The sequence below is a fragment of the Ambystoma mexicanum genome, chromosome 2q, assembly GCF_040938575.1.
Source record: "Ambystoma mexicanum isolate Mex_15411 chromosome 2q, UKY_AmexF1_1, whole genome shotgun sequence".
Classification (NCBI taxonomy): Eukaryota; Metazoa; Chordata; class Amphibia; order Caudata; family Ambystomatidae; genus Ambystoma; species Ambystoma mexicanum.
Window position 1 is genome coordinate 817,570,670 of NC_090924.1, and position 144,179 is coordinate 817,714,848.

Genomic DNA, 144,179 nt, shown 5'->3' on the forward strand with positions numbered 1-144,179 from the left:
AAAAATAATAATAGTAATGATCACGCTTTCGGGGTCACCACTGAAGGCAAGTGTCCCCAACCAGCACGATCCTCCCCGCAATGAGAGACAATGACGGACTCTCCCAAGTCGGGAATAAAGCCAAGACAGAGTGCGGGTGAGCTTAAGTGGGAGTTTATCAGTCAGAATAGGGCATGCAAAGAACTCTGCAAACTCCGAGAGCGCCATGTCTGACAATAGCAAAGACAGGCGTATATATTTACAAAAAACGTCATAAGAACCTACATACTATAGGGGGCACAAGTTCGATAGGATTGGGTGGCGATGACTAACTATAGGTGCTGCTGCGATGCGGTTGGCTTCGGTTGGAGGACGTCACTGGTCAGCCTCATGGGTTGGGCTGGGCCTGGCAGGTTGGCTGAGTTCATCCGGGCGGTGTTGTTGTGCCATCGCGGCCAGTGTCAGAGATGAATGTCTTTTCCTGACTTATTTGCCCTGGGCCATGCACACCGCTGTCATTCAGTCATTGCAATATTATCTTCTTTAGTAAATCTTCCAATAGATTATTCTACAGGTTAATGCAACACAGGAGGAATGCACCTTGTGAGAGGTCTGAAGGTCATTCGTCAGGGCATGGTTACCAGTGTCCTGTTGACCGGAGCCATAGGTTGAGGAGCTAAGCTTCAGGGCAGCGGACGGGCGGTACATGCCTTCCTGTCTTGTTTGATGTGGTTATAAATGTGCCGCTGTGTGTTGCCACAGTATTGGGTGTCCTGATTGCACAGGGCCATAAGTCTAAGATGATCCGGTGGGTTGTGGGGTTTACGAGGGGCCGCCTTTGGAAGTGTATGCTCAGGCAGAGGTTTACTGCTGTGCTGTAAATTATGCAGGTGGCGGGCCGTGGCCTTGGGTGCTGCAGAGGGGGCTACACATCTTTGAAGCAGCTCCAGTCTGGTTGGGGGAGGTGGAGCAGCACAGCGCGGGCCTCTGCTCTCATGTTTTGGCAGTCTTCGCAGGGTGGGAGGGGGAATGGCCTTGCACATATTCACAAAGGTATCTTCCTCGTGTGTTGCCGGGTTTTAGAGGTGAAAACATCTCAATCATTTAAACACTTTATAATATTTGTTTGAATACATTTCAACTTTGCTGGATGTGTCTCGATTATATCTAGTCTGAGCACCTTATTCGTACACTATGTTTTAACAATTACAGTATTTAGTTATATGCATATACATTTGCAGTAAGTGAGGTAGTAGTGAGGTTGGTGGAGTACATAGAAAATGACCCGCCACCGTACGTGACGGTGGTGGCACACAAGGGGCTTAGACATACACGCATGACAAGTGTATTCTCGCACATCCTTCACATGAGCCCTCTGTATGGTTACATTTGTCTTCTTGTGTACTCTAGCAGCATTAGTTCAGTTATGGCGCGGGACTGCGGGGTGTACGGTTTTCAATGATACATATAGAGAATAATCCCCCGGAATGCTTTTATCATTTGCACACCTCTGCAGGGGTGTGGGTCCTTCATTGCTGGTGTCATGTAAACATGCGTTTCTTACAATAATTACACAATTTTACGGGTCTCTTTAGTAGAAGTAGTTTTGTGGAAAAGATACACGTATTACACGTAGTTTTTAACATTCGTATTTGGGTATTTTTCTGCTTTCATCGGATGACCATTCTACAGTTCTCCCCATCACCCTGGCCTCGCTGACCGGGTCATGCTGGGAGCAGTGATACACTGTGGACGGTGAAATGTTACAGTGTTAGTATCTTAGGCCAGCTCATGTCCGTTTTGTTCGTGGGAACGGGCTCACAGCGGATCTGCCAGGGTGCTGCGGTGACAGGGATAATTGAAGCTCTCCGAGGGTGGGGGCTGCGCTGCAGTGCGCTGAGCTCACACCATCTTTGATAGACAAAATGGTTTCTGGGCCTAGCTAAATTCAATACGTGTGGGCAATGTCTTCAGCAGGTGAACCCTCCACCACCTGGGCCCGGGTGGTCTGAGGGGCGCCCAATGAGCCATGGCCCTCACCTGGGGAGGGGATGCAGGCAAAGAGGGTCTTTTGGACCACTCCTCCCCTACAAGGTCTACGCGGAGAACTTAAAGATGTCCTGGCACAAGTTGTAAATCCGCCCCAAGAATGCACTGAATATATAGACTTAGTGGTCCAATTGGATCACAGGCTGCATAACAGAAAAGCAGATCGGTCCAAGTTTGAAACCCGGGTGTTGGCCAAGACCCACGCTAACCCCAAGGGGGCTGATGCCTCGGAGCCGGTTGCCAGACATTTGGTCGAAAAAAATTGGTCGACCAGACAAATGGTCGAACCAATTTGGTCGAAAACCAAATGGTCGAATTTTTTTTTTTTTTCATTTTAACCCTTTTTTTTTTTGGGGGGGGGGTCCCCCCCAACCCCCTTTTTTTCTCTAAACACCCCTTTTTTAACTAAACGAAAACCCGAAAAATAAATATATAAATAAAAAAAAAAATCGACCATTTGGTTTTCGACCAAATTGCGTCGACCAAATTGCAGTCGACCAGTTTTTTTTCGACGAGTTGACTGGACACCCTCGGAGCCTATGCAAATCGGAGGGTTAAAGGACCCCTAACTCAAAAAGAACGGGAAAGAAGATGACAGATGCAACTATGCCTTTATTGTGGGTCCTCTGGACACTTTCTACGAGATTGCCCGGTTAAGCCCCCCAAGAAGGTGGTAGGAGCCGCTGATAAAATCCATGGAAACTCTGTATCGGGAAATGACCACGCCCGGAAAGCGTAGGGGTCCGCTTGCCGAGCTTGAAAACGAACTCTCAGACCTCGCATTTCATTGTGCCAATGGTCCTCGTAGATCCGGAACAGCCTAAATGGTTGCATGCTATAAAGGCATACATCGATAGCGGGGCTATAGGAAACTATGTGGATCGAGAATTGGTCTCTAGGATAAACCTCCCTCTGCGTCCTAAAACCAACAAAGATGTCATCGCCACAGTAGATGGAACCGAAATTGCCTCTGGACCGGTAACACATTCCACAGCTGAGGTGACACTTGTATGTCCGGATGGCCATCGGGAGGCAGTTGTGTTTGATGTAATCAAGGCTCCACAGTTTCAGCTTATTCTCGGAATCCCTTGGTTAGAGACACATAATCCTCAAATTGATTGGCGAGCGAAGAGAATAACCTTCCCGGATTGTGCACAAACCTGCTACCCAGAAAATCCAAAAATTAATCTAGCATCAGTAACCTCTGTCCCCGTGCAACTACCTCCAGAGTACCAAGACTTTCAGGACGTCTTCCAAAAGGAACAGGCCAACACGTTACCTCCCCACAGATCGTACGATTTCCAAATCGATCTGGTGCCCGGTGCACAACCCCCTTGTAGCAGGATTTACACCCTTACTGAACCAGAGAATCTGCATTTGAGACAATATTTAGATCAATACCTCGCCAATGGTTTCATTCGCCCGTCAAAGTCCCCGGCATCCTCAGCTTTGTTCTTCGTGCCTAAAAAAGAAGGCGACCTTAGAACTTGTATCAATTACCGCGCATTGAACCAGATAACTGTTAAAAATCGTTACCCTCTGCCTCTGATCCCTGAACTCCTTGACCAGGTGAAGGACGCTTGCGTATACACCAAGTTAGATCTCCGGGGGGCTTATCATCTGGTACGAGTAAAAGAAGGCGACGAATGGAAAACGGCCTTCCGTACAAAATATGGACTATTCGAATACCAGGTGATGCCTTTCGGGTTGTGTAACGTGCCTGCAGCTTTCCAATTCTTCATGAACGATGTCCTTCGGGAACTCATCGATGTCTGTGTTGTCGTGTATATCGATGACATTCTTGTGTACTCCTCTTCGGAATCTGATCACAGAAAGCATGTCAGGGCCGTCCTAGAGAAACTGTTTGCCAAGCTGGAAAAATGTGTTTTCCATACCACCGAGGTTGAGTTTCTCGGATTCATCCTGACACCTAAAGGGGTCCGAATGGATTCACGGAAAGTGGATGCCATCCTCAAATGGCCATCACCTAGTTTGGTGAAAGGTGTCCAAAGCATGCTTGGTTTTGCCAACTTTTATCGCAGGTTTAGCCCGGAGTTTTCACGTGTGGTGCAACCCATCACTGCACTCTTGTGAAAAAATAAACGTTTTGAATGGACCGAGGAAGCCAAACAGGCCTTTCAGGAGTTGAAAGCTAAGTTCACGTCCGCACCTATTTTGAAGCACCCGCGTCCCGATCTCCCATATATAGTCGAAACCGACGCGTCCAGCTTAGCCATGGGAGCTGTCCTGTCTCAGAGAGACCCTGAAACCAACCAACTGCACCCCGTAGCATTTTGGTCCAGAAAGTTCTCGCCACTGGAGATAAATTATGCGATCACCGATAAGGAACTATTAGCCATTAAGTCCGCCTTCAAGGCTTGGCAGCATTATCTCCTCGGTGCCCGGCATACCATCACCGTGATCACTGATCACCGAAATTTACAACATTTAAAAACTGCCAAGGCTCAATCGTCTCGACAGCTCCGATGGGCTTTGTTCTTTGCTGAGTTCGATTTTGTAATCACCTACCGCCTCGGCTATAAGAATGGTAAGGCGGACGCTCTATCCCGAATTGGAATGGAAGAAATAGACACAAACCCAGAACCTGTGCCGATAATTCCCGAACAAAGAATTTTGGGGATAACCTCTTTACAAACCCTTGAAGACATTCAAGCACGAGTGAAACAATTCCTGGACTCTTCAGCCTTGCAGGATTGGATCAAAAGGTGGTCTAACTTTTCAGTCAAGGATGGCTTACCTTACTTCCAAGGACGCTTATTTTTGCCAGAAAAGGAATTGCAAGAACTGGTTATTTCCCGTCATCATGATACCCTGATGGAAGGACATCCTGGCATTGCCAAAACAGAGGAAAAGGTTAAACGACAATTCTGGTGGCCTTCCTGGCGAAAGGAATTAAATCTTTCGTGATGTCCTGTGGAGTTTGTGCCCAATACAAAGGTCAAAAGACAAGACCCGCCGGTCTTCTTCAGCCCTTAGACATTCCACCAGCACCTTGGCACACCCTGTCACTAGATTTTATCACGGACCTGCCCTCTTGTAATGGTTACAATACTATTCTGGTCGTGGTGGATTTATTTTCCAAAATGGCCCACTTTATTCCGTTGAAAGGATTACCTTCAGCCTTTGTTCTTGCCAAAGAATTCCTCGAAAATATCATCCATTTGCATGGATTCCCGTCCATACTAGTCTCCGATCGGGGAAGCCAGTTTATTTCTCATTTTTGGAAAAAGTGTTGTCAACTGGCACAAATCGACGTAAGACTCTCGACCAGCCACCACCCACAGACCAATGGTCAGACGGAGAGAACGAACCAGGCCCTTGAACAATATCTACGATGTATGTTGCACCAATCGGAGGGTAATTGGAAGGACATTTTATGGGTGGCAGAATATGCATACAATAACTCGATACACTCTGTAACTGGTCAGAGCCCCTTTTATACCCTACATGGACATCACCCTCGTACTTCAGACTTGGACTCACCTCTGAGCCTTGAAATGCCCGCAGTGGACCATTTGCATTCTACGATTACTCAAGCCTTCAAGGATGCAACTGCACATTTGCAACATGCGAAAGGGAAATACAAAAAGAATGCGGATCTGCATCGAAGGGAGGCGCCTCCATACCAAATAGGGGATCAAGTATGGTTGGCTACAAAACACCTATCACTCAAGGGGCCTCAAACTTTTAATCCAAGGTATTTAGGCCCTTACTCGATCAAAGCTATAATCAACCCAGTGGCAGTCAAGCTCGATCTACCAGCTAACATGCGGATTCACCCCGTTTTTCATGTGTCACTTTTGAAACCAGTGCACCCAGGAACCAGATTAACGAAGCCACCAGAACCGATTCAGATAGATGGGGAGCCTGAATTCGAGGTGAAGAACATTTTGGATTCTAAGATCTCAAAATCAAAACTTTTCTATCTAATTGATTGGAAAGGGTATGGGCCTCAGGAAAGGTCTTGGGAACCCAGTGATCACGTACATGCACCTCGGCTGGTAAAAAGGTTCCATCGGAATTTCCCAAACAAACCGAAACCTCCAGAAGAAACGACCTTGGGAGGGGCCTTGGGGGGGAGTGTTGTCATGATGCCTACCCCCGGAGCACCAGGCCAGGCCCAGCACCCCCGGAAGCAGGCATCATACCCTCGGGTAAAAGCCCAGTGGCCCCTTATAGGGGCTCTTTGGACTCAGTCCTGGCGCCTTTTGTGCCAGGCTCATGTTGGACATCAGTCCTGGCGCCATAGGCACCAGGCTCATAAAGGGAGGTGTTTTGTGCACTTAACTGATGCAGACCATGCTGCACGCTTCAGGCCTCCCTGAGACCTGAAAGGGACTATTTTTTCATAGGGACTATTTTTTCACTCGGGCGTGGCCAGGGAAGGATACATACCTAGTTGGGGAAGGATACATACCTGGGACTTCTTTGGAGGCTATTTAAGCCACGCCCAGACAGCAGCTCATGCTTCGCGTTGTTCAGCTTCCTGCAGCTTAACGCTCACCGTGTCTGCTCCTGCTCCTGGACTCCAGCCATGCCCGCTTCGAACCTGGAAGACCTGCAAGGAAGGAAGAGAAGAGAAAGGTGAAAACCAAGGACTATTTCAAACTTCTTACCTGCATCCGGAATCTTCTCGCCAGCATCCCTGAAGAAAGACTTCCATTTAAAAGCATTACGTTGCTCGCTGCAGCGCCACGCTTCACTCACCTGTCCTCGAGACATCTCCCGGCTCCATTGCGGCTGTCAGCATCGGACGCCACATCTCTGCACCTAGGGGAGAGAGGAAGAAACAAAAGGTGAGCAGAAGGAACACAGAAGGAAAGCCTGATTAACAGCCATAATACTTACCGGCTTTTCTTCCACATTTTGGGTCGGCGCCGCCCGTTGGCAGGTACCGTACCCCGGCCCCTATGGGGAAAGGACAAGAGACATTTCTGGGGAATGATAAGGACATTTAGAGGGATTGCCCTCATCACTACTCACCTCGGCAGTTTAACCCCTCGACGCATCGCCTTCATTCTGCACCTGAAATAAAGGACAGATCACAGGTTAGAAAGACAACATAAAGGGGGCCTCACTTGAACTTTGAACTTTCATACTTACGGCGCATCGCTCAGGAAAGTCAAGTGGATTTTGCCAGCGCCATTCTGAAAACCAGTGAAGTAACTGGACGAACACGCGCCCCTGCACCAGAAGCAGGATGGAGAGTTCATCCTTCCAAACCATAAGGTGAGCTTAAACCGGGGTTTGGAGGAAGTTAGAGAGGAACGAAGGGGGAAGGGGGAAAGGGGGGAGCTAGCACACTATTCTGCAGACTGTTAATCCCCTTTCTCATCTGCAGAAGGATATACCTACGGGCCAGGCAAGCACGATTTGGAGGTTCTGTCCAATCGGTGTTCCGGGTCCTGCGCATCACGCTAGAAGAGGCCACAGCAATCCAGACTAGACCAGCGCCCCCGTAGGAACCAGGTGAGCGTTACACGGAGCACCAACACTCTGACTGTCTCCACCTCTGACATCTTTAGTACACGCACCGTCTTTCGACACAAATGATCAATGTGAACATCTGATTGGCTGATGCCTACAGTCCCCTTTCCATGCTGGATTTGCTGTAGAACCCTGTATGTGGCACGCCCTACCCGCAGACAAGCGCTGTCTACGTGCGGTACCTAACTCTTAGCCAGTCCTTCTACCCTTTCCACATCACTCGCGAATCCATTCCCTCATTGGACACAGCTAACAGTCACACAGCCATCCACCAATCACATTCAAGATCTCTACGTCATCAAAGTTTCACACTTCAAATGTACTATTGATCACTCTGAATGCAAGTCACATATCATTGCAAAGCACCTACTTCAAAAATTACTCTGCAAGTGTCCCAGATTTCTACTTACAGCTCCATGCATACGCACATGCATTACTGCAAGACTTCTGATTTTTCATTGAGAAACCGCACTACTTCTTACTGTCTCCCGCATAACCTATACATAAGTAACAACCCTCCCGATTTAGGCGCGAAACTCGATTTTCCATTAGAAAATGTCACAATGTTTTACTGTCTACCACCTAAATTAATGCTACTTCCAATGCGATCGTATGAGAAAAATAAACGTTCCCGATTGCTGTAGTGACATCTCCCTCTGAGCGTCTCCCGATTTTTCACATTAGTACTTATAATATGAAAGTAGTGAAATTCTTCCCATCTACTATAATGACCTATCACTTACAAACCTCTCTGCTATGGACAATACAGCTTAAAAGAAACAAGGGATTTTCATGTACTGAAAATTGTACTAATTTGCGAAGCAGGTTCAACTAACATACTGCAAATAACATATAAAGGCTGCACATAGTGAAATGAAATGCACACATGCACTGTGTTGAGATATCAAAGGAGAATACTCCGACGAAAGATGCAAAATGAACGTGTACATTAACATCACTGCTTTAAACACTCAAAGTTACTAACTTCTTTCTTTTACAATTGCAGTGAAGACTACTCTCCTGAAAAATCAACAGCATCTATACTGCAAACAACATATCTGAAGAAACCTAGTCATTCTGCAAAAAAAAGTAAGTACAGTACTACCTTTATATTCTTACTGTTCCTCAAAGAGACTGTGTGGGTTATTTATGTAATTTGTGCACCAAAAAAAACATTGATTTCTGAACCATTCTACCCACAAATCCCCATTTATTAAAGAAAGAATAACAGGCAGAATGGCTCACAAATCCCTGTGTTTTTGGAACACAAATAACATACAGAAGTCTTAGAATGATAGTACTACGAAACAAATAGCTGTTTTAATTTTATACCATTACGTTTACTATTAATGCTTCTCCTCACCACTAGCTCACTTTCTACTCTCATCTGAAGCACAGTGTAGTAATATACAAACAGAAGAATAGCCTTCCCAACTCAATGTAACTGCTCAATGCAGTCACACACCACCACAAACAGCTTTCCCATCAAACTCATGCATGCATGCACACAGCACACATACATTGTACAACAGACCAAACCATGCCTTCTTTTTTTTAACAGACCCCAAAGAATGCCTACCAAAAAACAAGTCCGTAGAAAGGAACGCAGAAATAGAGCAAATGAAAATAAAAGTGTCCAAAGTAAGCATCCATCTGTAGCAGAGTTTGTAGAGAATGTTGGAACAAAACAGTTAATACAGTCATTTAGCGAAACAAAGGAAGCTTCAACTACCGAAACGTTGGCTCCTCTATCAAAATATGGCACAAAACAGAAAACGCTTTACAAAAAATCAGCTACCTGTACTGCTAACAATTCTCCTATTAATCCTTATATAGTAACAAGAACCCATAGTAAAAAAAGTATTTTAGCAAAAATGGTTCGCAACAGAGTCCTTAAGAATCTAATAAGAAGAGGACGCAAATCAGCCTCAATCCTTAAAACCTACAGTAGAAAATGTATCCTACAAGCTCTCGTAGACAGTGCAATCCTTCTCAAATGGAAGTTATTTATTTTAGTGTTAAATAGGATGAAACCATTAACAAAACTAAGTACTAAACCACAAAAGAAACTTATAAATAAACGTAATGTCAACAAAAATAACTTCTTAAATATTTGTGGAGGTGAATGGAGTCACACAACAACCACAGAACCATATTTTAATGAAGAAGCATACAAACAAAATCAAACAAACACAATTACCATCCATAGCAGTGGACGAGGGTATGAAAAAATCAATAATATCATCATGGAACAAGAAACACTGCTTGCAAAAGTATCCCCTGAAAACTCAGAATTACCTCTCCATTCGACTGAGCCAGACCGTCCTGTATGCAAATGCCGTGCACGTCAATGTGTGACATTCCTAACAAATCTTTCAAATCTTTACGTCAGTTCCTCAATCAGTATGTGAAAGATAAAGACACAATCAAAATGAAAGTACTGCAAAATATGGATATCTGTCCGGAGTGCAAATACACAGGACTACAAGGACATTCATTAGCATGCATTTCAGGACCTGTTTGCAAAAGAACCTTCCATGATATCAAAAGGCTATCAATACATCATTCAAATGTAAGAACTCTAGTGTATAAACTGTACTATGCTAAAAGTCCAGCTTTAGAACTAGCCAATTTAAATAACACTCTTCTACATGGTACACCCAAATACCTACAAGAAGAAATCGACCGTATCCAAAGAAAATATTTTGGAAGTGAAAGCCACTTACAAAATGCAATAGTTTTAGAACAGACTAGCAACAATTATGCACATGGCAACCTTCTATTACGCACATACAGAAAAGAAAAACTAAAATGTAAAAGTGCATCGGCTGAAGTACCAAACCATGTGTGTGTGTTGCCGCAGAACGTTTTACAAAAGGAACACAAAAACTATAGACGTAACATACAAAATAGAAGACAATGAAGATTCCAAATGGTTTGAATTAGCTCTCTACCTTTTAGAAGAAAACAAATACCAAATAAGTGAACCCCTAATATGTTGCAGTTACTGCACCACAAAACTGGACAACAGCCAAACTCCTTTACGTGCTATCACAAATAATTTGGAATTATTCCCACTACCAAAACCCCTGCAACAACTCACTTTGTATGAGAGCATCATAATTCAAACAGTTCACCCATTTCAAGCAATAATACACCTTCAACCAAAAACAGCAAAATTACCTCCCTCTGAATTGGTGAAAGGCATTCGTGGCAAAGTAGTTTATTTGTCATTAGATCTCACAGAAAATGTGCACACTCTAGGAGTGCAACGTCCAATAGAGCATTCTTTAATGATCTTAGTAAGTGGTGTACCAACAAAAGAAAAAAAAAATTGGCAACAACTGGTGGACTTACATAAGGTTAGACAAGCCTTGCAATATCTGAAAGACGATAATGAATACTAAAAAGAAATAAATATTGAAGAAAACTTAAAGGAAACAACTGAAATAATTCAAGAGTCATCAGAAACTGGTCAATTTGAACTTCTGGATCCTGCTGCAGTAGCCACTCTTTTGGACCACTACACAATTCATCCATTGCTCTCTATTGAGAGCATAATGATGCACTAGAAACTTACCAAATGCGACAAACCAGGGTCACCAATGAGCATATGGGACAAAAGTATAGAAGAACGTGCTTTTCCACTGCTATTTCCTACTGTCAAAGGCGGAAGATACGATGATAGACCCACTCAGATTACGGCATCAGAATACCACTCATTACGAATGCATTCCAAGATCCCAGATTTAGACAAAATGTGGAATACATATTCCATCTACTCTTTGAAAGTGAACTAGCAAACCTATGTTACGGAGTTGCACAAATTTTGAAATCTGGAACCCACTTTCAAAATATGTCAGCTACGCAATTAACATAAAAAGTGCAAGAAAAAGATGAGGTTTTACAATCAAGTATAACAAATCTGTTTGCAAACATGCGTGGTACGAAAGAATACTGGTTCCGACGGCATGGAGACGTACGTTGTATGATCAGAAACCTTGGACCACCGACTTGGTTTGTTACACTAAGTTGTGCAGAGTATGCATGGGAAGATTTGCATGAGTTCCTATGCATATCAAACAATAACAAAACCAACATAGATATACTAACACCTGGAGAACTTTGCTCTCTAGATCCTGTTAATGTGCCAAGATATTTCGATCATCGTTTCATTGCTATGCTGCACTTTATTTGTAATAAAACTGTTCCATCCCTCGGAGAAGTGCAACACTTCTTTTGGAGAAAAGAATACCAAGCGAGAGGAGCACCGCATATTCACTTGCTTTTATGGATCAAAGGTGCATCTAAATTTGGGCAGGACAGTGATGCCACTGTTTTACAGTTCATCCCAAAATATGTCACTTGTGAAATCCATTCACAACGGACACATAGTGACCTGCATGGACAGATTTTACAATTTCAAATACGCAAATGTGGCAAATATTGTCATTGCAAATACAAAAGCAAAGGGAAATACTACACCAAATGCTGCTTTGGTTTCCCTAGACCAGTTACAGAAACAGGTGAAGTGAACAACTTCATGTCTTCAGTTCGACATAGTGTTAAAGGTAAATCACCTAAGAACACGTATTACATAAAAAGAACAGAAGAATCAAAATATATAAATGATTACAATGCAATCATTGGCCTCTTATGGAATGCAAACAGATGTGCAGTACATTGCAGACAATTCCACTGCAGTTGCACGCTATGTTACAGCCTACTTAACAAAAGCAGAAAAAACAGAGCTTCAAGACCTCTGAAATGACCTATCATCAGACAAAACACTATCTCAGAAATTGTACAAACTAGGCATAAAAATGCTCTCTCATAGAGAATGTGGCTCCTATGAAGCGGCAGATCGTTTAACCAGTACCGCTTTGTATGAAAAATCAGAAAACATAGAATGGCTAAGTCTTGGTCCTGCTAAATCTAGAAAAAGAGTTCTGAAATCATATGAGGACATAGAAACAATTGACAGAAATGATCCCAACAGCCAAGACATTTTAAAAAACAATTTACTGGACACATACTATCCGAACAGGAGTACCACTTTGGAAACCATGTGTCTATACCACATAGCTCAAAACTTTGCATACCAAAATAATGTAAAACCCGATGAAAGCAAAGATAGATATAGAGTGACAGATTGTGAAGGCAGCTTAATGAAACTTACCATTCGAAGCTTAATTAATCATGTCAAATTGTCATTAAAAACTCCTCAACAGAACTATATTACATGTCTCTGCTACAACTTTTTAAACCATGGAGAAAAGAGGAAGATATACTAGATAACTATGACTGCTATGAAGATGCTTTCAAAGCAAATGAAAGCTCTATCACCGATGTGAACTTTACGCAGTACAAAACAATGTTGCACAATGAACAGCAACACAAAGAAAAACTTCAGGCCCAACAAGATAAGGACACTTCCGACAGTAGTCAACCTTCTATAACAGGAAGTCAAGAACCACTAGGACAGCCACTAATAGCAAATGAGGCAGAATTAGCTATGAAAGAAGTGGAAAACACCATGTGTCACTATGAAGAAGATATAGAATACTTAACTGTACTACAAGCAAAACTTAACAAAGATCAGCGCACCATTTTTGAAGAAGTAACAAAAGAAATTGCATATGGTGTGCAACACAAAAATACAAACCTATACTGCTGTACGTCAGTGGTGAAGCTGGGTCAGGAAAAACATTCTTAATCAAAATCAGCAGCAAGTTCCTTCAACAATTGACAAACAACAAACTGTCAGCTGTTGTAACTGCCCCCACAGGTTTAGCTGCCTACAACATAGGGGTGTCACTTTACACTGATTACTACTCCTTCCAGTAGAACACCAAAACAAATTAGAATATTACAAACTTTCTGCAGAAGCTGTAATGGAACTACGCAGAGTAATAAAACAAATGAAAATGCTACTAATAGATGAAGTGAGCATGGTCTCCAACCTAATGTTGGCTTTGATTCACCTCAGATTGCAAGAAGTACTTAAAACAAACTACGAAGAACTCTTTGCATGGAAACAGATTAGCGTTTTCGGAGATCTTCTACAATTGACACCAGTGAAAGGTGAACCTATTTTTAAAACCTTAGGACACAAACTCTGCCGTAAAACTGTTGGCAGCACAGGAAATGTCAACCTTTGGCAGCATTTCCAATACAGAGAATTAACAGAAAACATGTGTCAATCTGCAGATCTCACTTACGCCAACATTTTAAAAAGTATTAGATTTGGTGTACTATCTCAAGAAGCACAAGCAATATTGAAAAACCGGCACATTCATGCACTTTACGGCGATAACGCATGTGCTACTGATGTTATGGAACAATTAGCGCACAAAAATGTCAATTGTATGGCCTTAAAGGGATGGTCTAGTAAAAATGTTTATTTAAAAAATAGATAGGCCACATTAAAAAAAAATACTAGCATCCTCTGTTTTAAAACTTCCTATGTAGAATTTTGAGCTATTCAAGCTCAAAATTCGAAAAAGCAAGCACAGGGGCGCAGCCATTTTGTGAAATGGAGGCCCTCTGTGCTGGCTTTTGCTTTTGCTGCACTAATGAAGGAAAAGCCAGCCAGCTGTAGTAAACAAAGTATACCGCTGGGTGGCTTTCCCTTCATTAGTGCCGGGACTCGGAGGACGCGGACCGGAGACCAGAGCAGGAAAGCTGCAGCTGAATCTCGGTAAGTGCTATTTATTTTTTTTACAAAAAATAAGCACTAGCTGCGTTTTTTTTTCTAGGTTTTCCGGGCTGGAGGTGCCCGGAAAACTTAGAAATAAAACCGCAGCTTTAAAAACGTATTTATGTTTGCGGTCGCTTTTGAAGCGACCGCAAACATAAATACAACGTTATTGTGTTGGAAAATGCTGCGGTTTTTCTTTCCAAGTTTCTCAGGCAGGGGAGCACCAGAGACCCAAAGTGAAACTACGAAGAACTCTTTGCATGGAAACAGATTAGCGTTTTCGGAGATCTTCTACAATTGACACCAGTGAAAGGTGAACCTATTTTTAAAACCTTAGGACACAAACTCTGCCGTAAAACTGTTGGCAGCACAGGAAATGTCAACCTTTGGCAGCATTTCCAATACAGAGAATTAACAGAAAACATGTGTCAATCTGCAGATCTCACTTACGCCAACATTTTAAAAAGTATTAGATTTGGTGTACTATCTCAAGAAGCACAAGCAATATTGAAAAACCGGCACATTCATGCACTTTACGGCGATAACGCATGTGCTACTGGTGTTATGGAACAATTAGCGCACAAAAATGTCAATTGTATGGCCTTAAAGGGATGGTCTAGTAAAAATGTTTATTTAAAAAATAGATAGGCCACATTAAAAAAAAATACTAGCATCCTCCGTTTTAAAACTTCCTATGTAAAATTTTGAGCTATTCAAGCTCAAAATTCGAAAAAGCAAGCACAGGGGCGCAGCCATTTTGTGAAATGGAGGCCCTCCTGTGCTGGCTTTTGCTTTTGCAGCACTAATGAAGGAAAAGCCAGCCAGCTGTAGTAAACAAAGTATACCGCTGGGTGGCTTTCCCTTCATTAGTGCCGGGACTCGGAGGACGCGGACCGGAGACCAGAGCAGGAAAGCTGCAGCTGAATCTCGGTAAGTGCTATTTATTTTTTTTACAAAAAATAAGCACTAGCTGCGTTTTTTTTTCTAGGTTTTCCGGGCTGGAGGTGCCCGGAAAACTTAGAAATAAAACCGCAGCTTTAAAAACGTTGTATTTATGTTTGCGGTCGCTTTTGAAGCGACCGCAAACATAAATACAACGTTATTGTGTTGGAAAACGCTGCGGTTTTTCTTTCCAAGTTTCTCAGGCAGGGGAGCACCAGAGACGCAAAGTGAAAGCCACAGAAGGCAGAAACACACGCAGTTATGTTTACATGCCACGTAGTGTTTCTACCTGCAGCTGATTTCCCATTTGGGGCTCTTGGGCTCCCCGTGGGGAGCCCGAGAGCCCCAAATGGAAAAGCAGATTCAGGCAGACACAACGCGGTTGTTTTCCGCAATGCCGCGTTGTGTCTGCCTGAATCTGCTTTCCCATTTGGGGCTCTCGGGCTCCCGGAGCCCGAGAGCCCCAAATGGGAAAGCAGATTCAGGCAGACACAACGCGGTTGTGTTGGAAAACGCTGCGGTTTTTCTTTCCAAGTTTCTCAGGCTCCTCCGAGCTGGAGGAGCCTGAGAAACTTGGAAAGAAAAACCGCAGCGTTTTCCAACACAAAAACATTGTATTTATGTTTGCGGTCGCTTCAAAAGCGACCGCAAACATAAATACGTTTTTAAAGCTGCGGTTTTATTTCTAAGTTTTCCGGGCTCCTCCAGCCCGGAAAACTTAGAAAAAAAACCGCAGCTAGTGCTTATTTTTTGTAAAAAAAATAAATAGCACTTATCAAGATTCAGCTGCTGCTTTCCTGCTCTGGTCTCCGGTCCGCGTCCTCCGAGTCCCGGCACTAATGAAGGGAAAGCCACCCAGCGGTATACTTTGTTTACTACAGCTGGCTGGCTTTTCCTTCATTAGTGCCGCAAAAGCAAAAGCCAGGAGGCTATGGAGGAGGGCCTCCATTTCACAAAATGGCTGCGCCCCTGTGCTTGCTTTTTCGAATTTTGAGCTTGAATAGCTCAAAATTTTACATAGGAAGTTTTAAAACGGAGGATGCTAGTTTTCTTTTTTTTATGTGGCCTATCTATTTTTTAAATAAACATTTTTACTAGACCATCCCTTTAATGCCAACTCTTGCAAGCTGTTTCAAATTCAATGAAACAATGTTAAGAAATGCAACCAATAATGGAAATTTGCTCCACAGACAAACTAGATGTACATGGTATGACACTACCCATGTGTGAGCAAGCCACAACAAGACTAAATACCTTAGAAAATGTAATCTCCAACACGGCTGGGTTGGAAAAAATATTAAAATGATCCTTAAATTGTAGAGCAATGCTTAAAAGTAACATTGACATAGAGCAAGGGCTAGTTAATGGGGCACTGGGTACAGTTGCTGGCTTTCAAACTCCTTGTGACAACAACATTCAATTTGTCAATATTCGCTTTGACAAACTTTCAGAAGTGAAAAGGATAGGGCGCTCAACTGCTTAATTCCTTCTCTTCAAAGACATGTATGCACATAGAGAACAATTTTCTCTAATTCTTGCATATGCAGTCACCATTCATAAATCCCAAGGTCTTACCTAGACAAAGCATTGATAGATATAGGATACACAGTCTTTAAAGAAGGCATGAGCTACGTAGCACTATCACGCTTACGTAGACTTGATGGCCTATTTCTAATCAACTTTGATGCAAGTAAACTGAACGCTGATATTCCTTGCATTTTAGAATACAATAGACTGCGTTCACTGTACACCCCCATCTGAAATCATATCCTGTTCCAGAAAAAGTAGAAAGTGGTAAAAGAAAACTAATTCAAACAGAAATGCAACAGAATCTGACGGCAAATCCTTCAAAGAAAACAAAAGAAGCTAAAACTTCATCAATTACCACAAGCAAAGAAGAACCTATTAGGGAAAGTAAATCAGGTACTTCTTCAAAGAAGGAACAGAAACTCCGAAAAAATCACTCAGAGACAGAACTAGCTGATCCATTCAAATTTTCAAATGAAACTGGTGTAAGTTGCTATGCAAATGTAGCAATGAATATTCTATTTCAATTGCCACCAATTGTTAACAATATTTACTTGCACAGTACAGACCAATTGTGTTTGCAAATGTTAGTCCTTCATAGAAACGCAACAAACAATCCTGACAGCATGCATAGTGTTCACGGAATAAGACAAGAATTGGACTAATGTGCTGGAATGGTGAGATTCACTATAAACTCACAAGAAGATCCACAAGAATTTCTAATGTACTTACTACAAGTACTGGAAAACAAAAACATACCTATAAATGAAATCTTCCAGATTTCATACATGTGAAAACATACATGCACTCTCTGTAACAATGTGACACAGGAACAAATCCCAAATGAGCGATTTGTGTATGTATCCATACCTAATTGTGAATCCATTCCATTTCAGCAACTTCTACAGAATGCAAACCATGGCAGATCATGTACTATCTGCAATTCAGATAATCGCTCCACCTTACTGATACAAACACATAGTAACTACATAATACTTATGCTTCTACTTTACAATGCAGATGGTACCAAAAACAACTGCAAGCTGACTGGATTCACACACGGTCAAGTGTCACTTGGTAAGAAAACCTTTACAACAATAGGTATAATCTACCACGCAGGACCTACAACCAATGGAGGTCACTACACTGCATACATTAAAAAGAAATGTGGGTGGTTCGAATGTAATGATAGTACCATTACTCTAAAGCAGAGATTGCCAGCTAATCTTACAAATGCGTATTTAATCTTCTTAAAGACAAAATTTAATAACTAATGTGTACTTCAACATTAACAAAAATTCAAGTAAAAGACTATAAACAGTTAGAATACGCCAACAGGTATCTAACTGCCCAAGAGTGTATAACAACCACACAGATAAATGAATACCACCGATCCGTAAAAAAAAATACACAGTTAGAATACGCCAACAGGTATCTAACTGTTTAAAAAAACTGCAACAAGCCAACATACATAACATTAATCAGAAACAACAAGTAAACACTCAAAGGAAACAAATAAATAGTTTGTAGCTTAGCAAAGAAAGGGTTTTTTAAATCTGACAAGGATTTTTTTCCCCCAGACCCAAGGATTTGAAAACAAACACAGAAACTGAGCAAAATGCACAGTACACTGGTTTGTAAACTATATACGAGGGTAAAAAAAAGCTAAAATGTCTATTATACAATGTAATAAGTCTTTATAAAATACAAACACTAACATGCTCTTTTCTTTTATCACAGAAATTAAAAAAGGATATTTCCGCCAAGTACTGAAGTCATGAAAGAAATATATGGAATCTCAACAAAGTAAACAGTAAGTATACTTTCACACATGTCATACATATTCAAATCTATACGTGTAATCTATGGCAGTAATATGGTGTATTGGCTGTAGGCAGGGCCTAGCGTCTTGGATGTATAACCTACCACTGTAATGCTCACCTGGTATCCACGGGGACGTCACTCAGCCTGTTCTGACCTCTTACGACCTCGAACCCTTCCCTGGAGTCTGCTCGACTGGAGACTGGGCCTGGAACACAGGATTCGTAGAGTTTAACTCCCTATTGTCTCTATGTGCTTGAACCCCTTCTTCCCCGGGGTCCAACCCTTCCCTTTGATCCACAGCTCACCTTGTTTTCTTGGAAAGTGTGTTCTCCGTCCTGTCCGTCCTGCTTTCAGCGCAGGGGCACGTTGATTGATGCAGGATCGTTGCTGCCTAGTTACTTTACTGGCAAGAGTCCGACAGGTAAGTATAATGAGTCTTTTTAACAGTTCTCTAACTTCGTTCCTTTCCTTCCTTAGATGATGGCCGGCATCCGGGGATGGCGACGTGTTGCTGAGATGAGTAGCACTGAACGTGAGTGAGAGCGTGATGCGCGATGCGACCCTTTCGTATTTGTATTGAACTGAGTTATTTTTCTGTGTCTTTTAGGTGCCGTGATGTTTTCAGCGTGGATGCCGGTTACGAAGAAGAAATCCGGTGAGTAAGCGCAGTATGCTGTGCCTCTAGATGTTTCCACGCTAACCTGGAGTGTCTTTTCCCTCTTGCAGATGGATGAGAAGTTCCCGGGACAGAATTCTCCCAGAGCAGCTGGGATTCAGGTAAGCGTTTGAAGCTCGTACAGTCTTTAAAAATAAGCGAAGATTTGCTGAATGCTTACTAATGCTTACTAATGCCTAAAGCGGCGTGCCGGGATTGGAATGACACCGCTGAAGATGCCCGCAGAACAGAAGAAGCGATGAATGATGGGCAGAAGCGCCGCAAGGTAAGTCAGTTCCTAACGGTGTTATGTTCGTGCAGGAGCTGAGCGCAGAAGAAAGATGCAGGCCTACTGGAGACCGATCCGAACACGGTGAGTGATACGCCGCAGGTGCAGAAAACACAAAGCATGTTTCTCAGCCTGGGCATGGCTTAAATAGTCTCTGGGTATCCCAGGTGTTGCTGGGCTGAACCACACCCAAAAGACTAGACTGCACATGTAGTTCTGGGAACCGAAATATGTGTGGGCATCCATCTTGTCAAGTCTGACTCCAAGTGGGTCTTTGGAGGGATGGAGAGACCCTTGATGGCCATGTAGGTGATCGTGGCCTGGCTCCAGCCTGACATCTTGGAGGGCTGGGGACATGAGGTGCAGGAATCATGACAACCACCTACACCCTGCGGCCAAGCAACCAAGACTATAGTTCCTACCACAACCATCGGAACATATCAAAAGCATGGTGCTTATACATTCACTACTTATAAATGTACTCTTGGGTGCATGGTCTGCGGCCATGCACCTAAGACTCTAGGTCGTGCACACAACCACTGCACCACAGCACACCCATGCTGACTTATAACCTCACTGCTTATGACTTCAGTCTTGGGTGCATGGCCTTTGGCCATGCACCCAAGACACTTGGTCCTGGGCAGAATCACCACAGCATATTGCATCCATTGTGGCTTGTACCTTCACTATGTATAAATTTGGTTTCAGGTGCATGGCCTTGGGCCATGCACCCAAGACGCTAGGCCCTCCCCACAACCACCTGATTGATGTTTGATACTACGGGTGTACCTATAGCTGTAATATGGTGCAGTGGTTGTGGCCAGAAACTAGAGTCTTGAGTGTAAGGCCATAGATATTTGAATGTATGGGTGTGCAGTATATAAAACCCATAGTGGCTTATAACTCCAGTGCTTATAACTTTGTTCTTGGGTGCATGGCCTTTGGCCATGCACCCAAGACTCTAGGCCCTGGCCACAACCACCGAAGCATATCACACCCATGGCGGCATATAAATCAATAGCACACCCATAGAAACAAAAATGTAACTACGGCATGTACTCAATTTCAATGTTCGCTAACACCACGCGTGTCCTTAGAACAGTTTCAAGTTGCCTGCGCACAGCACAGACTGAAGTACTATCCTTATGAGACCCCTCATTTTCAGTACTTTCAAACATCCCGGACAAGGCGGGCATAGGGAATACATCATTAACACCTACAGCCTAAACAAATACAGTATTTCACCCCTCTCTTACTCTCTGAACCTCCCCAAGCACTCTGCCACACCAAAACAGTTTCCGAAATAGCATTTCGCCTCTGGTTGCCGCCGCCCTGTCGGCGGATCCAAGATGTCGGGCGCATCCAAACAATCTGACGCACAACACGGCTCACTGCAGCCAATCGGTGGAGACGTCGCGTGTCTGCGGTAATGACGCCAGCCCCTTAGCCAAACGATATCTTTTCCACTGAGCGACCAGTGAAGTGTGACTGTGGAGCGGACATAGATATCACACATTTTTTTAGACCTACTTTTTGGTCGTTTTAAAGGAAACTATTGGACGGATTGTCACCAAATTTACAAAAGCACGCTTTCGGGACCAAGCCCCTGCCGCAAATTTGGTGAAAATTCGTCCAGCGGTTTGGCCTGTAGGCATGCGCAAACATTTTCCCCCATTCAGTCTATGGGAAAAAAGACATTTTTGGACCCCCCCAAAAACCTTTCCCCTCCCAATCAAACATCACCAAACTTTGCAGAAAAATTCAAAGTGGACCATATACTTTTTTTGCAGTTTGGTGAGGATTCGTTCAGGGGGAGCGGAGTTATACGCCGTCCAAAAAGTGTTCTTCCTATGGAAACAGCAACTTAACCATAACTACACAGCCACTACTGTGGCTGTGATATATATATATATATATATATATATATATATATATATATATATATATATATATATATATATATATATATATATATATATATATATATCAAAATATTTCTGTCAGATTTTTACTTCTTCCTTTTAATTCTTCAGATGGTTCCTCTACTCGACTTTCATTTGGCTCATCAATCAGTCGCAAAGTGTGTCTTGGATGACAAATTTTCAACTGATTGATGTGGACCCATTTTTCTTCTGTCAGTTCTCCTTTCGGGATGTGGATCTTATAGGTGACAGGTGAAACTTTATCTACAATTTCAAATGTGCCATGCCAGGAGGGGAGGAACTTCCTCTCTTTGGTCTGGTTCCTTTGAAAATTGTTCAAGTAGACCCTGTCCCCTACTTGATATTCTTTTTTAGTGGTCTTTTTTTATTTTATTTTTTGATTTCATTTAGTTTATACAAACTTTTTGAAAATAAATACACATATAGAAAAAAGAAAAAAGAGGAAAGAGAAAACGACAAGAAAACTTGTCAACATGGCATTTTCCTATCCTCTGGAATCATTCATTTTTCTTATCAGTCCTTTTCCTTAATCATTCTGCTTATCACATGTTACTTTACTCAAAAATTAATTAGGCCGTTTCCTATCTTATAACTCTTTAATTTAAAACATCAAGTCTCTTTCCTCTCACACTCAGCGGCATCGTTACAAGCATATGTGATCTTGACTCTAATTGGATTTGGATTTGCTCCAGGAATCGCATTGTTCCAATCATCAGCTTTTTGCTTTCCCCGATGTGCAGATGTTTCCACCATTCATTGGCATTATATGACTGGTATGAGCTCCTCACTTTACCCAGACAATTCTCATGTTGGATCCTTAGGTCCGTGCAAAACAAAATTAGATGTTTTAAGTTTTCCTCATCCTTTGCACACAGTCTACATTTTGTATTGTTTATCGGGATCATCCGTCGATGACTCAAAATTTCTTTTGTTTCGAAGATATTTAATCGGAACTTTAGGAACAACCTTCTTAAACGCTTGCATGGAGCTAGCCTCAGGTAATTTGGGAGTGTATTTCGCTTTTTTGCTTGCTTCTGGTGGTTGATTTTGCCTAGATTTATGGGTCAATCTTTTCTCTGCTATTTCAATCCAATCCAGATCCAACAATTTCTTTTTCACCGGGTCAGATTAGCCCAAAGGGTTCGTTCGTCTGTTCCTAGTTGCTTTAGGATCACTTTGCACTGTTGCTTCCATTGGTTTAGCGCTGATTTCTTTGGATTCATGTCTTCTCTCAAAATTTTGAACGGAGGTAAATTTGCCTCATCACAAGTCTTTCTAAATAGAGAGAGCTTGTTCCATGTGATCCTAGCATTAAGCAACAACATCCCAACTTCAAATAGGACACTCGCAGTTGGCGTCCCTTGGGGGATCTGGAGGATTTTCTTCCAGAAGAAGCCTTCGCATCGTGACCATAGTTTGTGTTCCAACCCAAACATGTTCTCAGCTCCATAGGTTAGAATTGGTGAGACTTTGCTCTGGTAGAATTTTCTTATTGGATCACATGAATATTTTCCATATTTTTTTTGGATTATCATACCCTGCGCAGTCAGTTGTTTGCAACTGTTTAGAAGTTTTTTCACCATCAGAGCGTCGTTAATACTTGAGCTGATGGTTGTTCCCAGATACCTTGTGTATGGGACTTTGTTTTGCTTTTTCACACCAAGCGACCAACCTTGTCTAAACCCATTGGATTTTCCTCCTCTTTTGTTTTCTAGAACCAAAATTTCAGATTTGGTGGCATTAATCTACAATCCCAGATCTTCCAGGAAGATTCTTAGCGCTGTCAATTTCCGTTGAAGGCCAATTGGTGTCCGGTCTAAGATCACCATGTCGTCAGCATACATGATATGATTTATCGGCCATCCATTCATCCGCGGTGGAAATGACACAACGTTTTCTAGAGTGGTGCCTACTTCTGATATGTAGAAGTTAAACAAAGTTGCCCCTAATGGCAGCCTTGTTTTACACCCCTCTCTGTAGTGATAGGGTTTGTTAAGTTACCTTCTCGGTCCAAACAAACTTGGATGTGAGTGTCTGAGTATAGCTCTTTGATGGCTTGGATAAGGCTTTTATTACATCCTCTTTCCATGAGTTTGTACCAGAGTGTTTCTCTATCTACTCCATCAAACGCATTCGCCATGTCAATGAAGGCAAGGTATATTTTTTGACCAGATCTAATTGCATCAATTTTTAGCAGATTCAGCATTAGTAAGTTTACGCCACAGCCTACACCTTTGATGAAGCCAGACTGTCGGTCATCGTAGATCTCCTCCTTTCGGATCCACGCTGTAAGTTGTGCCAATAGTTGTGTTGCAAACACTTTGCCCACTACATCTAAGAGGGCTATTGGATGATAATTAGCCGGGTCCGTGCGGGTTCCTTTCTTAAAGATGGGTACGATTATCCCAGATTTCCATGACAGAGGGATCCGACCTTCTTTGATTATTGAGCGGAACAAAATGTCACAGAAGTCTACCCACTCCTCGATGTTCTCTTTTAAGTCTGCATTCCACAAACCATCCGGTCTGGCTGCGCGCGAAGCACTGCTTTTTTTGATAGTTGCACGAATGTCTTCTCTGTCTATTTCAATTTCCCAGGATTCACTCCACTGAAAATTTATGGTACTCGAGATTTTTCTCTTTTTGAATAATTTTTCATAGTGACTTGCCCACTCTTTTTCAGGTACCATACTTGATATTATTGCCCTTTCGGAATTAGATACTTCATTTATTATGGCCCAGAAACCTTTGGAGTTTCTTTGGTTTAGAGCCTTCAACATTAGTTCTGCATCTCGTTGTTCCATTATCGCCCAATGCTGTTTGTACCAATTGATGTATTTATTCTTTGCCTTTTTAGCTTCACTGTTGTCCTTCATTGGTTTTACAGCACCAATTCTTCTTATGAGTTTCCCCAACTCTCTTTTTCTTCTCGCTACCTCTGGATCGTATTGGTGATTTTTGAACCCCGGTTTAGTCATATGGTTGACCTTTTGACTTTTATAAATCTCCAAGAACTGCTGGTATTCAATTAGTTCAGACCGACCCTGTTCCTGATAGTGTTTCAAAGTGTCTGTCACCGCCAGTATATCGGCATTTCTCAGTCGCAATCTGTTCCACCCTGGAACCAACAACACTCCTTGTCTCCATTGTTTCCTCTGAGCGGGTTTGTTCGTCTTCCATTCCATAACCACAATATTATGGTCACTTTTGTTTGACCTGTTCACCTCAAGGGAGATTATTTCTTGCACCAGGTTGGACGATACAAATATGTAATCTAATATGGATTTTTGACCACCTCTTTCCCAGGTTGGTTTGGCTGGGATATCGCCTTGCGGTGTTCCATTCAACATTGTCAGGTTCCTGTATGACATTTCTTTTAACCAGCATTCACCGTTATATCTTTCTTTGGAATTTGCAGGGACTTTTTGTTGGTCAAGTTCTATTATTTTCATATTGAAGTCTCCACACACGATCAACCTAGCTTCCGGGTCATCAATTCTGATGTTGTCGATTGCGCCTAGGAGATCATCTTCGAATTTTTGGTGTGTTTTCGGCGTTGTGTTCCAGTAGACATTTAGAAGGTGAAACCCCTGCACCATCAGCTCTGACTGGCTTGCAGGTTCTACACAAATTTTCTGCACGAAGGGTGAAATGTTTAATGCTGATTTGATTCTCATACCGCATTTTCTTTTAATTAGAGTTAATTGGCCTGACATTGGACGTCCTTTAGGCATTCTAATGGCTGGATTTATTGCAACTTCAAAGTCCTCAACATAGGGTATATTCGCAAGCCACGTTTCTTGCAGGCATATCAAATCTGCATTTCCTATCATTTACGGTGGAGCATTCAGAAGATGGGAAAAGCCTCTCGTATTCCAAGAGGCTATCACTAGCTTTGTCACTTTCTCCTGGCATTAACTCTTCGTTGCGCCATTTCAACTTTTGCCAACCATGTCCATTTTGTTCCCTTGCCACCTGGATCTTCGGCTCCTCATTCATAGACTCAGCCGATTTATGGTCCTGCCGGTTTTCTATAGTTATTTTGATTTCACTCAGCCTTGTATCATTCAATGGGCAAGAAGAATTATCATCTCCAGCCCTCGATTGTGTGTCATCATTTTTCTGCACTTCATCACTAACATCTATTGTTGCAGGGCTATTCGCCGGACATCCATTTCTTTTTTCTATTGTCCCTTTATTTTTCCTTTAATTTATCATGCACAACTCCCATCAGCGCGTTATCCACCTCATAAATTTGGTAACCAGCTTCCCACAACTGCCTTTCGCACATCATGACCAATTCCACATCTTTTTTGTCCGTGATGTGTAACAGGACAAATTTCTGGATTGGGTCTGTTATAATTCCAACCCGATTGATATGTGCACTTTTTATACTTTTTAGAGCTGAGATTTTTTGGAATAGCTGTAATATGGTGTACCTATTAAGTGGAACATCATTTTTTCTGGCTTCAATCTTTTCCACCAGTATTCTGTAAGGTTGGAGTCTTACTGGAGTCTTAAGGGTGGAATTGGAGATGGGGTGGTGCTGCCGGTTGGATTTGTCTCGGGAGGATAGCTTAGGGCGTAACGTGCTCACCTTGGAAGCAAGACGACACGGAGCAACACAGGTTCGATCCCCGGGTCCGCGCTTAGAAACCTCTGGGTATTAAGCGTGTTATAAATAACCTATCATATCATATCATATCATTTATTTGGCTTTTCGCTCTCCCCCACATCTAATTTAGTAGCAGCGCTCCGGACCACTTTCACTGGCTCTGCGTTTAGGTTGTGATTTTGTGGGGCTTCCTTCGTTTTGGTGTGTGCTTCTACCGGGATCAACACCTCACTATTCACTTTCATCATGCTTATCACACGTTTCTCCTTGAGCGTATAGAAGACTTGAATTTCCTGAGGTTTTACACTTTCTTTTTCTTTCGTCAGGTTTGTTTTCACTGGGGATAGAGGCCAAGATACCACTCTTTTACCTCTGGGATGGTCGTCTCGTGCTTTCTCATGTTCTTTTATTGGCACCCGTGGACCAATTAGGTCAGCAGGGATCTCTCCATGGCCACTTTCATCCACACTTGTTTGATTTACCTCAGGTATGGGTTTGTTCTCTATGCCCTTGTCACCCGTCGAACTATAAGTTGACAGGTTCAGCAATTCCTCAGAATCTTCTTCTTCGACCTCTATCAGTGGGGGAGCACTGTTGGGCTTTGGTTTATTGATTGGTCCTGGCTGGGCTTCTTTATTCTCAACTTGCGATTCTACAGTTTCATTTTCCCGATCTGGCACAGCGTCTTCGTTGTTATTTTTGTTTTTTTGTTGTGATTTGCTCTGTATTGTTTACTGTAATATTCAGTGCTTTGATATTTCTAAAGAAATTTGCTGAGCTCCTCTGCTTTTTGTTCTTTTGGGCTTGCGGAGGTTTTGTCTTTTTATTCCCATTTTTATTCTGCTTCTGATCTGTTTTTGGACCTTTCTTTGATTTTTCACCGCTCACTTGCGATTTCGGGTTTTCGAATATATCAAACCACTCTGCATCGTTCTTTTTTGGTGGTAATGCTTTAGCACTGATCTCGGGATTCGCTGTGCTGAGAGCATTGCTTTTATCTGGGTCAGTCAGGTCGATAATTGGAGAATTCACACCATTTTCATTCTCTCTTTCACTTTGAGGAGTAATCACTGGGTTCGCTTTTGCTGGTATCGTCATGGCGGTTTGAATTTCTTGAGAGCCCGTTTTTCTGGGACTACCCGTTTCATTCAGTCCTTTCTCGGGAGATACACTTGACACCTTGCTAATGGTGAGTTCATTTGCATAACAGCAATTCTGAGGTGGAGAAGCCTTCTTATTCTTCGTAATTTTCTCTTTAGGTTGATTATCGTTGAGTGGCTTCTCACCAATAGCCTCAATTCTCGATTCTGACATTGTCACTACTGGAGGAAGCTCTTTATTTGGCTGCTCTGTGGCTGCCACGACATCCTTGTCCTTACGTTCAGTTTGTAGCAGTGTCAAGGCCTGTCTTGTAACTTCAGCCAAGAGTCTCTTATCTTCTGCTGAGTTTTTTAGAGACTCTTTTAAGGCTATTAGAGAAATTTCATTGCCTCCTCTTGTCAAAACAACCTGTGCTGTCATTCCCACTAGATCAGCTTCCAGTTTAATGATTTTAGAGTTGAGTAGTGCTATTAACGTAGTTTGATCATGGCAGTTCTCATTTAAATTTTCATACAACTTCATCAGGGGCGCCACAGCTATTGTCGTGGCTGACATCAAGATCGGAGTTAATTTTGCAACGACCAACTCCAAAAGGGCAGCGATGTCTTGAGAGATTTTCACTTCGCTAGAATTTGATGCTCGACTCGACTGGCGTCTCGCTTTGTGTGCACACAATGTCTTGTCCTCACACTCCGACTCAGAGGAAGACTGGCTCTCAATGTGCTCACTTGGGCATTTGAGCAGAGGGGATCCTATCTCACCTAATCTCCCTTTGAATCGTTTGGACGAGCCTTCTGTTTCGCTATCAGAGCTTATGATTCTTCTGCCCCTCTTTTGAGAAACTGTAATTTCATAATTTCTCAACTCAAACGTTGGTGTATTTGCTTCAAGTCTCAAGACGTCAGCAATGTTCCGATCCTTGGTCGATAGCCACTCAACTTGTGGCGATGTTTTCTCGCTTAAGTTTACTCGGAGGGGCTTTCGTGGTTGGACTATTTTGGAATTCATCGCTGCCAGATCTTTCAACAGTTGATCAGCGATCCCCAAGGAGTCTCTTCGGCGTATCATCTTAGGAGAATTGAGTTCAGTAGTTCCTTCCATCCGGACCTCAGGTCTTGTCCAGTCCTCATTTATCTCTCGCATTGTCTCTGATTGTCTCGTTTGTAGTCTTCATCATTGTTTGAAGAGGGGAATTGGAACCCTCAATTTCATTCTGGAATGGTAGTGAAGCAAACATGTGTGCTGTTTTTAGAGTTTTAGGTTCTGGTTTATGCATTGCTGCAACTCTAGACCATGCCAACATTTTTAAAGAAAGTCCTGACTTTGGTATATTCTCCATAGTCGATGAACATGTTGAAGATAGCGGATCCTTGTAGCAACTCGCCATCCTTGGGACGGTTACCTCCGGCCTCACTTGTATGAGCCTCAAGGGTACTTGCTCCTCTATAGGGCTTTCCTTGTCATTTATCGTTGCCACTGGTTGGGTATGATTTCCAGCGTCTCTGACCTGAACTTCTTTTTCTGGAATTAAATCCCATTTCCTGTCTTTATGCATTTCCTCCATATGCTTTGCACTAACATTGTGAGTCAGATGAACATCTGTCGGGGCGCACCGAGCAGCTGTCCCCTTCGCAAAAGATTCAGTTTCACCCAGTAGATCTACACAATGTCTGATGCACAGATCGGCTGAGAGAGACATGGGCACTGAGGGGAGGGGGCAGGGGCGATGTTACTCAGCACAGGTGTGTGATGTACCAATACAACACATCTTTCCTTCACAGCGCCTGCATTGTCACTCGCCACCACCGCCGATATCTCTTTTACCACCAGATCCTCGGGTTGTGATGAATGTGAGTGGTTGAGTGTTTGTTGCTCACTCACAGTGACTTCATCAACCCATACCTCCACTTCTTCCTCATTCACACTGCCCAGCTTACTCATGCTTTCCTTGATCCCACTTCCATCACATACTTCGGTTGCTGCTCTGTTTGATCCTACACCTCCTCTCTGATCCCTACTGGTTTATTCTGTACCCCCAGGGGTTATGGATGAAGATTGCGGTGTTAATGAGGGGAGGGGGGCCACCGGGGCCGTGTCTCTGTTTTCCGCTTGCGGGATCCTCGCATCGGTGTGCAGGATAAGTATATTTGCATTAGCATTAGCATTAGCATTTCCAGAAGCCGTGCTTCGCTTCGCTTGGGCGCGGGTGTGCGCCGTTGTCACTGTCCTCATTCTTTGGACTCTCGGCCTCACATACACCCACAGCTATTTTCAAACTGCGCTAGTCCGTTCTTACCCGCTCTCCAATTTCCAAGATGAGGTAGTGTGTGTTGTTGCGCCTCACTACTCCCGTCCGTCCGCGTCCACGGACCACCAGGGAACACAGGAAACACACTCAGTACACTCCGCTATGCTCCGCTCTGGCGGGGACGGGTGTTTTGTGGAAAAGATCCTCCTTTTCCGCAATGGCAATGGCAGAAAGACTCACCAAAAGGACACGCCAGGCACAGGAAACACACTCAGTACACTCCGCTACGCCAAGGTGTGTAAACCGAAATAGCTTGGTAACGGAGGAATGACTGTGCTCATCAGCTCTCGGCCACTATGCTGTCGTAAGCTCCGACCTTCCCCTCTCGGCCACAAGTCTGTCTGTGGTCTTTAAATCATAGTGGGTTTTCATTCTCTCCACTGATTTTTCCAGATTCCGTTCAGGGTATGCAAAAGCATGCTGAAGGTGTTTTCTCAGATTCTCGATATATTCATGTGCCGTGGACGCGTTAATCAGGGTCTACTTTTATGTCTGAAGAGCAGATGCTGTGGTAGCACCATTTTTCTCCCAGTCATTAGCTGGAATTGAGACATTTTTGTTGCAGAAGATGGTGTAGAGCTGATGGCCATCAGGACAAGTGGTAGTCAGATGTCCCAACTAGACCCAGAGTCCACGGCGAACTTCTTTAGGATGCTCACAATCATTTTCTGGTACCTCTCAACTCCCCCACTAGAGGCTAGGTGGTAGGCAATATGGAGTTTTCTCTTTACCCCAAGTATCTCCTACAAGTTTGTCATCACCTCGCTGGTGAAGTGACTTCCTCGGTCCGACTCAATCCTTTGGGGAAGGCCAAAATGCCAGAAGATGTGGTGGATCATCAGGGCAGCTGCTGTTTCTGCCTTGCAATTTGGTGCTGGGATACATTCCACCCATTTGGTAAACAAGCATGTTACCGTTAACATGTACTTGTTTCCCCTAGAGGAGCGAAAAACAGCCTTGATGAAATCTACTTGTAAATCTGACCAAGGCAGTGTCATCCCCCTTTTTTGTAGTGGAGCTTGGGTGTGTGAGAGAACTTGGCTGAAATTGCGCACACACAAGACACCCCTTCAAGTATTGGTCGAGGTCCTGACCCATGTGTGGCCAGTGTGCAACCTCTTGCAAGATTTCCAAAGTAGTATGAAACCTCCGATGACCGGCTGTGGTCGCGTCATGGGCGTGACTTAACATCAGGCTTCTGAATGAGGTGGGTACCACCCACTGGTCAGGTACCATGACCGGGTCCACGCTTAGAAACCTCTGGGTATTAAGCATGTTATAAATAACCAATCATAACATCATAACATCCAGAGATGGATCTCCGTACCAACAAACTGTTTTGGATTCGGAACATTTTGGGAAACTTCATCAACACCCGGAGATCCTCTTTTCCGATGTAATCGGTTTCGATGAGAGGAAAATTCACAGGGTCTCCGATGTGTTGATAAAATTGACCAATTATCAGATCCCCTTTTTGTGCCGGATCAATTCAGCATCTGGGTCTCCTTACTCCACTGGGCAGTTGAGAGTTCATTTTGGGAAAGTGTTTGGGACCTGGTGACAGCAGCGACCTGGATTTCTCCCAACAGGGACTCTGTCTCAAGGAGATCCCCATGGATCACTCTGGTTTTGGCCAAAAGATCAGCCAGGTAATTACCGGTTTTGTTTGGTCCCTCTATTCTGGAATGACTGTTGACCTTCTACAAGTAGATGGTCATCTCATTAGAGGTGACCAGATCATCAATGGATTGTATTAGTTTGCCATGTTGAGGGGTTTATTATTTGCACACAGCATGCCTCTGGTTTTTCAATTCATCAGGTGCTCCACAAACCCATTCCTGACATAATCTGAATCAGTGATTATGACCAGTTCATGTAGTCTGTGTTGCACGGCAGTGATGATGGTCTGATGACCCGCCATCAACTCCACCATCTGACTACTTGGGGGACCAATCTTGTATGCAGCGGAGGGCTGTGGGGCATCATTCACCCAGGCATTCCCAACGCCGGCCACCCGTTCCTTTTCCCTGTTGTTTTTAACATGGTAGAAGTGCCTGTCCACATAAACTGTGGGCATCCCCTGGCATGTGTCTTCCTCATAGACTTAGTGCAGGGAAGTCAGGTATGCCTCCATGTTGTCTTGGGGACTTTCGCCCTCAAGAGAGTTTTCCTGAGCACAATCATGCAAGTCAGCCAAACCTTGCGCGAGGGGACTCTTCTTGTTTTGGCCTTATCTGACCTCCACAGGAAAGGCTTGCATGGACAGAATCCAGGAAGGAATTCTGGAATTACTCACATCCCCTGCCCGGATTCTGTCACTTTGTACGTATTGCAAAGGCTGGTGAGGAGTCTCTACAATGATGTGCTCCCCCTGGATGAACGGCCGGTCATTTTATTTTTGCCTTCTCACAATCTGTCATGATCTCTGCTTCCAAAAGGTCAGGGTTTTCCCAACTCCCTTGGAAGCAGATCCATAACCCAGGTTCCGAGTGCCAACTAGTCCCAATTGGGACCTTTTGGACCCAGTCCTGGCGCCAGTGGCACCAGGCTCATAAATATGCCCAGTCCCAGCGCTGGAAGCGCCGGGCTCATAATGCTTGGGTGGACTTACCTGCAGCAGACCATGCTGCTTACTTGCCTGCCAGTTGAGCCTCTGATCCTCTTCTGTTTGGAACTACTTTTCCTGTTGGGTGGGGCAGGAGCCACTCCCTAGATTCAGAACACTGGAACTCTTCTGGAAAGCAGGAACTCTTTTCTTACCTAGGCGTGGCTGTGGAAGGAGACACCTAAGCACTACAGGAGGCTATTTAAACCACACCCGATGGATGAATCTTGCTTTGCGTTATTCTGCATCCTCTGCAGCAGAACGCTCATCGTGTCTTCTGCATCTGATCCTGGGCCTAAGGAAAAAGGCTTACCATCCTGAATCCAGTCTTCAGCAACACCTATAAAGACAAGAAAGAACAGGTTAGCATTACGGTCTTCAGTGACAGCTCTTCACTTACCTGGTCCATCGGCTGTCACCAACGCCTCGCGCTGCATTCCGGCATCTGAAAGACAAAGGCTTACCTACTCTTCGTGCGCTCCGGAGGTCTTCACACTGCATTCCGGCATCTGAAAGACAAAAGCTTACCAACTCTTCGCACGCTCCGGAGGCCTTCGGCGCTGCATCCCGCATCTGAAAGACAAAACAAGGTGCGTTTAAAGACATTGGGGAACTTTAATACTCACGTGCCATTACTCCTTTCCACATCTAACCCAGTGGGTATTCCGGCACCCTGCAGCCGCTCCGAACTTGTACCTGCAAAATAAAAAGACAGTTAGAGCGCATCGTGAAGCAGGCAACAAGCGCTTACTTACGTGCTTCCAGGCGCTTCTATTCATCACACGGGCTCCATCTTCAACTCACTTCAGCCCGTCATCCGCCATCGCCGGAACCCTGCAAAACAAGAAATATCATTACTAAAGACTTTAAAGACATTAGAATTACTCGAAACTTACCGTTCGTGCAGTAAACGCCGGACAGCAGTCCTCTGAAGTCAAGAGGCCTGCCCCCCTTATCCAGTGAAGAAACTGGTTACAGCACCCTGCCCCGAGGCAGATGGAGAGCACGGCGTTCACTTACCTAAGGTGAGAGCGTTAACCTTTGGGGTTCTACAGGAGAAGAGAAAGGGAAGAAGAGAGAGACATTCAATAACCCAGTTCCTTAATCCCATATATTCTATCTGCAGACATCTTACCCTTCGAGTCACACATACAGTGCACAGAGGTCCAGCCCAAAGAGCCTGCCGTGTGTTACACATCACCTTTGAAGATACGGTATACGCCCAGTCAAGACCGGCGCCTCTACGGGAATCAGTTGAGCGTTACAGAATGCAAAGCCTACCACAAAACTCCCGTCCAGGCGCTATGGAAACCTCGGATACCGACCAGCTAGCCCAGTTACTTGGGGAACTAAGGGCAGAAGTGCATGCAGCCCGTCAGGAAACGAACGCTCTAAGAAGGGAACTGATTATTTCCAAGGAGCGAACAGATGATCTCGCTAGACAATTGCTACAGTCACAAGCCGGACAGACCCCGTTACCCGCATCTGAGGGAAATCTTCCTTCTACATCCTCTATGAATCCAGTGCAGATCAACCTACCTGGGATTGTACCTCTGGCTCCGGCCGAACGATTTTCTGGTGACCCAAAGAGGTTTGCAGTATTTATCAATCAGTGCCGGTTGCATTTCTTATGCCGGCCAGCAGCCTTTCCAACTGATCAAGCTAAAGTAGCTTTCGTGCTTTCGTACCTTAGTGGCAATGCGGCAGACTGGTCGATCCCTCTAGTAAATCAAGATGATCCGGTCCTCCATGATTTTCAAGCTTTTCAGCTCAGTATGGAAAAACTGTTCGCAAGACATTCACAGGGGCAGCCCTTGGACAATGAGCTTCTTTCGTTGCGACAAGGTAATCAAGACCTTTTGGCTTATATTGCGTCTTTCAACAGACTGATAGTGGAAACTCAATGGCCTGAGGACAAAAGGATTACGCTGTTTTATAGAGGTCTACGTGGAGAGCTCAAAGATGTGTTAGCCCAAGTAGTGAATCCCCCACAAGATTGTTCGGACTATATAGACTTAGTCGTTCAAATAGATCACAGACTGCAGAACAGGAAGGCCGATCGTTCCAAGTTTGATGCTCGAGTATTTTCCAAACCGCCAACTCCTTCCAAAGAAGTAGACTCCGGGGAACCCATGCAAAAAGGGGGTCTGAAAGGTCCTCTAACACAAAAGGAGCGGGAAAGGGGAAAACAGTTGCAATTATGCCTCTATTGCGGAAACTCAGGGCACTTTCTTCAAGACTGTCCGGTGAAACCTGCCAAGAAGGCAGTAGGAGCTGCAGTTACCAAAGTTAAAAACTCTGAGCAGGGAAACGACCTCGCCTGACGAGAATAGAGGTCCTCTTGCCGAGCGTGAAAACCAGTTCCGTGACCTCGCATTTCGTGATACCTATGGTCCTCATTAGCCCTGATAATCCGGATCGATTACATGCAGTTGAAGCTTACGTCGACAGCGGTGCCATCGGCAATTATGTGGATCATGAAATGGTTTTGAGGATGAATCTAACTCTTTGTCCCAAGGCTGTAAAGGACGTCATTACTGCGGTGGATGGTACGGAGATAGCCTCCGGGCCAGTAACGCATACCACTCAAGAGGTGACGCTAGTAAGTCAAGATGGACACCATGAGAAGATCGTGTTCGATGTGATCAAGGCCCCTCAGTTTCAGATTATTCTAGGAATACCTTGGTTAGAGAAACACAATCCTCTGATCGATTGGCGAGCAAGAACGGTCCAGTTTCCAGAATGTGTCTCTACTTGTCACCCTCCACCTGGTGTTGCACTGGCAGCAATTTCTTCAGAGACTCCCCAGTTACCTCCCGAATACCTAGAATACCAAGATGTTTTCCGGAAGGATCAGGCTAACTCTCTACCTCCTCATAGGTCTTATGACTGCCAGATAGACCTGATACCTGGATCTACTCCTCCTTGTAGTAGAATTTATGCCCTCACCGAGCCTGAGAACCTTCACCTTCGACAATACCTGGATCAATACCTGGCAAATGGGTTTATTCGTCCTTCCAAGTCCCCTGCTTCTTCAGCTTTGTTCTTCGTTCCAAAAAAGGAAGGAGACCTTAGAACTTGTATAGATTATCGCTCCCTGAACCAGATCACCGTTAAGAATAGATATCCGTTACCTTTGATCCCTGAACTCCTGGACCAAGTCAGAAAAGCATGCATATATACAAAGCTGGATCTTAGAGGAGCTTACCACTTGGTACGAGTAAAAGAGGGCGATGAATGGAAGACAGCCTTCCGCACCAAGTATGGGCTATTTGAATATCAGGTCATGCCCTTTGGACTTTGCAATGCCCCGGCCGCCTTTCAATATTTTATGAACGATGTCCTCAGAGAGCTCATAGATGTGTGTGTTGTTGTTTACATTGACGACATCCTCGTTTATTCTTCATCGGAATCTGAACATCGGAAACACGTGAAAATGGTCCTCGAAAGATTGCGTCAACACAAACTTTTCGCTAAGTTGGAAAAATGTGTTTTCAACGTGACTGAAGTTGAATTCTTGGGATTCATATTATCACCTGGCGGAGTGCGTATGGATTCAAAGAAGGTCGATGCAGTTCTCAAATGGCCATCACCATCCTCCGTAAAAGGTGTGCAAAGCATGTTAGGCTTCGCTAACTTTTACCGCAGGTTTATCCCCGAATTCTCTCGAATAGTCCAGCCCATCACTGCCTTGTTAAAGAAAAACAAACGTTTTGAATGGTCTACCAAGGCGGAACAAGCTTTCCAGGATTTGAAGACTAAATTTATCTCTGCACCAATCTTAAAACACCCTCGCCCCGAACTCCCCTACATCGTGGAAACTGATGCTTCAAGCCTTGCCATGGGGGCAGTTCTATCACAAAAGGACCCGGTAACCAATCAGTTGCATCCCGTGGCATTTTGGTCCCGCAAATTCTCGCCTCCTGAAATCAATTACACGATTACTGACAAGGAACTTCTGGCTATCAAGTCTGCCTTTAAGGCTTGGCGGCATTATCTGCTGGTGGCCCGACACACCGTTACTGTGATTACGGATCACCGAAACCTGCAATATTTGAAAACCGCAAAAGCCCAATCCTCTAGACAACTCCGTTGGGCATTATTCTTTGCCGAGTTTGACTTCATAATTACCTATCGACCTGTTACAAAGAACGGTAAAGCTGATGCCCTTTCTCGGATGGGAGTGGAAGAACACTTGATCAACCCTAAACCTGTACCAATCATTCCCGAACAAAGAATTCTGGGTGTAATCGCCACAGGATCCATAGAGGAAGTTAAGGATAAAGCCAGGCAACTTGTAACTCCAGCAGACATACAGAATTGGCATCTGCAGGGAACGGACTTTGCAGTAAAGGACAACTTATTGTATTTCCAAGAACGATTATACCTACCCAGCACAGATTTACAGAAAAAAGTAATCTCTTGTTATCACGATTCTTTAATGGAAGGACATCCCGGTATGGCCAATACCTCAGAAAAGATCAAGCGCTACTTCTGGTGGCCGTCTTGGAAAAAAGATATCAGAAACTTTATAATGTCCTGTGGAGTATGCGCCCAAAACAAGAGTCAAAAGGAAAGACCAGCAGGCCTCTTACGCCCTATTGACATCCCACCTCGCCCTTGGCATACGCTTTCTATGGACTTCATCACCGATCTACCTCCATGCTCCGGATACAATACGATTCTAGTAATCGTGGACTTATTCTCCAAGATGGCGCATTTCATTCCGCTCAAAGGCTTGCCAACAGCAGCAACTCTGGCCCGAGAATTTCTCGAAAACATCGTCCGACTGCACGGTTTTCCTTCGGTTCTAATTTCGGATCGAGGTAGTCAATTTATTTCTCATTTTTGGCGAAGTTGCTGTCGGTCGGCTCAAATTGATGTGAGACTATCGACCAGTCACCACCCTCAGACCGACGGACAAACCGAGAGGACCAATCAAACTCTGGAACAGTATTTACACTGCATGCTGCAACAAACTGAAAAAACTTGGAAAGACATCCTTTGGATAGCCGAATATGCCTACAATAACTCTGTCCATTCGGGAACTGGGAAAACCCCGTTTTTTCTTTTGTACGGCAGTCACCCTCGAACCTCGGAGTTGGATCCCCTCCAAGATCTTGAAACACCAGCAGTAGACTACCTGCATTCTACAATCACCCAAGCCTTTAAGGAAGCTGTTTCTCACCTTCAAAGGGCTAAAGAACAATACAAGAAAGGAGCAGATCAAAATCGGAAGGAAGCCCCTCAATATCAAGTAGGGGATCAAGTCTGGTTATCCACCAAATATCTACCTCTAAAAGGGCCACGCACATTCAACCCAAGATACCTTGGTCCCTATTCCATCACTACCATAGTAAACCCAGTAGCGGTCAAGTTGGACTTGCCCCCGTACATGAAGATACATCCGGTCTTCCACGTCTCTCTATTAAAACCTGTGCAACCTCAAACCCGACTAACTAAATCTCCAAAACCTATCCTAGTTGATGGAGAACTCGAGTTTGAAGTCAAAAGCATTCTGGACTCCAAGATCTCCAAATCTAAACTATTTTACCTAATTGACTGGAAAGGCTACGGCCCCCAAGAGAGATCCTGGGAACCTGCTGAATATGTCCACGCTCCTCGCCTAATCAAAAGATTTCACCGAACATTTCCTGACAAGCCAAAACCCCCGGAGAAGCCCGGTTTGGGAGGGGCCTTGAGGGGGGTACTGTCATGATCTCTGCTTCCAAAAGGTCAGGGTTTTCCCAACTCCCTTGGAAGCAGATCCATAACCCAGGTTCCGAGTGCCAACCAGTCCCAATTGGGACCTTTTGGACCCAGTCCTGGCGCCAGTGGCACCAGGCTCATAAATATGCCCAGTCCCAGCGCTGGAAGCGCCGGGCTCATAATGCTTGGGTGGACTTACCTGGAGCAGACCATGCTGCTTACTTGCCTGCCAGTTGAGCCTCTGATCCTCTTCTGTTTGGAACTACTTTTCCTGTTGGGTGGGGCAGGAGCCACTCCCTAGATTCAGAACACTGGAACTCTTCTGGAAAGCAGGAACTCTTTTCTTACCTAGGCGTGGCTGTGGAAGGAGACACCTAAGCACTACAGGAGGCTATTTAAACCACACCCGATGGATGAATCTTGCTTTGCGTTATTCTGCATCCTCTGCAGCAGGACGCTCATCGTGTCTTCTGCATCTGATCCTGGGCCTAAGGAAAAAGGCTTACCATCCTGAATCCAGTCTTCAGCAACACCTATAAAGACAAGAAAGAACAGGTTAGCATTACGGTCTTCAGTGACAGCTCTTCACTTACCTGGTCCATCGGCTGTCACCAACGCCTCGCGCTGCATTCCGGCATCTGAAAGACAAAGGCTTACCTACTCTTCGTGCGCTCCGGAGGTCTTCACACTGCATTCCGGCATCTGAAAGACAAAAGCTTACCAACTCTTCGCACGCTCCGGAGGCCTTCGGCGCTGCATCCCGCATCTGAAAGACAAAACAAGGTGCGTTTAAAGACATTGGGGAACTTTAATACTCACGTGCCATTACTCATTTCCACATCTAACCCAGTGGGTATTCCGCCACCCTGCAGCCGCTCCTAACTTGTACCTGCAAAATAAAAAGACAGTTAGAGCGCATCGTGAAGCAGGCAACAAGCGCTTACTTACGTGCTTCCAGGCACTTCTATTCATCCCACGGGCTCCATCTTCAACTCACTTCAGCCCATCATCCGCCATCGCCGGAACCCTGCAAAACAAGAAACATCATTACTAAAGACTTTAAAGACATTAGAATTACTCGAAACTTACCGTTCGTGCAGTAAACGACGGACAGCAGTCCTCTGAAGCCAAGAGGCCTGCTCCCCTTATCCAGTGAAAAACTGGTTACAGCACCCTGCCCCGAGGCAGATGGAGAGCACGGCGTTCACTTACCTAAGGTGAGAGCGTTAACCTTTGGGGTTCTACAGGAGGAGAGGAAGGGAAGAAGAGAGAGACATTCAATAACCCAGTTCCTTAATCCCATATTTTCTATCTGCAGACATCTTACCCTTCGAGTCACACATACAGTGCACAGAGGTCCAGCCCAAAGAGCCAGCCGTGTGTTACACATCACCTTTGAAGATACGGTATACGCCCAGTCAAGACCGGCGCCTCTACGGGAATCAGGTGAGTGTTACACAATCATTGAATTTTCCCTCCACCGAGGACAAAATCTTGCTCACATAGGAGATGACTTTGTTGACCTTGTGATGCTTTTGGTATAATACTGCAGTCAAGCAAGTATTTGAGAATCCTGTCTCCAAGAAGAACTCCATGTTTTTGACGGGGTAAGCTAAACAAGGTGCTTGTGAGAGGCGTCTCTTCAGTTATTTCACTGCCTCAGCTTGCTCTGGATCCCACTCCCACTTGACCCCAGACTTTAGTAATTGGACCAGGGGTCTTGTGACCTCTGTGTAGTCCTCTATGAACTTTCAACTAAAATTAGTCAGTCCGAGAAGGCTTCTTAGTTCACGCAGAGTTGTGGTAGTAATGCTTCCACCTTTTTCGCCTGCGGACAGAGACCTTCATGGGTGATTTCATGCCGTAAGAAGTTCACACGGGTCTTACACCACTGTGCCTTCTGGAAGGACAGTTTTGCTCTGCCTTCCTTCAACTGGGTCAGAACATAGCAGATTTCTGCGATATGTTCCTCCACAGTTCAGTTTTTAATTAGAACACCATCTACATAGGCCAGGTTTCCCCTTTGACCCAAGTCGGGCATGTCCTTGTGCAGAAAAATGTTAAATTCATTGCTGGAGTTTATATATCCAAAGGGGGTTCGGGTCCACGTATACTGCTTCCCCCCGAAGGTAAAGACCAGCTTGTCTTCCATACTCACGGGTACTGTCCAGTATCCATTGGTCAGGTCAATGGCCACATAGACCTTTAACCCTTGGATCTGCACCAGTCCCTGGTCAATGTAGGGAAGAGGCCATCGGGACATGGGGACCCGTTTGTTCAACTCCCTAAGGTCTGCGCACCGTCTCTATTGGCCATTGGGTTTTAGTATCCCCATTACCGGATTATTAAAGGTACTGTGGACTGGACAAATTATCCGACGGAACTCCAAATTCTTTATGATCTCTGTGAGTGACTCCATAGATGCGAGAGGCAACCAATATTGCTTCACGGGTATGGGAGCCCCCGCCGGGTCCGTGGGTACTGATGTCGAATGTATCTCGGTGCGACCACCGTCGTACGAGTCCACGGCAAAGATTTCTTGAGAATCCAGAAACACCTGCTTCAGCTTCTGCTTTTGCTCCTCAGTCTCACGGGCATCAGCAAGGTTGATTCGTTCCTCAATCATCTTCCTGAAGCCTTGAAATACCTCTGGTTTTGCAATCTTTGCTGCATCCTCCAGTGGCGTGGAGAGATCACTGGTTATGGTGTTGGCCTGAACAGGAGGATTCAGATAGGAGATGCAGTCACTGTTGACCTGAAATACCACTTCATCCTTCCTGATGTTGCAGGTCACCTCTTCCTCCCCATAAGGGCAGGAAGAGTACACCAAGAAATTCCCCCCCTTGCCGGGGGAAAATCTTTTCTGGAGGTAAGTCATCGTCACATTCGTAGCAGTCATTGGGGATCTGTCCCATGATTTCATTCCCTAAGTCAATGGAGAAAGGTTGGGCATCAACCGCCATTCCAATAATGGTGTCTGCGCCCAGAGTGATACTCCTAGGGTCACTGTTATCCACCAATATTGGAATGGTGTCGTGTTCCAAGTCAACTAATGGTGATGGGTTCAAATACAACCCCTGCTGTTGGAGGTGCTGATTTAAATTTACATATGCATCCGGGTTTTGGAGTTTGGGACAAGACTTTGCAGTTAATTAAGTCCAAATTAACTGCAAATCGATTGAGAATGTCACTGCCTAAGTAGAAGGCAGAGAGGACATCTTGCAAAACCCAACAATTATGCTCTATGCTTTTATCACCAATGGAAATTATTAGCATGCACCTGCTGGGCAGGAGATGTTTGGGATTGGGAGTTTCCAGGCCCATTTCCCACTTCTCAATCAACTTAAATCTGGGAAGTGGGCAAGGGGGCCTGGGAGACCAAAATCCACACCCACAAGTACCCCAAAACCCAGCATGTAGTGTAGGAGGCAGGAAACACACAGGTGACCCTCCAATCCCAGCAATGAGAGGTCCAGCTACCCACCGAAGTTCCTGACAGGCAGGAAATTAAAAAACGACCGTGTTATGGGAGTGGGGGAGTATTGTACTCTCTGGACGGTTGGGGCCTGTGAAGCCCACAGAGTTCTGTGTAAAAGCCTCAGAAGTAAGCCAAAGGCAATACAAAGGTAGGAAGTTGCTCTACACAAATCCACATACTATGAAATATGTTCCACTAATTAATTAAAACACCAAGTAAATGAGCCCAAGCAGTGTAAGGAACCCCTGACCCATGATCATTTATACTATATCTAAATACCTGCAATCCTTTGTAGCATATTTGGATACTCACAATCCTTTGTAAAAAATCAGAACACGCCCAATCTCGTGCAGTTTTAATTTTTATGAGAAAAAAAGTATGTGAAATGCTAAACTGATTGTGTTTCAAATATCCAGGTATCACTAAACTGATGGTGTGTGCTGATTACTCAGGATGACTTACTTTGGAAAGGTGGCCAGTCAATCTATTTTGGAGGTCCTTTTCAAGCGTCACAAAACTTGTAAGTCATGAAGGTATCTTTGTATTTCCCTACTAAGCAAAATCAAACCAAATAAAAGCATTTCACAATTTGGCTGTATCGTGTTCTTTTCACAATTGAATAATGGTGAATTACCTAAAAAAAGCTGTTGAATAAAAAACATTTTATTATTCAGAGTGGGAGTATCTTCTTATCTCGTGTTAGGTTGAAGGAACGATGGAAGGTATGACCCTAGGAGGTGGAGACACAATTCTCATTACAGTGGACATGGAGCCCTTATACATGAACATTCCACAAAAGAGGTATCATTGAGAATATTAGCTGAAGCACTACATAGAGCACCTCCGCATATGCATCGAAGCAGTTCATCTTTTTGTGTACTGAGATGGCCATCAAAGAGAATTATTTTCGCTTCCACAAACAACTTTATCAGACCAGTGCAGCAGAGCAGTTGGTTCTCCTCCATCATACATGCCAACATCATGTCGACCTCCTAAAATATTTCTAACCCCAATGCAATCCAATGGGGAATTTCAATTCTACTGCTTTCACTCTCAGGTGCTGTTAAATGTTGGCATGTATAAAACCTATACATTGAAACATTCAACATATCACACATTTATGGCAACCACAACCCAAACACACACAATATAATTACATGGGGACGTGAAGTTATATTGATGACATCTTCATTGTGTGGGATGGTAGTACAGAGGTAGCCCAAACATTCATTGCATTTGGGAAATGCAGTAAGCATCGAATACAAGATCATCACCGGCCATTGCCTCTTGTAAAAGAATATCAATTATTTTCAAATACATAAGAACTTCAGGAATTGTACATTCTTCAATTGTCCCTGCCATTTTATTTATTTATTTATTCATATTTGTTAAGCGCACAACAGCCCGTAGGCATCGTGGTGCTAGTTACAGGCAATGAGGAAAGCTTAGTTACAGTAGAGGCATAAAAACAATTTACACAGATTGCAGAGTACATGAGTTGGGTGGAGTAGGAGAGGAGAGGGAGAGGACATTAGTGCGAATGGGTTAGGGTGGAGTGTTAGTTGAAGATTGAGGGCTTTAGGTTTCTCCAAAAGGCATGGAGTGAGGTTTCAGCACTGAGAGAAGTGGGGAGAGAGTTCCATAGCTTAGGAGCTAAGTAATGGGAAACCTTGCCCTCCTCCTTTGGTTCTGTTGATGTGTGGGATAGTGAGTTGATTAGTGTAGCATGTTCTGATGGGTCGGGCTGAGGTGGATCTACATAGAGTTTCTGATAGGTATGAGGGTGCCGTGAGGTTGATGCACTTGTGAGCCGTAGTGAGGATTTTAAATGTGATGCGATCCTTGACTGGGAGCCAGTGAGCTGCCTGTCTGGCTTAAGAGATGTGCTCTCTTCTAGGAATGCTCAGTGCTGCTCTTAACGCATTGTTTTGAGAGACTTGGAGTTTGTTGAGGTTCTTTATAGAAGTGCCTGCTAGAAGAGCATTGCAGTAATCTAATTTCGCACCTATGGTGGCTCTTGCTATTGAGAGGCGGCTGGATCGAGTTAGGAAGGGTTTTATGGGATTGATGAGTTTAATGCTTAGGGCTGAGGCCGAGGCAATGGCATTGATTTGCTTATCCATGGACAGCGTAGCGTTGATGTGCACCCCTAGTGTTTTTACGGAAGATAGAACGGGAATGATTGAATTGTCTATGTTAAAGTTAGAGTAGAGGTTGTCTAGCTTGGAGAGGGTGGATTTTTGCCGGAGGATAAGGATCTCTGTCTTATCTCCATTAAGACAGAGGCCATTTTCAGGCATCCAGGCTTGAATGGTGGCGTAGATTTGCTGTAGTGCTGCTGCGTCTTTGTCATATCAGCCTGTTAGAGGTAGGAGTACTTGGGTATCGTCTGCATAGTTGGTATATGCAATCCCAAGAGCATCAAGTTTATCAAAATAGGGCTTAGAGAAGAGATTGTATAGCGTGGGGGCAGTGCATGAACCTTGTGGGACACCGCAGTGGATGGTGGGAAGTGCTGCATTTGCTATGTTCGAGAAAACGTTCATATCTCTGCCTTCTAGGAAGGAGGAGATCCAGGACGTCACTTGATTGGAGAATTGTGCTGCTTGTGTTAGGTGGGTGGTGAGAGTTTTGTGGTCTACCAGGTCGAAGGCAGCCAAGAGGTCTAGGAGGAGGAGAAGTGCAGGCTTGCCTTTTTTCCATGATTTCAGTGATTTGGTTTTTTAGGTCTAATAAGGCAGTTTCTGTGCTGTGCCCTTTGCGGAACCCTGATTATCTTTTTCCCAGAATAGAATTAGTCTCCAGATGTAGTTGAATCTGGCTGTGAGCCGCTTTGTCCAGTATTTTTAATAGAAACCAGACATTACTTATGGGCCGGTAGTTGTTAGGTTGGGCCGGATATAGAGAGGGTTTTTTCAGGAGGGCACGTACCCATGCCTCTTTGAGACTGGCAGGGACTATGCCTGTCTTGAATGAGGAGTTGAGTAAAAGCTGTGAGGAGAGCGGCAAGATCTTTAGCACAATCTTTTATGATTTTAGGGGGGCAAATGTCTCCCTTGCATGTGGAAGGTCTGAGGTGTTTGAGAAGGTCTATGACTTCAGGTTCAGTAATGTCCTTGAAAGAGAATTTGGGGAGATGGTGTTCTCTGTGATCGGGAAATGTAGGAGCTGGTCTGTTCTAGCTTAGTAGGGCTTTGTGATGAGCCTGGATTTTGTTTTGGAGGAGGTCAATTTTGGTTCAGCATCGCAGTTTGAATACTTGCACACCAAGCTTCGTGCTTGAGGATTTCATCGGTGCTGGTTGGAGTTGTGGTGAGTTCCTTAAAGATGATGAATATTTCTTTAGTTTGTGAGTTAGCATTCGCTATTCGTAAATTGAATGTGTTCGATTTGGCAGTGAAGATGGCCTGTTTATACTGCAGGGCAGCTGATTTGAAGTTGTCTTTGTAGGCGTCGCTAGGGTTAGATTGCCACATTTTTTTGCATCTGTCCTTTGTTTGATCTCATGGTTTGAAGCTCATCTGTGAACCATGAATTAGAGTGAAAGGACTTTTTTTCTTTCTTACATTCTAGTGGTGCTATAGTGTTTACTGCGTTAGTTAGGGTGTCCCTGAAGACATCAGGTAGGATTGTGGGGTCTTATGAGAAGGGCGATGATAAGCAGGGGATGTTGAGATAAGGTCGTATGTTCTCTGCGGTAAGCCTCTTGGAGCTTCTAGCTAGTGTGGGGGGGGCGTGGTGATTTTGGTGTATGTTGTAGTAGGGATAGTGAATTGAATGCAATTGTGGTTGGAAGTAATGGTGGAGTTACAGTTGTGGCCGGTGATCCAGTGAAGGATGCGACCTTTAGAGTGGGTGGGACTATGAACTTTTTGGGTGAAACCTAAGTCTGCAAGGTATTTGACCAGTTCCAAGTCAGTATTGATAGGTTGAAGCAGACTCTTCACCAGGAGCATAGTAGCACATGTGTATTATTTAACCTTTGTCCTTTGCAAATAGCAGAACCTCTGCCCTATCTTCCTTCATCCTGGCAAATAGTACACATTTTGCACTATTTACCCTTTGTCATGGAAAATAGTAGAAATTCTGCACTATTTACACTTTGCCCTTGCAAGTAGTAGAACCTCTGCACTATTTACCCTTCGTCCTGGCAAATAGTACACATTTTGCACTATTTACCCTTCATCCTTGAAAATAGAAATTCTGCGCTATTTAGCCTTTGCCCCCGTATCCATGCATATATTATGAATTTTGCACTATTTACCCGTTGTCCTGGCAAATAGTACACATTTTGCACTATTTACTCTTCATCCTTGAAAATAGTAGACATTCTGCACTATTCAGCCTTTGCACCCTCGTCTTTGCAAATAGTGTACATTCTGCACTATTTACCCTTCGTTCTTGCAAGTAGTGGAACCTCTGCACTATTACACTTCGTCCTTGCAAACAGTACACATTTTGCACTATTTACCCTTCATCCTGTCAGATATGACACATTTTGCACTATTTACCCTTCATCCCTGCAAATAGTATAAATTCTGCACTATTTACCCTTCGTCCTTGAAAATAGAACTTCTGCACTATTTAACCCTCATCCTTGCAAATAGACAAGATATTCAACACTATTTAGTCTTCGGCCCTTTGTTCTTGCAAATAGTGCACATTTTGCACTATTTACCCTTCATCCTGGCAAACAGTACACATTTTGCACTATTTACCCTTCGTCCTTGAAAATAGTTGAGCTTCTGCACTATTTACCCTTCGTCCTTGGAAATAGTAGCACTTCTGCACTATTTACCCTTCATCCTTGTGAATAGACGCTATTTTTAGTTGTTCTATTTTTATAAATAAATTGTATTTGGTTACAAAAACCTTTACAATATTCTTTTTTTTTTATCAAACACATACAAAAAGAAAGAAAAAAAACTCAATTTTGTACAATTTTTAAAATGTACATTTTGCATTTTAAAAAAGAAATGAGTAAATGGCACAAGTGATCACAAGAGATTCTTATTGTAAAATAATAAGGGTGCACCTGGGGAGTGGATTGCAGTCCAAGTGTCGGTGTGTTGCAGCAGAGAGTGCCACTGCCCGGGCATACAGTTAACTACCTGGCACATGATGGCACATTCAGCGTGTATGGTGGCACTGCTGGCAAACGTTTGGGGAATCTGGGCTTCTGAGGCTGAGGTCTGGCAAAGTTCAGTACAATGTCCGTGCCAAAGCTCAGGCCTGTTGGCTTTTTCCATGCTTATTCCTAATGTCTTCAAGGAAAGACAGTGAAATTACATTTTGTGTTAAACCAATGTAAGCCGCACCCTGGAGGGGCAATTAAAAGAAAAATCCTGTGCCTGGGAAAAAAGATGAGTTGCGTCTTCATGATGTATCCCAGGGGTCTGAATCAGGAGGCAAATCTGGACCTACTCCAATGGGAATAGAGAAAACCCCACACACAAATTGCAAGCTGATTGCAATATGTTTTCCCAAGGCTGCCTTTGCGGTAAATGGCCTCTAGATGGGGAACGCAAATCATATATGTCCTGACCAAGTTCAATTTTCTAATGCCGCGTTACTGAGCAACTTGTGCTTCCGTTTGTGCTTTTTAGAGTTAACACGTTTGCTTACAAATGTAAGGAAATGACAACAGATGATACTTTATTTGTAAATATTGTCATTGCTCATCATCGCCAATAGGTTAAACCACTACATAAGGATAAAGTAACCCTGCCCTGGCCCCCTACCCACCTTACAAAATCCTACACATTATATATACTCGCACCTTACCTTCACAGAAGGAAGTACACACAGCTCTGTGCTATTACCTTCTGTGAAGTTAAGTAACTGAATTCGGTGTTTAATTACCATTCAGAATTATACATTTTAAACATTGGAACATCTTTCCATGTTGTGCTGTTTGATGGGTTGTGTATTTTATAATGCTCTAGAAGTGTCACCAATGTATGTTTGTTTGTTTATTTAAATTGGATGATTTTTCACAGCTTGGTTACAGAGGTAAAATGCAGTACAAATATACATAGTGAAATCGATACAAGAAGGTAAGATTAGAGGGTAAATCAAGTGAATGAAACAGTTACAGGAATATTCCCAGCTTGATTACAGGGCAAAATGCAATACAGTAGAACATAGAGAGATCAATACAGGATATTGGGAATTTAGAGTAGAGCAAGTGAAAAAGAAATACAGTGGAGAGTAATGATAGTAGGGGGTAGTCAGTATGAGTAGGCTGTGGGACCTTGTCAGGTCAGCATGGGGCCTTCACTGATCATGTGCTTTGAGGTGGTTGATAAGTTTTTGTCTGAGGTAAAGGTATGGCTGGTCCGCTCGTATAGGAGGGGTAGGGAATTCCATAGCTCGGCAGCTTTAACAGGAAAGCTGCAGCCACCCACTTTGGAGAGTTTAGTTCTTGGGACAATGAGGCAGTTGGTGTTCACTGATCTAGTGGGTCTAGTTGATGATTTTCTGCAGAATCTTTCACTTAGGTAGAGGGGGGCTGCATTGTTGAGACATTTATGTGTCAGGGAGGCTGTTTTGAGCTGAATGTTGTCGCTTGTGGAGAGCCAGTTGTTTTGTCTTCTAGATTCTGAGATGTGATCTCTCCTAGAGATACCCACGGCCGCTCTCAGGGCATTGTTTTGGAGGGTTTGGATTCTCTTCGTGATGTGTTTATTGGAGCCAATGTAGAGGGCGTTACAATAGTCTAGTTTAGACAGTATAAGGACTCTGGCGACGGTAATGCAGCTATCTTTAGAAAGAAAGGCTTTGCCTGCTCTAAAAAGTTTGCAAGTATATGTAGTCGTGGATGCCATTGAATTGACTTGCTTGGTGAATGAGAGGGTAGAATCGAGGTAGAAACCTAAAGTTTTTACTTCAGTGGTAACCTTGATAGAGTTACCATCTATTATGAAGGAGATGTACTCAGGTTCTCATTTTTTGAGGTTGGGGGTAGTGCCCAAGATGATGAGTTCAGTCTTGTCGTCATTCAGGCATAAACCATGTGTTGCCATCCATGCCTGGATGACGAGGTAGACCCAGTTCACCAAGGCCAAATACTTGTCACAATCCCCTGAAGGTGGAAGGAGCATCTGGGTATCATCTGCATAGTTGGTGTAGGTGATACCAAGATGGTCCAGATCATTGAAAAGGGGCTTGGTGAAAATATTGCACAGGGTGGGGTACTCCACAGGTGATAGGGGTAGGGTCTGCGGCAGCTGAGGGCGAGAAGACTCTCATGGTCCTGTTACAAAAAAATTCTTTAATCCATGTAATGGCCTCTTTGGAGAAGGGCACGGCTGATTTTAGGTGGCCGCAAAGGACCTTGTGATCAACAAAGTCGAATGCGGCAGAGGGATCTAGGAGGAGAAGGAGAGCTGATTTCCCCTTATCCCTGAGTTCATCTATTTGAGCCTAAAGGTCTATTAATGCCGTTTCTGTTCCATGTTGGGGACGGAAGCCTGATTGTCGCACTCCTAGTAGGTGGTTAGATTCCAAGAATTTTTGAATTTGTAAGTAGGCGACCTTACCTATTATTTTAAGGAGGAAAGGCACTGTAGTGATAGGCCGGTAGTTGGTATAGATGGAAGGGTGTAGCGTTTCTTTTTCAAGAGGGGGAGAAACCTAGACTCTTTGAGGCTACTTGGGATAGAGCCAGATGTAAAGGAGGCATTGATGAGTTTAGATATCAAGGGTGCCAAGTCTCTCGCTGCATCCTTGATGAGTTGAGCAGGGCATTGGTCACCCTGGCAGTTCGAAGGATTAAGTGAGAGCATTATTTTTTCTGCTCGAGTATGGAGACTTTGGAGAAGTTAAAACGGGTTAGGAGATTGTGGGGGGGTCATGGGGTGGGATCTGAGGTGGTATAGTAGGGAGAGATGCTGTCTGACTGAATGTTGGTGCACCATATTTTATCCTTAGTGCTAGTGTCTTGTACTAGGATAGGAGTTTCTAGTTCTTTGAGAATTACAAAAAGTTCCCTAGTGCTAGATTTAGCTTGAGCTATTCGGTTGTTGTATGAATCACGTTTTGCTAGGCAAATTTCTTTTTTATAGCGAGCTGATATCTTATTAAGATTAGTTCTATTTTCTGAAGACGGGAGTAGCCTCCAAGTTATTTCACATCTTCTTTTCTCCAAACGTAGTGCTTTCAGTTGTGGTGTAAACCATGATTTGAGGTGTGCTTTAGGTTTACTACATCTCATTTTGAGGGGGGCAATGGAATAAAGAGATGCCGTCATAATTTTGTTGTATTCTGCGACTAACATGTTGGGGTCCATTTTGTCTGGGAGGGTGTTAAGAGTAGGAAGAATGAGAGGTATAAGGGTATCCGTAGTGATATTCTTTTTGTTCCTCGTTAAAGTAGGAGGGGCAGTGATCACATTTTTAGATGTAGGTTTGGTGGTAGCGAGGTTAAAAGATACTAGGTCGTAGTCAGTCCAAATTTGAGGGGCGATGGCGTTGATAGTGACATTGCAATTATAGTCTGCCACCCAGTCCATGACACGATTCTTATAGACAAGCTAGATTTAGCGATGAGGGCGATGCCTCCTCCTCGCGCTTTGCATCTATCAGCCTTTAGGATAGTGTAACCGTCAGGTACAGCACGCATGATAGCTGGTCCTGCTGCCTCATAGAGCCAGGTTTCATTTATGGCCAGGAAATCATAGTTTTCGGCCAAGATCAAGTCAGATATCTCTGTGGGGTGTGCAACTAGAGATCTAGCGTTGATTAATGCTTCTTTAAGGTTTGACATGATTTATCTGATGTAGGATGGGTAGCAAGGATGGTCAAATCATATTGTATTGTGTTGTATTTTCCTGCGATGTCATTGGTATGCTAAGTATTATTTGTGAAACTTGAAAAAATCCTACATCTTTTTGGTCACAGAATTTTGGCAAGTATGAAGAAAAAAGCGTCAAATTAAACTATTTAGAGTCCATCTCCAAATGCCTTATTTATTTATTTATGTATTGTGCATTTGTAAGGCGCTTATGCATAAAGTAAATTGTGTTTCAAGGCGCCCACAAGACAACGGGAAAGGAATATGGAATGAAAGGCAAATATAACAATGAAAGAGAGAGGGAGTGAAACTAGGCCTTGTGAGCATTCAGAAAGTGCAAGTGCAGGCAGAGAGAAGGGATGAGGGAGGGGGGTAAGTGCTAGGAGTACCACAGAGGGAAGTGCTATGGAGTAAGTGCAAGCAGCTGTAAAGTGACTGGCAGAGACCACTTGCTAATAATGGTCGACTGCCAATAAATAAGTGCAGGCCTGTGATAGCACAGGTCGGGGGGCACCAAAGCAAGTGCTGGGTGTGGGCAGAGGCTGAAGGCGATTGGTTGTGGGAGGTCAGAGCCCAAGAGCACACAAGGAAAGGAAAGATTCCTTTGAGTAGGTGGAGTTAAAAGTGGGCCTTCTTGGCAAGGTCCTGGATGTGAGGGAGGAAGAAAAGAGAGGAGTCGAAGATGACTCCAAGGTTTTTGGCTTCAGGTGAAGGAGAAGGTGGAGAGCCCATGGAGGGTGGCCAGAGTGAGGGAACGAAAGAGGGAGAAGGTGTCCCAATGGGAAGAATCTCAGTCTTGCTGTCATTGACGCAGAGATAATTGGAGGTACACATGACTGGATGGCAGATAGGCAGTCAGGAATGATGGAGGACGTAAGGTGGGGATTAGAGGGAAGTTTGCATAACACTGGAAGTAAGGGGAGAAGGTGGAATTTAGGTGTGCAAGTGGAGCAAGAAAGATGTTAAAGAGCCAGGGGAAAGGTTGGAGCCCTGGGGGACACCGCAAGTGGAGATAGAGGTGGGGGAAGAGAAAGAATCTAGGATAACCTGGGAGGGACGGTCATTGAGGAAGGAAGTCAGCCAGTCCAGTGCCCGCTCCGAGATACCAAGGGTATTGTGGAGTCGTTTTATGAAGATGCAGTGTTTGACCGTGTCAATTGCAGAGGAGAGATCTAGAATGCGATCAGCTGGAGAGTTAGAATCATGAGATGCAAGCAGTTCTTCACAGGTGTTCAGAAGAGCTTTTTCCTTGCCTATGGATGCTCGGAATCCAGATTGATGGTCGTTTAGGCAACCAACAAGCTCAGTGTGCTGGGGCCGTTGTGGGATGACCAGCTTCTCCAAGAGTTTCCCAAGGAAGTGGGTGATAGAGATGGGACGGTAGTTAGCTGGACAAGACAGGTCTGCAGGCGTTCTTTTGAGAAGGGGATGCACAAGAGAGTGCTTGAGGGAAGAGGGGAAATATCTAGTAGCAAAAGAGTGATTGCAGAAATCAGCATGTGCCGGGGCAAGAGAGCCAATATTGTCCTTAATGGTTATGGAAGAACAGGAGGAGACCGGTTTGGAGGAGACCTTCATAGAGCGGACAACTCTAGTGACCTCATCAGGTGTGATAGGAGAGAAAGGCAGGGGGGATGGGAGGCCATAGGAGGCACAGGGTGAGGCAAGGGGAGGGGGAACGGGAAGCAAGGGTTCTCAGGATGTCCTGAGTTTTTGCAGTGAAGTGTGTGATCAGTGCATTGCAGGGAGCCTGGGAGGGAAGAGGTAAGGTGGAGACTGCAGAAGGGTTGGCTATTTATTTGCAGATTTCAAAGAGTTCAGCCGTCTTGTTGAATGCACCAGAGACACGAGCCTGGATGTTGGCCCTTTTCTTGGAGCGAATGGAGAAATGGTATTGCCTTTGGAAAAGACAAAGGCCAGTTTGTCAGAGGGTGAGTCTGAGGTCTGGCACTTCCGTTCCACAGTCCTACACTTGCGTTGCAGGGCTGCAAGTTCGGAGTCGTACCAAGTGTTACACTTGGATGCATGTTTCAAGTGGATCCTCATGAATGGGCAAGAACGTCAAGAGTATTAGTGATGGCAAGATGGAGGTCGCTGAAAGGAGAGCCAGAGGTAGAGTCTGCAGTGGGGAGAGAGGGGAGGATGAAGGTAGATGCACAGGCAGCAGCTGACACTCGTTCCATCGGACATCAGAGAGGACCATGGTGAGGGGAGAGGAGGGCGTGGTCTGACCAGGAGAGTGGAGTGGTGAGTGAGGCGGACAGCAAAAGATCAGAATGGAACAAGGCATCAAGAGTGTGTCCAGCTGAGTGGGTAGGACCAGAAGGGAAAATGGAGAGGGAGAGCGAGGAGCAGAGGTCATGGAAGAGAGTGGAGGCTGTGATTGATGAGTCAGGGTGGATGTTAAAATCGCCCAGGACGAGGACTTTATAGGTAGATGAGAGGAGAGATTAAGTGAATTCGGCCCATTCAGAGAGGAACAGGGTGGTAGAGCCAGGAGGCCTGTAGATAGTTCCAATGGTCAAGGAGGAAGTGGGAGAGATTATCAGCTTGCAGACCAAGCTCTCAAAGGAGGAGTATGGCTGGGTGGGCATGAGGGAAGAAGGGACCCACTCGGGGAAGATCAGGGCAACCCCACCACCACCACGGTTAGGGTGAGGCTTAGAGATGATCTTATAGCCATCAGGGAGAAGGGAGTCTTCCGCAGGTGAAAGCCGGGGCTCGTATATGTTCAGAAACTGTGTGAAATCACGGAGCTGCTGAGCATATTTACAAGAGGATTAATTATTCCTTGCAAGAACAGACTTCTCGGATGTTGCACTTTATCAGCATCCAGCCAGCTGACCTCGAGTCCTTCAGAGACCAATTCTGTTACGCGGGTAAGGGTCAGGTTCATCGAACTAGAAGGGCTGTGCAGAGGACGGAACGAGGGGTGCCGGGTTGAGGTTTTCATTGCATCACCTTTTTGTTTTAATTTGGGAGCCTGCTGTGCACAGTGATTGATCATTTATTTCCTGAGTGGCACGGACATGCTAATTAATGGAATGGCGCTTTTTAGCACCAATTAATGAGGTGCTCTTGGCATGCTGAAGACCCTATTACGGGTTCTGGGGAGGGAAGCTGCCAGGGCATGCCAAGGAAGCATTTCTCCTCTCATTAGAACTGTCCGTTTTTAATAGAATAAAAACAGACACGAGAAAGGAAATGCGTGGTGGGCTTGGTGGACGAGGAAGGAGCTGGGCACATTGCAACAAGTACCTCGTGCTGCTCTGTGCTTAATCAACTGGACATGCCTGGATTTGTAAACCTTCTCATGTCATTTTCGGAACATTTCATGGAGCACAGTCGTTATAACAAGAACACGCTTTGGGTCCTGGTGTTTTCCTGGCTCGTTAGACAGCATGCTCCGAAAGGTCCCGCCGAGACACACTGTTGGGATTCCATAGGCCTCGGCTGCTCGAACAGTAAGCAAGAGTCCCTCCCCACACCCCCATTTTCCCCCAATGCCGGACCTCCTCTCTCCAAGACTAATTGCACCCACCCCCAACACACTGCCATGCCAGACAAGTCCTTGGTGATGGGACAAGCAACGAAGGATGCCCTGTGGCCTGAGCGGTTGCTGTTTGGCACCAGTGGGGTGTAGCTCAAGAGCCGAGGAAAAGGAAAAGCTGAGCAGGGTCAAGTCAAGAGGAAAAAGAAGTACCACTGCTAGGCCAAGCCCTCCTACTCCTACCTGGCCATGATTGCCCTGGTCATCCAGAACTCCTCAGAGAAGAAGCTGACACTCTGCCAGGTAAGTGGGCCCCTCTCCCCGCACATTGTTGCCTTTTTAATCTGGTTTCGACTACATTAACACCCTGCTGACAAACAGTGATTAATAGCTTTTAAGTGGTACTTAGTGTTTTCAGCTCCCCACTGGCGGTCTGTCGTCCGATGATAATCTGCATCTATTAACCTGCTTGCTGCATTTCCCTATGTCTACATTCCAATCAAAGTACCCCAACTGTGCCTCAGATTATTTTGTCCAGCTGTGTGCAAGGGTGGCCCCAAACAACATTTTGAAATAGTCCCCTCAATCCCTGACACATCATTAGCTGTCCATGATGATTGTTGTATTACATATAGGGGTGTTTTAGTTTTGCAATGTAGAAACACGCGAAATGCTTAGCTAATGAAATAATATGTCCAGTGGATATGCTCAAATGCTAGATTGTGGGACAATATGTACATATTCTACAGTACTCACACTATGTGCATGTGTTGCAATTATATAGCCAGTTGCTTCCGCTGTATGGCAAATGTTTCTATGATATGTTTGTTTGTTTGTTTATTCACTTGTTATGCGCACCAGACACGTAAGTAAAAGGGCGCAGCAGTATGAAGATGCAAAGCTTACATAGTTACAAAATATACACCAGATACAGAGCAAACATAATTACAAAATATACAAGATGTGCAAATATATACAGATATAAAATGGCCTATATAATTACAAAAGTAAACAAACAATGTACGAAAATACAGATTGCAAAGTGAAACCCTCCGTATATCACAAGTAAGCTAGATTACTCATGATCTTCAAGTATTAACACAATATTACAATATTAATATAGGGTAAATAGGTCACTCCAGCTACAGACATACCTAAGGATAGGACGCTAAGGGTCGGTAGCGATAATGTGTTTTATAAAAAAAATTCTGAAATATAGGTAGGGTTGGTCAGCTCTCAGGTCTTGTGGCATATGTTGTGGTATATGTTCCGGTATTCCCACCATATGCCAGATATGAGCATCATGCGCCCAAGCAGTACTATGATGTACTCTGGGACACTAGGGTTTTGACCATGGAGGAAGTCGGGGGGGGGTGAACCATGAGGTGCCGCACCGTGTGACACCAACCCTAGTGACGCCAGGCTCTCTCCCAGTATTTATCCCTCAATTCTCACTTGGCCTAGTGCTGTCAAGTAGGATCTCCAGACACACAGGTGAGTTTTCAAGGTGAGTAACTTTATTCAGCTACATCTAAAGGACAATTTAGAGAGGCCCTGCCAGTTCCCACCACCCAGGTCATATCTTCTTAACTGACACAGGTGGAACACAAGGGGCCATGCTCTCACATTTCCCTCCGCTCTCTGACATCACACACCTTGCCATAACATTCCATCTCAAGCACAGAAACTACATAAACCACACTTACAGGGATCAATGACCCCTTATGCTTTCAATGTATAGATGTGTCCCAAACACACAGAGTTAAATTCGCATAGGGTTGTTTGTTCTGCATTAGTTGGCCTGGGGAGCCAAAAGTAGCTCCTGGTAGCTGGTGGTGTCAAGCTAAACAGACGCTACTAGGCTGCAAGCAACATAGCTCCCAGTTTCCTTCAAGAACCCTGCACCCAGCCTCATCTTTGGTGTTCTGTGGCATACACACTCCATTTTTGTGAAGAGTGCTGAAATTGTGATAATGCTGCTTTGATGATTGCTGTTTGTCTGAACAACAGTCATAAAATAATATGGGACAAAGCCAAAATTCTTTGCTAGTTTTCACCCTCCTTCGTGGGGTGGCAAAGGCAGGGAAACAAAGAAGAAAATGTTTTCTGCATTTCATCCCCCACATTCGCCAATTATCTGTACAGTGGATCAACATGCAGTGATGCCACAGCATTCCAACCGCCTAAAGTGGTGGCAATGCTCGTCTTCATTTTATGAAAGGACTCCCTTTTTTATTTCTTACGTTTTTCATTTTCTCCCCTCATCTCTGAAACCAAACAGGTGGTAAAGTCCATTACACCGCTCTTACGCTTGAAAATGTAGATTTCTACCACTTTCACTAGAAGATTTTGTCTTCTTTTGTATGAAAGTTTTGGTCTTTGGAACAGTAGTGCCCATGAATCATCCAGCCAGTGTAGAAAGGTGGATCGCACTTAGAGCCATGAATCCTCACCCCACACCCAGTGCCCCTCTAAGTACCTGCATGCCCACCATCAACTGAGCCTTTTCTTTGTGCACTTAAAGGAATAGTGCGCTTATAAATATTGTTGTCCCGAGGGTTCGGGCATGTGTTTTTAAGTATACGTTGATCGATAGTACAAACATTTCCTATGCACCTTACCATAGTTTTCCGCTTTTTTGCACATGCAAAATCAGGCAGCAGGGTGCGGCCATCTTGTGCTAATCTTATCCGTTGCCGCATTGCCCAGGGTGGAGTGCCCTGGCAGCACTAAATCATATCCCCCGCCCCTGAGGCTGACATCACCAAACCTAGTGACATTCTCCGCCTATCTCCATGACGTTACTGGGCAGCGTAGCCAAACATGTCCATTCATCACTTACGTGTCAACGTAGGTTGACGCAGAACCCGGAATATCAACACACATCATCTCACAACACAGCGCGTCCCAATTTTGAATATAAAACTATACTTTTAAAGGAAATAGTAAAACTGTACAGTTTGTAAAGTACTTTTATTTCACAATAAATGCTCCGAGAACATCCGCCGATTACCATATTCAAGCAAATGGGTAATTTTTTTCTTTGTTCTCGATCCACAAATGTTTATCGTGAGTCACGCAGTGTTCCTTTTGGGTATAAGAAGCGCATTGGACGCACCGTGAATCGCAAGGCTTGGGCATCAGCTTGGCGCTAGGCCACCGTAAACGATGTCAAGTTGCTCCTTATGGCTGGTACCGCGTAAGGGCATATCGGCCCGTGGCGATTGTCCCAAAAAAGCGTCATGGTGATCCAGCCATTCAAGTGTATCGGGAATCAATGACAATCGCAGAAAGGCAGGATGTAGCTTTTTGAAAAACATAACAGAAATGTGTCTCAGTAGCTGATCTTTATTACAATTCATCATTTTACCCATTAATTCAGCCCGTGTTAAAAATAATGAACATAGATGTGAAACAATGGGAACACAGAGAAAACAATGTGGAAAGTAGTCTACAATTTGCTTCAGAGGTTAGTGCTATGGAGTATGTTCACTTCGAATTGGGATCTGGAAGCTGACGCTACAATTTGGAGAACACATAGACAGCATTTTAATTAAATATTAGCATGGAATTTGGCGTTTTTGGAACCTGGGGGAACCCAGTGGTGGACTACATGCATCTCGATGCTGGACTACCCATGTGCCCGGGACAAAGACAAGTACACACACATGTTGTATTTGCGTGTCGTTGCAATATGCCACAAAGAACAACCCAGTACAATGTAAACCAGTAATAACGGTCGGCTAATGATATGTTGACTCACTGGTCTATAAAATCGTTGAAAGTAAAACTTACATAATATTCGGCATTTCGAATCTCTCCGCGTAACGCAGAGACTCCGTTCAGATCAACACATTTTCATAAAATGAAATTACATGTTCCTTTATCCACTTTTGTAATGGTGAACCTTATCATATTTGACGGTATTGAACCCCTCCCTTCATTAATTCCTTTCGGTATCCTCCCTTTCTTTCAAGGTCGAAAAACAATTGAACCTTACAATGTGTTTGATGCGTGGGTTTGCTCAGCTCACAAGCAAAAATTCGAAGCCGCTGAGTTTCGCTGCCAATGGGAGCGAATGGCCCTTCAGACCATAGTGGCATTAGAAATAGTTTTGAAAAACAAAGCATTGTTTGCTGCCATCCACCAATGCCGCGCAAAATTTCAAGTCGCACTCTCCCAGCGACTCCCACAGCCAGCCCACACCACCTGTCAGCTCAGCCCATCTTCTGTTCACACGGCAAATCACGTAAACATTTCTCGCAAAGGAGCAAGTCTTGAGCCCTGACAATTTTTTTTTTTGTTGTTAATGTGTTTATTGGTTTTTGACACAGTTAACTCATTGATAGACAATGTGGTATGCATAACTCAAGAACAACATTGTGTAACTTTCCCAAACCTCCCTTCCCTCCCCCTTCCCCCTTCCAACCGAGACCACCGAAAAGTCCTCAGTCTTCTTTAGGATCTCGTGCCGGGCCGGGACTGTTCGTTTTGTCCGAGGCACAGTCCTGCACCTCCAGGTGGAGTAGTGGCACCGTAAGCGCCACCCAACTGAGCAAATCAGCGCTGGAGTCGAGGCGCTGCACGTGAATCGCTGTTTCCCACGCTGCAGTCTCAGCAGCTATCCATCTCCTGAGGTCACCCCACCAAAGGGCCTCGGTCGGACCTCTGGCGCTCTTCCATTTCATAGCTATGCGCCTCTTCGCGGTGATGTAGATCAAGTCAGTGAGTCTATTCAGGGGCTTATTCTTGCTGCTTCGCTTGTATTGCCCCAATATGCAGGCTGCCGGCTCACGTATTTCTACGTCAATCCCCGCAGTCGCCACCCTCTCCTTCACCTGGGCCCAGAACCTCTGGATCGTCGGACAGCCCCAAAACATGTGGGTCATTCCTGCCCTTGGCTCGTGGCATTTTGGGCATGTCTGGGTTGTAGCGCCTTTGAACTTAGATATAGCTTCGGGCGTAAGGTAGGCCCTATTGGTGATGTACAGCTGGATGAGTTGAAGACGGGCATTCCTGGAAATCTTTCTATGGTAATGGGTTATTTTCTCCCATGCTTTGTCTTCAAATTCCAGGCCCATTTCTCTTTCCCACCTCCCTTTGCATTTTAGTTCATTCTTGGTCGAGCCCTGCAGAAGGGCCTCATATATTCTGGAGATTTCGTGGCCGCCTTCAGCAGTATCCAGTATTGACTCAACGATTTCATTTTCTATGATTTGGACGGTAGTCTCCGGCCATCTAATCTTCAGGGCCTGTGTCACTGCTCTGTGGAGCAAGAACTGGCCTGTGGGCAGGCCTGTGGATTCACTGAGGTCCGTGAATGTCATGAGTTCCTGATCGTGAACAAGGTCCCCAAGTACTGCCACTCCATAGGGTTCCCACTGGGTGCGTGTTTCTGTGTGTCCCCATGAGGATTTAGCCATGACTGCCGCAATGGGGATCTGCGGGGAGTACGGGTCTGGCGGTCCCCCTGTTCTTTTGGCTCTCTTCCAGAGCTGAGTTCCAAGCTTAATCAGGTAAGGATACTGTCTTAACGCCCCCTGTTCCACCCACAGCAGGTCTCGGAGTAGCAGTCGAGGCAGGGCGGGTTGAAGTAGTCGGGTGTCTGTAGTGGCTTCGTCTGCCATCCAATGTGTTACATGTCTCAGTTGGCTGGCCAGGTAGTACAGTTCGAAATTAGGGACTTTCAGTCCCCCTTTTTCATAGGGCCTTTGGAGAGTGTCGAGCGCCACCCTGTGCCTGCCCCCCTGCCACAGGAACCCTCTACAGAGTTTGTTCAGCTCCCTGAAAAAGGCGGGGGGGATGCAAAAGGGGATGTTGGTGAAGCAATTCAGTAGGCGGGGGAGTGCCACCATTTTGAGGAGACCTGCCCGCCCAGCGACAGAGAGAGGGAGCTTACCCCAAAAAACCATGGACTTAGCCAGTGCATCTTTTGCCCTGACTGTGTTGAGGATGTGTTCGGTACTCGGGTTACGTTGAATGGTAACGCCCAGGTATCTAAAGGATGTCACCTGCCACTGAAGGTCCAGGGGGGGGCAGGGATCTGTGCTCCTCACTATACAGCGCAGCGAGGGGGTAGAGACAAGACTTGTCTTTATTAATCTGAATGCCTGTGTGTTTGTGGAAACAATCTAAAGTCTCCAGAATGCGGGGCAGGAGGTGCTCAGGGTCATGTAGGTACAGCAGCATGTCATCTGCGTACATGGAGATGAGATGTGTCACTCCGTCCAATACAATGCCTTCGTCTCCGTATTCCTGGCGGAGATATGCAGCAATCGGTTCTGCAGCAATAATGTATAGCATGGGGGAGAGAGGGCATCCCTGCCGTGTGCCTCTGTAGAGGGGCCATTTGTCTGAGTAAGTCTTGTTAGTGCGCACCCTGGCGGTGGGGTTAGTATAGATCAATTGGGTCCATCTAAGGAAGGCGGGTCCAATCCCCATCTTAGCCATAGTGGCATATAACCATTCCCATCTCACCGAGTCGAAGGCCTTGGTGGCGTCCAGTGACGCTACAGCGTATTTCTGGGGCCCTCGCTCGGTGCTATATATAATGTGGTGTAATCTACGCAGGTTTTCGGTAATGGAGCGCCCTGGCACGTAACCAGTTTGGTCCTGGTGAATCAGCACAGGAATCACTCTGCGTAATCTGTTAGCGAGGAGTGCCGTTAGTATTTTACTATCTACATTTAACATAGAAAGTGGCCTATATGACCCACAGTCCGTCCCATCCTTCCCGGGTTTCAGCAAGGGGATAATAACTGCCTCTCTCATGGAGTCTGGGAGCGTGCCTTGTTCATAGGCTTCGTTATATACCTGCGCTAGCAGTGGGGCAAGGGTCCCCTCGTACGTCTTATAGAATTCCCTGGGTAGGCCATCCGTGCCCGGCGCCTTCCCAGAGGGTAGTGTTCTAATTATTGCCACCACTTCCTCAGGGATGATCGGATCATCTAGGACTTTGGCCATCTGTGTATCTAGTTTGGGTAGCCTTATGCAGTCCAGGGCATCCTCGATCCCGGAGTCGGGTGGAGGCAGGGTCGAAGAGTAAAGGTCACGATAGAACTCGGAAAAAACAGAGTTAATCTCTGCCTGGGTGTGCGCAGTAGTACCATCTAGTCTGCATACGTGGCAAATGGGGGTTCTGGGGGTTTCTCACCTGTACAGCCACGCTAAGAGTTTCCCAGGTTTATCTCCCAGGGCATGAGTCCTTTCCGTGTGCTTAGCATAACTTAATTTCCCAAGGGTCTCCCAGTGCGACAGACAGGCTTGTCGTAGTTTGGTTATTTCCTGCAAATGTTCAGGAGTCGAGTCTGCCTCGCTCTCCAGTTCTCCCAGCTTCTTTTCCGCACCCGCCAGGGAATTTACGATGGATCTCTGGGCACCCCCCACCGTGGCTATCATTTCCCCCCTCATAACCATCTTATATGCCTCCCATGCGGTGCTGATATATTCTACACTATCTAAATTATTTTGCCAGTATTCCTCCGTACTGTCTTGTATGTGGTCGCGGAAGGCCGCTTCGAGCAGGGCCTCGGCTCTAAGTTTCCACGTGGGAACCGGGGGTCTAGGCGGGTACACCTCCCAGGTGGCCAACATGGGGGAGTGGTCAGACAATACCCTTGGTAAATAATGTGTGTCATGGAACATGGCTTGCTGCCCATGACTGACTAGAATATAGTCTAGTCTAGTGTGGACATTGTGTGGAGGGGAGAAATAGGAGTATTCTCGCCGCTCCGGGCCCAATTCCCTCCACAGGTCACAGAGTGAAAAGTGGCTTATCAATTTAGCTAATATTTTAGCTGGGGGGGGCGGGCGTGAGTGTTTAGTGTCTGAGAGGGGGTCTAGGGTGCAATTATGGTCTCCTCCCCAAATCATAATGCTGTTTGCGTGAGGGCCCAGTCTGGCATATAGGGAGTTGAAGAAAGCCGTGGCATCGTGATTGGGCGCATAAGTGCTAACCAGGCACAGGTCTCTACCCTCCACGGTGCCCTGCACAAGGGCCATCCTGCCCTCATCATCCGTCTTGGAACCCATTACTCTGAAGGGGACGGACGGGTCGATCCATATCAGGACCCCTCTTGCAAATGAGGAATAGGAGGAGCCAATGAGGGTTCCTTGCCACTTTTTGGCTAGCGCCTTGAGTTTTTCCCTTGTTAGGTGTGTTTCTTGCAGCATGGCGATTCCGACCTTCTGGCGTCGCAAGTATGTGTGAATCCGGCGTTGCTTCACGAAGCTATTCATGCCTCTGACATTCCATGTCATAACTTTAATTCCGTCAGCCATAGGTGGCATGGTGTCCGTTGCTTCTCTCCAGCCCTGAGCAAGGTCCAATTAATGGTGGATCTGTTGTGAGGTTATCCAGTGATCTCGGTGTTTGTTGAACAAAATTCCCAACATGGGTGTACACCCCCCTTTGCTCCCTCCCCTTTATTCCCTGTGTCCCACCCCCCCATAACTGCAAACAAGTCAAACATAGAACTAGCCCAGCGAGGTCTCCCTCGTTATGACAAACCCGTTTCTGCTCCTTGGAACCGTACATTGGCTCCAGGTGCCCTACGGGAGGGTGTATGTACCCAAAAAAAAAGAACTTTCAAGGGGTTGGAGTGAACCTTGACTCGTGCGTCTCCTAGCGAAGGATCCTTTCAGCTGTATGGAATTTCAGTGCACCCACCGGTAGTGGGTGAAGAACGCGCAGTTCCCAGCAAGTTAATGGGGAGCAATCATCTAGGCTTCCGTTTCCTTTCTTCAATATCCGGTACTTGTAGACCGTCCATCCAGTCCCTGGCCTGTGCAGGGGTGTCGAACAAGTGTGCTTTGTTTTTGTGCAGTACTTTAAGTTTTGCCGGGTACAGGAGCATCTAGCGCAGCCCGGCGGCTTTCAATCTGGCCTTCGTGTGTATGAACTGGGCTCTGTCCATTTGAACCTGGAAGGTATAGTCGGGGTAAATAGCGATTTTGGCAGAGTCACGTATTATCTGGCCGCCTGTACGGGAAAAAGCCAGGATTACTTCACGGTCCCTGTAGTTGAGAACTTTAGCTATCACAGGTCTTGGTGGGGCCCCAGGTGGTGGTTTCCTGGCGAGGGAACGATGGGCCCATTCAATCGTGAAGCCCTGGGAGAGTTTCCCGGCGCCCACTTCCTGTAAGAGGAGGTTTTCTACATAGGTTGTGGGGTCTGAGCCTTCGGAGCCCTCAGGCAGCACGAGGAGGCGTATGTTATTACGTCGGGCTCTCCCCTCTGCTTCCTCTGCTCTATTTTCCAAGTTTTTGACCCTTTGTTGGAGTTCATCTACGTCCCGGAGGAGGTGTGTTTTAGATTCAGTGTTTTCCCTGACCTGTGTCTCGAGCACCTCCGTCCTGCCAGCCAGGGTTCGGATGTCCTGTCTTAGGAGGCCCAGGTCTGTAGCAACAGCATCTATCTTATGCTCCATCGTCGCCTGAAGCAGCCTGATGGCTTCCAGGATCTGGGTGTTGCTGGGCTCGGTAGGCGTTGTAGTTGTGGGGTCTGAATGATGGTCTGTGGTCCCCCCACTCAGGTCCGCGAGGCCTGTTGACTCGCTGGCTGTGTAAGTATCCATGGTTGTCTGCCGCTGTCGGGGCTTGCTGTTTTTACCAGCCATCTCGGGGATGCACAGAGGTCCAGCACCGGAGGCGCCTAGAGCACAGGCGGCAGTCCGCAGATTCCCGCTGCAGAGGGGAACCTCTCACTGACACCGCAAGGCCCACCAGGCAGCGCCACCCGGGACCGAGGCGAAGATCTGTAGGTGTCTTTGTGTCCTGGGGGAACCCGGGGGTCACCGCAGAGGGGGCAGCGGCCCAGTAATATGGGAGGGAAGGCAATGTCCGTTCAAGAGGGCAGGTGGAGGCAGCTCGCAGTTCACTGATATGGGTTGCCCAGAGGTGGTGATGCTCCGAAGTTCCGCTGTGTTGTGATGATTGGGCACCCCCTCCAGTGGTAAATGATCCGAGGGGGCCTTCCAGCGGAGTTATTGGGCAAAGGATGAGACTTCTGTGGCGGGTGTCAGGGAGGCGCGCAATGCAAGCCCTCAGATCAGTGGATGCAGGCCTATGTTATGGCAAAGCAGGTTGGCCAGTTCGTCGTGGGTGCCGCTGGGCATCCAGGTGTCTGTAGGGGCACTGTGTTCTAGGCGGGATCTCACCGGCCGCCGGGTGCAGGGTGCCAGGTAAATCCGGGCAGTGGAGGAGCGCTGATGCCTCTTGTTGAGGGGTTGTAGGGAGCGGGTGGGCAGTCCAGACTGCTAAATCATACAGTTGCGTAGGGTGGGGAGCTGCGGCTCCAGTGCCTCGAGGGTGGCCAGCCTTGCGTGGGTGCGGCGAATGGGTTCCCTTTATTTATGAAACTAAGCCTAGGGGGCTTTCCAGCAGGATTTCCTGGCGAGAGATGAGGCCCCACTGAGCGTGGCGCACCGAGCGGCGGGGGGAACGCCCGCTTCCTGTCCTGCAGATGCCGGCTCGATTCTGCCAAGCCAGGCGGCCAGTTCACTGAGAGCGCCCCCGGGCGCCCGGATGCCTGCAGGGACACTGTACACCAGGCGAGAACCCCCCGGCCGATGGGCGCAGGCAAACCCGGGTAGCGGGGGAGCTCTGAGGCCTCAGGAGCGCTGAGGCCTCTTATCGGAGGCGCTGCAGGGAACGGGCGGGTAGTCAATCCAGGGTGCAGGGTCGGGATCAAGGGCTCCGGTGGCTCTAGGGGGGCCAGTCCCGCGTTCCCACCACACCCGGAGTCCCAGTTCGGGCTGGGTCAGCCCCCTTCCGCCTACCTACACCGCGCCGGCCGGCCACGGGTCTCGCTGGCATTCCTCCTGGCTCAGCTGGGCTCCGCTGCTCTCCCCAGGCTGGTCGCAGCTCAACGGTGGGCTCAGGGGCCCGATCGCACCTCCGCGCCGCTCCTCTCCCTCGATCCCAGCGTGGGCTATCAGCTCCGGGTCCGCCGCTTGTCTCGGCGGGCTATGTCCTCTGCAGTGCAGGCGAGCTCCGGTCCTCCAGACGTTAGGACGCGGGAGCCGCCATCTTGGCACACTCTGCTCGGCACAGTTCGTCCGCCTAACAACGGCGTTCATAGTCTTCGGTCGACTGGCAGATGGTTCGGGTGTATGTAGATGGGGTTCCGTTACAGACGGTGCCGCTTGCCGGGTTCCAAAATTAGTTAAAATTAAGTAGAAACAGCTTATAATGGCACATCAACTCAGAGCTCACACGAGACACGTCCGCTCTACATGGCGGTTAGCCACGCCCCCCTTGAGCCCTGACAAAATGTGCTTGTACGAGAATGTCCGAGCAAGACCTGCTGCAACCCCCTCCTGCAAGGCCACAGTCCCCTGAACCCATGACCGCAGTTCTCCTTGAGTGCATCTGGTTTCCAGACCCTAACCCCGCACCACCTCAAACTCACCCCCCATAAACCTATTCTGTATTGGTCATATATACTGGTAACGCTGACACCTACCCCCACTGCATTTGAAATCGTAAGACTCAGAGGGCTGCAAATCAAAGATCGGCCCCTGTGATAAGACATCCTATAGTGAAGGCGCTCACTCCCCACACTGATCTACACACTTATCCTAGACATGCATTAAATAATGATCATTACTATACCTTTTAAGTATATATTAGAGGCCTCTAAATTGCACATGTGCGTTTGTACTATCCCACTTTGGGTCACTAGCGAGGTGAAGGGTTTGGGGGTCTTGGCCCTGAGGTAACCTGTGGGGGTCGGGATTGATAGCTGAAAAGTCTGGCACATCAGAGCTAGAAAGGGGGTGGAGTGACACATGTGAGTTTAGGACATAATATAATGTGACTGGGGTCTTGTTTTATTGGGAGGCACTCTGGGGTGGTCAGCAAGGAAGGGTCACACTTCTGGTACATGAAAAGACTAGCTTTGGAGTGGCATAAGGTTGAACAAGCAGTAATTTTCTAGCAGCGGGGGCGAGAGGTTCAGGAGAACATTTGTTGAGATGGATGAACTACAAGTTATGGTTTGGCCCTGACACACACAGGACAGTGATCTCAGAGGAAGAATTAAAATAATACATTCTTTGTTTGCAACATCTTGTCTTGGCGCATCCGTAAGAAAGGGACTTGGAAGGCACAGGCACAGGAGGAAAAAGGTGGGGAATGTCAGTGCTCGCTGTGCGTGGCACTGCTGAGGGGGAGGTGAAACTTTGCAATGCCAGAATGCGGCCTAGGCCAAAGTTGGAGTCGAGGGTACACACAATGAAGTCCAAGTGTGTCTAGCAATAGCCCCAACTCTGCTTATGTCAGGGCCTTCTTCCCCATGGCTGCAGAAGGGCAAAGAAGTCGTTCCACATGAGTGCAAGAGCAGGGTGTCACTTTCGCATATAATGTATGGGGCTGGGGGCTCAACCGACCCACTCCTTCCTTACATTAGCAACAACTCCCAACACATGCCCCAATGAATATATTGGTCAGACAGAAGCTATTTCTCACCAACAACCCAATTTGATGTGCTGTTTTGCTCACAGTCAGTAGTTCTTGCATGCCGAGTATCTTATCTAGCCTAGGTCTCATCCCTTTTGTGGGACGAGCAGTTATTCAGCTATTTGGGCAACTGTTTGGTAAGGCAACTGCAGAACCCCAAAGTTGCTTTCCTGCTGTTATCCATCAAGCCCTCCCACGATCAGTGAAGGTCCCACAGTAGCTCAATGAAACTGGGAAGTGTAAAAGCACAGCGTTAAATTGTGTGGCATTCGTAAAAATGATACTTGTTGAAAAAAATTTGACAAAGAGGATAGATTTCAAAAGACAAATTGGATGATTCATTTGGACACTTTATATAAACATTGTTGATCAAAGAAACAGATGGTAATCATTTGTACCTGGAAGTTAACTGTTACACGAGCTCTGCTTTAGGTGGACAGGGCACGTTTGCAATGTTTTGTGGCAATGTATGTGTCCTCGGAACAAAATCGCGTGCGATTCCATGAGTATGTATGTCCAAGACAGTCATAATAAGATCTTTCACAAAATCAAATTCTATTTCCTTGTATATTGGCTTGACCACTCATTTTTTGCTTCTTTTCGTAAAGGCCATTGTGCAGAGAAGCATCACAAAATTTTCCACAGTCCTCGATTGTTCATGCCCTACATTCTCGTTATGCGCTAATACTGCTAGTAATGTCCTATATTGCATCCCGTCTATGCTGAAATGCAATCTCTCGGGCCTGTTCTTTAGGCACATATTGTGGAACACCTCCAAATCTCCCATGTGACAGAATTCTGTGAGTCCCTTCAGATCTCTTGATAGAGTTTTATCAAACACAATCTTCTCAAGGGCTTTGTTTGGAGGTGAAGATGGAATCAACCTCTTCTTCTTGGGTTCCTGCTCGGTGACAAAGGGCCATGTGCACATTGGTGGAAATGTTGGTTTTCTGTCCAAGACTGAACGTTGCAACAGTGGTGCATTAGTGACTGCCATTTTCTAGTAGAATTTCCACAGACACATCACAAGTTTTGGAACTCCACCAAAGATGGTTGCTGAAAGACTGGGACCATTGTAAAATATTTTCAGAACCTTTTTTTTCCTGCAGCTGATTTTTTTTTATTGAGTGATTTGGCAACGTGCCATACACCAAATTGATGGCGAATATTTGGAAACTGCTCTCTCATTGTCTTGGCTATAGAAACATGTCTGTCCGTGGCTATGCGGTCGATTTGCATTCCCCTTGATTGGAGCTCTTCATGGGATTTGATGAAACCATGTTTCTCCATGGCCACTGAGGATTTACATTCAGACACCTGCACGACCACCAAACTCACCATTTTTTTTAGTTTCCATGTCCTGAAAGTGGAATGTTCAGTACTTTGCTGAAAATCCAGGGCTGTCACATTGTCCATCGCCAGCTAGCCTGAACCGTTTTTCGGAGAATGTACTTTGAATACACATTTGTTCAATTTTCCAAGCTTCACTAATAGCAGGGATTAGATATTGACGTTGATATTTGTAGTACTGCGTTTTAAAAAAGGAACTGGAAGTCCACACATTGACAGACACTGGACAACTTACTGAAACTAGAGTCACTGAAAAGTAAAGCAGCTGCACACAGTAGATTTCCAGCTGGCAGGTTCCCCAGCATCGGTTGAGTGGACCATGAACATTTTGCATGGAGCATTCCACAGGTGGCTTGTACTTTGAGGTTATTGCCTTGTTTACATGAGTTACATTCACCAATGGCTTCCCGCATATTTCCCCTCTCACTGGATGCACACATTTCAGCATCATTATAATCTCCATCAAGCAGTTGCCGAAAACAATGTATTTGGGCTCCTTTATTAGACTATCATCCTGCATGAATGTTGTTTCTGACTCAACTGTGGTTGACATATCAGCCCAACTGGACAAACTGATGGACACACTGTAGTTGAGATCTTTGGCTAGTTCCTCGATCAATTGTGTTGATGCTTCAGTCTCTGTTATTTCAGCTTCTGTTACTTGAACATGAATCAGAGAAAACATCAATGTCGATTGTTTTTTGGGTGGCCCTTTTATTGGCGGGTGTCGATTGTGTCAAGTGGTCTGCGACTAATTCAAAAGCATCTTCATTACATTCAGTTTCATCTTCATATGGTGGAGCTCTCACATTGTAGCAATGGTCCAACAACACTTTGCTGGCTTCGCCGGTTACATTCAATTCATTTTCTGGCCATTGGGCAAAAGCATCTCGAGTCTGCTTATTGATTTGAACACGCTGCGCCTCAAATAATAGTTGTTCCATGGTGAAATCAGTTGGGCAAGCAGCATCTCTGATTTCTGTAGCTGTCTGTGTTAGTACACCATCGGGCAACTAGAAGACGGGTTGGAAAAACATGTTCAATGTAAATCCAACATACAGAATATGGCACTTTAGATTTTTTTAAAAAACATGTTATGAAGGCACCAGCACAAAACACTGTTTGAAAATGCCCATTCACCTTCAAGTTGTTGTTAACAGCGTATTGGTGGAGGAGGGTTAGCTTCCTATGGAGACCAATCAAGGTCTTATCAAATAAAATAATGCCATCAGCAAACACAAGCCAATTTAAGATCAAAGAACCCATCTTTACTGGAAAAGTGACCCTTGCCTCCCAAACAGCGTTCAAGTCTGTGATTTAAAGGTTGAACAGGGTGGGGGCCAATACACAGCCCTGCCTAAGGCCCACAAAAGTGGGGACAGTGCCAGAAACGGCCCCCTACTTGGTCAACCTAACTGTCAGCACTGTGTCACCGTTAAGTGACTTCAATTCAGCAATCCCACTAAGTCAGTGCCTTGTCTGGGACGCCCAAGGGAAGCCCTTATTTATATATTTTTATGACAAGTTATACTCTGGATGATAAACCCTTATATAACACCCCTCTCTTTGAATCCCCCTGACCTCACTGAGCCAAGAAGTAGGTTTGTTTTGCAATTTAAAATATTTATTGGAAAAATTAAACAATATATATATATATCACACTTTTATAATAAATTAATATTTGATATCACACTTAAGAATATGACAGTGATCAACAATGGATAATATTACAATTGTACGCTTATTTAATTACTTAGGAGTTGGTATAGGAAGGAAAAGGTAACTGAGAATGCTTTTATGGTTTCAAGGAAAAACAATGATGGAAAGAATGCAGTAAAGAAATAAACTGATATGGTTTCACAAGAGATAATATGTTGCCTTTTCCCCTGGTGGCAATTCACTCCCCCCCTATGCAATATAAAAAGATGCAAAGGAGAGCACACAGTTCTCAGGAATACAATCAAATGTAGTTCAGTTCCCGTTCCCCCTAGCAAGCTTAGAGAAACAGGGATGATTTTAAACACAGGCAAAAGTACTTTTAAATGTGGTATGCAAAGAAGGGAAAATATGCTAAAAATGATTTTATTTCCCTGTAGGAGGTTCAAGGTAGGTGATAGCTATTTAGGATTAGTACAAGTCACACTGGCAATACTAAATGAGAGATTAGTAGGTTGAAAACGAATTTTAGCATTTCTAGCAAAAGCGGCTATTTTGACAGGTGACGAAATTTGAGCCAAATCGCAAATCGCTGCGCTTTTTCTGAGTGCGTTGAGCGTGATTTTGGAAAAACTATGAGGAGTAGAAATTCTGGGCTTGATGGGAAGCTTAGATTCTTAGCTTTAAAATGAAAGTTAAATCTCATTCCTAGCACACGCGGTTCCAAAGATACAGACAATTTTGTGAAGGTAGTTTTTCAGAAATGAAATAATGATTCAAAATGGCAAAATGACACTTTTACAGGTTCAAAATCGGAGAAGGGACACACGATTCTATGATGCAGTTCTGGACAGGTTATAATGGTTTGAATCAGATTATTTTAGACTAAGAGATTGGTTCTGGCACATTTCTAGCTGAGTACTCACACTATAAATTTGAAATAGGCCATCAAGATCTGGTCGGTTGGCTGCGGTTCTCTCGCCACAGACGGTCTTTGGTACCGGTTCTGCTCACAGCAATCTGGTCTGGGTCTGCTAGCGTCACTGCAGTCTGGTCTGGGTCTCTGGTTCTGCTGGTCTGGATCAAGTGGATTCTGGATACAGCACTGCTTTCTGGGTACTGGCACAGGGTTCTAGGCCAGAATCAAACAGCTTGCCCGGATGTTGAATAGTTTGGTTGGGTTTGCTGGATGCTGAGGCCCGCTGAGAAGAGTTCAGCTGTTTGGGTTAGGCCTCTCTGCTTTAAGTTCTGGCTTGGTTCTGGATCTATCTGGAGTTGAGTTCTGGATCTTGAAGTCGTCCAGCAAAATGCTTCGCAAGAAAATGGAAAGTGAGTGTCCAAAGCAGTCTCTTTTTATGTGTTTTGAAAATGGGTGTGTGCGTGGGTATAACTAAGCATGCCCCTCACAACTTATTATTGGCCAAGTCCTCCTCTCTCCCTTGATTGGGGAAGGAATGGAGTGTCATCGTGATGAGGTATGTTTTATGAGTCAGAGGATCCTCCCCTTTGCATTTACTTAGAAAAATCAATTTTACCCAAAATACATATTTCCCAGATAGACAGTTTGTTGAAATTACATGTACACATTGCAGATGAATTAAGGTACATTATTGCCCAACTCTGATCTTCCTAAGAGCTTGGGTTCAGAAATGACAACTTATTTTCATTTTTGATTGGTTTTCCAATATTGGACTTTTAACCAAATTTACACAGAGGTACACCCCCCTTCTGGGCACATTACAGTAATGTACTATGTCTCTAGCATAAACCCCATGTCTGCAATATTAATAAATAGCAGGGTTCGGTCCCAGAACACCGCAAAAAAGTGGAGTTTGGTCCCAAATCGTGAGGGCATTTTTCCATTTTAAGGACCCCCAAATTGTACATTTCTGTGAGCTTAATACAATATTTCAGAAGTATTTAACTTAAACATATATTTGCTGCAATATGAATCCGCAAACCAGTCTGGCCCGCCCCCCAGAACTTGGTGAGTCAGAGATCACAGGCCTCTCCTTCCTGGCAGGGTAGCTGTTGACAGTTACACCCTAATTGCATTTCTATTCAATTGAAAGGGTCTATTGTGTTGTGTCCTGCAAGCTGCAGGGGAAACTCCTCCCTCTCAATCAACAGGGCCATGTGATATCCTGGGCTGTTGTGTGGTTCTCTGAGGTGTTAAGGGTTCTCAGGAAAAGCAAGTCTTTTGAACTTTTAATTACATAAGACCACCTTCTTTGCACTGCACAGTTCTGCAAGACAGCTCTCCTGTCAGGATTTATAGAGCGCCAGAGCCGGTCAGTGGCTTGCAATGGTACTGCACCCATTTTTGGGAGCTGTCTTGAATAATACATTTTAGATTTTGAACAGCACCATATTTCTTTGCACTGGTTTTTGCTCTGTGTTTAGCCAAGGATAGGGCCTGGCCATGGTCTCTTGTATTAACATTAACAGAGGCAAAAATGGATGGCAACCTATTTTTCATGTTTTCCCTGTGCACTTTCTGGGGAGTTCTGGCCATCATGATGTTTTCAATGCCAGTAATGCACAGTTTTGTGATAGGGCTTGGATGCATGGGTAAAATCATCCCACATCACTGTGCAACAAGGGCCAAAGTTTAGACCGTACTCAGGGGGATATTCCATTCTATGAGTTTCCTCCATGGGGTGCTCCGACTCACTGTATAAAATGCTTTTTACATTTCTATTGATGCCATATAAACTGGGCCCACCACTCCTTTTTTTACGGCTACCAGCATGTGTGAAATTACTGTGGCGTTAAGGGTTGTCCCCATGCCAGTTCGGGACCCCACCTGATAACACAAAGGTAGTTTTAAAGGTACTAGTTGATGAGAGAGATCTCTAAGTAGTAAAGAGGCAAATATGTTGCTAGTTGCATCCAACAACGCTATCGACCTGAAGTTCTTCGGGTCGGCTTTATCCCCTTGTTTATATATCGGGATTATAGTTGACTGCTGCCACGTGTGGGGCACCCTGTGAGTTAGGTAGACGTTTTTGAATAGGGCCAGCAGAGGCCCCAACCAGACCATCAGATCTTTCTTTATAAGCATCAGGGCAAAGCCATCAGGAGCTCTATAAGCCTTGCACGCCCCCGCACCAAAGAACGTCATCTTCCTCTCAGGGACAGGAACCCCAATCGTCTCTGGATGTTGGAGATATGGAACTTGCAACCTCCCCCTTAGGCACTGCAAATTCTTCCCTAAAATAAGCAATCCATGTATGTTCCGGTATGGAACATTCCATTGAAACCTTGGAGCATTTATGGTTTTGTCCTTAATCAGGATCCAAAAGTTGGCGTGGTTGCTTTCCATCAGGGTTTGGAGCATTGCCTGATTTTGTTCAATGTATGCTTCCTTTTTTATGAGTTTAACATGTGCCTTGTAATGAACTTGGATAATGCTTTTTGCTTTGCTATAATCTAGTGCTGGCAATGCAAGGAGCCTTCTGTTTGTTAAGTCATGCCTTTTCTTTTTCCTAGCCAGCCCTATTTTATAGTCATATGGATGCCGATGGTTGTGGGTACACGTGTACTTGCCCTTTTTTGCCAACAACACAAGACAGTTATTCAAAGTTGAGTTGAAAGCCTCCCCCGAGAAGCTTTCAAACAAAGTTCCCTCCCTTTTAACCACTTGATCCAAGATGTTTTGAAAGTTTCTGCACACAACTGCGTTCCAATTAACCGTCAGTCCACCTCTCGCAGACGTGACAAAAGCAGCAGGTGGAATTGTCAGACACGTTGGTAAGGGCCAGCTCAAGGTGAGTGTCACATGGCAATGATTACTGCCCAAGAAGGGACCATACAAAAGGGGCTGACACCTGGGACACAAGGTAGATGAAACGTAAAAGTGATCTATCCATGATTGCTTGGTCCCCCTACACAGGTGAAAAACTCCTGGTCAGAATCCCCCTCTCTGGGTACACATATTTCCAAACCCCAATTGATCAAGTACTCATCCCACGTCCTGGAAGGTGCAACATCCATAAGGTGAGGGTTGAAAGCCCTTAGATCATGGTCCCTGTGGGTAAAGCCATCCGCACATCTGGCGTTAAAATCACCACCGATAATAATGGTGCAAGGTTTGTTCGCTTCCAACCATGGCTCCAGAAACTCATACAGAGCCCTTTGAAAGGCTGAGAAGGAATCTTTGGCGGGGCTCCAGTATACCGTCACAAACAAGACCTCATCTGCCCTGCCAGGAAATGTCACACAGATACCCAAAAGATTGTTGCATAGTGACTTCACCTCATGGTGACAGCAAGCCAGCTTCAAGTCTATTGCTATGGCCAAGCCCCAACACCCCCGGGGGTTGACCCCTGCTGCCTCTAGTAGCACCTTTACAATAAGTGGGGAAGCCCGCCAACTCAAAAGGGCTTGTGGCAATGGATTCTTGTATTAGGAATATACTAGCATACTTCACACAACTCTCTGCATCCCTAGTTAGATTGATATAGCCACACACATTCCATGTGACAACAGTTATAGCTCCATCCTAAAGGACGCTCTTGGAGGATCGAACTTTCACAAACATTTTGATTGCCACTTCTAACCAAGACCAGTCCTCCACAGATGAGGTAGATGTTGCCCCCAAAGTGTTGGGGTTCAAAGATGAAACAGCCATGTTACAGGCTGGTACTATAGGGGGCAAAAAGTCAGAAATTGCTGATGGTAGATACAATTCAAATAAGTCATAACCCAGAGTTTTCCGCAAATTTCTTTCTTGAAAAACTATTTGCGCAATTAGGTTAGATGTAAAATAGCATACAGGTTTCTTGACCCCCTGCTTGGAAAAAACAACTTGGACTATATCAACTGAGTGCAAAACATGCAGCATTGGAATAGCCTGAGAGCCTTTCGACATGCTTCTATTCATGGACCTTTGATCTTTTGTTTGTGGCTTGCAGCCATGGCAGTTCCCTGTAACCTGTCCGGTCTGCTTTGATCACAGACATCGATAGAGACAGGCGCCTGTTGCGGGGGACATGTAGAAGGCCCTGCTGCACGTTGTTGTGCATTAGTCAAAGGCCCTACTGCAGTTTGTTTTGCAGTGGTTACAGACTGCCCAGAAGCACCTTGAGGAGCCGTGGTCATCGGTCCCAAAACCGTCTCCTCTACATGTTCCGTGAGGGTAGTTAAAGCAGTTCCTGGAGTGGGTACATGGTTTCCCAGAAAGGTAGTGATCTTGCTTTATTTAGTTGTTGCCTTTTTCTTGGGTCTCGTGATCTTAGCCGTGTTGCCATCAGAGGCTATGTACACAGAGGCGTTACAGTGCAGCTGTTGGTCCAATGCTAAATCCTTAACTGATCCACTGTCTGACAGTGTAGCTATAAAGTCCTGCACCCTTTTCCGCCTGTTAAGATTAGGTGCAGGCAAGTTCTTACTTTTCTTTTTATGTTGACCCTTCCTTTTTTCCGCTGTCTCCTGGAATTTGCTTGATACAAAAATGCCCATAGTTGTTTAAAGGGCAGGTTTCAGTCCCAGACCAATGTTCCATAGCATCATCCTCTTCTGGTGCATTAGCATCCATGGGACCCTGCTCATCTTCCGCAAACTGGACCTTCAATAAAGCCGTTGGAGTGTCAGATGTTGGACTTTGGTTTGACAAGCTAGAGGTTTCGGGTTCCATCACTACACCCGCTGTGTCTTCAGGAATAGCCTCCCTTGTTTAGGAACACAGGAGAGGCTCCCTACACCTCCTGGCAGTTGGACTACATTAGTATCAAGGGTGGCCAATTTCTTGGCGTTATCCTGCACGTCTTTAATGTTGTGATAAAGTCTGAGCAACCATTCTAGAACAAGGTGCAGTGCACATATAGAGGCTGGCCCCAATGAATCCATCTACGTCAGTATGGCAGAATTGCGTCTCATCGCTGTGTTGCGAGGGGTAAATAAACCTTCATTCAGTGGTTGCTTCAAGATTGACCTGAATTTGGCCGGAAGTGGAGTCACTGAGTTGTCTAACAGGAGGCTTGGCGACAAACCCATTGGTACAGATAAGGAACACACCCCGCTGAGGGTTGTTCTAAAACCCCTATTGGTGATACCCTCCATGTTTTGACAGAGGAGTTCAAATGAATGATCCAGTACCATAGAGTCGTTCAAGGATGTCGCCGTAGCCAACTGCGGGCACGCCGTTTCCCTTGCACCCTCTGTTGCACCTAGATTTTGAAAGGCAGTCCCCGGAATGATCTGGGTCCTTGCAGCACACACTGGAGAATGTGAACTTGAGTTCTGTAGCTCCAACAGCAAGGTTGAGCGATGTTTGGGGCGCGTGACATGATATGAGACGTGGCGTAATTTGCACCATCAATAACTGATGAGTTAGTTGTTGGTGTGTGGATGGGACAGGTATGGGGTGGTCTGCCCACTTCTTCTGAGAAGAGGGGAAGGGAGCAATCCTAGTCTAATCATGCCTGCCCTCTTTCACCTCCCTGTTGCTGAGCCAGTTGTAAAGATTGTCCATTGTTCAGTTCTGGGGACTGCAGGTCTGGTCCATTATGTTTCCCTTTGGTCAAGTTCTTTCAGGGCCGCCAGACCCTTTTCAGTGATCAACAGTCTGTCGCTATGTAATTTTACAGCAGACATGGCTAGGCGTGTGTAATGTGTTATGAGAAACAAGCAAGCAAAGTCAAGCCTAGTCTGCACTGTCAACTTGGAGCTTACTGATAGCGTAGAGGAGGATTTTGATGGTACCAAGGTCTTCCACATTGTACTCCTCAGTGCACCTCGAGCCACAAGGCGATAAGACCATTTCACTCCACTTGTCACTCTGCACAGCGCAGTTATGAATGCTCGGCAAAGCTGTCGGCTGCATAGGCTCCTCACCATAAACAGTCACTGTAGAAAGACTGTGCGCCAACCAACAAACCATAAACCACTTCTCTCCACTTGTCACTCTGCGCTGGTATTAAAATTCAAGATTTGTAATCCTGTTCCACCAATTAATGCTTCATGTCTTCGAGATTATCAGCCATATTACATCCTCTACTTTTAGATGTACAGAGTTTGTACAATCACACTGCTCCAAACAATAAAGTTTTGAATGCACGGTTGTACACTCTTTAATGTTTGACCAGATCAGCCTGACACGTCTTTTGAGATTTGTCTCTTCTTATGAGGCAATTCCACTTGCCTGGTTTGCTTGGGTCGCAACTTGACTATTCATAGGCAATATATCCAACCAAATGTCTTAAAGTCTCTTGCTGTTGCATTGAATCTTAATAACAATTGTCAGCCTTTTGGCGTCTGTCTGCTTTCGGGACCAAGAAAACCAGACAAGTGGAATTGCTCACTTCAAGCATTCTGACATATTTTCGGTAAGCCCCCTTTGATATTTTGTAGGACAGAATCTGCAGGTGCAGGGCCTCTCGGTATTAAACCGAGGCAGGAGTTTGGGTGAGACCCCATTGCATATATCACGGTTTGATCAGCTGTTCAGACATTTATGAGTGGTGATGTACCAGCTACTATCAGATTGTCAGGTGTTGTCAGTTAACCAGAGCGCACCAGTTAGAGTGTGGGAAATCCCAGGGGAAGTTGTGTGATCGTGTGCGGGAGTGCAATGGACTGAGTTTAGCATGGAGGGCCACCGCGAAAGCAGCTGCCATCCACTGTAACGTGAGATGTTGAAGTTTCAGTGAGTCTTGGCCGCTGCTAGTGTGCCAGGGCAGTCTAGAGAAAACGGACGTAGGGGATACAGGAAGAGGAAGGGAATAGCCAAGTCTTTAGGGCTTTTCTGAATGGTGGTTCTCAATGCAGCAGATGTAGATGGGGATAGAGTTCCAGAAGGCGGGGGCTTGGATGGAGAAGGAGGATCCTCCCAATCTAGTGGAGTTACACTGCGGGATAACAAGGAGATGTGATGCACCTGATTTGAGGATCCTGGTGGGTGTTAGCGTATGGGCTTATCCTGGAGGAATTTGGTGCTGGTGCTGCGAATGGCACAGTGAGTAATGCACAGGGCTTTAAAGGAAGTTTGTTGACCAATAGGGAGCCAGTGTAGGAATGAATGAGGGAATGATGTGTTCTCAAGGTGGGAGGCCAAAGAGGAGTGGGGGGGGCAGCGATTTTGATTCTTTTGGAGTTTTCTAAGTTGGAAAGTTGGTGCGCCTAGATAAAGGCAGGTGGGATAATCTAAGCGGGAGAGGATGATGGTGAGGATGAAAGAGATTTGGTGCGGGTAGATGCGGTATGGGAAGTTTCAGCTGAGGATGCATAGGAGGAAGAAGCACGTTCTGGAAATTGAGTTGATGTGTTAGGAGAGGGATAGAATTGAGTCGAGCATGCATTTTAGGTTTTTCACCGAAGTGGAGGTTGTCGGGGGTAGAGGTGGGTGGGTGTGAGATCAGGGGATAGGTTGGGGCAGGGGAGTGGGTTTACCACATAATAGGATTTCTGTTTTTCCAAGGTTGAGGAGGAGGTGGTTGGTTGTCATCCACTGGTTGATATCAGAGAGGCATGATGAGAGATCTGGATGGGTGGCACCTGACGATTTGGAGATTTTGAGAATGATCTGAGTGTCATCTATGTAGTTGTAACAGATGAGGTTGTGGGAGTGAATGAGTGCTCAGAGGGCGCTGAGATAGATGTTGAAAAGGAGGGGAGATAGGGATTCTCCCTTCGGAACCCTTTTTGGTACTGGCGAGAGGTGGACAGGAAAGGGGGGAGGAAAATGATTTGCAAGCGCATTGAGATGAAGGAGGAGATCCACGTGAGAGAAATATCCTTGATTCCTAAGGAGAGTAGACTGTCTAGGAGTAGGGTGTGGTCAATGGTATCGAAGGTGGTCGAGAGGTCAAGAAGGATAAGCATTGTGCATCCTTCTGCATCCACTGTTCTTTTTAGGTCATCCAAAATGAACACCAGGCAGGACTCAGTTCCTCGCAGGGTCTGAAGCCTGATTGGGCTTGGTCTAGAGAGTTGTTGGCTTCTGTGAAGTGGCAGAGCTGCTTGTATGCTGTGCGGACTAGGAGTTTGTCAATTAAGGAGGTGTTGGAAATGGGCCGGTATTTCTTGGGAATGAGTGGGTTGAGCATGGGTTTCTTGTGGAGAGGTTTGATTTAAGAGGTTTTGAATTCTTCCAGGAAGATTCCCGAGGTGAGGGATTAGTTGAGGATTGACCGTGAAATGCTGCCTGTGCAGGTTGAAGCTAGGATGTTCTTTGGTAGTGTGGACGGGCAAGTGTCTCCAGGAGAACCTGACGGCGGCTTTGTGCTAAGAGCATGAGGAGTTTTTGGTTTGAGATGGAGGAGAAGGCAGGGCTCAAGTCGAGGGTATACACGGGGGGACGGAGTCCCCCCACTTTATTCAGAGGGTGGACTCAGTCCCCCGCAGCTAAATGAGAAACATTGAATGTCCTCTTTGAATTTATGAATTAAAGACGACTTCGGGGATCAAACCGAAGTCGTCAGTTTTGTAGGCCGGACACTTCACCACTGCAATATATATTACCTGATGAAAAATAACAAACAACTAAAGGTGAAATGTTGCATTTCGGTACTGCAAGTCCCAGGAAAAACATTTGTATTGGTTCTTTGAGTTTAAAACATGCACAGCTGTTAACATTTTCAAAAACACTATTAGAAGAGAATATCCTCTCTTGGTTTTGTGTGTGTGTTGATATTATGAAAGGCAAATGCCATTGGTCCTGTGCAATTTGGGTGGTTATGCAAAGCCAATTTAATGAAATGTGCATATTTCACCTTGATATGGTAATTTCGGGCGACATCGCATCCCAGTGGGTTTGTTGATGAGTCCCCCCACTTTAATTTTTAGGACTTCACCCCTGGGAGAAGGCTTGCATCAGGAAGGAGTTGGGACAAGGGACGAGTGGAGAGTGGGAAGGGGGTAGGAGCATCATTGCTATTTTAGGGAGGATGGCACTATTTCTTTCAATAGCGATGTGCAAATGTTCGGACAAGGTATCGCATAGGGATTGGGAGTTAAGAGGGGGAGGTGCTGAGCAACATGGCGACTTGATTTCAGAGATGATTCTGTGCAGATCCTGACTTGGGTTTGCGAGAATTCAAGATTCTGTTCCCATAGAAGTTTTTTGTTGTGGCTTTTCTAATTTCTGACCGGTTGGCCCTTGTCATTCTTGCCAGGAAGATAATGTTTTGGGGGCAGGAGTTGGTTCTCTGAATCCGCTCCAGTCGGTGTGAGGGTGCTGGAGAGCCAGTGATCAAAGAGGTTGATGGAGGGAGGGCCTTTCTGGAGAGATAGTACTGGGAGTGACTTGAGGAGGGAATTCGCAAGATCAGGGTTGATGATGACTTTATTTCTGAGTGGGGTGAGGGGGACGGAGGTTGGTGATGGCGGGATGAGGACCTGGGTGGGGGCTAGAGGTGAGGTTAGCAGGGAGAAGAAGATTGCAGAGTGATCTGTCCAGATTAGGGGGCAAGGAGGGAGAGTGGATATGATGTTTCTGGCGCTGAAGACTCAATCGAGGGTGTGGCCTGCCGTATGAGGTGGGACTATAATGAGTTAAGTCAGGTTGAGAGCTTCAAGGTTATCTGTAAGGGAACAGGTCATAGGGTTTGAGGGGGAGTCAAACCAGATGTTGAAATCTCCTAGTATAGTGAGCGCAGGATGTAGATTGAAGGGTGAAGATAGTGCATCACTGGGAGAGTCTGTGAAGTTACTGTTGTAGCCCGGGGTCTGTATATGAGTAGAAAGATGTGGGAGGTAGCAGGGGAAGAGTTGGAATTTTACAAGCACGGATTTATAATCTGTGCTGCAGGCTAAGGTGCCCTTGAGTAGGAATGGAATCTGGTGTTTGTGTAATATGGCTAGCCCCCCTCCTCTTCTAGGTCTACTCTGAACAATTAGATTGTATGTGGGGAGAATGCCTCGTGAGCAATAGATTCATAGTCGTCTGCAAACCAGGTCTCTGTGATGAAGAGGATGCCTGGGTTTTCATCTGAGATCAAGTCAAAGATGTTAAATTAGTTTTTAGAGACTGACCTGGCATTGATGAGAATGCAAGAGAGCAGGTTTGATTTTGAGGGACGGAGGGTGGGTGTTTCTGGTAACAGTGGTGGTTGGGGTGTATGTGGTGTATGTTTTTGGAGATGAAGTGTGAGCTGGAAGGCCTGGGCTTGCAAAGGACATGGGGTGTGTTGTTTTAGGAGAAGGGGTGTTGGGGAGAGTGGTGGAAGCATGGGAAAGGAAGGGGTAGCCAGAGGATGGTGTGGGCTGGGGTACATGGGTGAATGGAGTATGGGGGAGGGGAATAGAGCTAGGACTGGGTTGGGGTGGGTGGGATCGATTTGAGACATGTAGAGAGGGGGCACGTATTGGGATCAGGGATGGAGCATGGGAGAGGCAAGTTGGGGTCTGAGGCGGCTGAGGCCATGGTCCTTTTATGTTTTTTGTATGGCCTATGGGGTGTGGGAGAGAGTGGAGGGGGCTTTTGAGATCGGAGTGTTGGCCAGGGCGGGCCTTGATACACTTAGCAATGGGAAGTGGGTGTTGGAGGGGTAATGCGAAGGGCGTTCAAGAGAAGTGCGGTGAGGAAGCAGTGGCAAATTGGTGGGTATTGGGAGGGAGCGTGTGGGTGGGAGGAGTTGGGTAGGTGAGATGGGGGAGAGGCTGGATGGGTCGGTGTTTTCATCTCTGGCTCGCCAGCGTGCAGCTCTGGCTTGGGAGGAGCGAGATCTGCATTGAGGTTGGAATGGTGGGAGAAGGGGGCAGTTGGAAATGGGGAGCGGTGGAGCGTATAACTGGGAGTCATGAAGGGGCGGAAGGGGCTGCATGTAAGGACGGGCTAGACAAGGGAGAGGGTTGTCTTGGTTGGATTTCGATAGAGAAACTGCACCTAGATTCAAAAGAAACACAGCAAAACCTAGATTAAACAGAACACAGCCGGCCAAATGAGCCTAGATTTGAATAACACAGTAGGCAGACTGCACCTGGATTTTAAAGAAACACAGCAGAGAAAATCCACCTAGATTTAAAGGAAACATAGCTGTGGTAAAGCACATAGAATCAAACACCCAGTTGTTGGATAATGTATCTGGTTTTAAAGAACACAGTAGGGAGAAAAGGGGCACCTACAATCAAGCAGACCCCAGCAGTGGGAGAGTGAAGCACCTAGAAAGTAAAACTCCTTTCTGTTCAACTGTGTAATGCAGTGTACTCCATTAATATTACACAGTTAGGCTAGATGCAAGTATACAAAGGTGAGAAAAGTGGCCATTAGCCGAGGGCTGCCTGGTCAGTAGGGATGCCCTGGTTGGTTGTGCTAAAAGGGTCCCTTGGGCCAATCAGGGCCAGTGGGTGGTATTGGAGGCAGAGGGGCTAGTCTGACGCCGGAAACGGGCAGGAGGGCAGTGGGGAGCAGACAAACGTCACGCACAGAGCGGTAAATGCAATTTAAACACCAACTACGGTCAAAAGTAAAGCAAAGGGGTTGCGGCAGAAGAGAACGCAATGGCTTATCTTCAAACACCTAAGCTACAGTGGTGTGGGCTGCGAGGTCACAAGGCCTCGACCCTCACTGTAGCAAGGTGAATCTTTTACCCAATAAGGGCTGTGGGGTGGGATGGCAGGTGGGAGGTGGGGGGGTTGGACAGATGCTGGAAACGGGCAGGCGGTCAGAGGGGAGCAGACAACGATTGTGATGAAAAGGGTACTTATTTGCTCTAATTGATGAATTCAGTACATACCCAGAGGTGGAGCATGTCAAGTCCATGGATGCCATGTCAGTCATAACCACCCTCGAGAAGGTGTTTGCCATACATAGAATATCATGGAAAATGAAAAGTGACAAAGGGCCACCGTTCACCAGTAACAAGCTCATGCAGTTTCTCACCAGTCTAAACGTCAAACAGCGGAAGAGCACCCCATGCTGGCCGCAGGCAAACGGTGATGCAGAACGATTCATGAGATCCCTAAACAAAATCATAAGGATTGCAAAGGACCACCATCAACCCTGGCTGCCGGCAGAGTATTGCTTCATCCAAACACACAGACAAACTCCACACACATTGACAGGAGTAAGCCCAGCGGCATGGTTCCGGATGCTTATCCAAGCCAAACTACCGCTACACTGAGGCTGGGCGAACCCCGAACCAGACATACTGCTCATGGAAGAGAGACGGGAAAGACGAAATGAGAAGGAGAGACAAGCCTGCTACGTGCAACACAGAGAACTACAGACAGGCGACACTGTACTAGTGAAAACCAGAGGTCTCTGGAAAAAGATGACACTGACATACTATTCGTACCCATGGACAGTACGGGACTCCAATCACAGCATGGTGACCGCCACCCAAGGACAAGAAGTGTTGACGTGGAACGTATCCCATTTCCACAAGGTACCAACAACACTGTGGAGAGAACACCCAAACCCTGAAACGCCAAGAAAGGATCCCCCAGTGGACCCTGATCTACAACCAAGGACAAAGGACAAGGTATCCCAGCAAGCAGGCACAGTGCCACCACAAGATACCGTTGTGGCCTCAATGCGACAGAACTACCAGGGAGAACACACACAAGATACCGACTCCAGGAGAAACCGCAACCCTCGACCAGGCTACAAGGATACGCACTACAAGGGATCTACCACCAGGGCCCCGAAGTGAGAGAAGCCCAAGGGGTGGAGGAGAAGCAGAAGAGAACCACAAAGAGACAATAATGTAGTGTTTCAAATATTCCAAGTTTGGGAGGAATGTGGTATATTCGAGGTAGCCCTGATCACATGACGCGAGGGGAGACCCGCACCACGTGACAGGGCAGAAATAAAGACGGCTTTGCCCCAGAAGGGCTAAGCCGAGTAAGCATTCATGCGAGTGATACACGTTTTCTTGTGTGTTATCTGCTGTATGGTGAGAGCGCGAGCGAATGCAATCCGACCTCCCTGATCGCACCGGAGGTCGGATAATCCAATATAACAAGCTTATCTCAAAACACCTAAGCTACAGTGGTGTGGGCTGCGAGGTGAATCTTTTACCCAATAAGGGCCGGAGGATGGGGTGGAAGGTGGGGGTGCTGGTCTGATGCTGGAAACGGGCGGGGGTCAGAGGAGAGCATACAAAGTGCACGATGACATGTCTTGCACAGGGCAATGCCCAAAACATGGATATATCTCATAAGTTAAGAACTTCACACACATAGAAGGCTGCTTGCTCATCCTGGCTGCTTCAGGAAAGCTCCTGAAAGAAAGATTTTGCCTAAAAAAACTCAAATGCACTTCTCCGTGTGGCTTGAAATATGCATATTCTAGGGGTTTTGGTTGTGGCAAATTAATCTGGGCTTCCAGAGGCCTTGATGTAACCCTGCCAGGTTTTGAAAAGTGTTTGTGAATTCCCTCTATATACTGCTGCTAGTGAAGTACAGAGGGCTGAGGGGATGCTTTTGAGGGAATTCATTTGTGTGTTTAATGCAATCCTTCTGGCTGGCAGTCATACATTTGAAAAAGAGTGAGTACCCTAATTTGTGACCCCCCTTTTTTTTTTTTTTTAAACTTTTATTTTTGAACGGCAGAAGTACACAAGGCACACACAAGGCAATAGGTGCATAGCAGTTACATCATGGAGCAGCATATCATAAAGGATACAGCAATCACAACATGGACAGCCGGACAGTATCTGAGAGGGAGCATACCAATCCAAAAACAAGGAACAAAGTAGGGGCTCACCCAGTGGGATCAGAGCCCGACGGGGCAGGAGACAGACCAGATTCGGGGGTGGCCTCGCCCCGGATACTAAGGTAAGTGTTGAATTCAGCCCAAATGTTCCTGGGGCGAGACTGGGCGGGGAGCATAGACAAGTATTCTTCCTCGCAATTGCGCGACCAGGTGAGTACGCGCAACCATTTCTGAAAGGCCGGGGGAGCAGGGCTTTTCCAGCTCTGGAGTATACACTTTTTGGCAATCATACAGCCTATGTTTAGGAACTTAGCTAGGCGTCTGGTTCCATCGGTTTTCCAGACCCCGAACAGAATCGACAAGGGGTCAGGATCAACCACAGTTTCGGCTATGTCAGAGAGTATTTTCAAGATGCATTCCCAGAACCCAGATAGCTCACTACAGAACAGAAACATGTGCAGGTGATCAGCCCCCTCAGATCCACAGCGAGGGCACCTGGCCGCAGCGGCTCGGGCGAACGCCGAAGTCCTGTGTGGAGTATAGTAGAGCCTATTGAGGAGTTTGTACTGTATGGCTCGGTAGCGGAAATTGAAGGAGACTTTTTTGGTGTGTAAGCACATTGCGCCCCAGTCGCCATCAGACAACTCCAGGCCCAGCTCATTCGCCCAGCCGTCGCGCGCCCTAAGTGCTGGAGTTGTGATGGACTCCTATGTGACCCCCTTTTTTAATGTACACCTTCTTTCTGCCTAGATGGGGTGTTACCCCACCCCCAGACACACAAACACACACACTCCTGTTGCACTTCCACTTATTTCCATCCTTTCGATTTTGTTTTTAAAGGCCAATTTTCATATTTAAGGGAGTTTCACTCGTTTTTCATATTATCTACATGCATATTTGCCCCTGCCCTCCTTCAATTGTTGGATCTAAAACAGCAGTCCTATTAGATGAGCTTGTTATGATGCATGGTGGTGTTATGTTATTCCATATTATACCATGTTTGATGTCATGTTGCTTTCACAAGGCTGACAAGAGCTCTAAAGCACCTGGAAGGGGACATGTAGCACTCCACCCCTCGAATAATGACATACTACATGTTAGTGACACTGATTTCAGGTAAAAGGCCTCAACATTTAGACCTGCAAAAGCAAACTCTGCAACCATTCCGAACCTGATATTACCATGCTTTCCTTTTTTAACAGGACAAGGTGACACCCAGTAAGAGAAGGGGAGCCAAGGTTGGATTATACTGATTTTCACCAAGAAGAGCCCAGCCTCATTCTAAGAGGAATTCAACCTCCCTCACTAACATTACCATCTCCACAGAGGTCTGACCAGCACTTAAGACCTCACACGTCCTTGCTTCTAGGGCCTTGCTCCTAGTAGTGGCACAGACCATAAACCAGTCTCATTTAAGAGTGCCTGTTGTTCTAAATATCATGTTTCTAGCACCTGGCTGTTCAAGGTCCTTCGGGGCTGTAATAGTGTGTTCTCTTCTGCTCCTTTAGGCATTACTTGAATACACCTAGGCAGTGCAAGTAGGTCTTAAAGCGTGTGCTTAAGGTGCCAGGCAGCATCTGCATATGGCCCTTATGATGGACATTTGTCCTCCTAGATTTTATCACAGACGGTTTCAATAATTCAAGCATTTGGTTATGAGGTTGACTGGTGCTTCATTATTAGAGTTCACTATTTGTCTGATGATTGACTGCCAGGCAGCCAGTCTAAGAGGGGGTCCCTAATCTCCTCCCCAACCTCCCATTGGCTTCCTCCATACCAGCTCAGGCTTCCCCTATTCCCCAGCAGGTTATACAATAAGACTATGTATAGGTGTAAACCCCTAATGTCTGGTTCTAGCCTGGATTTCTGATGAGGGCCTAAATGCTGTAACCTTATCTACCTTACTCCCTCCAGGTCTTTCTAAAGAATCACGACTCTGACATGCCCCACCACATAACAAATCATCTTCAGGATGGTCCTCTCTCTCTCTCTCTCTCTCTCTCTCTCTCTCTCTCTCTCTCTCTCTCTCTCCCTAGCTGTCCCTCTTACTGCTCCCGCCTATCTCTCTCCAATCTCCCCTGTACACCTATGTCCTATCTTCTCTTCCCGCTCTGCTCTCTTTCACTCACACTTCTTCTCTCTCGTTCACCCCCTCTCACTATCTGTACCAATCTCACCATCCACCTGTCTCTCTACTACCACTCACTCTAACGTGCATTCTCACAACAAACACACCAATCCCTCAAACATGGTGCCCCTCTCTCACACACACACAATAACCTACCTGCACTCTCGCCCAATACTTCAAGCAACTCCTCAGCAATCCACTCCAACTTGCATCCAACACTTGGTTTCTTGGTACACCAAATCTCCTCCTGACCTCACCCGTACACTCTTCATCCATGCTTGTGAGAACAGGCCTTTTATACTGGGGCATTCCTTGCTCTCTGCCTCCTACCCCTTTCAGTTGGTCCCTCATGACACCTGGCTAATCTGGCCAATCTACCACTAGTCTTTCCCTGGGGACCAGGTTACAATGGCACACAGCATTAACTCCCCCACCCCTAGCCCTGCACCCTTTTCATTTCCGGCATTTATGGTGTTTCTGGGGCCTGGTCTGGTTGGTGTTTGCCATGTGCATTTTCTTCCTTCAGCCCCTCGAAGCTGGAGCTCCTGCTGGTAGTCTGGGTATGTCGTAGGAGCGACATTTGGGGTTGGCATCCTTGCTTCTTGGTGCAATATGCTCTCAAGCTAACAAATTGGATTCTGGGAACTAGGGACTTGTAAGTAACAAGAAAGAACTCTGGCCTGAAAAGAGGCTAGAAGGTAAGATGAAATAGACTGTGGTACCAACATTTTAACCATACAAGGTACACGCATTGGCAGGCTGACTACCCAGGTTAAGAGGGGTTCTCCTTCTCCCCTGACATGGTCAAGCCCTGTACTGTGTCGCAAGTGTTGTCCTTAATGTGAATGTCTTTTTTGACCCAGATAGCCTACCGTGCATTATTTTACAACCTCTACTTTAATTCTCTCCTACTGCATTCCATTTATTTATTTACCAATTCGCTACATACAAGGGCAACACGTGTGCCCCTTCTCCAACTGAGGCCAATCTGGAATGGCTCGGATGGTGGAGATCTTTTCATCAAACTCAGCTTTTGTGTCTTCTAGAATGAATTCTTTATGTTGCCAATGTCTGGGTCTGACACCTCAGTAAGCAGGCTTGATTGGACTAGAAACCCCTCCAGCCATCATCAGGATGGTTTCCAATGTGATTATCTGGTTAGCATCCCCCACAAATCTGAGGAACACTTGCGCACACCTCGAGGCCATCCTGGATCCACAACATAACTTAAAGTACTACCAGCACTAACATACTAGTAATGGTCTCCATGAAAGTCAAGCTGGCCAACAAGGGAAGCTCTCGTCCCTTCTTACATTTTCTTCTGGTTTGAAAACTGAAAACTATATATTCATCCCAATGATCACTATCACTAACCTTGATGTTTTCATTTCCCTACATATTGTGAGTTAAGCCTTGTATGTTTTTCTGTCTCCCAAGCTTTTCCTACTTTTATCCTGCACTCTTTGTACTCCCTTCCTTTTCAACCCAGAGACTATGCCAGCATCACCAGATGATGTTCATCCAGCTTATGGGTAGACATGTCCACATGAGCCCAATGGAAACAGTTTTGTTTTGATTTTGAAAGAGCTTACTTTTGTTTTTTTATAGCTATTTTTAGAGAAAAAACTCATAATGAATGTAAAAACAATACAATCCAAAGAATTACAATTGTTTGTTGTGTATTGTGATAAGGCCAGTAACCTGGTCTTATCAATAGGGGACCCTTTCAACCAGGGATGGAGGCCTATCAGTGAGCCATTCAGAGCCAGTCCTACTCCTCGAGGTGGACAGTGGCAGCAAATAGGGTCCCAATTCCTGCTCTCCCCTTGTGGCAGCATTCATTTTTCAGACCCTTATTGGCTGGTTTACCTCTGATGAGAGATAAGTGCAAGCCTTTTCCAGTCCATTGTAGTGCTTGTCCATCAGAATAACGAACTAAAGCCGCCTGACCTCTGTGAAGATCGGCTGTGGATAGAGGGAGAGAAAGACACTACCGAAAAATGGAACAGAAGGACTGCTGTCAGCATACAGCAGAGACACTGACACTCTGAGAGCAGAAGGGAGATACACCAAGGTCATACACGGTCATACAGAGGTCCTCGCAGAGCCGCTACAAAGAACCGGCACGCCTCTGCAACACCCAGACCACCTACACGACCGTGCAAAGAAAAGAGAAAAAGACCCCTTATTCCCTAAGAGAACCAGAGTCCCAGAACACAAACGTGTACAATGGTCGCCCCGGCCTGCCATCTCCGGGACACGTGGAGAGCGCACAGATAATGTAGGCGGGCTTATCCCGCTTTTCAAGATTTCCTCTTGCACAAGGAGAGATGGCCAATCCCCAAAGGGGCAGAGGGTTTAAGCAGGGGACAGGAAGCTCGAATGGTGTGCTTTTTGGGTGAGATATTAGTTAACAAAAGACAATGCACCCAAATACTACAGTGCTTGAAGTTGTGATCTCTAGTATTTAGGAAATTGTACATAATCTGTCTAAACTACATTTTTATAGAATTGTTATTGTATTTTATTTTTTAAAAACCTTTCACAATTTTTCATCACATCACATTTACAAAATAAAACAACCAAACTGAAAATATTCACAAACAAAAAATGTGGATACCTTAAAACGTACATAAATTGTTGAGCCAATCTGTGTTCCTCTTACCCAAAGCTTCCACCCTGTAGATCACTTTAGGTACCATTCCCTGGCTAGAAGTGGTGATTATGCCCCTTAAACTATAGCCCACGATAGTATCCACAAACTCCTTCATTAATGTTGTTAAAGCGTGAGTTCTTGAGGTTCTGTTTCTTTTCATTTCGCCGTATTTTAGATCATTGGTGATTGTGACACCTATATATTTATACTCTGTGACTTGTTCAACGCATACTCTACCTACATAACATTTTGACTTGATCCTTTTCCCACCTATTGTCATGCATTTGTTTTTTTTTTCAAATTTTGTATCAGGTCATTTCTCAATGCGTAGTCCAAGAGTACCCCTGCCGAACGATTTAATCCCACCAGAGTGTGATCTAGTAGGACCACGTTGCCGGGGTAGGATATGCAGTGTACCTGTTTAGGGCCAATCCTAGGGGGGTGATTATTGAGTGTTCCCAACCTACCTGGGAGATCCGCCATGTACAGGTTGAAAAGCATAGGCATGAGCACAAAGCCTTGCTTTAGGCCTTTGTTGGTAGTAATGTCCTTAGCGCATGCGCCCATGCCATCAAACTTAGCACAAACTGAGGTGTCTGTGTGAAAATCTTGTATCACACGCAATAAGTCTCAAGGAATTCCCCACGCTATTAACTTACTCCACAATTTGTCACGGTTATCCGTAAAATGCTGACTTAAAGTCAACAAAAAGCACGTGAAGTGGAGGTGTATCCTTTTTTTGTGCGTTCTGCATTAAAGAACTCAGCAAAAGTAGGCTGTGGGTACTGCTGGACCCTGCTCGGAAGCCTATCTGGAATGTGCCCAGTTTATTGTGCTCCTCAGCTCATGTGTTTAGTCTACCCAAAATCAAGGAAGCTAAAAGTTTGCCAGAAGAGTCTAATATTGATAAGAGTCTGTAACTGTTTGGGTCGCTCCTCTGTGATATCTAATACACTGGTTTAGGTATAGCTTTTTTCTAGCTTTACAGGAGCCTACCCTCTTTACAGACTCTATCAAATAGGCAATGTAGGGCATGTCCCCATGTCTCAGGCTCCATTTTGAAGACCAGATTCAGTAGCCCATCAGGGCCAGGAGCCTGTGTTCCCTTCCGTTTTTGATCTTATTAATTATGTCTAAAACATCACAATCTAAATCCAGTGGTTTCATTACCATAGGCATAAAGTGGTCTACATCAGGATGTGTGCAAGAGTAAACCCCGAAAATGTGGTTAACCCACAGTTGCTCATTTATCGGCTTTAAAAGTTTCTCAACTTTGTTGCCCCATGACCCGCTAAATAGCTTCCACATTGCTTTGGTATTGGCATGTGTGATAACCTTTAGCATATGCTGACATTGGGCGTTCTTATTACTCATATGCCATCTCTTAGGCCAATTTCTATGGACATTCTTTTCTTTCCTTATCTTAAGTTTAGCCTCAGTTTGTGTTAGACCACTCCTGCAGATCAGCCTAATGTTGTGCCATAGCATTCATTTTGCACTTCTGATAGTAGGATCATAGACTCTATTTCTGGTCCCCCTTTCTTTGTGAACATACCTCCTCTCCACTGCGACTGCAGCTTGTATGACTTTCTTGAGCCGTTCTATCAATACCTAAGCCTTGTTGTCCATAGCAAAGCTGCACAGTCCCTTCAAATTTTGGGTTTTATGCTTGTTCACAGCCTTAATGTTCTTATCAGACCAGGTGACTCTGTTATTACTAGAGTCTATTTCTACCTCACCTATTCGCCTGTGCAGGATAGGCCCACTGTCGATTCCCAGTGTAAGGGTCACCATATCATGGTCGCTGTAGTTAAATCTGGAGCACATCTCCTGGACTACCAACTCCCTATCATTGCCAGTGAGGAAAAAGTAGTCGAGCTTAGCCAATCCACTATTTCCTCTCCATGTGTTCTCCAACCTCCATTCGTTAGCAAACTTTAACCATCTTCTCCCCTATCTGTTGGGAGTTTTAGTAGGACTGTGCCTAGCTTGACTCTGTACAACCAGGCAATGCGCATTAACATCCCCCCACCCCAATCAGTAACATTGCACTGTTTGGGTGCACCATCCAGTCTGCAATGATCATAGCCATTGGATCCAATATTTCTAGGGTGAGCGTATCTCCTATAGGTACATATGCATTGATCACTAAGCTAATAGTCACTCCATGAGCACAAGGTTCCTGCTCCATAGGCAGAATGTTATGTTTGCAGCCCACAAAGTCAATTTGTTTGGCTTTGGACCTCTTGTTAAACCCAGTGAAAAGGCATCCCTTAGGGTGACCTTTAGGTCCCTTTTGTGCCAGTACTTTGTTTACGGTGTAGCCAACAATCAAGATTTCATTCGTGAGCCACGTCTCCTGCAAACAAACCAACATCTAAATAAAATAATAATTTGTATACTTTGTCCGAATCTAATAAATAGATTTACAGGAAAGAATCCAGTCGGCCAGGCCAATTCTTTCTTTCCTCATCCTCTGAATCGTGCTGGTTACTGATGGTAACTCTTCTGCCAGCCCCAGAAGTAGTTATGGTATGGCCCGTCCTTCGATTATTTGTCACCGTTCCATTTGGAAATGGAAGAGATTCTGGGTTCCTGATTGCATTTGTTCTGATAGATTCCTTTTGATTCACCGTGTCTTTTTTTAATTGTCTTGCTATTTTAAAATGTGTTCTTTCACTATTTATTGATGCTGGAAAAACTGTTTTTTGCATTCAATTAAATAATCATGACATACTGACACGGTATATTATACTTCTGTGTGCAGACACCAAATATATAGCTACAGGATATTATTTTCATAAGTCTTGGAAAAGGAACATGGGAATGTTGCACTCTGACAGGATGCTTCCAGTTAATTGAGTCATGAGGTCGCAAGTGCTGTGATATGTGATGACATCAGTGATATCATCCCTTGTATCATTTGTGAGCCCGAGTTATAGTGATTGCATCCAAAATGTCATAAGTGATGTCATCTGTCAGCTCGTCGGTGTTCTCATGAGCTGCACGAAGGGGTGCTCGGAGTTAAGGTTACTGAGCTACCAACAACCACCGTTTGTTGGGTTTTTTGTTGTGTTAAACCAAAACCTTAACACAATTATGTTTAACCACTGAATATATCTGTTATTTACAGTTATCTATGGGTGCATGTGAACTGGGGACTGGGGACTGGGAATGTGCACAGCCCCATATGCTCATACAACTGCTTACCTTGAGATCAGGTTTCCACTCTCAGTCACCTTCTTCTAAAATTACGCAAGACTCCCAAATTCAGCAAGGCCCACCTCACATTGCAGCTACTTTATCATCCCATCAAAGTTATGCAGCTCTCTGAATGGGAATATATGCTTAATGATTACAAACAATGTTAGAGTGAGTGTTGTGAAAAAAGAAATGAACACAATGCCAAGTGTGTATTATATATTCAGTGATTCATACATATAACACCTTCATCATAGACAAATGTGATAACCTTAAAGATATATGGTCCTTAGGATGTTCCTAAAATGTTCTTTGATTGTATGCAAAGCAGCAAGAACCCTCATTGGTGCCATTTGTCGCTTTTCCCTTTCTCATTGGGTGACAAGTGTAACATTCTAATTATGACTACAATGTATTCTCGAATTGATCATCAGAAATTAATATTATACAATTTTACAAAGAATCACCCCCTTTGTTCAAGATAACGGGTTTTTCGCCGGTTGTGCTGCGAACTGCAACACGTGGGTGGTTCTGAATGCACATTTTACAACGGGACTCTCACTAACAGAGAGATGGAGAGAAACAGCAAGAGAAGACGAAGGAAAAAGAGAAAGAGAGAGAGAGTGTGCCAGATCGGCATTTGATACACCACATAGAAATGTGTGCATATTTTTTACAAATATTTATATATGAAGTAAGAGTTCACAATGGTGCTACCCCATAGACATGTTAGCATATAAATAATGACACACACGCGTAGGTGCAAACACAAGGGTCTGTACAATACAATTGAGGATTATCACAGTGCTGGTCAGCAAATACGTGGAGGCACACAAATGCGGGTATGCAGACCACGTGATACATACATTGAACATGAATGTACAGAAATGAGAAGCTGCAAAAGATTAGCCCAGTGAGCATTGGAAGGTACAGAACTGATGGACCACAATAATGTAACCGAACAAACATATGTAGTTAAAGACATCATGGTGTGGAACAGCGTGTCCCAACATACTCCTCTAGCTGCACACATAAAGGGCTCCAACAGTGTGAGCAACCAAACCCGTGAAGAGACCATAATGAGGGTTCACAAAAGCATAACCCAACAAACTCATGTAGATACGGAAAGGTGATCTGCAACAGCGGGACCCCAAAAAACTACACATGTGTTAAAGAAACTGAGGGGGATATTGCAATTTTTACTTACTAGTCAATCATGTTATTGAACTCAAACCCAACCGAAGTTATACCATGGAGAGCAGATAATTGGATGTGCTTTGACCAAAATGTTTCCACAACTTGGCCGAGAGGTTTTTCCACAATAAAGGATAAACAGGTAAAAGTGAACAGCACATCCCCTTTGCATCTATTATGGTAGCATGGGCTGAGGGCATGCTATACTCTCCGGTGATCTGCCAAAATAAAAGGAAAGTTGAAGCATGGTTCTATAAAAATATAGTAGTCAAAAGTACAAATAAAATACACCTCAAGAAAAGAAACAGATAATGCAGGTTGGATCAGTATGCAGATATACAGACTGAACTCGGAATCATGCGGGAGGAGGGATATATAAGGAAAAGCATTTACAAAGGAAAAGGTACAAAATGGTTCCTGGATAAGACACCACAAGGTGATGCAACCTGTCTACAGGGCATACCTAAAGGCCAGGGGATCAGAGCACCTGGAATGCCTGAGAAAAGGGCACCTGGTATACATGTTCACCACGTTAGCCTCTTGGAATGCTTGACAGAATCAAACAAGCTTAAGAAAAGGGGACATAAGCACTCTCTAGGGACCAAGCTAAAGTTCAGGGGGGTCGGTGGTATCTAGAATTCCTGCGAACGGGCACCTAGCACACACGTTCATTACCTTAGTCTCTTGGATGCTTGACAGACTCAAACAAGATTTTCTGGCGCTCATCTGTGTAGGAGAAGATTTAGTCCAGACCTATTAACGAATGTGGGGAGTGGCTCCAAAAGGCTCACTCATAATGGACAACTTTGCATTAGGACTTCTCAACAAGCTGTCTCGGCAGATTCAAGAGGTGTAGCAGGGTTTGCGTCACAGAAGAAGGTCAGGCACATAAAGCATCTGATAGCTTGATTCGAATAACATGAGGCTTGATATCTCAAAATGATCTTAACATTCTCCCTGATCAATTCCTGAGCAACAGCAGTGCCAGAAATAATACCCCTGGACTTAAAAGAGTGTTGTCAGTCTATAAAGAAACTCCTTCAGATCTGGAATGTTCTACTACACATTCCTCACGAAGAGAAAGTGTGAAAGGTCACCTACAGGTACACTGCCTCCACCCCTGGTACTAAGGCACGCTTCAAGTGCTTGCTGCTGGTGTCCCTCATGGTCCCTACGCATGGTAAGGTCAAGGTCTCTCTTCTTAAGCAGATCAACGTTTTAACCTCCATAGAGTTTTGTGTTCCCACTCCCAAAATATTAACAAAGTGTACACCAACTTTTACTGCGATTCCCAGAGGCCTTCACTATCAAATCTGTGCAGAGCAAAGCATGCATAGCGAATCAAAGATGGTGGAAACAATCTTTCTCAGGTCAGTGCTCCCTAGCTGTTATTGCCTCACCATGGTCCAGCCTCCTGGAGTACAGAGAGGATTGCCTGTAATTACCTCCCCTTTCCTCATCAACATTTATGGACCATGCTGCACTTATCTGTTTTTGGTATCAGTCTAGCCTTTAAGACCAGCTCACACCAGCTAGTGGGGAGTGAAAGTATCACTTGGGGCAGAACAAGGGGCTTGATGGGTGGGACTGACACTATCTGTTGCATGTCACCCCTGTAGGGAGACATGGTATCTCCCAGTGTGTGTTCCTTGGTCACATGGTTCCCCATGTGACCAAGTTAATAAAATTCACGAGCTGCTTCCGGCTTGGCAGTCACACACCAACTGGCTCCGGTGTTGTTTTTGATGTGCGCCTGCCTGGCGCTCCACCGCGTGGTGTAGGCCCAGGGACAGGGCCCACCACAAGGCCGGCGCCCCTGCTGGGCAACGCCGGCCTCCACTGCTTTCCGGCCATGTGAGCATGGCTATTTGTGGCGACCCCGGCCTGGGTGCCCCCGGCCATCGGGTGCTGGGTGCCCCCAGCCACATGTGGGCTCGAGTGACTTGGAGTGCGTGGGGTGATCCCCACAGCATCATCAGCGGCGTGAGCGCCGCACAAAGGAACCCGGTCGGGTGCTCCCGACATGAGGATGGGGCCAGCCCGGTGACCCGGAGCAGTCCCCCAACACTATCTAATATCCGCCTGGAAGTGTAGAGTGTTTTCAGCTTTCAGCTTTTTAAAGCTGGTAAAATTGGAATTGGCTATCACTTTATTCCTCTCAACACCACTTTGGCATAATATACATTTATGTTTAGATTTTCATATAACCCAATTGATAGGATGCTAGGAAATGGTCCTCAGTTGTTAGAGAGCATTGCGCTGGGCTGCATGATTGAAAACAAACCTGATGGCTACCTAATAGCATGCCCTCCACAGCTCTATCATTTAGTGTTAATAGGGTTAAATGTGCCAGCTGTATTGTGAGTCCATCTCTCCATTGCCGAGTAAGCTACTAAGCATAGATTACACGAGAAGCAGAAACACAGTTTTCTACATGTGTGCAGTACAAAATGATGTTACCGTTTCATCTGAAATGTTACAATTTCACATTATATCTGCTGGTGTGTCTTTGGAGTGTGCACAGCAGATGTACACATGCAACCACTATACAAATGCCAATGATTAGATTGCGCTTTCCGAGCCCAGATTCCACTCAGTGTATCCACAGACACCACTCTGGAGTGCTAGAATGTATGTGGAAAGTTCTGTTTAGCAGAGCACACTTTCCTGGAGGGGAGGTGGGAAAGTTGTTTTGAAAAATAAGAAAACACCAGGAGAGCATGCAACAATGTGGTTCTCCAATTCAACACTCCCCTTAAAGTCACAGTAGCGATCGGCCGCCAGGGGGCGCACGGATGAAGTCGTGCGCCGAATGAGCTCGTCCCTCAATGGTCCCTGAAGAGGTCTGAGCCCCCACTTCTTGGGCCCCCCCCCACGACTGGGAACCGGTACCGAGCTGCATGAACGTGTCCCCTACTGGCAGAAGAAAATTTGGCAAAAAACGGCAAAGAATTCACCCAGAAACAACCGACTGAACAGAACGGCCGTCCACGCAACCAGAAAGTGAAAGTAATCCTTCCCGCCGCCCCGCCGGAGTTTCATACAGGCCCTGTGTTGGAAACGAGGCCGCCCCCTAACACAGGAAATTGTCCCGACACGGCGCCTGTCCCGCGCCCCCCCCCTGCAAAGCCTATCCAGAAGTTCTGGAGTAGCAAAGGAGGGCCCCCAGGACATCAATGCGCCGGCCTCACACGGGTGCTCACAAACAGAAACCGGCGGTACCTGGAGGGCTCGCAAATCAGAGGACGGCAGCGGGCAGAGGCCATCCAGCCCACGTAACAACATCCCGCGAGATTGGAAGTTGGCCCGGATGGCCGGTGCACCCCCAACCCATTGAACGGCTTCGGAGACCAGAACAGCGCGCCTTCCGGAGGCCCAGGGCACGTGATCCGAGGTGCCCGTTAAGCCGGCGCCATCACTACACAACCAAAGCAGTCGGAGCGCGTGGCCGGCACACGCAGTAAGTAAATGCTGAAAAGCCTCCCATCCCGCCAAGGACGAAGAAGTTAGATGGTGGGTCCGCAGCACCGCCATAGCCCACATACAGCAATCCTCAGCTTCCGGCTACACGCCGAGTCAGTCCCCAAGGAATGCTCTGAAACCCCACTGGACAACTGGAGATCCGAGGGTTGGGCCCCCAGGACCTGGGGCGTGTGCCCTCCTCGGACGTACCAGGTGTGTCATTGATTCAGCTGATCGTGATTTCGAATCCTCCCCACATCTCTCATAACACACCGAAGGACACATATGATCACAGAGTGAACGGCGAAAAGATCATCCACGCTCTCCATTCGGAGTCACCCTGGCACTGTATCCCGCCCGCAAACTCCGAATTCGCAAGACTCATCCTATAAATTATGTTGAGAAATCAATAGGTCGATAGGCCATACCCAAAGGGTCTCTACTGCGACACAAACCTTTGTCCACCCCAGCTCTCTCTGGTCCCATCTGGTGGCGGCCAGAGTTACATCTACCAGTACGCCAGTGCCCGCCAGATTTATGGACGCTAAGCAGAAGTTGGCAAAGTATACGTTTTCCCAAGCCCCCAACACACCGCCGACTCCTGACTGCACAAGCATGGCATCCAAAGGACCTGAGGCAGCTTTAACCAGGGCAGATATCGCTGACCTCCTCACTGAAATAAAGGGAATGGGAGTGGACATAGGGAATAAAAATTGACAAAATCACAAATAGAATCGATAAAATGGAGGAGAGGCTTGAGGAGGTCGAACATAACCAAACCTCAGCGAGCACGATGGAAATGCAGATAGACGAACGTCTTGCAGAAATTGAACACAATGAAGAAGAAATCTGTTTAAAGGTCGACGACTTAGAGAATAGAGAACGTCGCAACAACATACGTGTATTTGGCATTCCGGAGATTGAGGGGGAATCCGAATCACACCTCAAAAAAGCTCTACACGATATCCTGAAGCTACTCTTCAAAGATGACACGGTAGATGAGCCCAAAATTGACCGGATCCATCGAGCCAGGGGCAAACAAGGTGGCCCGAGAGCAGTACTAGCCCGGTTTCACAACTATGCAGACAGGGCTCGAATTCTGGAAAAGGCCAGCAGGCTCACACCTCAGATCTCGATGGGGGAAGCGAATATTGCCATCTCTCAAGATTTATCCTCCATCACACTGGCGCTGAGAAGAAAATGTCTTCCAATCACTAAACTACTCAAAGACGATGGCATAAGATACCGTTGGGGCTACCCATTCTCACTGACATTCGAATGGGACGGAACGAAGATGAAACTAATTTCCGAGAGAGACATCTCCAATTGCATCGCAGAACTGTTGGGCCCTCAGGCAGATGGAGCTGCCATGAGTACACAGAGGAATGAGGTTGGGGAATGGCAAATCAAAGGCCCTCGAAGTAGGAGAATACAAGGATCCAGAAAGTTTAGGAGGATGAACACCTCCCTGGACATGGAACATTGACTCTGTCACTAATCCGATCACTTCTCTTGTGAAGAAACTTTGGACGGCAATGTCGGAGCAAGGTAACACTGAAACAAAGGTGATTCTCGAATTACAGCCTACCACTGAAGAATGACAGCAGGCCTTTGTGAACTGAGGTACTGACAGGAAATAAGGGAACATCTGGCTATCTAAAAGCCACTGAAAACGTCAGATGGACACTCACCGAGTACCACCAGATGATGGGTGGGTTGTCACCCTCGTCACATCGCCCTACTCAACCCAGGTGATGTAAGCAGGAAATGGACAATGGTAAGGACACACACACACAATGTGCACCAATGCATTTCCATGGGCTCTGGAGGAGGTGAGGGAGATCGAGGACTGGGGGTGGCCCGGTTAAGTGAGAAATGGAGGTGGTATTGAGAGCCAACATAAAACAAAAACTGCCCATACAATGTCTTATTGGGATTCTGATATCGAACTCACATGAATGAGATTCTATGGTTGAAACACGGTTCAGTTTGTTAGTATGTTTATATAATGAAGGAGGGGTTGGGGGCTCATGGTTAAGACGATATGTATATGTGATCGGGACCGTTCAAGGTGCGGTTCCCGCTGGTGGTCCGAGGGCGACTGGGTGAATATAACCTGGCCAAATCGGATGCCGTATAGGTGGGGTGAGGGGAGGGTGGGGCAGTGCAACTCGAAGGGTCTGAGGGGACGGATGAGGAAGAGGGAGAGAGGGAGGGAAAGGCAAACTTCAAACTTTTAACGGCAGTGCACCAAGAATGCTCATCGGCCCGCGCAGGGCCAAGCAAAACCCGGCTCATTAGCAAGAAGTCAGACATGTGGCAGGTACCTAGAGCACAGACATTGAGGCAGACGCACTTACTTGGCTATTCCACACATATAGATAACAATGGCGACTGCACCTAGACACCACATGCTACTCATATGCACACTCAATGTGAAAGGCCTAAATTCCCCCACAAAACGCTCACTAGTAGCTAGAGAATTTAAGAGGTCCAACATTGATATTATGTTCCTACAATAGACAAAATACCAGAGGGGCAGCGAGAAAGGGATCCCCAGTAGTCTGGTGGGGCACGCTTACTGGAGTTCGGGCGTCACCAAAAAAGCTGGGGTGGGAATCCTGATCCGAAAGAGCCTCCGCAGGAAGATCCTAAACTCCTGGTCCGACACAGAGGGCAGAGCCATGGTAATAGTGGGATCCATCCGGGACACAGTGATAACCCTTGCCACAATTTATGCTCCCAATCAAGGTCAAAAGAGATTCCTTCTTAAAACAACCGAATGGCTTTTCAACAAGTCGCAAGGTCACACTATTCTAGGGGGGACTTCAACACATGAATGAGCGGTACCATGGATAGGCAAACCACACATGCCGTCTCCCAACCTCCCCAGACAAAAGAACATACAGAAATTAAAGCGACCCTTGCCTTGTACGGCCTCTCGGACAGCTGGCAAGGAATTTACCTTTCGGTCCATCCCCCACGATACGCTCACAAGAATAGACTATGTGTTCCTTTCTGAGGACCTAATGAGAATACTGCAGACCACAAACATACACCCCATTGCATGGTCTGATCATGACATGGTCGTGGTGGACATGTACTGGGATGGCCTGGCCCATCGCAACACAAAGTGGAGGTGCAAAGAAACTCTGTGGTCGGATGTGGGTTTTTAGGGAGGAACTAGAAAATAAAATTAAACAATTCTTCATAACCAATGACACAGGTGAAGTCACGAAAGTAAATGTATGGGAAGCGGCAAAGGTCACTTGGCACGGGATCCTAATCAGAGAGGGAGTGAGTAAGAAGAGAGAACGCACCTTATTGGAGACTAAAATCGGAAAGAAACTAGACACAGCACAGAGCCTAGCATAGACGTCCCCACAAAGCAGATCTAGACACCTTGCCGAAGCCAAAGATCTATGGGAGGAGCTAAAAGCCCTGGAAATGGGTAAGGTGGCTCAGACCTTACAATACCTAAAACAAAAATACTATGAGAAGGGAGATAAAGCTGATACCCTCCTCGCGGCAAGGCTTTGTGCACAAAGGGCAGAAAGATGGGTGGACACGATAGAGAGGATGGATGGTACCCTCAAAGACACAGTGGAATCTTCCCCAGAAGGCATACAAGAGGCGTTTGCCTTCTTTTATGAAGACTTATATACCAGCGACCCTCCTCCCCCAATGGGGAGTGTAGCCGCTTACCTCAAAGAGACAGATCTCCCTACACTCACGCGTCTCGAGGCTGAGGCCCTCGACGCACCTATCACCGGGGACGAAGTTTCTGAGGCCATCAAGCGTCTTAAGTCAGGGAAGACACCAGTGGATGATGGCTTTACACCCGGCTTCTATAAAACGTTCACTGCGTTCCTCACCCCCTTCCTAGTTACCCTATTCAACAATTTCTTTGAAACGGGACGGGCACCTCCGTCCTTTGCCCAGGCCCTCCTAACAGTCATTCCGAAAGAAGGTAGAGACCCAAAACATTGTGCATCGTATCGTCCCATATCACTCCTCAACATAGACGCCAAAATATATGAGAGAGTAATAGCAGCCAGACTAGAAACACACTTACTTAAAATAATACACTCAGATCAAGTAGGCTTTGTAATGGGAAGACAGGGAGCTGATACAATGAGGAAAACACTTCACCTGATACATGAGGCACAGGGGAGGAGTGACGACCCAACCGTCCTGTCGCTTGACGCAGAAAAGGCCTTCGACAGAGTGGACTGGGAGTTCCTGGAAAGGGTCTTAGTCTGGATAGGTCTCGGCCCCAAACTCTGTCGCGCCATCAAGGCAATATACTCATCTCCCATGACCTCTGTGATGGTCAACGGTGGCTACTCAAGATGGTTTCCACTGGAAAGAGGAACCAGACAGGGCTGCTCACTATCCGCCATACTATTTGTGCTGTCCCTTGAACCACTGGCGCAGAAGTTAAGGCTTAACAAAAGAGTGGAGGAAATTACAGTTGGGGACCGAGAATACAAACTAGGCCTATATGCGGATAATATTCTCCTACACACAACCAACCCCCTAAATTCGATACCGGCGGCTATGGAGATAATTGAGGAATACGACCAACTGGCGGGCTTGAAAATTAATACAGCAAAATCCGTCCTCCTTCCGATTGACAAGAGTAGGGACTCAGAGGTTGAAAGATTCGCACCTCTAGGTATGAAGGTCAGTCTCACCATGATGCGGTACCTGGGTACCTGGGTATCAATGTGACTCGAAACCTAGGTGACCAATTTGAAGCCAACTTCCCCCCGATATTACACACGCTCCAAAAAGATATTGTCCGGTGGACAGGCTTACTATCTTGTGGATGGGCCATTTGAACACCATCAACATGGTAATCCTACCAAAGCTGCTCTACTTATTCCATATGCTCCCCATCCAACTACCCAAAGAATTCTTGGTAACCACAAAAAAAAGTTCTACACACCTTTCTATGGCAAAACAAAAAACCAAGGGTCCCCGCTGCTTTACTTCACCTTCGGAAAGACAAACAGCCTCCCGAACATAGAGCTCTACTACAGGGCAGCATGAACCAACCACCCCCACTGCGATTTTGAGACCTGCTGCAAGTTGATGCTTAACAATAGATGATTTGTGACGTGTTGATGTATTCCTTGTTTCATTTAGAGGATGCAAATTGCTAAACAATTTCCAGATAGTACCGTGCTAGTGCAGGGAAATGGGGTGGCAGTAAACAGGTTAAGGTCATTTGAATATAAGCTTTCAAATGGACAGCAACTGCAATGGCTTGTAAAGAACAATGTGTGTGTGTGTGTGAGTGAGACTTGATACAGAGTGAACACTGACTGAGGAATCTGTTCCCAGCAAAGCGCAACACTATACAAAGGAATGCAATGCCTACCACGCTTCTCACTGCGCAAACACAGATGTTTCTACAGAATCAGTGCCATTAATGAAACACGACCTTTCACCGCTTGACAAAACAGGAAGTGGCATCAAATAGCATTGTTACACTATGAAAAACAAGGTTATGATTTCACTAATGTGATATACATTTCATACAACAATGGATCACCATATGCATCATTAATATCTGTGTGTATAGATCCATATTGTCAAATTACTGTGAATGCACCAGACGTCCAAGGCCAAATGATAACATGTTATTGTATAGCACTTACGCTTAAGCTCTTTTTTATAGAACAAATATGCATACAATATCACCCAACCTGTGTTGGTACTCATTTATTAACCTCAGAAGGATGAAACACTGAGATGGCCTTGCTGGGATTGGAACCTGCGGATCACACGCACATCGCAGCAGCGCTCAACCCACGGAGCTATCATATCGGATATAGTAAAATTACCAATTATTCTGTAGTGGATTATACCATTAAACAGGTAACTGAGATTTAAGAGCAGACCAGTTAAGTTCATCTGCAGGTCTGGTGCAAAGGTAGCCGCATGTCAGGCCTGCATGCATCTACTTTTCAGGTTAGGTTATTGTCCCATCTTCAAACAAAAGCCTTCCATTGCATGATCCAAAGGAGAGCTCCAGGCAGAGAGCAAAAACTGTTGTTCCCATTCGCCATTGCTGATAGAATTCCAATCAAGCTGTGAACTGAAAAACCAAATCAGGGCAGACTCCCCCGACCCCATTTGTAAGCATGTAACGTGTGCTCCCGGAAGGGAGACTGGAGTGGGCAGAGTTCTGAAAAAAGGGCAGGTAAGGGTTCAACTCTAATTACACCCTGAAGATGCCTAGCTCAGCTGTCTGATGATACAATGCTTCTGTTTACACCATAGGCAGTCCTGAGTTTAAAATCAGCATCGCCGTAAAGATGTTATTTTAGGTTGAAGGCTGTTGCAAGTTAGAAATGCTGGCCGAGAAGACACTCCTCCTAGCTTCCTGGCCAGGTCTCGAGAGCTTTCCAAAAACACATCCACATCACAACTTAAAAGAACTAGGAGGGGGGGACGGACACGGACGTGCACGCACACACACACACACACCCCCCCCCCTTCCTGTATATGGGACACCAGACAGCAAACGACGACCGAGTTGGTAGCGTTCCAAAGGAGATGCCTCTCGGCTCCCGGCGCGTCAACTGACACCCGCACATAGGTGGCACGGCTGCTTCCATGCATTCCCCATTTAGTTCATGAGCTTATCCAAAACGTGATTTATCTGCGTGTTCACTAATCCCGCTAAAGGTGACGAGTGGCACCCCTCTGATAATAAAATCAAAACTGTGCTCGGGTGACTGCGCCCCTCAAACAGCGCTATTGTGCGCACTGTTCCATGCTCGGGGACGCATATCAAGCCTCATATTTCATGTTGTCTTGTCATGGAAGCAATGCGTGTGAGGATAGTGTAGGTACGCACATGGCTCGTGTGTGTGTAGGGGATTGTTGTGGGAATGGGGGTTGATAAAGCATAGCAGGGTGTATAAATATTCATTAGGACTTCGACTTGTAAGTCAATGCCAGGCTGGCCCTCCTAATCCTATGCACCCCCAACCCCAGTGCAAGCTCTCATGTGCGCATTAAATGCAGTTGCTGTAGAAAAGGCCCTGCTCGTGCCTGCATGGGACGGAGCCTGCTCTGCTGGAGGCAAAGTTGGGTATATGCACCCTAAAGGCACCTTGGCATTGTCCCCCCTGTCCCCACCCCCTCTCTATCGTTCTCCTCTCTCTGTCATTAACCGTATGTTCGTCCAGGTGACATGTAACCCAGAAAGGAAGCACTTGAATACTAGTGGAGTACGGCAGACATCTTTTGACATCGTTTTCCGATTTCTCATTACATATTGATCTGTAATCAAAGGAGATACAACATGGCAGCACTTGAAACTGCCAGTGTCCCAAATAAAATGATATATCGTGTTTCTCCATCCGTTTCCCCTTTGAAAGTCTCGACTACTCCACACACAGGCATCTTGCTTCCTGGCATATCAGGGCAGGGATTCCCAGCCGAAAGTCAGAGGGCATCCTTACTGCTGGTGCTTTCCTATTTGCTACAAAAAGCCTATCTCAAAGACTGGACTCTTGCTGTGCAAATGCATGCGACCCTCGCCGGTGTATCTCTAGTCTGGCCGCTCTGATTCTGTGGACTGGACAGCCGCCACCATGTAGAAGAAAAACCCTGAGGCAAAGTGACCTACCTTTGACTCCTGTCCTGGCTCATGCTGGAGGAGGCTGGGGAAGGCGGCTGCTCTGCGCATCCAGTCTCGCTGGCCTGTCCTGCTCCATCCTGTCTTTCATCACGCTGTATTATCAGCGCAGGCAGCATGCATGGATTCAAATACTCGCTCTGCACACCCACTGCTGCAACTTGGCCGAGAGCAGCCAGATTCTGTAATACAAAACACTGGGAGGGAGCAGGCCAGGCTGAGCCAGCCCCGCCCAGCCCTGCCGCTCCCTCCCAGTGTTTTGTAACACTGACTGCTGCTGGCGCCAGGGTGTCGCGGACCGCGGCAGTTGGCCGCTGGCCTGCCGGTTTTATCAAAGAAAGGTAACACTTCAGTGTTACCTTTCTTTGCATCTGCGGCGGGCCGGAGGTGGCGGGCGCGGGGCTCTAATTGCAAAGGATATGTAAGTTACTTACTTACAGATCCTTTGCAATTTGCGTCTGGTCCGCGAGGCGGAGGCCCTGGGGGCCGGTTCCTGAAGTGTGAAGCCCACGCCTGGGCCTGAGACCAGCCCACGTGGGCTTCAGGAAGCGGCCCCCAGGTCTCTCGCCATGATTTTCATTGGCCACGGGCCGATTGGCCGACGACCCAATCCGACCCTGGCTCAAGGTGCGATCAAGTGGTGCCGTCACACAGGGCTGCTGCGCCGTTTAAGGGCGATGCTAGCTCACACAATGTAAAGTGTCATCATGATCTTTTACATTGTGTGAGCCAGTAGCGCCCTTTACATGACACTGTCACTCACTAATCTATACATGACAAACGCTTAGGTATGTTTCCATACTCAGCTGAAGCAATTTATCAGTGTTAGCTTGCCATCTGCTGTCCACGTGGCAAAGTGCCCCTCTGTGGGCCCTTCCAATTCAACAACAGCTCTCATTTTAATAAACAGAATGAGCACAGTTCTATCACTATCGCAAACGTTCAGAATCATTTCAGGTTACTTCTTTCCACCCCTACTTCTCTTCACACAAGGGACAGCAGTTCCAATGTTGATGAACATTTAATTACTGGCTCAACGTTTGAGTCTCTAAAGAGTGAAACTAGGACGAATGCCTTCTCACGAACTAAAACTGAAAGTAGGTGCTGTACTTATGCTACTGCGCAATCTTATACCATCACGGGGACTCTGCAATGGAACAAGGTTGACAATTACACATCTACAAAGACACATCATAAAGGCCTGTGTCATCAATGGAACTTGATACTGTTCTTATACCGCGCATACCTCTCATTCCATCTGATGCAAAAAAGCATTTCAAAGCCACATTGTTGTGCGATGTAAGAACCAAGGATCGGACCCTCTGTGGCAAAGACCTTGCAGGACAAGGTTGTGGTGTTGTGTGACGCAAGACAGGAGACACTGACAGTCGATACTTAGCATGTTGCGTTACGTCCATGCATCCAAACCTTTAAGAACCAAGGATTGGACACTGATCGGCAAAGCCCTCGCAGGACAAGGCCATGGTGTTGTGCGACGCAGGACTGCAGGAGATGATGCCCATCGATACATAGCATGCTGCGCTATATCCACGCATACAAACCTTTAAGAACCAAGGATGGGACCCTCTGCAGCAAAGCCCTCGCAGGACAAGGCTGCGGTGTTGTGCAACGCAGGTGTTTGGCGACGAAGGGGTCAGAATGCAGAGTCCCAGCATGCAGCTCAGCCGTTGATCAGCAGCGACCGCAAGTTAAGAAAGGAGTGAGCGGGAGACGCAGCCATTACTATGTCCTACTAAACAGCCCTACCTCGCGCTTACTTCTATTTCAATGCAAATATCACCATACACGGTCTCTACGCATCCATTATGCTGTCCCTAGCCTGGGTAGCTGTACTTTGTTTTCTGTGTCTTTGCAACTGTTTCTCTGCATTTCTTTTGCATTGTCTGCATTTGTTCCTGTCTAGGTGATTGTTTTGGCCCTATCACTGTTTCTGTGCTTTCCCCTGCTGTTCTGCATTTTTCCCATCTAAGTCAATGTATTGGCCTCTATCACTGTTCTTTGCATTTCTCTTACATTCTCTGCCTCTCCCCTCTAGGAAAATGTTCCTGGCTGTGCTTGCACATGGTTTACTGTGTCCACTAGGCTTTTCTCCTATTCTCTTTATGCCCTCTTATTCTGTGATCACTACTGTTAACCTCCATGGCTTTTTTCCTCTCTAGGTTGAGCTGAACCTGTTCGGCTCCCACTGCTTTCTCCACTCCCTGCATGTTGCTGCCCTTGCTTACTTATCTCTGTCTGCGCTCTGCTGTTGTCCTCTCTGTTTACCCACATTTTTCACAAATCCCTCCTTGTGCACCCAGTGGGGTGTAGCTCTGTACAGTGTTTCCTTCTCTTCCCCTCCTCTCCCGTGCCCTTCCCTCTGTCACACCCAGTATGGTTCTCTCAATTTCCCCCATCTTCTCTAACTGCTTTTCTATCTCCTATCCTATCTTCTCACTAAGACTGGAAGTAAGAAGCTCAAGAAGGACACCCTTGTCTCCAATCCAGGCCTTCCCATCACTGACACCTATGTCAGTGCTTCCTCCAGACAGTCTCTCACGACATCCTCTTTGTTGTTCCTTCGCCCGATCTATGTACCCTTCATATGGTTGCACTTCTCTCTCCTTCCTCCTCTTTTCCCATTAATTGTGGCACCTGGTGGGAGGTCCTCTTTGCCCCCTTCCAGTCCTCCAGAGTCATCATTAATGCTATCTAAATGGCACCGTCAGGGTCCAGAGCCCTTAGCTCAAACTCTTACTATTTGATAGGCGCCTCCCTCACCTCATCAACTTCCTTCCTTCTCCTGCTATTCCTTCTACCACTTCGATAGCTCCTCTGCCACCTCCTTCTTCTACTGCTCTGGCTCCTATGCCATCTACTACTACTCTGGCTCCTTGGCCACCTCTGTCCTCCACCTCTTTGGCTCCCTTGCCATCCACACCCTCTCTGGCTCCTCTGCCCCCTTCAAACGTGGCAATCTGCTCCACAAGGCTACTCTCAGCTCTTGCTCTACTTTCAAACACTCCTCTGACATCTGCCCCCTCCTTGAACTTCTGGACCTGGATGTTCTCGCTCTTGGAGAGACATGGTTCAAGGCCAGCTCTGTCATGAGTTTTAACACACTTCTACCCGAGGGCTACAAGATCCTCTCCGAGCCCAGGGCCAATGGACCCGGAGGCAGAGTGGCCCTTATTTGTCCTGAGTGGATCTCTGCTTGCATCATCCCCACTCAGACCTATTCCTCCTTTGAATGGATGACTGGTCGGCAGGCTCTCTATCTCTTCTTGCCTCTCTCTGACCTTGGCCACCATCTGCAGGCCACTTGGTCAAGTCACCCTCTTCCTCTCTGAATGGGCTGACCTTGCCTCCTCTCTCCTTTCCTCTACCTCCCAGCTTCTCCTCCTTGGGATCTCATCATCCACCTGGACTCCCAAGACTCATGTGGGCTTTTTCACAACCTATGCAACTCTCTTTCCCTCTCCATTCTACCCTCTAGTCTGACTCACTCTGCCGACCACACCTTGGATGTTCTCCTCTCTTCAGACATCCCCCTCTCTAATCCTCTCACTACTCCTCTCTGCTGGACTGACCACTTTTTATTTCTTTTTTCTCACTTGAATCTTCCTGTTCTCTGGACAAAGGCCCACCCAGCATTGCCACCTTCCTTCGCAGACATTCGACCTTTGAAGCAAGTGCCAGTGGCCGCCTTTCTCTCCCCCACCCACTCCTATGACTGACACCTATCCTGACACAGCCCTTTCCAACCTTCACCTTTTCATCTCTAACACTCTGAATAGCTTTGCCCCTATTATGAGGCTCTGCCTTGCACCTGCCACCAAGTGCAATTCTTGGTATGACTTTGATCTGGCTGCTCTGAAACACAAGTGCAAAGTAGCTAAACAGAAGTGGGGACCTTCAGGTGCACCCTCTGACAACCTGACCTGCCGCCTGCTCCAAAGGCAATACAGACTCTCATCTTCTCTAAGAAGAGGGTCCATATTCAAACCCATATCTCTGCTGCCTCTAACAGCTCGGGCAAACTTTTCAAAATCTGAAAGCAGCTGGCCAATCCTACTGCAGTATCTACCTCTTGTACACCTACCCAGGCACTCTGCATGGCTTTGGCTTCTCATTTTACCACTAAAATCTAGGACATCCTGTCCGCACTCTCTTCCTCTTTTCTTCTCTCTTCCTCCACCTTTCGCATGCCCTCCTTGGCCACCCGGCCCCCTCCTCTCCTTCTCTTCTCCTTCTCTCCTGTAGCACCTGAAGATATTTCCTGACAAGTCCGGTCTATGAAAGTCTCATCCAAACAAGTGACCCTCTGCTCCTCAAGAACCATTAAGGACAACTTTGGTTCTCTTGCCCGAGCCTTGGCCGATTCCTGTAATCACTCCTTCTCCACTGGATCTTTTCCCTCCCTTCTCAAGCACTCACATGTGCACCCTCTGCTAAAATAGCCTTCTACCGACCCCTCCATTCCGGCAAACTATTGCCTGATGTCTATCACTCCTTTCCTGGGCAAACTCCTGGAGAAGTTGGCTATCTCCCAGCTAACCCTCCACACTGAATCTGTTGGTTGTCTCCATGACCATCAGTCTGGCTTAAGAGCAGCCAGAGGCACGGAAAATGCACTCCTGAACACCTGTGAAGATCTGCTCTCTAATCTTAACTCTAGCTCTCCCTCTGTCCTCATTCTCCTCAACCTTTTTTAAATAAAAGTTTAGTTTTATTAGCAGTTATAACACAATTAAGTCAAACACAACCATAACTATTCCATACATTGTGTCCATCTTCACATTTTACATTTTTCTCCCCAACTCCTCATAAACTGCTCCCCCCCACCACATTACGAACTCTGCCATCCCATTTTCATTGCCGTGCGGTGAGAGTCTTTCTCTCCTATGTTTTTTTCAAGGTCCGGTCAAGGGTTCAATATTCCATTTCACATTCTCCTGCACCTTGTATAGGTTACTATTCACTTCACTTTTCCTATTGCCAACTTAAGTGCCTAACATGTCCTGTTCTTGGCCACTGGACCCTTCAACATTCCAAATTTGTATATTGCTATCCCCTGACTGCTTCCTCTCCTGTACATAATTATTCAGGAAGGCAGACCATTCCATTTCCCTCGAGGAGATCAAGCTGTGTAGCTGCCCAGTTAAATGCTAAATCACATATATATCCCTGGCCTTCAAGGCCCATTGCTGCTCACCCAGAAGGATCTCCCTCTTCCATCCCTCTGCCAAACATGCTCTTGCCGTCAACAGCAAATATTGGGGCATGTGGGGCAGCCTCACCGCTTCTCCCTCCACCACTTCCACCCCAAACAACACAAACAAGGTTTGCGCCTTGAAACACTTGTGTATAGGTGTGTTATAAATGCCATATCATATCATATCATAACAAGGGGTATAGACTTCTTTCCACTCCGTCCATGGCCTTTATCCATCCCAGGACCTCCTTCAGAACTTCTGTTCTTCCCCACATGCCCACCACATATGCCAATAATCCGGCCTTTGGCTGCAATTTCTCCAGCAGCGGGGGTCCACCCCTGCAAACATCTTAGATAGCCTCACTGGTTCCCACTGCCATCTATACAGTAGCTTGATGCTGTGTAGTTTGTACTGACAGGCAATCAATGTTTGGTGAGCGTTTTCACATAACATTTTCCAATGACCTTCGTCCAGCTCTACTCCCACCTCTTTTTGTACGCTCCTATCTCCCCTCACTGTGCCGTTAGTAGGGTCTGTACAATTTTGATGTTAATCCCCTCATTCCCTTCAACGTATCCGTATCTGTCAATTCCCTCTACAGCTCCTACTTTCATCTCCAGGTCATTAATACACCCTTGAGCTGCAAATATTTAAAGACCAAGATTTTGCCTATGCCCATGCTCTCCTCTAGTTTCGCCTTATCTACAAATCCCCCCCCCCTTTGACCACTTGTCCCACCCTCTTCAACCCTGCCTCAAACCAGTCTTGAAATCTGGCATGGTTCAGGATGTAATCCCCTGTCGGGGGGGGGGCCATATGTGGCTCAGTGGGGACAACCAGGTCGCACTCTAATTATTTCCATCTAGAGCCGCCACAGCGCCCATAGTGGTCCCATAATAAGGTGCGCCCAAAGCCATTCCCGCAGTGTGACCGGCCTCCATAGATAGCTTTTTTACCCACTGTTTCTGCTGGTCCATGCTAGGGTGGGGGATCAGGGCTCAAAATTGAGCTGCTCTATGGTAAGTATGCATATCTGGGAGTCCTACTCCCCACCCGTCCTTTGATTGCACTAGTACTCGGTATGAGACCCTCTGCTTCCCCCTTGTCATATGAATTTACATATCCTATTCTTGAATTCTGCAAAATGGATGTCAGGCATCTCAATTGGCAATGCCTGGTACAGGTACATAACTCGGGAGAGCATTGTCATCTTCACATCGTTCAGCTTGCCCAGCCAAGATATTGTAAGTCTCGACCAAGCTTCCAGATCTCCAAAGAGATTTTGCAACAACGGTGGGATCACCATTAATGCCTTGCTAAAGGTCGCTGGGGCCTTCCCTGTCTCCAGTATATTGTTATAGAACTTCATCATATGACTCAGACCTACACCTGCAAATCTCTTGCAGAACCCCATAATATAGCCATCCTCCCCTGGGGCTTTCCTGTTCGGAGGTGAGCAATTGCCTCTTGCACTTCCTCTCTGATAATTGGGCCCTCTAAATGTTCCGTCTCTGGTTCCGTAAGTCAGGTAATATGAAATCCCCTGAGATACTCTTCCACTTCTGCTATTACTACTGTGCAAAGCCTTCTGCTATTTCTACCAGTGTATTTCTAGGGTTACCTTTCGGGTCTTCCAAGGTTGTCACCCACCTTTCCGCCCTCTGTGCCCGAAGCCTTGCTACCAAGAGTGCGTCCGCTTTATCCCCTTTTTCGTAAAACTTCTGTTTAAGGTACCTTAGCTTGCACAGGGTCTCCCCACTCTATGCGCTTTCAGTTCTTCCCTCTGCCTGTAAAGCCTCCTGCATCCCTTCTGTGCCTTCATCCTTGGCATGCATCCGTACTGCCCCATGTACTATTTACCTTCAGATCTTTTCCTCCTATAGCTGCCTTTCCTCTTTCCTTCACGCACCTTCCTTGATCAGGAGTCCCCGCCAGGTGGCCTTCCCACCTTCCCAAACCTCATTCAAGCCTTCCTCCCCGGTGTTGTTTATCTCAAAGTACTCAGTGATTTCTTTATCAAGCTGGTATGCAAATATCGGATCTTTCCAGGGGAGGTTGTTGCATTGCCAACTACTATCCTCCCTGTAGATCCCGTCTATATCTAGCGACAAACAGGCCATATCATTATCAGTCCAGCCCACCGGTCTAATGTCACAGCCAGTTACTCTACCCCCCTGGTCTCTGTTCATTAACAGGTAGTCTATCCTGTTGTATGTCGTATGCAGTGCAGAGAAGACGTTTTCCCCCTATCTCTTGGGTGCTTTAACCTCCACACATCCACCAAGCCACGCACCTTTATTTCCCGTCCCAGGTGCCCCAACCTTTCTTCCTCTCCAGGAGTCCCAACCTCTCTCCCGTTGGTTTCCTGTCCAACACTTTGTTCACCCAAGAGTTGAAATCCCCTCAATGATATACAATTCTGCTGCCAGTGCTTGTATGATGTCTAGCGCGTTCAGTATAAATCCTGCCTGCCCCTGGTTAGGGGCATAAACTGTGGCTAAGACTACCTGCGCCCCCCTCCAGAGTGCCCCGCACAAATAGCAGCCGTCCTTCCATAAATGTAGTCACTACACACCCCTGCAGTCGGCATTGCTTATGGCGGATCTTCCCCACCCCACCCTGTTTTGCCAGCCCGGAGGCCCATTGGACCTGTCCTATGCCTGCGCCTCTCAGACTCCGCATTACAAAATTCCCTCTTCATACATGAGTTCAGTCCTTTCACATTTAAGGTATCCACGACCAGACTCCTGCCCCCTTCATTTGGACCCATTTTCCCTCATTTCAGCTACTCGCCTCTCCACTCCTCCACCCGCCGTTGACTCCCACCTTCTCCCATCCAGTCTGTTGCAGAGCAAACTATTATGATGGCGGACACATGCTACCCTGGTGATTACCCCTGTTAAACTCCCTAATAAACATTATAACAAACTGTAACAACAAACTGCCAAGTGCAGAAAAGGTCACTGAGACGCCCTCGTTCCCACAGAGGGCCATTATGGAGGGAAGGGGATCTCTTCCCTCCAGCACTGTTTCATAGTACCTTTCCTGCCCGCCTAGGCACACATCACATTTGAAAGAGCATGTAACCCATCATATCACACCCCACGCTTATTCTCTTCTTTACACCACCACTCAACTAGAACACAGAGATACTATGACAGCATTCGGTATAACTGTTCTCATACCAACACCTCCCGCTCATTCCCCATCGCTCTAAGTAAACATTGCTGGTTACACACCCCCCAGCCAGGCGTTCTCCTCAGGCCTAACGCAGCCACAGTCGGTCTGGATAAATCCTGCCAGAACAAACACATACCCCTGATCTCAACCACCACACCTACCACTAAGAAGCAGCTATTTCACGTATATCGCACCAGCTGCACACATACCCGGTGCGCACATGTGCCGTTGACTCTCCCTACTCTCTCTACTGACCTGAACTTCGGTTCCCAACCTACCAGCACCTTCAGACCATACCAATGGTATATAAGGCTCTATATATAAGTGCAAAATAACATAACATAAATAACATAACATAACATCAGTCTGCTCAGTCTTTAGCCGATTCCTTCGGAGCTCTGCCATTCTGCGGCTGCTGCGGTGTCGTGAGCATAGGCCATTCAAACATATAAACGTCCTCCCTGTCAGCCATCTCTTTCTCCTCTGTGGGCCTAGGGCCGGCAGACATCTCTTCCTATTTGTGACCTGCCCCTCAGGCCCCTTCAGCTCAACTTCCATGTCTGAGGTAAGGTGTCACAAGCCCTGCTCTGCCTCATCTGCCGAGGTTATGCAATAATCCACTGCATCTACTTCAAACTGTAGTGAGAACAGGTACCCCCACCTATATCTGATTCCTTTCTCCAGCAGCCATTTTGTGAGAGGTCTGCAGTCCCATTTCCTGGAAAGTGTAAGGTTGGACAAGTCTTGATACATCGCCACCTTTGATCCTTCAAAGTCCACTTCTTTATGCAACCATGCTCTAGCCAGCAGCTCGGTCTTGTCCTTGTACCTTAAAAACGTGGCTACAATAGAGCGAGGGCCGTTGCCATAGGGTCTTCCACCTCTCTTGGCTCTCTATAATTGCAAGACTGTGCCTCCTTCTGCAGCAAAAAGATGGTGGACAAGGGCCTGTACCTTCTCTTCCACTTGCCGTGGGGTCTCCCCTGCCATTTCTCTGAGACCCTGTATCCGGACGTTGTTTCTCCTCTAGCTATTTTCCAAGTCGTCCATCTTTAGTATCACCTCTTCCTCCCGCAACACTAGTTCTGTCATTCTAGCATCCAGACTCATCTCCACTAGGTCCGCATTGAGCAGTTTTTTTTCCAGGCCTTCCACCTTACTTTCGACGGTGCCCACACTGCTCGTAAGATCGCCAACGAGGCTTGTAGTCTCCCCTGAGGGCCTTGATCTCTGCTAGGATGTGCCCAAGTCCTCCTTCATGGAAAACAGGGGCATGTCCACCTTTGTTAGCACCCTTCTCTCAGGTACCTTCCTTCAGGCCCCCTGTGATGCTGTAAATGCATTGGAGGGACAGGGACTCCATGTCCTTGTCGTGTACTCCTTTTTAATGTGTGTTCTGTGTTGTTTTCTGCACAGGAGTCCATGTGGGACCCCTGGCAGTGCAGCTCTTCCTCTTTTTGGTTGTGGTGAACAGACCCTTGGGATACCCTTAGGGCATCCATGTGTGGGGGTACAACCCTGTACTCCTAGTGTATATTTCTGGGCACCTTTTTGTGGCCCACAGAGCAGGGTGTGGGATTTTGGCAGATCCATTCTGAATTTGACAGGTGCTCTGAGTATCCTCCATTTTGGGATAGCCGGACCCTGCCATTTGAATCAGTTGATTCCTGATAAGAGACAAGATGGCCCCTGTGGCCTCTTGCTTTCTATTGCATGTTACCATGTTTTCCCAAAGTCTTGGGAAGCTTTGACTCTGTCCTTTCCCCTGACTGGCTGTTGGGTGGAAGTTCCATATATAGTATTGTGGGGAAGTCCAGGCCAGACTGGCTGGAGCCCTCCCAGTGACTGTATGTTGTGGGTACGCCCTTGGGGTGGGACCTGGGTGAATGGAGAGTGTGATCAATATACATTTCATGTTATGGGAGTCTGATTTCTGGTGTATGACACAATGACTGAGACAGCCCTGCCTGAAACTGGTATGAATGCAGTGTGGAGTCCTGAATGGCTGGCTGCTTGTCCCAATCCGCATTCCTTGTTGTGAGTGTCTGGATGGAGAAGAAGGGCCTGATTGCACTGTGAGCCTGATTGGCTGCCTTTCTGCTGAATGCCCTTCCGAATGATTGGCTGCCTGCACCTAGCCCAGCAGTGTGAATGAGAGACAGAACAGTATATCTGGGGACCTCTCACTTACTGGAATTGTTCAGAAGCTGAAGTCGAAACTTGATGCTTACTCTCGAAACCGAGCCGGAAGAAGAAGAATTGCTGCTGCTTTCCTTCAACACAATACAAAAGCTGTCGTGCCTTTGAGGACTGATCCAAGAGAGGACATGAATAGGAGACCTCTTCCCAAGCTACGAGGGAACATCGTGCACCAGCTAACCTTCCCCAAGGCTCCCTGGAAGTCAGTCATCGAAAGGCTGCCGACCGGAGACGAGGACCGCCGAGATATCTGAAGCGAAGCACCAGGACATCAAGGCCATCGACGACCATCACCGTTGACCGAGGTTCGGAGGATAACCTCGTCGACCGGAGCCACAACGCTCCATTGCCAAAGACACTTTGAAATCAAGGACTCCCTTGCTCATCACCGTCGACTGCTTTGTCCCGCCGGAGAAAGTCAAGGACACTGATGAACTGTGGAGAATCCGCCGGTGGGTTTCCCACCACCCGAAGTCCACAAAGACGGCGACGAAGATCTGAAAGCCTGCCATGGTCGAGTCCCAATTGCTGACGCCAAACGCCAACGACCCGACGCCCTTGCTAGGACTAGGTTCTCCATTGACTCTTTGCGGCAACAAACTATTGTCGTTGAGGTGCACTACACGCCTCATCTTCACAGGACGTCCACGATCGATCGCAGATGAGCACCACAAAGGCCGAAGCTGCCGCCTCGACAACATTATTCACCCCTTTCTTCGAGGAAACTTGACAATCCGTGTCTCCTCCCTTAAAGGAAGTTCACTCAAGAACGATCCGTCGACGACCCGTCAATAAACTCTGCTAAACCAGGTACATTGGGGCTAGTAGAACCTTTTTAGAAGGAACCAAGACTATATTAAACAATATATGGACTGGGCTTGTTAAACGGGATATCATATTGTGCCTCTTTTATTGGCCTAAGCCCCGTCGTTCTGCGAAGAAATCCGCTGTAACGCTCACCTGGTATCGACAGGGATGTCACTCAGCCTGTTCTGACCTCATCCGACCTCGAACCCTTCCCTGGAGTGTACTCGACTGGAGACTGGGCCTTGTTTTCTTGGAAAGTGTGCTCTCCGTCTTGCTTTCAGCGCAGGGGCGCGTTGATTGATGCGGGCTCGTTGCTGTTACTTCACTGGCAAGAGTCCGATAGGTAAGTATAATGAGTCTTTTGAACAGTTCTCTAACTTCGTTCCTTTCCTTCCTTAGATGATGGCAGGCGTCCAGGGATGGCGACGTGCTGCTGAGATGAGTAGCGCTGAAGGTGAGTGAGAGTGCGATGCGACCCTTTCATATTTGTATTGAACTAAGTTTTCTTTTTCTGTGTCTTTTAGGTGCTGCAACGTTTTCAGCGTGGATGCCGGTTATGAAGAAATGCGGTGAGTAAGCACGGTATGCAGAGCCTCTAGATGTTTCCACGCTAACCTGGAGTGTCTTTTCCCTCTTGCAGATGGATGAGAAGTTCCGGAGACAGAGTTGCCCCAGAGCGGCTGGGATTCAGGTAAGCGTTTGAAGCTCGTACAGTCTTTAAAAATAAGCGAAGATTTGCTGAATGCTTACTAATGCCTTTTTTCTGTTCATTTCCCTTTTCCTTAGGAAGCGACGTGCCGGGATGGGAATGACACCGCCGAAGATGCCCGCAGAACAGAAGAAGCGATGAATGATGGGCAGAAGCGTCGCAAGGTAAGGCTGTTCCTAACGGTGTTCTTGTTCTTGCAGGAGCTGAGCACAGAAGAAAGATGCAGGCCTACTGAGACCGATCCGAACACGGTGAGTGTCACGCTGCAGGTGCAGAAAACACAAAGCATGTTTCTCAGCCTGGGCGTGGCTTAAATAGTCTCTGGGTATCCCAGGTGTCGCTGGGCTGAACCACACCCAAAAGACTAGACTGAACATGCAGTTCTGGGAACTAAAATATGTGGGGGCATCCATCTTGTCCCCATCAATGCACTACAAGTCCAATCCCCAATGTTATCCTATGGGAGTGAGTGAGTCTGGTGCCACAAGCGCCAAGTCTGACTCCAAGTGGGTCTTTGGAGGGATAGGGAGGCCCTTGTGGGCCATGTAGGTGATCGTGGCCTGGCTCCAGCCTGACATCTTGGAGGGCTGGGAACATGAGGGGCAGGAATCATGACATCCGCGCTGCAAAGTTTGGATCTTAGATCGATTTAGCCGCCATTTTAGGTTCATCCGTGTTAGGGAGAATTCTCTGTAAGGCTAATTTCCCAAACCTAGTGAGTCCCCCAGCAGCTTTGCTGGATTTTTGGGGTTTATTTTTTTTTCCCCTGCTAAGAGTGAGATTCTTTTGCTCCCACTCTTAGACATGATTTGAGGTGTTCCTTTAACTTTCCATGTTTTATGGGCTATGGGGTCTTTTACTCCATAGGGTCTCATGTGTTTTTTTGATGTGGGTTACACAGCACCCTCCGTGCCGTAAATAAGGGGTGTCGTAGCGACCCCCAACATAGACTCCATACCCTGGGACTGACTACTGTCCCCAGGGCATTTAAAGTCACCATTGGCTTTACTAGTCCCAAATTATGAACAGAAACCAGTACAAACCATCATATTGTGGACGTACTGGTCGGGGCAATTCGATTGCCCCGGGGTCTTTTGTTCGAGGGGGCACGTCTCCGTCCCCCCTGATTGAGTTTTAGCTGGTGGCAGTGGATACTACTTTTTATATTCGACCGCGAATATATCTCTATGGGATGTTCCCATTGTTCGAGGCTACCAACTTTAATTATTTAATTCTTATAGCCTCAAACATACCGCCGGTTTATTTATTTAATATTAATTCGCTGGTTGGTATTTTTTGCCAGAACTTGATTCTAAAATGGTGTTTTTGTTCTCTTCTGTGACTCCAACCCAAGTCGAGCCCTTTGTTCCACTTTTTGGCGGGCTTCTCCACAGAGGCCTCCAAAAGTGGTGCCACTCTGTCTGGGCACCACAGAGGGTGTGGGAGGGGGTTTAGGCACCCTGGACTGAGTTACCTTGGTAACTCAAGTCGCACTCTTGTGTGATTGGCCCAAGTGGTGAGCCGGCCGGCTCACCACTTAGCATGTTTGATTGACAGCTAGGCTGAGTGAATGGGGGTGTGCTGCATAAAAGCAGGGCTTTGGGGACTGGAACTTCAGAAGTCGCCACAGGACCTAAGAATCCCAGGAGGGAGAAGCTGAGCCGGCCTGCAACGACGACACCACCGGTGGAACCCTGCTGAACCGTCTCACCACTTTTCCCAACGACAGAGGAGATCTCGAGCCCGGAGAGTCTTCTTCCTTCGACTGGTGGGGATAACCAGTCTACCTTCCTTTCACCTTCCTAGAGCATCTCGTGGCCGCCTTGCCTGTGCCAAGCACCCCGGCAACCCGGATACCACGTTTTCACCACTACCGTGAACCGAAAGGGTAGTACCTTTGTACCGGAGAACTCCGCGGCTGGTTTCTTCCCTGGCAGTGCAACGACCTTCACCCTTCCTCTACGACGAGATCTTCTCTCCCTCAGGACGACGCTGTGACTTGCATCCGCTGCCAGGAACAACTGCCCCCGCTGGAGGATCCTCTCCATTTAAGGTACCGTGTTCCGCCTAGCTTCCCTTGCAACCGTTTGAACAGGGTGTAATAAATCCTCGTCTCTCGAACCTGGGTTAGCCTGGGACACCTTAGCTAACTTTTCTGCACTGAACTAAACCTTTTTCGAACTACCTCCACAAACTTCGAAGACTCAGTGTAACGGTCTGATCTTGGGCATCTTCCGCCCGGCTCCCTTGAAAGTGGGTCTAGCGCCTAAACTTCCTTGCTCACCAGTAGACTGTGCCTTCCTAAACTTGCTGTGGTTCTTTAAAAAGTGTTTAGTGTGTATGCTTCCATAATTCTGAATTTCCCTCCCTTTTTATTTAACTTGTTGGAGTGCCATCAAACGTTAAGCGCTCACCTCTGTCTGGAAATAAGTGGTGTTAACTAAGACTTGTCCAACAAGTAATCAGGGATGTACATATGATAATAGTGATTGTGTTTTGAACTTATTTTACCAATTTAGTGCTAGTGTGTTTTATAGAGTGTGTTAAATAAAAAAGTATATACTTGTACACCCAAGCTCTGGTCAGTGTTTGCTTGTGCTACTGTATTTCTGTACCTATTTTGTATGCTCTGTATACTACCTAACTCTTCTTGAGGGAAGTCTGACTGCTCAGCCACAACTACCAAGTGAATCTGTGTGGTACAGACTGCTACCAAGTGGGTTTACTGCCAAACATGTGTAGTCTTAAATCTTTTGCAGTGGTCCCTAAGGGAACTGCACAGGTTTCTGCCTAAAAATCCGCCATTTTGATTCTCACTCCGAAAGTCACCCTGTGTTCTAAAATGGCGGACAGTGTTCTTCTGTTTGTAACTTGGCCGTCTTGACCTCTACATGTAAGTTAATGTCTAAACTGCCCGTAGGCCGAATGTTAGGGTCATGTAATGAGACCTTGTCCTTCGTTGACCTGTAGATCAAGGATTACCTGTGCCAACGATACTGACCTGCGAGCAAATATTAAGCACAATGTTGTTTAAATACTGAATGTGAACACTTGTTGAACTACATTGTATAAAACATGTACAAATGCTTAATGTTAAATCTGAAGATACACTGTTGCCATTGTGACTTATTTGTGTATAAACTGGGAATAATCCATATGCATATAGAGGAATAAATTAGAAGTGAACTTGGCACGAACCCCTAGCCCAGGGAATGATTAACCTGTAGATGGGCTGGACATAATGTTAGAAATTGTATAAAAAGAGGGAATGTTCTGATGTACAGTCCCACTCACTTCTCACACCGAAAGGGCTGGTATTCGCTGTGATGGACTGAGGGCCTGATAGCTATCTGATACTTTGTTTCTGTGAAAACTGTTCAGTCATAGAATAAAGATCTGTGTATCTTTGTAAGCCTGTGTTTGGTGTATTTCCTTTTGGGGTACTCAGCCTCGATATTCTCTTTTTGCTTTTACAGGCTTGTCAATATACTTTATTTACAGGTTGCCCAGGTGGGCAGTTCCTCACACAGAACTGTGCTTAGTGGTATGGGCCCAGTATTCTGCCAATTGTTTAACTAACTTGTTTTCCTCTCAAGTCTATTGTTGATAGCGTTTGCTATTGATTTGTATGCCATTTGAAACTGTCAGCAGTTGGTGCCTTTTAATGGAATCAAGAGTAATTGTGGTACCACATAGAGACTGTATATTTTTATCAGTTTAGTCTTTCCTGAGCACAAAGTGTGTTATTGTGTGTGTGTATATATATATTGAACCTTATTTATATAAATGACTGTGTTATCACTAACATAGTGTGTGAACATTCCTTTGTGGGGGTTTGGGGACTACAAGGTACTTAAGAACCAGCCTGCATCACCTCCTGAGAGCTTAAGCCTTGAATGCACGTCCATTGCTACCCTATAGAGAATCTTGGCTGGTGTGCTCTGTGCTTTTACTCTGCCATATAGAGGGCAGGAGTACAGATAACCCCCCTCCAGTCTTTACACACCCCCTGCCTTCCCGACTGCATCACCGCTGGATCCATCCTGTGCTTCAATCGATGAGGGTCCTTTTCTTCCAACTGCCTCAGTCCGACAGCTCCACAGCGGATCCTGCTTTCTGATGACGGCGGGGACGAGGTGCATTATGAGTCCCACCACTAAGCCCCTTTTCTGCCATGTCTGTGTGCCCCAGGTTGCCTCACAACTCACTTCTCAATAGCAGGGCGGGTTGTTGCCATCTGGTGGCGCGGCAGCAACGTGACCCGGACTTTCTCCTCTATGGTGGAGATGCTCCAGATAAGTTACCGCTCTGCGCCGGGACCCCCTGCGGTCTCCCCAGGCATATCAACTCTGCCTCTGCTCTGCTATGGGCCCTGGGCCTCACTCATGCACCTTCATTTTGGGAGAGGAGCTGCTTTTGGTTCCTGAAGTGACTTTGGGACTGCCCCTGCCGATGTACTCCTGCCGCCTGCCCTGGGCCGCTCTCTCCCTCTGCCGTCTCACCATCGTGCACCAGGTATGGTGCAATCCGCCAGCGTGATCCTGCACCACTAGCTTCTGCTTCTCTTTCAAGGCCTCTACCTTCCTGTGCTGCCTGGAGAGCCCGAGCCCCACTCCCTCATCGTGCGCATCTCCTTGCGTGCGGCAGTGGTGGTGGGCTCCGTTTTGGCTGCAGTCATGCTCCACCATGGATCCCACTGTTCTTTTGCCTTAGTGAGCTGGTGAGGGTCTCGGAAGGGACACAACATCCTTCACAATTGCTCTGACATCCTTTTGGGGCCGGCGTAACCCAGCGTTCGGTGTTGCAGTGAAGCGTTGCCACCGCCTTTCTCTGCCTTCCCCACTGTCTGGGCCCACGAGCATATTTCTGCTCCCGCGCTGACCAGCTCCTCCTCACTTCATCTGTGGGCTCGTCTCACCCTCTGCCACCACTTCACTCCACTTGCTTGTGTGTAGGCAAGCGGGTTCAGCTCGCCTTTGTGCTGGAGGGTGCGGGAGCCGAAGTGGCCTTGTTTCCCTACACACCCTTGTGGTCTCCATTCTCCTCGACCTTTCATCTGCATTTGATATGGTCAACCACAACATCTTGATAACTCGTCCCCGCAAGACCCTTGGCATCACGGATCAGGTTCTGCCGTGGCTGATCTCCTTCCTCCTGGACCGACCTTCCCAGGTTCAGCTTGGGTCCTTTATCTCCATCACCTCTCTCCACATGTGGTTTTCCCCTGGGCTCTATCCGCTCCCCCTGGCTCTTCAAGTTCTATCTGGTCCCTTTGGCCCTCCTGATCGCTACCTTTTCCACTAACTTTCAGTGTTATGCGGATGACAAGCAGCTCTTTCAAGCTACACTCAGACTCCTCCTCGCTCATCCCTGATTGTCTATCCGCTATTCAGGAATGGTGAGCCTCTAACGATCTCTACCTTAACGCCAGTAATACTGAGATCCTTCTCATTGGGATCCCTGCTCCTGCTTTTCCTCTCTCACACTGGCTGCCCTCCTTGGTCCCTCTGCCCTTGTGAGGCAAAAGGCCTTGGGGTCATCTTCAACTCCACTCTCTTCTTCTCTCCATATATCACAGACTTTGCCAAGAACGCCCATTTCCAGTTGTTCCTCCTCAGAGTTATTCTCCCTTTTCTCACCTTCCCCCAGAAGCTCACTGTCTCCAGAGCCGTGGTTCTCTCTAGGCTGGACTACTGCAACAGCCTCTTTCTCAATCTGCCTATCTCTACTCTTCGCCCTATTCAGCTCATCCAGAGTAGGACTGCAAGACTTATCCTTGGCCTCAAGCCCATGAAATACATCTGTATGGCTCTGAAATCCCTCCACTGGCTCACGGTGGCTGCAAGGATCATGTTTAAGACCCTCTGCATCGTCCACAAGGCTTTCTGGGGCCGTGGCCCTCTAGGGAGGATAGCTCAGGGGCAACACACTCGCCTTGGAAGCAAGAATATGCAGAGCAACACAGGTTTGATCCCCGGGTATTAAGCGTGTTATAAATAACCACTTAAAATTGTAATTACAATTACCTTCAACTCTCTCTTCCTAAGTACCTTCCTGCAAGAGCCCTTTGCTCATCTACTTCTAAATATCTGCAGATGAGTCACTTCTCCAAGCAGAGAAGGGGGGTAGATCGCTCTCCTCGGCAGGTGCCTCCCTCTGGAATTGCCTCTCTCCGCCATGAGCCGTATCTCCATAAGTTCCGGAAGCTCCTCAGCTATTCCTCCACAAATACCACCCCCTCTCTACCTCTAACTCCCTCAGGGTCAGTCGTTTTTCAAAGAAACAAGCTGGGGGTAGATCTTTGTCTTCGGCTGGGGCCTCCCTCTGGAACAGCCTCCCTGCCACTCTAAAACTTGAGGAGAACCATCTCCGGTTCTGGAAACACCTCAAGACCTTCCTCTGTGCTTCTGCCTTCGCCCCCCCCCTATCCCCTGCTGATCTGTTCTCTCTTGGCACTGTGCACCTAGCCACCCGGTCCCCAAGGCCCAGGTATTTGCTCACCCTGCCACCCTCCGCACTGCCTCCGGGCCACCCCTTGCACTGGGGTCTGTATCTGTTCCCATACAGTCCCCCACCCTTTTTCATCCAGCCCTTATCAAGACCTACTTTGTCTGCTGCCTTAAACCCAGCACTTGCCACTTGCTGGCTGCACTACCACTGTTTGTTGCCTTTTATTTATTTATGTATTTATTTTTTTATTTATTTATTTTTTTATTTATTTATTTATGTATTATTCTTTATCTGTTTCTCCTTTGCTCCGCACTTTCCACTTCTCCCCTCTTCCATGCACCTTTCCCCTTCCTCTCTCCCATGCACTTGCGCGTTCTCAATGTCACTAGGCCTAGTAAGATTGTTGTTTTGTTCTCCCCTGTTCCCCTCCCTTGCCTTGTTGCGCTCTGAAACACTTGTGTACGAGCGCAATAGAAATAAAATATCAATTCAATTCAATTCAATTCAACACCTCCCTTTTCTCTTCTTTCTCGCTCCATCGCCCCTGATAACCTTCCCTTGCTTCTGCTCCGTCTGCTGACTGGCTGCTTGGTGTCCTCTGAATCTTAGAGGACACTAGGCCCCCCCAACCAGTTCCCCTGCACTTTCCACCTGGCCCAACTTGCACTGCCGCCTGGCTAACCTTGAACTACCGGACTGGGATTACCCCTGTAGTCCCAGCCTTCCCTGCACTTAACTCAGGTCCCTGCTGCTCTGGATGCACTTCTCCCTGTACCCTCCCCCCTTCTTAAATATTGGAATTACCAACAATCGCTTTCAGGAAGGTGGGACAGAAGTGACTCTAAGAATTACCGACCAATATTGACCTTTAAGATATGCTCACACGACGTATGTTAACCCGGGAACAGGTAGAAGAAAGAAATTGACTGACACTTTACATGACACTACCATTTAAAGTGTCAGTCAATGACTTTCTATTAGTGAGTGACAGAGGCACGACACCAGCGCCTGTTCAGCAATAATGCTCCGCCTGGCGAACAGCAGGGGGCTTCACCTCTGCGAAAAATCTCGCACAGGGTGCTGGTAGACCTGGGGCTGGCACTGGGGAGCCACAGTACATATTGGGAGGTGAGTTGCTTTAGTGATGTGATTTATTAACAGTTATTAAATATGTTCTATGTAGAATAATCGTGTTTCCTATGTTGGGTTACAGCACATGTGTCATGGCTTATTGAGATCTGGCTTGCCATGTCATCTTTGGAAACTCGTACATTACATGTTCGCAATATCTAAACAAGCAATTTAGATATATTTATAATCAATGAAAACACTTTGTTAAAGGGACATTATGGTTAAGTTGCGCTACTAAAAATTTTTGAAATTCAGTAAAAAAAACGTTGTTAAAAGGACGTTATGGTTACGAGTAAAATCGAAATTCACCAGTTATGGTAAGCTAAGCAACCATAACTCCCGCCACCACTGTGCACTGCGAAGACTAACACCCATGACATCAAAGATGACAGCACAAATATCATTGATGACATCACTGATGACATCACATGTGCATTTACTTTTCATACAAGGGGTTGTGAATGTAATGTTGGCAAAAAAGTATCAGGGATTATCGAGAGATGTGTAATAAACTACATACTTCATTGCAATGTAATGTTCTAAAGAACATTCCATTGCAGTGTTCTTTCTAGTACAGGAACCTACTCATACAGAAATGTAGGTATTGGCTGCAGCATACACCATAGAGGTGCAATATTTCTAATTTTCCAAAGTTATATAATAAAACAGTGAATGCTTCTGTATCAGACTTTTCTGTACAGTGAAACATGTAGCTAACAATGCATCACTTACTACATATTTCTACTAATACACACAAAACATAAATAGACTACAATGCATACACATATGGGGCTTATATATGGTGAGTAAAATGGTGAGTAAAGTAAGCAAATAAGATGCAGTATCATTAGCAACTGTGTATAACCTACATGATTGTATTCACGCACAAAAATGATTGCTGTGTTTCAGGCCTGCTTCTTCCCCTATATATGTTACTCATAAGATGCGATTACATTCTAAGGAAAGCAGTGTAAGAACATGTGAGAATAGCAACATCTATAAATGTAATACCTTTTGAATGTTAAGTTTCTGACTGTCAGTAAATTAAACCACTTGGCCTAGATATAGCAGTGAACAAAAAAGAAGGGGCTAGACATGTGATGTCATCAGTGATGTCATCAATGATATTTGTGATGTCATCTTTGATGTTCTGGGTGTTAGTCTTAGCAGTGCACGGTGGTGGTGTGAGTTATGGTTGGCTTAGCTTACCATAACTGGAGAATTTCAGGGGTTTTTCGATTTTACTTGTAACCATAACGTCCTTTTAACAACATTTTTTACCGAATTTCATAGGTTTTTAGTAGCGCAACTTAACCATAACATCCCTTTAACAAAGTTTTTTCATTGAATTTCATAGGTTTTTATTAGTCCAACTTAACCATAACTCTCCCTTAACAAAGTTTTTTCATTGAATTTCATAGGTTTTTATTAGGGCAACTTAACCATAACATCCCTTTAACAAAGTTTTTTCAGTGAATTTCATAGGTTTTTATTAGTCCAACTTAACCATAACGTCCCTTTAACAATGTTTTTTCAGTGAATTTCATGGGTTTTTACCAGTGCATGCTATTTTCCTATAACTTACTAATATCATACTTACCCAATATAACAATATTTGTGTCCAATTTACAAAGTGTCACCTTAAAACTCGACCATTTCCCACCTTCTAGAATAATTTTTAACACTTATTTACACTTTTTGCAACTATATCAACTAGTTTTGCATCCGTAGGCATCTACGAACATCTGACTTTATTGCGGACCTTCTGGACAGTGCCGCATTACCATATGGTGGCGCGCAGCATGATGACGTGTCCGAGAACCCGTCCGCACTTCACGATAAGATCCGTGCTTCGCAGACAGTTCGGAACTGCATTTTCTACTGATCTAGGAACTTTCAACTTCAAAATTTCCCTTGCACAGCTCCAACACCTATTCCTACTCATTATCCATTTACAATGTAGTACACAGTACATACTTTTAGCAAAACTGCTATTTATCTCAAAATGGCATCAGCTATTGCCATCCCTCCTCCCCAAGAGCCACCACCACTGCTGTAATCAAGGAGCATGAGAAACACTGCCCCATACCTTAGAAATAACACACGTGCAACATTTTCCCCTCCCACCTTTTGTTCTTAGCTATCCTGGCAAAAAAAAAATACATCTAAAAACAACAAAATAAATGTTCCTTTAGGAACCACCGTTCACAGTTAAAAAATAGAACAAAAAAAAACGTATAGACTCCATCTACTTTACATTTCTCAGTAAAGTACATAGACTCAATAAGATTTTCCAACATTTCCATTTGCATTTTGTGTTATGCTAATGGGAATATTGTGGCGTTCATCCCCCGTTCCAGGGACTGGAACGGTGGATACCGGTCCAGCAGCTCAAGTTATCAGCCCAAGCAAAGCGAGGGTGTATAACAAGGTCTCCGGACCATTATCCCCCCCATTCCAGCCCTTGTAATGAGGGATGAAGGCCATTAGCACCCGAGGTTCCCAAAGCAGGAACCCGGGGTGCCAAAAAAAGTTTTTCCAGGATAGCCACCATGGAAAGGGAAGATGGGGTTCCATACAGGGACCCTATTCCCTTTCCATGGCAGCCTGCAGAAGGCGAAGAGAAAACCCTATGACCATATCACTACAAACACATTTTTCTTCCCTTTCAAACCTATCCCAATTTCGAACTTTACCACAAAGCCGGTCCCAGGTGGACATGGCCACTTCAACCCCATGTGTTGGCCCTCATGGTCATGGCCAGTAGCCAGATTGTCCGGATCATGGCCTTATTCCATGACATGGACAATCTGGCCACTGCCCATGGCTACCGGCTATACCTCAGTCACCAAAAAGGTATATCACTATTTTTTGTACCTACATTATGACACTTGTTCAAAAATAAAACACGGGCACATTTGCAAAACCATGCTTTCAGATCCTTGCCAATGCTCCTTCCACAAGTTTGCTGGAAATCCACACATTTCATTTTTTCAAAAGTGTCAAATGTATGCACGTACAATAGTCATATAACCTAGCTCCCACTTGACAAAATACATATAGATTTTATGAAAACATTTATATCTAGATCTAAAATCTTTTTGCAAACTTTTGTGTAGATTTGTAAAATTGCACCACATCTATAAGCCTTTACAATATATCGGGACCCCCCTCTAATTTTGCCCCCTCTTGACAAAATCCCACCAAACATTACAAAAACATGTATAGCTAGATATATAATGTTTTTGCACACCTTTGTGTAGATTCGTTAAATGGTACACCATTTATAAGCCTTTAAAATAATTTGGGACACCCCTCTAATTTTGCCCCTCTTGACAGAATCCCACCAAACTTTGCAAAAACATTTAAATCTAGATCTATAATCTATTTACAAACTTTTGTGTAGATTCATCAAATGGCACTACATTTATAAGGCTTTAAAATAATTTATGGGGGTGGGCGCTGTTACGCCGAAACAAGATGGCCGCTTAAGTGTGGAGCTCCGGACGGGGAGAGCGAACAATCCTTGTTTCTACGCCATCAACTTTGTTTAATCTGCATGATTACCCTGGTGCCTCTTCAGTAGACTCTCCGCTACATCCCTGTGAAGTCCCAGACTTGGGGGTGCCCTGGGTGCTGAGCTACGCCTCCCGATCGGGCCGGGGTTCCCCCTGCCTACTCTCCCCACCCTGAGGCTCCAGGGACCGCGGCCCGCTCTGCCACCTAAGGGTGCAACGCGGCGGCCTGCTGTGGGGGAAGGGCGCCGAGTCCCGGGACGCGCCGAACTGCCGTGGCCGGCGAAGCTGCCCTCTGCATACTGTGTCATCCCGCTGCGGCCAGCCTTGGCCCCCCTGTCCCTCCCCCTCACCGGCATCAACAATCTTCTGCGACTTGGATCTCCCGTGCCGCCTCCCTGTGTCCCGCGGCGGCCTCCTCTACACATCGCCGGCCTCCCCCCCGCCACCCCCTCTCCAGGAACACGTCCGGACAGCTGCAAGGTAAGGATTGCGGGGGGACGGGTGTGACAGGCGCCGCTGGTCCTCGGGGCCAGCCCAGGCTGCTGGTTCTGTGCCTTCCGGCCCGGCCGTCCTGCGGCCCCTCGGCAGCTGCGATGCCTCGGCAGGGCTTGGGCGGCGAGGACTGACATGGGGCCCTGCTTGCAGGAACTAAGGGGGTACAGCCCCCCGCCCGGGGACCTCGGGGGCACCCACCTATTTGTCGCCTGGAGTGCACGGCTCCACTGTTCTCTCCTCCACTCCCCCTCTACACTCACTGATCTCAGTCACACATCCCAGTGAGCTTGAGCCTGTGCTGGCGGCCCACCGGGGGAGAATACTCTGCTGAATGCCTCCACCCCCCTGCCTCAGGAACATTGGCTCTCCTTCTCCTGACAGCAGTGCAACTGTACAAATGGGCTAACCTGTGTGGCTTCATCTACTTACATACTTTTCATCACGATTTGCTGGGTTGGATCCGCCAGGCTCCTGCCCCCCTCATTGTGCCGAACCAAATCCATGGTCCCACCCACAACACTCCGGCAGCGCTAAACTGTGGGGGCGCCCCGCGTCCTACGGTCTAGGGATGGAGCCCATGTTGGTGCATGTTTTGCCCTGCTCATTGCTCTCCCGCAGGGACTGAGTCGCATTCGCTAGCGCCTCACTGAACTGACCTGCGTGGCCTCCTGCTGCCATCGATCTGAACTATTTCTTCCTACATTACTTCACTCAAGCGGCGCTCCGGTGGCACCATCACGTCGGTGCTCCCCCACGGCTGCGAGGGGCACACCTCTGGCCCTGCGGGACGGAGAGGAACTTCCCTAACGCTGCTTCCAACAGGCGTCACTATTATCCCTGCGTCACCCCTCCCGGGGCGCGCAACAGGGTGGCACTTGATATTCCTGATCGCTGTTCCTTCTAAGGCCCTGGGCACCATACACTACTCCTCACCATGACCAAAGGAGCTGGGGCTGGAAAGAAGCAAAGCTCACTAAATATGTTTGCCAAAACACCCTCAAAGCCGCTGACCGAGCCTCCAGAGGAATCGCCAACTGCCTCGGCATCCTCAACCCCCAATGACTCACAAAAAATGCTGGAGTACATGCGCAAAGGCTTCACCACGCTGCATACTAAACTGGACGATATGAATGGCACCATCTCATCTATAAAGGCCCATATCGGAAGAACGGACAGTAGGGTTGCCGAGATTGAAACAATGGTTGGCACCGCAGAGAATGACTTGGGTTCCCTACGCACCGATGTGACTACTCTCACCAACAGGGTGTCGGCGGTGGAAAAGAAAAATGACAACCTCGAATCCCGCTCTAGGCGGAATAACCTCTGCATTGTCGGCGTACCAGAGGACAACATCAAAGAACCCATGGAGGATTATGTGGAACGCATCCTTCTTACACTCCTCGATAACCCCAAGTTCTCGGCGCAGTTTGCAGCGGAAAGAGCGCACCGCTCCCTGACCGCGAGGCCCAGGCCCGGGGCACCGCCTCGTCCCATCATTGCCAGAATCCTAAATTTCCGTGATCGTGACGCCCTTCTACGAGCGGCCAGGGCCAAGGGGGAGCTACTTCTTGGGGCGGCAAGGATACACCTCTATCCGGATTTCTCTGTGGCTGTGCAGCAAGAGCGCAAAACCTTCCTTGCGGTCAAAAAGAGACTTAGGAGTTAAGTACTCCATGCTCTTCCCCGCTAAACTAAGGATCAAACATTCTAACCAAACATTCTTTTTCACCACTCCAGAAGAGGCCTCGAAGTTTATAGACAAACACATTCCCAGTTGATCTACGCATTGTCATTCCAAGATTCATTTTCACTATGGTTGGTGCTGCACCTGAGTCACATGTGGGACCGCCGTGGCGGATCCCCTCCATGATGGCCGCTCATCAGCCGTAGTTCACCGGTTGCTAGTTTTGTTAATGTTGCTCCATTAATCCTTTGCGTAAGTGGCCCTGTGTGCCACACTGTTGCATTGCATGCGGTAATGCCTGCTTTCTGTTGTGCTCCCAGTTGGGTAACTACCCTCCCGCAACGGCCGGGTCCCCCTGGTGGATATGCCCCGGGATCCTGACTTGCCCATGCTGGGTCTACATTCTACTCTTGAGATGGTGTGTCGGGGCCCATGGCTACATCCTTATTCGCTCATTGGTCCTCTGCCTAAAATGCCGAGACCCCTCGCACCTCGCACCTACTCCGAATACTTGGGTTAATCCTATTGCATAGCATAACTCTCCTCACACTCTCCCCTGTCCGGCGCGTCATCGCCCGGCTGCTAACAGACCCCCAGGCATTGATGCCTAAGAGTTTGTGTTTGTTTTCGTTCTGGTTGGGTTTCATCCCTCTGTTTGGGGGAGGGATGTGGGTAGGGGGGACGTTATGGTTAAAAAAAGTCTTGACAGCCACCGGAGGCGCCACATGCGCCACAGCGGAACACCTTGTATATGTAGATATGAGGCTGCATACATTCAGATTGTACATCTTTCATTTGCTGATAACCCCTTCACAGTAATTCAATCATTGCCCCCTGAGGTATGGCTAATACCTACTTGACCTTTATGAGCTGGAACATCCGGGTGTTAGGCAATTACAAAAAGATGTGACAGATTCCACTCCATACTGAGCGCCACAGAATTAAAATCTTATGTCTACAGGAAACCCATGCTCGCTCTGAGCAATGTGAACGATTTGCTAAACAATGGGGGCCCAAGAGGTACTATACCAACTATTCCACTCAAAGCCGTGGCACCCTCACCTTAATACACAAGAGCCTGAAGTTCACATGTCACCACTCCCACATAGATCCACTTGGTAGGTATGTATTGATCACTGGCAAACTACAACATTAGGAGGTAGTCATCCTGAATATATATGGTCCCAATGTCGATGACCCCGATTTCTACCTACACCTGGCTTCTCTACTTGAAGGCTACCCCCTGAATCCTATTTTATGGGGCGGTGATACAATACTGGACGTCACCCTAGATAGATCGGGCTGTAGACCTTGCCAACTGTCTAAAGCAGCATATGCTGTGCTTAACACACTTCCCCGTCTGGCACTGGTGGATGCTGGTGAACCCTGATTCGTGTACATACTCCTTTTACTCCTCAGTACATGATTCCCATTCTAGAATAGAAAGATGGCTTATTACAGATATGCTGGTCAGATGCCTATCTCACCTAGCTATACTCCCCAGGACACTATCAGACCAGTCACCGGTTCTTATCTCCTTAAACTGGGGACTAGATGCCAATAACACCAGGCAGTGGAGGATGAGTCCTCATTCGCTTCTCGACCAGGTTTTCGCGTCTGAACTCGAATCCTCTATCGAGGAATACTTTGAGATCAACACAAACTCTGTTTCAACACAAGCTGTACTCTGGGAATCCTTCAACGTGCACGTAAGAGGGATCGCCATCTCCAAAAGTTGTGGCATCCTGAGGGGCATCCGCGCTGATATTGCCGCTAGCCAATCGGCCCTGGCCATCCATGAATCCCAATATGCTGAAGATCACTCCCCAGCCACCCTAGCGGTGCTGGGAACTAAACTGGACAGGTTCCGTGCCCTTACCGAGCGCGAGGTTAAGTTCCTGGACTCCCCTCAATCGGTGAGGAAATACGGTGAAGGAGAGCGACCCAGCCGAATGCTAGCTAGACTGATGCGCCGTGAGCTTGGAGTCCCCAATATTCCGGCCATAACGAGACCTGATGGCTCACTCGCCACCTCCCCACAGGATATCAATTCTGAGTTCCTTTCGTTCTACACTTCCCTATACTCAGAGGCCGACGGGCCCCAGGTTCCCGAGATTGACTCCTATTTAGAGAATCTTCCCCTTTCAGTCCTGTCAGCCGATCCAAGCAGCTTCCTTGAGAGGCCCTTCACCTTAGAGGAACTTATCGAGGCCATTGAGTCGCTGGCATCTGGGAAGGCCCCTGGTCCGGATGGGCTCCCTATGGACTTCTATAAACAATACAAATCTCACCTGGCACCACACCTACTGGCTCTATGGAAGGAATCCTGCGACAGAGGAATACTTCCCCCATCTCCCCGTGAGGCACTGATTACAGTGCTCCTCAAACCTGGTAAACCCCTACTCAGTGCGGCTCATACCGACCACTCTCGTTGATTAATAGCGATATTAAAATATACGCTAAACTGCTAGCCAACCGCTTAGCCCCGTACATGCCCCACATCATCCACCCCGACCAGGCAGGATTTGTCCCTGGTAGGTCCACTTCCCTGAATTTAAGAAGGCTCTTCAATGTGATCAGCAGGATCAGAACAACCACACAGGCGGTTGCGGCTACGCTGGACATGCAGAAGGCATTTGACTCGGTCTCGTGGCAATACCTATGGCGAGTTCTTGAGAAATGCAAGTACGGCCCCAACTTCCTAACCTGGATAAAGCTGCTCTACACCTCTCCGTCGGCCAGAGTCCGTACGGAAGACAGATGCTCTGTTCCCTTCCAGATATTAGAGGTACACGCCAAGGATGCGCCTTCTCCGCACTCATCTTTGCCATAGCTATGGTGCCCTTCGCTGACATGGTTTGGAAATCACACTCACACAGGGGATTGCGCACTGCCGGCCAATCCGACATAGTTTCCTTCTATGCTGACGATGCCCTTCTGTACATCCGTTCCCCTGAAATCAACCTTGCCCTTTATACTGGCGGATGTGGCCCGTTTTGGAGACATATCTGGCTTGAAAGTAAACTGCTCCAAGTCTACCTTATTCCCACTCACAGACTCAACACACCCCCCCCCGACTTATATGGGTTCAACTGGTCTCCGTCTGGTTTCACTTACCTGGGGGTGGTGGTCTCCCGACACACGGCGCAGCTACGCAATGACAATTACCAGAGTTACCTTACTAACCTGGCGGCAAAATCCTCCAGCTGGACTAGACTCCCCATCTCACTAGCAGGCAGAATTGGAATACTTAAAATGGTTGTATTACCTCAATTACTTTACCGATTTTCCAATCTGCCTGGGTGGCCCGGGGATGCTTTTTTCCAAACACTGGGCTCTATACGTAACACCTTCCTCTGGCACTCGGGGGTGGTCTGCCTCAAACTGTCTACACTGACCGCCCCCAAAGTGTTGGGCAGGTTCAACGCGCCAGATTTCATCAGATACTGGGTAGTGGCCCAATCTCAGTTCGCTGCACATTGGTTCAATAGCATCGATCCTCCCCCCCCACATGTTCGCCTGGAGAAACTAACGGTCTGTGAACGAGTGGTTGGATCCCTGATCCTCAAGCCAATCCCCCCTGACTCAAACTCTGCAGATCCTGTAGCTAGTACATCCCTGGCATTGACCAAACTCTGGACAATGATCGGCGCATCCCACCCATTTCACGGGGATCTACCATTATGGAACTTCTTCCCTGATATCCCATACATTCCACAATCAGTGGTATCTCACTGGGCGGATGCCGGCTTTTTGATGCTCCGTTATGCCTTTGAACAAAGAAACTTTATTGAGTGGCCTGACCTCCCTCTTTTACTCAGACTCCGGCCCTCGGTGTTGCTACAATACTGCTCCCTCTGGGAGAATCTCAAATTCAGGTATCCTGATTTCCCCGCCTTACCGCCTGACGAGCCTATAGTTGCAGAGCTTTGTTCCTTTCTCTCCTTCAGAGGTAAGGTGTTGAGACTTTATTCCTTGTTGCAGACTAGAGCAGCCCCCCCCCCTTCACCAAGCTGAGGCGCAGATGGGAGGAGGATCTCAGGGTTGAAATTACTGAAGAACGGTGGTCCAGAATGTGTGCTTGAATCCATGATGTGTCCTATAACACAAAATGTAAACTAATCCAATTCAAGGTCCTACACAGGTACCATCATACACCAATGAGACTTCACCGCATGTTCGGCACCGCCCCTCCTAAATGCCCCAGATGTGGCATGGATCAAGCTTCCTATATCCATATACTATGGTACTGTCCCCGCCTAACTCAGATCTGGCTGGACATCTGCTCCACAATGTCGGACATTCTGGAACACACTATTGCCCCCACCCCACTGCACTGCTTGTTCCATGACCTTCCTCAGTTGGACCGCGATTCTAAGAAACTAGCAGGTCTCTGCATGCTGTTGGCAGTCCGCTGCATATTACTATGTTGGCTCCACCTTAGGGCGCCTACCTACACACAGTGGCTCAGGTCAATCACAAGGGCTCACGATACTGAGCAGTCCTGGAACGCAATGCAACACCTGCATTCAAGGCCGAGGGACATCTGGGGGAGATTCCGAGATTATATGACCGCCATGGCTTCACTGTCAAATTCTTCCCCTTCCTCTCCGGAAGGCTCCCCGTAGATGCTGACCCCTTTGGTACAGTTGTCAATACCTTGTATATTGCCTCTTTTCAATATGCTTCAGTCTACTTAGTATGTACTGCCTAATGTGTGTATTGCTTGTGTTTTGATGCTGGTGCCGTCTGGCTCCTTCTGTTTTCCGGTAAGCTGTCAAATCAAATAAAAAAAAGTTTATTAAAATAATTTGCGACTCACCCTCTAATTTTGCCCCCTCTTTACAAAATCCCACCAAACTTCACAAAAGTATTTATACCTAGAACTATTATCAGTTCCCCAACTTAAGTGTAGATTTGTCAAATGGCACCTCATTTATAAGCCTTTATATTATTTGGGGTCCCCCCTCTAATTTCGCCCCCTCTTTACAGAATCCCACCAAAATGTGCAGACTCATTCGGAATCAGGTCAAGAATATAAGTGCAGTTTAATTATGTGGTGCCAAAGTTATAAGCCATCCAAGAACTGCTTTTCACCAACCGTGTACTGCAGAGGAGTCCGCAAACTTCACAGGACTGTTCGCTGACTTTTTACTGCAAAAAACACCTGTTTTTTTGTTTCTTGCTCCCATCCCATCCTCATCCCCCCTCACCTCCGCAGAGATTATTTGATAAATTTGACAAGTGCAATGTTGTGTTTTTTAATATGTTTTTACCGCGATGTCCGCGGACACCGGCCGCTGTCCGCAAAACCAAGATGGCAGGCATTTCCAAAAATCTGACGCACTTCACGCTTTTCACCATCCAATCAGTGGGCGCATCCGATGTCGGCGGACACCACGTTGTGCTTTAAGCCAATCAGTGTCCTATCTGCGCAGCGAACAGGGACATGTGTCCGCAGAGCGGACATAGATATCACAAATTTTTTTGACTTACATTTTGGTTGTTTTAAAAAATAATACTGGTCAGATTTACACCAAATTAACAAAAGCACGTTTTTGGGACCAATCTGCCGCTCCTGTCGCCCATTTGGTGAAAACCCCTCCAGTGGTTTGGGCTGTAAGCGTGAGCAAAGTTTTTCTCCATTCAGTCTATGGGGAAAAAATAAATGTTGGGACCCCCCTATAACTTTGCCCTCACTTGACCAAACCTCACCAAACTTTGCAAAACAATTCAGAGTGTACCATATACTTTTTTGTGCAAAGTTTGGTGAGGATTCGTCCAGGGAGAGCAAAGTTATAAGCCACCCAAAAAGTGCTCTTCCTATGGGTTTTGCAACTTAACCATAACTACATGGCCGCTACTGCAGGCCATGTAAATCCCTGATTGAGTACATATGTTCTGATTTGCTGTTACACGGATTCGCTAATTCTTCATTATGCTGTCAAGGCAGTGGAAATTGGCTAAATGTAAGTGAAAATGTGGCACGCTAATGAAGGAAAAAAGCTATTGAATTTTTTTTTTTTTAAGTTACGTTGTAGATGCAGTCTTGGCATAGACGAAGCTGGAGGTGAGTTGAAACATTACTGCTGTGTACATTTGCAGCTTCTCCATGAAGCCGCTATGAAAACATTCTTTCAATGAATATGAAAGGTGAGGACCATCACGCTTCTCTGGATTATATATTTTCCCGGGATGTTCTCACTGGCAAGTACCCTGTATTATAAAGAGGTGGACTGGTCTGCAGGGATTTTCCTGGGCGTCTTTCTTGCTGGTAACTTATTTTATTTCAAATGCACTCATAGGAAAAGGCTTGCTGAAAATGTGTAAAATGGGGCCACTTCGAAAATTCTTTCCAGGGCGCCTTTTATTTCCCTGTCCACCACTGGGTGGCGCGTGTACAGGGTCATATTGATGGGCACATATTTATATACTTGGCAGCTTGGCCCTCAGTGGCCTTGTGATGTAAGAATGTTATGTGGCCTATAAAAGCAAATGATTATGGGTTATTGTTTGGGACCCGGTGGGTGGAGATGGGGACTGGGCGGTCTACATTGAAGGGCTCAGCAGGTGGGCATGAGTGCCCAGCTGTTGCCTTACCATTGCATGGATAACTTGTGGGTTGAGCATTCGCCTCTGACAAGGGACAACCTGCACGGCCAACTCATCCTGTCGTCCTTCTGAATTTGGGAACAATTACATTGGCTAATAATAAATGTTAAATGTTAAATGTTAAAGGTATTTGTACCGCGCTCCGTCACCAACGGAGTAGGTCCCCAGGTGCTCTGGCAGATCTGCAAGGGAGAAGGCGGGATGGGTTAGTAGGGTAAAGAGGGAGTAGGATAGTGAGAGGAGTGGTGTTCTGTTGGCAGCTTCAACTCGGTATACACCGTATGCTGAGCTTTGGTGCGAGTATTGGAGTAATGTCAGATCTCGTGTCCTGTTGGTGCGGTATATGTGTTGTTGCGGTGTGGTGACGTGAGTGCGGCTTGCAGTGCGAGAGGTGGTTGTGTTAGTTTTGTGAGTGAGTTAAGTATGTAGAAAAGTGAGGTTTTTGGTTAGTGGGTTTTTTGTTATGCAGCTGATCATCATAGTGTGCTGGATGCCTCGATTTAATGGTCCTGCTTGGTCCTGCTAAGTATGCCACTTTATTCGCTGTTTTATTGGTAGCCAATATAGTATTTTTAGCGCGGGTGTGATGTGTTCTCTTCTGGGTAACTTGAGGAGGAGTCTGGCTGCCGCATTTTGTATGCGTTGTAGTTTTTTTAGAAGTCGTTCAGGCATGCCCAGGTATAGGCTATTGGCGTAATCTACTCTGGACATGATCAGAGCGATGATGGTACGTTTTTTTGTTGGCGAATGCCAGGAACAGTAGCATCCTTTTTGCCGCTCGCAGGAGAAAGAAACATTTCGTGAATAGAGCGTTTACTTGTGGCTCTAGAGTGAGGTTGTTGTCCATCAGGACCCCTAGGTTTTTTACAATTGATGATGGCGCTGTTGTGGTGCCGAGCTTTCTTGGCCAGGGGATGTAGTTGATATCTCCTCCGTTTTGTGTAACAATCGTTATCTCTGTTTTGCCTGGGTTGATTTTGAGGTGGTTGGGGTTCATCCAGTTGAATATGTCACAAAGGCAATTCTCTAGTGTGGTGTTTCCTTCTCAGGTATCTTGTATGTTGAAGATTATTTGAGTGTCGTCAGCGTAGTTGTAGCATGTGAGGCTGTGTCTTTTGATGATTTTTATTAATAGGTATATGTAGGTGTTGAAAAGAAGTGGGGAGAAAGATGATCCTTGTGCTACTCCGCACGTGGAGCCTCTTGGTTTAGACTTAAAAGGTTTCATCCATAAGGTTTTGGTTCTGTTTGTTAGGAAGGATTTGATCCATAGTAGGGCGATATCTGTTACTCCTAGTCCTTCTAATCTCTTTAAGAGGATGTCATGGTTGACAGTGTCAAATGCTGCGGATAGGTCAAGGAAAATCAGTGCAGTACTGTTGTCTGAGTCTGCGTTTGTTTTTAGGTCGTCCCATAATGAGAGGAGAGCTAATTCTGTTCCTCTCATTGGTCTGAATCCAACTTGTGCCTGGTCTAGTAGGCAGTACTCTTCTACAAATTCTTGGGTTATTTTGTAGATGTATGTTTCTAGTAGTTTGGCTATGTAAGGGATGTTGGAAATGGGTCTATAGTTGGATAAGTCCTCTACGTTTCATGTTGTGTCTTTGAGTAGCGGCCTGATGTATGCCGATTTGAAGGCCTCTGGTACTTTACCTGTTGAGATTGAGAGGTTGAGGAGATTCCTGTGGTGTTCCATGGGGGTTCCTTGTTTGACAATGGATTTGTATATGTCCAGGGGACAGGGGTCTTCTGGAGGGCCCGATTTGGTTCTTTGATTTACCAGTTTGACGAAAGTCTCCACTGATATTTCGGGGAAGCTTTGTAGTTTCTTCGGATGTTCCTCGTGGGGGCAGGTGGGGTCTGAAGTGTGATTGCGTGGTCTGCATGTATGGTGTGTTGGATGGAAGTGATTTTATTTTTGAAGTGGTCTCCTAGGCCATTGCATAGTTTCATCAATGGAATTGGCGTGTTGTTGCAACCCGGTGGGTTTTATATTTCGTTTATGATTTTGAAGAACTCTTTTTGGGTGTTTGGTGCATTGAAGATTCGGTTGTCGTAGTGTTTCCTCTTTGCTTTTGTATTTCCTTTTTGTATGAGCGGATCTGTTGCAGGAATTTCAATTTGTTTGCAGTGTTGTTGTTGGTCCTCCATTCTGATTCTAGTTTTCATTTTTTTCTTTTCATGGCGCTGAGTAGTGGGGTGAACCATTTTGTTGTTGTTTTCTTACGTGAGGGGGTGAAAGGTTTTTCTTTGGTGATGTTGTCTAGGGTTGTTACGATCTATGTGTGGAGCAAGGCAACTTTTTTGTCATGGTCAGCTTCTTCCATAATTGTTGCTTGTGGTTTGCTGAGTTACAGGAGTTCAGTTAGGTTGGGGTTTTCTATGGTTCTCCAATTTCTTTTCATCGTGATCAGTGGTTTTTCTTGTTGCTTCTTTGTTGGAGCAGCCATTGTAATTATGAATGGAATTATGAGGTGGTCGCTCCAGAGTATTTGAATTGGGATGCCCTGGTGATGAGATCTTTGTTGGCGAAGATTGCATCAAGTGTGTGCCCTGCCGAGTGTGTTGCTCCTTTGACTAGTTGTTGTAGATTCAAAGCTGCTAGTTGGGCAGTAAAAGATTTTTGTGTAGTTGTGGTTTCTTCGGCGAACCAGATGTTGAAATCTCTGAGGATGATCAGATGATTGTGCGTGATGGTTAGGATGGTGATTGCTTCCGTGAAGGCATCTACAAAGGCCCCCCCCCCTTTGGTTTTCCTGTTTGCTTGGATGCATTTGAAGTTTTCAGGCAGGCAGTTGTTAAGGGTGATCTTGTAATTGTCGTCTAGCCATGTTTCGGTTACAAATAGGATGTCGATGCTTCCGTCTGATAGGAGGTTGTATATTTCGGTTGAATGTTTGCACATTGACCTTGCGTTTATTAAGTTACAGTGGATTCTCCAGGTGTGATTTTGTTTAATGGTTATTCGTTGTTCAGGTTTGTAGTTGTCTGGTTGTAGTGTTTCTGTATTGATGTTGGTTGGATGAAGAACAGCGACAGCTGCTTCTTCATTGAAGCAGTCCAGTAGGATATTCAATCGTGGTGCTTCTGCTGTGATAACGATTGGTCGAGGATCAGCGATGGCTTCTTCTTCATTCAGTCGGATTGTTAGGTTAGAGGTTGGATTGTTGGTTGTTGGGGCTTCGTCGTATTGTGTTGAATGTTGTGGAAATCGATGCTGCCTATCTGTTCTTGTGATGTATGGAGTAATAGGGTTGGAATCATCCCACTCTCTTGTTGAGTGCCTCTGTCTTTTTTCTGGGTGTTTCAGGGGATTCTTTGCATGTCTCAAGGTTTCTGTGTTGAGGTATCGATGTTCCATGGTTGTCGCAAGGTAGGGTGTAAGATATAAGGATTTTTCTCTTACATAATTTGTTCTGGTGATGACCAGGTTAGGCGTGTTGTTTCCTGCATGTGAGGCTACTTCTGCTGGGTTCTGTTGGTGTTGTGTGTTTGTGTCCCTTGTTGCACGATCTTGCTCTCTTTCTCGCCGTTTCTTTCTGGGTCGGGCCATTTCGGTTTACGGTGCAGATGTAGTGGGATAGGTGGTCCTCTGTGCTGTATTGTGTAGGCACAGTACTTTTGTTTTTTTTTTCTAGATACGATTGCATGCTCTCCGGCTCAATCTGTCGTTTCTGTCTATGGGTAGCGTGTGTTTCCTAATGGTGCACTGTTGGGGTTGGGTTGCGGGTGTTCAGTGGTCAGGAGGTATAGGACTCAATTAGGGTAGGTAGTGATGGGTTTCAGGTGCTGGCGGGATGTAGGCTTGGTTCCGTCAGTGAAGGTGTCAGTGATGGCAGGTCATGCTTAACGCTTTGATCGAGCCCGGACACTACTGAAACACAGCTAGATTTGGGTCAATTGAAGCACTAGAGTAAGACACTGAGCACAGCTAGGTTTGAGAGACAATTGTATAATTGAGTCTGGCGTCCAAACAGCTAGATTTGGGAAACGATTGAGAAGTTTAGTACAGTCCCAAACACAGGTAGATTCGAGAGTCCTGTATAGTGGGAGAGAGGCCTACGCCTAACAGAGCAAAAGAGTACAGTCCCAAACACAGTTGGATTTGAGAGTCAGTTGAAACAGTAGAGTATGATACCAAATACAGCTAGATTTGAGAGTCCTGTAGAGTGGGAGAGAGGCCTACGCCTATCAGAGCAATAGAGTACAGAACTAAACACAGTTGGATTCGAGGGTCAGTTGAAACCGCAGAGTATGATACCAAACACAGCTAGATTGGAGAGTCCTGCACAGTGGGAGAGAGGCCCACGTCTAACAGAGCAATAGAGTACAGAACTAAACACAGCTAGATCCGAGAGTCCAGCACAGTGGGAGAGAGGCCCACGCCTAACAGAGCAACAGAGTACAGACCCACACGCAGCTGGGTTTGGGGGTCAGTTGAAACAGTAGAGTATGATACCAAACACAGCTAGATTTGAGAGTCCTGTATAGTGGGAGAGAGGCCTATGCCTAACAGAGCAATAGAGTACAGAACTAAACACAGCTAGATTTGAGGGTCCCATCTTGTGGGAGAGAGGCCTATGCCTAACAGAGCAATAGAGTATAGAACTAAACACGGTTGGATTTGGGGGTCAGTTGAAACAGTAGAGTGTGATACCAAACACAGCTAGATCCGAGAGTCCAGCACAGTGGGAGAGAGGCGCACGCCTAACAGAGCAACAGAGTACAGACCCACACACAGCTGGATTTGGGGGTCAGTTGAAACAGTAGAGTGTGATACCAAACACAGCTAGATTTGAGAGTCCTGTATAGTGGGAGAGAGGCCTATGCCTAACAGAGCAATAGAGTATAGAACTAAACACGGCTAGATTTGAGGGTCCTGTATAGTGGGAGAGAGGCCTACGCCTAACAGAGCAATAGAGTACAGAACCAGACACAGCTAGATTTGAGGGTCCTGTGTAGTGGGAGAGAGGCCTACGCCTAACAGAGCAATAGAGTACAGAACTACACACAGTTGGATTTGGGGGTCAGTTGAAACCGTAGAGTATGATACCAAACACAGCTCGATTTGAGATTCCTGTATAGTGGGAGAGAGGCCCACACCTAACAGAGCAATAGAGTACAGAACTACACACAGTTGGATTTGGGGGTCAGTTGAAACAGTAGAGTATGATACCAAACACAGCTAGATTTGAGAGTCCTGTATAGTGGGAGAGGGGCCTACGCCTAACAGAGCAATAGAGTACAGAACCAGACACAGCTAGATTTGAGGGTCCCGTGTAGTGGGAGAGAGGCCTACGCCTAACAGAGCAATAGAGTACAGAACTACACACAGTTGGATTTGGGGGTCAGTTGAAACAGTAGAGTATGATACCAAACACAGCTAGATTTGGGAGTCCTGTATAGTGGGAGAGGGGCCTGCGCCTAACAGAGCAATAGAGTACAGAACCAGACACAGCTGGATTTGAGGGTCCCATGTAGTGGGAGAGAGGCCTATGCCTAACAGAGCAATAGAGCACAGAACTACACACAGTTGGATTTGGGGGTCAGTTGAAACAGTAGAGTAGCATAGCAAACACAGCTAGATTTGAGAGTCCTGTATAGTGGGAGAGAGGCCTATGCCTAACAGAGCAATAGAGTACAGAACCAGACACAGCTAGATTTGAGGGTCCTGTGTAGTGGGAGAGAGGCCTACGCCTAACAGAGCAATAGAGTACAGAACTACACACAGTTGGATTTGGGGGTCAGTTGTCACAGTAGAGTATGATACCAAACACAGCTAGATTTGAGAGTGCTGTATAGTGGGAGAGGGGCCTACGCCTAACAGAGCAATAGAGTACAGAACTAAACATGGCTAGATTTGAGGGTCCCGTGTAGTGGGAGAGAGGCCTACACCTAACAGAGCAATAGAGTACAGAACTACACACAGTTGGATTTGGTGGTCAGTTGAAACAGTAGAGTATGATACCAAACACAGCTAGATTTGAGAGTCCTGTATAGTGGGAGAGGGGCCTACGTCTAACAGAGCAATAGAGCACAGATGTACACACAGTTGGATTTGGGGGTCAGTTGAAACAGTAGAGTATGATACCAAACACAGGTAGTAATGACAGTGTGGGGGCGAAGGGAGCAATGGAAAATAGTGAAATAAAGGGCCCAGGTGGCTCCTCTGCTGCAATCCGCACTCACCTGCCTCAGAGGGCAAAGAGGCGAGCAGCATGGACTGCGGGTCGTTGGGCCTACTAGCCCCAGAGCGATCCGCCAATCAGGGGAGGAGGGAGGGCTGGGAGGCGGGAAGGAACAGGGAAGTGGATGCAGGAGGGAGTGGGAGGGAAGGAGCAACAATGGCGCTGCAAGCACTAATACAAGGCTTGTAAAAACGAAATAAAGGGCACAGGGGGCTCCTCTGCTGCAATCCGCACTCACCTGCCTCAGATGACAAAGAGGCGAGCGGCGTAGACTGTGGGTCATTGGGCCTACTAGCTCCAGAGAGATCCCCCAAGCAGGGGAGGAGGGAGTGCCGGGAGGCGGTAGGAAACAGGGAAATGGATGCAGGAGGGGGTGGGAGGGAAGGAACAATAACGGCACTGCAAGCGCTAATACAAGGCTTGTAAAAACGAAATAAAGCGCCCAGGGGGCTCCTCTGCTGCAATCCACACTCACCTGCCTCAGATGGCAAAGAGGGGAGAGGCGTGGATTGTGGGTTGTTGGGCCTACTAGCCCCGGAGAGATCCCCCAATCAGGGGAGGAGGGAGGGACGGGAGGCGGAAGGGAACACGGAAGTGGATGCAGGAGGGGGTGGGAGGGAAGGAGCGACAACAGCGCTGCAAGCGCTAATACAAGGCTTGTAAAAACTAAATAAGGGGCCCAGACGGCTCCTCTGCTGCAATCCGCACTCACTTGCCTCAGATGGCAAAGAGGCGAGCTGGTAATACCAGCTGTTAATAATAATAGAAAAATAACAGAATAACAGAAAACCGACATTTAGTGCTATATACAGCTCGCTATTACTATTTAAGACATAGCTCTTTGGGTTTCTTCAGGGGTGAGCTCAAGACCTTAACGGCAGAGTTTACCTGTCGAGTGAACCTTTCTACCCACCCCTTCACAAGTATCCATTGTGCCATTTGCCCTGAAAAGGTTGTGCTTGGCTAGTGCATGATAAAATAGGTGCACATTCTAAAGAAACTGTTCCCTCATTTGACTCGGCAGAAGGTGTCCCGATGCAAATTAGGCATGCATTACAAAACCAAGCATATGGGCAATCAGGCCATGCAGGAACACTCGGAAATTGCTGCTCATGAGTGTTAAAGGTGCAGCTCCTTTAAGAAGGAGGGACTGCATCGGGAAGAGGGGAAACAAGGGAGGAGGGGACAAGGGAACGAGAGGTCAGTATTGGTATGGTGAATAAAGGAGTGAGAAGTACAGAGCAATTGTCTGTGTCATCCATTAATATACGTGTGACTGGGACACAACAACTGGTGACGAGGTGCCACAACACACGTCCTGCAGTCCCGAGGAGGAGGGGACGCGGACAAAGAGAAGGACTGTGCCATAGATGGAGAAGGCCAGCACCAGAGATGAGGAGACCGGCGTGACCAGAGGAGGGGGTTGACGCCAGTGACAGCAATGACTGTGCTGCAGCCAGAGGAGGAGGCCAGCACCGGAGGTGAAAAGACTGGCGCTGCCAGAGGAGGAGGTCGACGCCTGCGATGTTGTGCAAGGGAGGCACCGCCGTCCGTAGAAGCAGCGGGAGCCGCGAGGCAGCTGTAGCGAGAAACCAGAACCAGCTGCATAAGAGCAGAAGGGGCCGCCAGAGGAAGCCAGCACCCGAGCACCACGGAGAGGCGAGGACAGACCAGAAGGGAGCCCCTGTACACCACGGCTGCGGCATGTGAAGAGGGCCAAGTCAGGTCCGGCCCACTGGTAAGGAGGATCAATGAGTGGGGAAGGCAGGACATCAGAAAACAACCACGGGAGGTGCTTCAGCCAGCGCACGCTTCCCCGTAAAACAAGGCTGCATACCATAGGCACCACATGGCCTCGCCCTGCCCAAAACGCAAGGAGAAGGAGAAACCATTGAACGAGGCTGTGTAATATGCACCAGGTGGCCTCGCCCCGCATAAAACACAAAGAGAGGTACAAACCAACAATACTACAGGAAACGGGAACCGTACATACAAAACAATAGCACCACTACTCCATTAAACCAAAAACAGACACGCACCAAAAGGCGCAAAGGCAATAATAACGCAGACATTGCGTCAAGACAGCAGCACGTGCGCCCTGATGAAGGAGAAGA